Source organism: Arachis ipaensis, chromosome B9, assembly GCF_059453495.1.
Source record: "Arachis ipaensis isolate K30076 ecotype BB chromosome B9, ASM5945349v1, whole genome shotgun sequence".
NCBI classification, from domain to species: Eukaryota; Viridiplantae; Streptophyta; class Magnoliopsida; order Fabales; family Fabaceae; genus Arachis; species Arachis ipaensis.
In genome coordinates, this window is record NC_142444.1 from 133,137,035 (window position 1) to 133,257,520 (window position 120,486).

A 120,486-nucleotide genomic window follows, 5' to 3' on the forward strand; every position below is an offset into this window, starting at 1 on the left:
CTTGTGGTTTTGTATGAAAACATGGTTTTTGGGCATACTTTGACGGGACATAACTTGGACTACGGATCTCTGATTTGTGCTAAATCTGTTTAGAAATGAAATTGGATCCAGGATGTCCATGCCGTTCGAAGAACGAGTGAAAAACGATTTAAAATGAGGAAGTTATGTCCGTCGGAAGATTGGGGTTTGAATCTGTAAATTCTGCAGCTTTTAACTTAGAAAATTTTTAGCAGAATGACCCCTCGCGCATAGGCGCACTTGGTGCGTACGCGCCGTTCTTCGAGAAAGCGCCATCCACGCGTGCGCGTGGAGTGCGCATACGCGTGGACCTGTTTTCATCCCAAAGTTGATTTTTGAGTTTTAAAAGCCAAATTTCATACTTCTAAGCCTCCGATCTCACCACTTATGTCTTAAATCATTATGATATGCCTAGCATGAGAAAAAGGGCTAGTGAATGTGGTAACTTGCGAGTGAAGCAAGGGAAAAATGAATGATCATTGAGGATCAAAGATGATTATGTGAGATGCGGAGAATGGCGGTGGAAGTGCTTGTTGTGCCATGGGCCGAAGGGCCGTAATTGTTAATGAATTGGCTGGTTATGGATTTAACCGTGAGCCGGATGGCTAGATTATTGCCGTGTTACGGCGGAGCCATGTTTATGGCCAAGTATAAATGCATATATGATGTTGATTGAATTGTGAAGGTTTGCACTTCCACCATTGGAGATGAGGGTTTCCCTGGGTAGTAGCAATGGCTAGCTACCATGTGCTCCAGGTTGAGACTCGAAGCTCTTTTGACCCTATGTCGTAAGTGTGGCCGGGCACTGTGAAAGGCCCGGATGAGCTCGCCCCCATAAATATTCACCAGTGATGGTGATGGATAAATATTCACCAGTGAGGGTGATGGATATGGATCATGATTATGATCAAGTTTATGATGAGTATAACTCGAGTTGGGGATGCACGACAGAGGGACAGTCCAATGGTTAGCTACCAGGACTTGTCGGGTTGGCTCTATAACCGACAGATGATATCATCAGCCACTAGGGACAGGCATGCATCATAAGCATACTACATGAATTGTTTGAGATTGCCTATTTGACTGCATATTACTTGCTAATTGCCTAAATGCCTTATCTGTTCCTATTTGTAAATCTCTTGTCTGATATAACTGTGTTTGCTATATTATACTCCTGCTGGTGGTTGGGAGGTCTGAAGGAATTGGAAAGGGAAGTATTAGTTAGACTGAAGAATATTTAGTCAGTTGCCACTTACGGTTTAGCTTGTTTATAAGCTTTGATATTATCTGGAGGAAGTTCTAGGATTGCCTTCGGCTTTCCTCTATTATTATGTATTATATATGTGGAAGCTGTTACCGTGCTGGGGACCTCTGGTTCTCACCCATGCGGATTTTGTGGTTTTCAGATGCAGGACGCGAGGCTTCTCGTTGAGGCATGCTGGAGACTTCTGGATTAGCGAAGATCCTTTGTTCTCGGGACTCTGTTTTGGGATATATATTTTGTTTAGATACTTTTATCTCCATTAAATAATACAAACTGTGATGACTCCTTCTAGAGGGGATTTTGGAGATTAGGTTTTCGGTATTTATGTCCCTTTGGGTTTTCCTTGGGGTTTTCCTTATTTTATTATATGTATATATTGCTATGCTCGAACCGGTTATCTTCGCAGCCGGATTTTGAGTCTTGATATTCCTGTTTTTGATACTCTTTATATATATGATCTTGCGCTAGCTTATCCTTTGCTCGTTACGTTATCATTCGGAGTGTTGCGTTTTCGAGTTACGGTTTTTGTTTACCCCTTTTTCTACAAAGGCTCCTAGTTATAATCAATTATTCATACTACTATACGTACTAAATTTTTGTTTTAGAGGTCGTAATACCTTGCCATCTCTGAATTATGACTTAAGCATAAGTCTCTGTATGGTAGGGTGTTACATTATGGTATCAGAGCAGTTCGTTCCTGTAGAGCCTGAGGAATGGACTGACTATGCTTCTGTGCATTCTCTGTGTGTATGTTATGTGCTACTAGTATATCTGCTTGATATAATTGGCATAAACGTTCATGAGCATGCATTTGGGACTTTGAAGCACTGAACTTCCGATATTGAGACTGATCAACTTAATATCGATTGTTTGGTTTGTATAGGAACCAAATGGCGCCTCGTGGACGCGGTAGAGGTCGTGAGAGAGGTCGTACTAATACTCGTGTGTCGGAGACTAACCCTAATGATCCGGTGAACTTTATGACTGCGTTAGAGAACATGGCTGCTGCTATGCAAGCCACTGCTGAGGCTCTTGGTCAACAGATGAACAACCATGGTAATGACGGAGGTGGAGTTTAGGGTCCGATGACACTGGCGAACTTTTTGAAGGTTAATCCACCGAAGTTCAAGGGAACTACTAGCCCGACTGAAGCCGATACATGGTTTCAGGCCATGGAACGAGCATTGCAAGCGCAGGTGGTGCCTGAAAGGCAGCGTGTAGAGTTCGCTACCTATTTGCTCACTGGGGAAGCGTCGCATTGGTGGCAAGGAATCCGACGCCTTCTGCAGCAGGGTGATGATTATATCACCTGGGATGTCTTCCAAGAGGAGTTCTATAAGAAGTACTTTCCGACTTCTGCTAGGACGGCCAAGGAGCTTGAATTATTGTAGCTGAAGCAGGGTACTATGTCCGTATCTGAGTATACTGACAAGTTTGAGGAGCTGTTCAGATTCTCTCGTATGTGTCAAGGGACTCCGGTGGAATATGAGGAATGGAAGTGTGTTAAGTACGAAGGAGGACTCCGGAGTGATATTTTCGGTTCGGTGGGGTCAATGGAGATTAGGACTTTCTCCGAGTTGGTGAACAAGTGTAGGGTTGCTGAAGAGTGTGTGAAGAGGGCAGCCACTGAGAAAGGGAGTCACAAAGGATCATTTTCACAAAATCGAGGGAAGAGCTTTGCACCTAGAGGTCCGCCCTTCAAGAGGGGAGGTTCTTTTAGGAGGCCCAACAACAACAACTCCCAATGGAAAAGGTTTGGGAAGCAGCCTCAGAATGATCAAGCTTGTACTAGGTGTGGAAGTCACCATCCGGGAGCACCATGCAAAGCCGGATGGGGTTTGTGCTACAATTGTGGAAAAGTGGGGCATAAAGCCACAAGTTGTCCGGAGAAGCAAAAGCAAGGTGCTGGAAAAGCACAACAGACTGGTCGGATGTTCACCACCTCAGCTGTGGGTGCAGAGGGATTTGAGACACTCATTCGAGGTAACTGTGAAATGGCTGGTCAAACTTTAAATGCTTTATTTGATTCGGGAGCATCACATTCATTTATTGCATTTGAGAAAGCCCATGAGTTAGGATTGAAGATCGTAACCTTAGGTTATGACTTAAAAGTGTATAATGCTACCCATGAGGCCATGGTAACTAGGCTAGGATGCCCGAAAGTTTCGTTCAGGTTCAAGCAGCGTGATTTTGTCCATAATTTAATCTGCTTACCGATGATCGGTCTTGATCTTATCTTGGGATTGGACTGGTTATCTGAGAACTATGTCCTGCTTGATTGTTCTACAAAGTTGGTGTACTTTATGCCGGAAGATACAGAAGGGCCGGTCGTGGTGAATAATTATTACTTGAATTCGATGATGGTGAACTGTTCTGGAATCGAATGTCAGGGTATCCTGTTGTTAACCGCTGGTGTTTCGGGTGATGATCAAAAGTTGGATCAGATTCCGGTAGTGTGTGAGTTTCCGGAAGTGTTTCCCGATGATATTGAGGAATTTCCACCTAACCGAGAGGTCGAGTTTGCTATTGAGTTGGTGCCTGGGGCGGGACCAATCTCAAGTGCTCCTTATAGGATGTCACCGTTAGAGATGGCCGAGCTAAAGTCTCAGTTAGAGGAATTGTTGGGTAAGAACTTTATCCGACCAAGTGTTTCCCCGTGGGGTGCTCCAGTGTTACTGGTAAAGAAAAAAAGATGGAAGTATGCGGCTCTGTGTGGATTACAGGTAGCTGAACAAGGTCACTATAAAGAATAAGTACCCATTGCCAAGGATTGATGATCTCATGGATCAGTTACAAGGAGCTGGGGTTTTCTCTAAGATCGATTTGCGATCCGGTTATCACCAAATAAGGGTAAGGGGTGAGGATATCCCTAAGACCGCTTTCAGGACTCGTTATGGTCATTACGAGTATACTATGATGTCTTTTGGGTTGACGAATGCTCCTGCAGTGTTTATGGATTACATGAATAGAGTATTCCGTCCGTTTCTGGATAAATTCGTTGTTGTCTTCATTGACGACATACTGATTTACTCCAAGACCGAAGAAGAGCATGCGGAACACTTGCAGACCGTGTTGCAAATTTTAAAGGAGAAGAAACTCTATGCGAAATTGTCTAAGTGTGAGTTTTGGAAGGATGAGGTAAAGTTTTTGGGTCACGTGGTGAGTAAGAGAGGAATAGCCGTAGATCCAACTAAGGTGGAGGCTGTGATGGAATGGAAGCAACCAACCACAGTAACTGAGATAAGGAGTTTTCTGGGTTTAGCTGGCTATTACCGAAGGTTCATCAAAGGCTTTTCGCAATTAGCTTTGCCGTTGACAAAGTTAACTCGCAAAGACACTATGTTTGTTTGGACTCCTGAGTGCGAGGAGAGCTTTCAGGCATTGAAGAAAAAGTTGACCACTGCACCTGTGTTAGTGTTACCTGAGCCGAACGAGTCTTTTGAGGTGTACTGTGATGCATCGTTGAAGGGTCTAGGGTGCGTGCTGATGCAGCATCATAATGTGGTGGCGTATGCCTCACGACAGTTGAGACCTCATGAAGTTAGTTACCCTACGCACGATCTGGAACTCGCTGCGGTCGTATTTGCCTTGAAGGTGTGGAGGCATTATCTCTATGGGGTTAAGTTCCAAGTCTTTTCCGATCACAAGAGTTTGAAATACCTCTTTGATCAGAAAGAGCTTAATATGAGGCAAAGGAGGTGGATGGAATTATTGAAGGACTACGACTTTGAGTTGAATTACCATCCGGGAAAGGCAAATGTAGTGGCGGATGCGTTAAGTCGGAAGTCGTTATATGCGTCTTGGATGATGCTTCAAGAGGAGAAGTTGCTCAAGGGATTCGAGAGTCTAAAAATTGGTGCTCGAGAAGTATCTGGAACCTTGTGTTTAAGCCGATTAGAAATCTCAAGTGACTTTAAGTCCGAACTCCTAAAGGCTCATGAAAATGATGAAGCGTTATGGAAGGTGTTACCGGCTATCGAGCAAGGAAAATAGTGGAGAGTGTCGGAAGAAAAAGATGGGTTATGGAGATTCAAGGGTAGGATCATTGTGCCGGATGTTGGTACTTTGAGGCAAGATATCTTAAAGGAGGCACACAAAAGCGGATTCTCCATTCACCCGGGAAGTACTAAGATGTACCATGATTTAAAGGCGATGTTTTGGTGGCTGGGTATGAAGAATGATATGGCGGAATATGTTTCAAAGTGCTTAACTTGTCAAAAGGTAAAGATTGAACATCAAAGACCTTCCGGGATGTTGCAACCTTTAGAGATTCCGCAATGGAAGTGGGAAAGTATTGCAATGGACTTTGTGTCGGGATTGCCAAGGACTGGTTTTGATGCTATCTGGGTGATTGTGGACCGACTGACAAAGTCAGCTCACTTTTTGCCCATTCGGATGACTTACACCCTTGAGGAGCTAGCTCGGTTATACATAAAGGAGATTGTGAGACTCCATGGTGTACCTGCTACTATAATCTCTGATAGAGATCCTCGTTTCACTTCGAGATTCTGGGGTGCATTTCAGAAAGCTTTTGGAACCCGATTAAGCTTGAGTACAGCTTACCATCCTCAAACAGATGGTCAATCTGAGAAGACGATCCAAACACTAGAGGATATGTTGAGAGCTTGTGTTTTGGATCAACCGGCAAGTTGGGATTGGTATATGCTGTTAGTGGAGTTTGTATACAATAATAGTTACCATATGAGCATCGGAATGGCTCCGTATGAGGCATTGTATGGGAGGAAATGTCAATCTCCGCTATGTTGGTATGAAGCTGGAGAGAAAGGCTTGTTGGGGCCAGAAATGATAGCTGAAACCACTGAACAAGTCAAGAAAATCCGAGACAGGATGCTTACGGCGCAAAGTCGCCAAAAGAGTTACGCCGATCAGAGGCGGAAGCCCTTGGAATTTGAGGAAGGAGATCATGTTTTCCTGAAGGTTACTCCGACCACAGGAGTAGGTAGAGCGATTAAAGCAAAGAAGTTGAATCCTCGATACATTGGTCCATTTCAGATCCTGGAGAGGATTGGGCCAGTGGCGTATCGGGTGGCTCTACCACCTCATTTTTCGAACCTGCACGATGTGTTTCACGTGTCACAGCTTCGGAAGTACACTCCTGATGCTAGCCATGTGTTAAAAACTGAATCAGTTCAGTTAAGAGAAGATTTGACGCTTCCAGTGGCTCCAGTTAGAATTGACGATACTAGTATCAAACGATTGCGTGGAAAAGAGGTTTCATTAGTCAAAGTGGCTTGGAGTCGAGGCGGTGTTGAAGAACACACTTGGGAACTTGAGTCGGAGATACGAACGGATTATCCGCACTTATTCTCAGGTAATTGAATTTGAATTTTGTGGGCAAAATTCCCAATTAGGTGGGTAGAATGTAAGACCCGGTTAATTAATGGCTAATTAACCCATAAATGAGAATTTATTCTAGAAAGCCAAAAACGATATTTTTATGGCTTAATATGATAGAGGAAATTGAGACGAGAATTTCGGTACCAATTTTATAGAATTCGGACCAAGATTAGACCGAACGGGCCAAACCGGGCCAACCGGACCCAAAGTGGGCCCTTGGCCCAACATAACTAAACCAAAACCCTAGTTTTCAGCACTCTCTCTCCTCACAACACACTCAAACACGCTGAAATTGAAGAGAGGGGAGGAAGAACACTCTCTCAAGTTCTTTCTCTCACTTGATCTTCAAACCACCATAACTTTTGATCTAGAGCTCCGATTGCCGCTCCGTTTGTGGCCACGCGTTCACCGCGGAGAGCTCTACAAAACCCATACAACTAATCTTGAGGTAAGCCACGTGTTTCTGTTCGAAATTCCAGCCCTTATTTTCGAGTTTCATGGGTAAAATGTTGAGATTTTGGGTTCTTTGATGTTATAGGACCCAACTCTCTTGAAGGAGAAGGTTAATCTTGTCTCCTTGGACCTTGGGTGTGGTAAGATTCTCAACCCTAGTATAATTTGTTGTTCTATGATGTTTGGGTATTGAGATGTTGTGTATGGGTATGATGATTGTGGCTTAGGTTGTGTATATGTGAATATTGGAGCTTGATTGGTGATTTTGGAAAGCTTGGAAGAGGGTTTTGTGTGATAAAATCTGTTCTTGGAGGTGTTGATACCTTGAGAGATTGTGGACAAGTGGTTTGGAAGTGCTCCGGTTGAGCTTGGGGAATCGGCTAAGGTATGGTTTTAGTTTCCCGTATCTAATATGTAATGTGGTAGGAAATACTTAGGCTAGAGGCCCTAAGATAGGCATTGAATTGTTGGTGTTGTTGAATGGTTGAAATATATGATGTGTTCATATATGTGATTATGAATATTGATGCCTTGATTGTGTGAAATATGAGAAATGCATGTTGTGATATATGCTTGATGGATGATTGAGGTTGAATTGATGGGTGGTACCATGTTGATGGTGAGTATGATGTTGATTATGTATAATGATGGTTAATTGGAAATAGTATTATTGGAAATTGGGATGAGGAAGGATGTATGACATGATATTGTGTTTGTCCTTTAGCCATTTGATTGAGAAGTGTTAAAATGGTTGGATGTGGTTTTGGAAACCTTGGTAAAGTGTCAATGTGTGAGTTGAGGATGGCTTGTTGTTGATTTTGGTACATTTTGAATGATTTCAAAGAGAAGGATTGAAATTGGCATGTTTGATTGATTTTGAAAAGAGTTGAAAGTGGCTTGTTTTGAAAATGGCACCTTGTGGTTTTGTATGAAAACATGGTTTTTGGGCATACTTTGACGGGACATAACTTGGACTACGGATCTCTGATTTGTGCCAAATCTGTTTAGAAATGAAATTGGATCCAGGATGTCCATGCCGTTCGAAGAACGAGTGAAAAACGATTTAAAATGAGGAAGTTATGTCCGTCGGAAGATTGGGGTTTGAATCTGTAAATTCTGCAGCTTTTAACTTAGAAAATTTTTAGCAGAATGACCCCTCGCGCATAGGCGCACTTGGTGCGTACGCGCCGTTCTTCGAGAAAGCGCCATCCACGCGTGCGCGTGGAGTGCGCGTACGCGTGGACCTATTTTCATCCCAAAGTTGATTTTTGAGTTTTAAAAGCCAAATTTCATACTTCTAAGCCTCCGATCTCACCACTTATGTCTTAAATCATTATGATATGCCTAGCATGAGAAAAAGGGCTAGTGAATGTGGTAACTTGCGAGTGAAGCAAGGGAAAAATGAATGATCATTGAGGATCAAAGATGATTATGTGAGATGCGGAGAATGGCGGTGGAAGTGCTTGTTGTGCCATGGGCCGAAGGGCCGTAATTGTTAATGAATTGGCTGGTTATGGATTTAACCGTGAGCCGGATGGCTAGATTATTGCCGTGTTACGGCGGAGCCATGTTTATGGCCAAGTATAAATGCATATATGATGTTGATTGAATTGTGAAGGTTTGCACTTCCACCATTGGAGATGAGGGTTTCCCTGGGTAGTAGCAATGGCTAGCCACCATGTGCTCCAGGTTGAGACTCGAAGCTCTTTTGACCCTATGTCGTAAGTGTGGCCGGGCACTGTGAAAGGCCCGGATGAGCTCGCCCCCATAAATATTCACCAGTGATGGTGATGGATAAATATTCACCAGTGAGGGTGATGGATATGGATCATGATTATGATCAAGTTTATGATGAGTATAACTCGAGTTGGGGATGCACGACAGAGGGACAGTCCAATGGTTAGCTACCAGGACTTGTCGGGTTGGCTCTATAACCGACAGATGATATCATCAGCCACTAGGGACAGGCATGCATCATAAGCATACTACATGAATTGTTTGAGATTGCCTATTTGACTGCATATTACTTGCTAATTGCCTAAATGCCTTATCTGTTCCTATTTGTAAATCTCTTGTCTGATATAACTGTGTTTGCTATATTATACTCCTGCTGGTGGTTGGGAGGTCTGAAGGAATTGGAAAGGGAAGTATTAGTTAGACTGAAGAATCTTTAGTCAGTTGCCACTTACGGTTTAGCTTGTTTATAAGCTTTGATATTATCTGGAGGAAGTTCTAGGATTGCCTTCGGCTTTCCTCTATTATTATGTATTATATATGTGGAAGCTGTTACCGTGCTGGGGACCTCTGGTTCTCACCCATGCGGATTTTGTGGTTTTCAGATGCAGGACGCGAGGCTTCTCGTTGAGGCATGCTGGAGACTTCTGGATTAGCGAAGATCCTTTGTTCTCGGGACTCTGTTTTGGGATATATATTTTGTTTAGATACTTTTATCTCCATTAAATAATACAAACTGTGATGACTCCTTCTAGAGGGGATTTTGGAGATTAGGTTTTCGGTATTTATGTCCCTTTGGGTTTTCCTTGGGGTTTTCCTTATTTTATTATATGTATATATTGCTATGCTCGAACCGGTTATCTTCGCAGCCGGATTTTGAGTCTTGATATTCCTGTTTTTGATACTCTTTATATATATGATCTTGCGCTAGCTTATCCTTTGCTCGTTACGTTATCATTCGGAGTGTTGCGTTTTCGAGTTACGGTTTTTGTTTACCCCTTTTTCTACAAAGGCTCCTAGTTATAATCAATTATTCATACTAATATACGTACTAAATTTTTGTTTTAGAGGTCGTAATACCTTGCCATCTCTGAATTATGACTTAAGCATAAGTCTCTGTATGGTAGGGTGTTACAGTTACTATCACTTTTTCTAGCATTGTACTGTGATTGCTGACTTTTTCTGGAGTACTTTATTTGATATATTAAATTTTGGGTGTCCCTTATTAACTTAGACTAAATTCTTATAGACTAGCCTTGCTGAAATTTTTTATTTATTTATTTTTTATGACTAGCCTTGCTGGATTTGTATAGTATAGAAACTTGACTAGCAATATTTATGCTATCAACTTCATTTGGTATACTATTGTTATTCCAATTGCAGAATTTAGGAATCCTTAAGCGCATAACTTCAAATTAGCCCCTATTTTTCAATTTATTATTATATAGATGGTAAAACTCAAGAATTCTTTATTTGATAAGGTTTTTTAGTGACTATTTTGTTGTCTTGTAGGGTCTGATCCCAGCATTGCGTGAGGTTATGCCAGGTGCGCATTACCGCTTCTGTGCGTGGAACCTTTGGCAAAACTTCAAGAAATAATGGAAGGACTCACACTTGAAGAGTTTGCTTTGGAAGTGTGTTAGAGGAATGACTGTCCAAGAATTCAATGGGCATATGTAGTCTATAAAGAGGGTGAATGAGAAGGCGTTGGCATGGACCAGGGCTCACTACAAGGACTTTCCAAAGGTTGACAATGTGTGTAACAACATGTGTGAGGTGTTTAATGCTGCCACTAAACCATACAGATGCAAGCCCGTCTTGACTTTACTGGAGGAGGTTAGGAGGTATGCCATGACTAGTATGGCAAGGAACAAACTGAAACTCTCTAGCCATGTAGGACACTTACCTCCGATTCAACAAAGTAGACTTGCAAAGGAGAGGTATTACAGTAGGTATCATACACCAATGTGGTCTGGAGATGCGGCTGAGGTCATGTTTGAAGTGAATGGTGAACCACATAATGTGGTGGTTAATTTGGGAAACCAAACATGTAGCTGCAGGTTTTGGCAGTTATCGGGTAAGTAATATTTTGTTGTTTTCTTTTTTTTTTTTTTTTGTAATTGCACGGTAGCATACATATCCACACACTTAATTACTCAATTTTATTATTTGCTAGGATTACCTTGTCGTCGTGCAATAACTGCAATTTCAGTCATGAATGGTAGGCCCGAGAATTATGTCCATGCATGGCTAACAATGGGCTCTGATGTGGGATAAATGCCGGTTAAGAATTGACCAAAGAATTTTTCTAATTCAATGTCGCAAAGTATAGTCCCAACCGACGAGATACCCCAAATCAAAGTTTACTAGAGTGTCACAACAATCCAAATAATAACTGGGAGTAGAATCCCAGGTCGTTCTTCCAAGGACTTGCATTAGAATGCACATTGTTGGTTAGGAATTTTGGGATTTTGGATTGCTTACGGAAGAAGTAAAGTGACAAGTATAGAAAAGCAACAAACAACTAACAATTAAAGTGATATAACTAGAAATACCAAACAAGCATTGTCAAACTAATGAGCATTGATGAGCGGATATTTTATACACTTTTTGACATCACTTTCATATAGTTTTTAGTAGTTTTTATTTAGTTTTTATAGGTTTTAGTGTTAAAATCATATTTTTAGATTCTACTATGAGTTGTTGAATTTTTGGGCAATTTCAGGTATTTTCTGGCTGAAATTGAGGAGTTGGAGCAGAAGTCTGATTCAGAGACAGAGAAAGCACCGCAGATGCTGTCCAAATCTGACCTGCTTGCATTCGGAAGAGCTTTTCTGGAGCTACAGAAGTTCATATGGAGCGCTCTTAATGGCTATGGAAAGCTGACTTCCAGATTTTTCCAGCAATATATAATAGTCTATACTTTTCTTCGGATTAGAAGGCCAAAAACTGGCGTCCAACGCCAGCTTCTTGCCCCCTTCCGGGCGTCCAGTGCCCAAAAGAATAGAGACCAATGTACAAACGTCCAAAGAGGACCCCTAGCTGGCATTCCATGCCCAAGAGACCTCATAGCACGTGGATCTCATCAAAGCTCAGCCCAAACACTCACCAAGTGGGCCCTAGAAGTAGATTTTAGCACTAAATAGACTGTTTTACCCTTACTAGTCATTTGTTTAGTATTTAAGGGATTTTATCTATGTAATTCAGACCTTCTTCGATTCCTTTGAGCATCATTCACGTTTTTCACTTGTATTTTACTTTCATTATGAGTTTCTAAACCTTCTAGGTTGAGGGGAGGAACCCTGCTGAGTCCTATGAATTAATAAAAGTATTACTGTTTCTCTTCGATCCGTGTTTGATTAATTTTAAGATGTATATTCGATCTTCATCGTGGTGAATAGGATGATCTAACAAATTAGCTTTGTTCATCACATTAAGATGAACGTGCCTGACAAACACCCGCATCTACTTGGGTTCAGAATGCGTCTTTCACCGGATAAGGATGAACCAACAGCTATGTTCATACATCTCTCAGACGGCTAATCCACCACTTCGTTGGGGACTTCTCGATACATCAGTTCAGCCGATTTCCAGGGAGATTAGGGTCTTTATGGTAGAGGCTAGAACCCAAGGTGCAGTATTCTCTGATCCGGAAGATCTGACCTTGTCTGTGGCGTTTTGAGTAGGATCATTAAGGAGAATGAACTGTACGAACTTCACTCTCAATCAGAATGGATCCACACTAAACCTGGGGTTCAGATCTGGAGGAGTATCGGTAGCTGTTCAAACCAGTGTCAATCACATACAGCCTGCCATTGAAGAAATCACTCACAAGCAAAGAGAGCAGTAATATCAGAGTTAATTCAGAAAGACAAAGCAACTCTAATCCTCAACTCTATTCTTATTACTGATTTTAATATATACAATATATTCCTTTCATGAATTGCCCTTGCATCAATCCAACAACCTTCTGATCTACCTGACTAAGACCTGCAGGATAACCATAGCTTGCTTTAAACCACAATCCTCGTGGAATCGACCATGACTCGCTCAGGTATTACTTGGACGACCCAGTGTACTTGCTGGTACTGCCCGTACGAAAAGGTGTGGGGTTTGCTTACGCGTACAAAGTTTTTGGCGCCGTTGCCAGGGATTGTTGAGTTTGGACAAACTGACGAATTGTCTTGCTCCCTAGATCAGGTAATTTTTATTTTTGTTTGAGTCTTTTATTTTTGTTTTCTTTTTCTTAATTTTCGAAAAAATTAAAAAAAATTTTCAAAAATATTTTTATTTTCTTTATTCAATTTTTGTTCTTGGTATTGAGTCTTCCATGTTCTTGTTTCCTATTTTTCAATTCCAAAAATTTTAAAACTTCTTCCTATACTCTTTTTTAAAATATTTGTCTTTTCTCTTTTTGAGTCTTTGTTAATGTTCTTGGTTTGAGTCTTTGAGTCTTTTATTTTTATTTTACTCTTCTTCAAATTTTTGAAAATCATAAAAGGTTTTTCAAAAATATTTTTATTTTCTTTGCTTAATTTATGTTCAATTGGTTAGAGCGTTGTGCTTATGTTTTTGGTAAAATTTCATGTTTATTGAATCTTTCTTTCTAAAAATTTTTAAAAATATTTTTTTTTGTTTAATCTTATGACAAGTCTTTAAGTTTGGTGTTTTCTTGTTTATTTTCTTTTGGTTTTTGAAAATCCTTGTTTAATTTTCTAAAAAATTTTAAGTTTGGCGTTTTTTTTATGTTCTTGTGTTCTTTGAGTCTTTGAATTATGTTCTTTGTGTTCTTGTGAGTCTTCAAAGTATTCTTGAGTCTTTTTTGTGTTTTGATCTTAAAATTTTTAAGTTTGGTGTCCCTTTGTATTTTCCTCCAAAAAATTTTTGAAAAACAAGGGTGCTAGATCTAAAAATTTTAAGTCTTATGTCTTTTTGTGTTTTTCTCTTTCATCAAAAAATTAAAAAAAAATCTTTTCTAACTAATTTTATCCATAAATTTCGAAAATTACAAATAAAAATTCAGATTTTGTTTCAAATTTTTATCTTATCATATCTTAATTGTCAAGTTTTCAAAAATCAAATTTTCAAAATTTAAAAATCTTATCTTATCTTTTTCAAAATTCAAATCATATCTTTTTCAAAATCAAATTTCAAAATCTTATCTTTCTAAAATCAATTTCAAATCTTTTTAATTTCATGTCTTATCTTTTTCTAATTTCAAATTCTAATTTCAAAATCTTTTCTTATCTTATTTTTTTATCTTATTTTAAATTTAAATCTTGTCTTATCTTATCTTTTGTTTATTTTTATTTTTATCTTTTCTTAATTAATATCTTATTCTCTCTCTCTCTCTCTCTTCTTTTTCAAAACTACCTAACTAACTCTCTTCTCTCTCAATTTTTGAAAATTTCTCTCTCTTCTCTCTCTTCTATTTTCGAAAATTCAACAATTAAAATTCAAATCTTTTTAAATTAATTAACTAATTTTCAAAAATAATTAAATAAATAAAAACAAAAAATATTTTAATTCTTATTTACTTTTTCTATTTATACTGCTCTTCTTCTCACATCTCTATTATTCAAAACTCTCCTATCCCTATCTCTTCTATTGGTCTACCTCAACTTTTTTATTCTTCTTTCCTTCCTTCTTCATATCTCACTTGGAGCTTCTTGCCAATTGGCACAGAAAGCTTTCTTGTGATTTCTCTTCCATCTTTTTTTATTCCATCTTCTTTTATTTACTCTTATCTACTATATCCAAGGTATTTTTTCTTTACTTATTTTATTTATTTTTATTTTTACTTCTGACTTTAAGGAGGAGCTTCTTGCCTATTGGCGTGGTCTCTTCCTCTTTTTTTCTTTTCTTCTTGTTTATGTCCAGAAACGGGATAAAGAACCCCTCTTAACTCCTAATCCTGAACCTAAAAAGACTCTAAGGAGGCGTTTACAACTAGCTAAAGCACAACACTCTGGAAAAGACCTTTCAGAAAGTTTTGAACAAGAAACAGAGGATATGGCCAAACCACAAGAGGAGCCTAGAAAGGTCCTTGGTGACTTCACAATGCCTATCTCTGACTTTTATGGCAGAAGCATTGTTGTACCTGCCATTGGAGCTAACAATTTTGAGTTTAAGCCTCAATTAGTCTCTCTTCTGCAGCAAAACTGTAAATTTCATGGACTTCTAATGGAAGATCCACATAAGTTCTTAGCAAAATTTTTACAGATCTGTGATACTGTAAAGACTAATGGAGTTAATCCTGAAGTCTACAAGCTGATGCTCTTTCCCTTTGCCTTAAGAGACAGAGCTAAGTTCTGGTTGGACGCCCAAAGGATGAGCAAGATTAGAGTGGAAGTTCAAACCTAGTTAATGCTTTTCTGGCTAAGTTCTTTCATCCTCAAAGGATGAGCAAGATTAGAGTGGAAGTTCAAACCTTCAGACAAAGAGAAGGTGAATCCCTCTATGAAGCTTGAGAAAGATACAAGCAATTAATCAGGAGATGTCCTCCTGACATGCTCTCAGAGTGGTTCCTCATAGGCATGTTCTATGATGGCTTGTCTGAGATATCCAAGATTTCCTTGGATAGCTCTGTAGGTGGATCCCTCCACTTGAAGAAAATACTTGCAGAAGTAAGAGAACTCATTGAGATGGTTGCAAACAACCAATTCATGTACACCTCTGAGAGGAATCTTGTAAACCATGGAATCTCTCAGAAGAAACGAGTTCATGAAGTTTGAGACTTTGAATGCCATCCTGGCTTAGAATAAGATCTTGATCCAATAGGTCAACATGATCTCTCAACATCTCACTGGGATGCAAACTGCAGTTGGCAGTGCTCAGGAAGCTTCTCTTGAAGAAGAAGCCTATGATCCTGATCAACCCGCCATGGAGGAGGTGAATTATATAGGAGAAACCTATGGAAACACTTACAACCCTTCATGGAGGAATCATCCTAACCTCTCATGGAAGGATCAACAGAAACCTCAGCAAGGTTTCAATCAAGGTGGTAGGAACCAGAATAGGTTCAACAACAGACCACCATTCCCATCTTCTCAAGGGAATATGGAGACTTCTAAGCAGATCCTTTCTGACTTGGCTATTCTAGTCTCTAGTCTCACTAAGACCACCCACAGTTTCATTAATGAATTAAGGTTCTACATTAGAAACTTGAAGAATGCCAGCTTGGGTTTCCCACATCTCATCTTCCGCCTCTATGAGGCCGCTAGGGTGAAGATAGAGAATGATTTCCCCATCCCATATGAGAAGCCCATCACCAAGAAGACTATAGAACTGGCGATGGAATGTCAGAGGCTCCCAAGAGAAGAAGCTGAAGAAGGAGCTGAAGAAGGAGCTGAAGAGGAGCAGCACTGCCTTAGGGACACTACTTCCCTCCTCAAGAATACTGGAAGCAGCTCGCATTCTCCATGGAGCAGATGAGGGTCACCAATGACAGCCGCTAGCAGCAGTACATGGCGTCTGTAGAAGAGATGAGAGCTACACAGGACAGCCGTTGGGCGCGTCTCTGTACCACTCTTGATGAGATGAGAGCTGATCAGAACCTTCAGCGGCAGGAGATCTCCCAGCTGAGACAGGACTACAGCCGCTTGAGAGGACCATACGGAGCTCAGTCTGAGGAGAGAGATCCCCACCAGCGAGATTGAGGTGGCTAAGTTCCTTTTTATTTTCCTTATTATTTTACTATTTTTTATGATTAGGTTCCTGTCTTCTGCTATTTTTGTTATTGCATGATCAGTTGTTATTTCAATTTCTAGGTTCTAGTTTTATTTACTGTTTATTTTGTTATTTAATTTTTATTCTGAAAGGATGTCTCATGTATTGCTCACTGAGCTTGAAATCTAAAGAAAAGAAAGAAGAAAAAGATGTAATGCATGAGTAAGAGAGTTTATAACTGAAAGTAGTCTCATTTAATCAAATATGGTGGTGTTCTCTGTGATTCTGAATGTATGACATGAACCGTGCATGTTTGAATTTGAATCAAAGGGTGTTGATGTATAAGGAAAAGGAATTTAGAGAACTATTATGAATTTTCTGGAATTAGTAAATGTTGATCCTTGAAGCAAAAAAAGAATAAAAAGTAGGGTCCAAGGCTCTGAGTATCAATACTAGGGAGGTCAGCCATGATTAAAAGCTCAAAGAGTTGTTTCCCTAGTCATATGCTTGTGGTGTTCTTGTGTCAATTAATCCTTGAGACAGAACATTGAGAGTCGAGATCAAATGCATTTAGCAGAGTATGCTAAAGGCTTTGAGCACCACTATCTGGGAATAACTGAAAGAAAAATCAAAACTTCAAGAGAGTTCCCCAGTTAAGTGCTTGTGGTGTTCTTGTGTCAATTAAACCTTGAGACAGAACATTTAAAGTCACGGCTAGGCTCTAGGTGCAAAGCACCAATTACTTGAGAATTAAAGGATATCTGCCGTGTTCAAGGATTAAACTGAAGTATAAAGATCAGAGAATTCAAAATATGATCCGGATTCTAATTTCGAATGACAGTGACACCCCTTTGATTCAAAGGAGTGTGAGATGCCAAAACTATTCAGAATTACAAGAGATAAATCCCACTTTAAGAAGAGACATGAGCATAACTGAACTCTCGCTTCTCATGCAAATTCACATCTTAATCATGTGCTAATTTTGGTTGCTTGAGGACAAGCAACAATTCAAGTTTGGTGTTGTGATGCGTGAGCATCTTCTCTATCTTTTTCTAGTGAATTTGTATTTGAATTACTAAATTTGATCAAGATTTAACATATTTTAGCCACTATAGACGTTACTTTGAGTTGTGAGCAATTCTGTTTATTTCAGGTAGCGTTATGGACGAATTTGACAGAGTTGGAGTAAAGGACGGGCAACGGAGAACTTGCTGCCACTCCCACGCCGAACTTGAGTTTATTCAAGTTCGGTGATGGGGGAAAATCGTCGGTAAAGAATTTCACAAAAAAATAAGCGCGTTGTAAGTATAGTTCTAAACCGACAATTAAACCTCAATCAAATTTAACTTGTTTGTCACTTAAGCAGACCCAATAAAATTAACCAAAGTATTAAACCTCGGGTCGTCTCTCAAGGAATTGCAGGAAAGTGTACTTATAATTGGTTATGAGATTGTATCTTTTTGGGTTTTGAAATAAGGAACAAGAAAGTAAAATGACAAGAAAATAAACTAATAATTAAGAAAAGTCCTAGCAAGAATTGAGAATTGGAATTCCCATCCCCATTATCATAGTCACTTGTGATGGTAATTGCCTTTTGCTCTCACTTAGTTAACCTCTAACAATTGAAGGTAAGTCAAGTGAGCAATTCAACTTGAGTTCACAAGTTCTAATCAAAGACTAGAGTTAGTGAGGCTCAAGCCAACTAGCAACTTTCAATCACCTACCAACAAGAGACTTTGATAATTCAAGAGTCTCCAATTTACTCAATCTAAGCTAAGAACGTAAAAATCTAATTTAAAATCCAACCAAGCATTTTATCAAACACTTGGAAGGCATAAAATAGAAACATAGAAAATTAATAAGAGATAATAACATCTAAACCAACAATTGTAAGGAATCAACAACAACAAATAAAGGAAGAAGCAATAAACATGAAATACCTCAAATTGCATTAAAAGGAAAATCGAATCTAACATGAAGAGTTCATAAATTAAATTGGGAAAATAAAAACATCAACAAGGGAAATTAAACTAAGATGTTAGAATAATAGAATGTAGAAGAAAACTAAATTAAAGTAAAGTAGAATTCTGAAATTGAGAAGAAACAAAGCTAAAAACCCTAAAACCTAGAGAGAGGAGAGAGCATCCCTCTCCAGAAAAACTACATCTAAACCTAATGTGTGAATAATGAGGTCTGAATGAATGATTCTCCCACTCTGCAGCCTCTAATCTGTGTTTTCGGGCTTGGAACTGGGCCAAAAAAACAGCCCAAAAATTGCCCCCCAGCGTTTTTTGATATCTGCAGCACGTGATGCTTTGTCACGCGTATGCGTCGTTTAACAAAAATCCTGGTCATGCGTACGCGTCATGTCACGCGTACGCGTCGCTCGGCTCCTGCACTTGTCACACGTATGCGTCACCCACGCGTACGCGTCGCTGCCAGCTTCTCAAAACCTCATTTTCTTGCTTTTCTTTCACCTTTGCATGCTTCCTTTCCATCCTCTAAGCCATTCCTGCCCTATAAACCCTGAAAACACTCACCAAACATATCACGGCATCGAATGGTAATAAGAGGGGATTAATATTAGTAAATTTAAGGCCAAAGAAACATGTGTCCAATCATAGTACAAAATTAGGAAGGAAAATGTAAAACATGCGAATTATATGAATAAATGTGAGAATAATGGATAAAATCTACTAAATTAAGCACAAGATAAACCCTAAAAATGGGGTTTATCAATCTCCCCACACTTAAACATTAGCATGTCCTCATGCTAAGCTCAAGAGAGCCAAAAGAGTAAAGGCAAAAGGGTAGAACTTATGCAATGCAACCTATCCAGATGTAAGCTACCTACATGCATCATGCTATTCTAATTACTATATATATAAGCATATACGTGGTCAAAGTGAGTCAAATTTCCAAGAAATCATATATGCACAATCAAGGACTAAATCGATCATATCAAAGCACATTCACAATTGAGTTGAGTTAATCAAAAGAGTTCACAAACTTGCAAGACAAGCAATGATCAAATATGGACATATGGAAATGAGCAATTGAACCCTCACTGGATGTGTATATGCACTCTAATCACTCAAGTGTTTGGGGTTAAACTACTCAAATCTCCTCTAATCATGCTTTCTAAAACTTTTCTCTTCATCTAACCAATCAACAATTATCAAGTGTACAAATGCAAATATCATGAGGATATATGTATGGCTAAGCGAGCTATCATATGAATCTTTGACTAACCTAAGTTCTCACCTAACACATACACACACTCTATACAATTCTAAAGTCAAGCTTAGCCACCCAAAATCTCACTTTTGCATATTTTTACACACTCATGTATCAATACTAATTCCATCACATATGCATTGATCTTTTTATTGAACTTAACATTGGGGTGATTTTATCCCCTATTCATTTATTTCTTCTCTTTTTTTTTCTTTTCTTTTCTCTTTTTTTTCTTTTTTATATAAACGAAAGCATAATACATCAATGCATATGGTTTTTATAATTTCACACGAGTAAGCACCCCAAATTCTCAATATTTGTCAATAAAAACAAAACACCTTCTCATCAACCATAGTTCCCACATTTTCCCACACTTAGTTGACACACACTATCTTAAGCTAACCAAAGATTCGAATAGGGTAATTAATTATTTTTCTGCTTAAGGCTAGTGATGTGGTAATATAAAGAACAAATAGGGGGTTAAAAAGCTCAAAATGGCAAACAAAGGTAAATGAAACGGTAGGCTATTTGGGATAAGTGAGCTATAATCAAATGATGGCCTCAATCACATATATGCATGAATATACACTAAATAATGGACATATAGAATGGAACAAACCAAAGATTGCAATCATAGAGAAGAAAACACACAAGAATAAAAATCATGGTTAAATAATGTAACCATGCAATTAAGCTCAAAAACTCACGGGTTGTGTGTTCTTAGCTCAAAAACCATATTTCAAACTATATATATATATATATATATATATATATATATATATATATATATATATATATATATATATATATATATATATATATATACACACACACACTAAATGAAATGTTGGGATTATGAAAAGTTATTAAAAATTTTTAGTTCACTCCCTATTTTCAATAAACCAAAGTTTCATATGCAAAAGGGTAACCTAAGCTCAATAATCCATATTTTTCCAAATCACAACTAATAATCTAAAAGTGCAATTCAAACTAAAAGTCTAAGATATATACAAGCCAAAGTACAAAGTGCAACAAAGTAAAAATAAACAAAAGTACAATAAAGTAAAAATATGCAAGTACTAAAAAAACAAAATAAAGCAAAATAGAACAAAAGTCTGAAATGATTCACCAAAATATAGACTCCGCTGATGATGGCAACCTCCCCACACTTAAATAACAGCATCGTTCTCGATGCTCCGCAAATCAAGTCGGGTGAGTGAGGTCAACGTTTGCATCTCTATCATCGCCGGTCGAAGGATGTGCCTCTGGCTCTGTTGGCTGTGCCTATGCCTGTGGCTCTGTAGGATGCTCAAGCTGAGTCGCCTCCTGCTGGGCCTCCTCCTAATCATCCTCCTCCTCTTCAGAGTGCTCCGAGGGTGTGTCAAGCTCAGAGGGGATGTCAGTACGCCCCAAAGTCACAATTAGCTTCAAATGTGCATAGCATCGCTTGTTGCGATGCTCAGACTGCTCATAACAAGCGCCGCTCCATCCGATCCATGCGCTCAAAGAGGTGCTGCACAAGATGGTAGACCGGCTGTAATGCAGATGAAGGTGCTGATCGAGATGGTGCAGATGGTCCTGCTGCAGCTGAAGAAGTAGTCGGCTCAGTAGCTACTGGTATGGCTGCTCAGTCTCTGCATCGGGCTACTGGGCGGTCATTAGACCAGTCACCCCAAGGGATAACCTTCTCCTTACCATGAGCGGTTGGTGCCTCATTGCCCTGCTCCTAGGGTACCTCAGCCCGGTGAGCTAGCTGTGTGACCAAACAAGGGAATGGCAGGTTTCCTCTGATATTGGCTCGGTACATGTATCTCCTGATGAGTCGTGGAAGGTACAACTCATTCCCCTCTAAGACACACCAAATCAGAACTACCATATCGGCCGGGACCTCAGTAGAATGAGTATTGGGCATGACATAGGTGCATAGAATCTGCTGCCATAGCTTTGCCTCCTTTTTTAGATAATCGAACTTAATGCCTCTCGGAGTCTCTTTCGATGATCCATGCTCCCAAGGGGCATTAGGAAAGGCAATTGTATGATGCACTGTGTCCCAATCAAAACTCATGCATTTAATATCCTCCTCAGCCTTATGGAAGGCATCCTTATCACTGATCATAGGCTAAAAGTGGAGGATCTCCTCAATAGCCTCCTCTGTAATCAGAATCTGCCTATTTCTGAGATGAACTGCATCAAGGGTCACTCGGTAGAAATTGCAATAGAATTTCCGGACCCAAGACTCGTTCACTCGCACTAACTCCCTGTCCAGAAATACCCAATCCCTCTCCGCAATCCGACGCTCAGTATACTGCTTCAGATCGAAGGGTACAACTAGTTTCTTTTTCACAATGAGGTTCTGCTTATCAAAGTGCTCAAATCTGAGCTCATAGTATAGGTTGGGAAACTTATATGAGTTGTTAGAAGGCATAGCTTGGTCAGCCTTCTCCTTCTCATTAAGCTTTCGCTCAAATAAGCCTAAGGTCGCCGGCTCAGTGGATGGCTGCGACCTTTTCCTCTTATTGGAGGTTACCTTGGCTTTGCCTTTCCCTCTGTCAGACATTCTGAAAACAGAAATGATAGGATACAGAATATTAAATAAAGCAGAAGAAAGAAAAGTAGGTAAATAAGCAAGCAGACAGAAAGCCAGAAACAGAAGGGTATTGACCTAACTTGAAACAAAATTAAAAACAGAAAAGGGCTTCAAAATCACTTGGTCAATCAAGGTTTTATTTGACACAGAATTTCGTCAAATAGTTCCTTGTTGCCATTAAACAAGTAGTTCAGATAAAGGGAAGTAAAGAAGGGGTGGAAATGCTAGCTGACCAATTTATGAATTGAATTTGGCAGTAATCAAGTAGGAATAAAGTCAAAATGTGCCAAATTCAATTCACAATTGGAAATTGATAGCATAAACATTTTAGAAAAATTCGACAACATTCTGACAGTAAATTGAGCGTTCCTGGATAAAAACAGCAGTAAACAACAAGTCATATGAATTTAGAGAAATTCAAACAGATGCAGTGAACAGTAAATCCATATGATTCAGTTAACATTAAGCTAGAGTAGTATAGCAGCAATATGTAGCTCATATGAGTTCAAAACAATTCAGATAAATCAGCAACTATAATTTTATATGAGCTGATATGCATATTCAAACAGAGCAGCCAATTTCAATCCATCAAACCAAGTGTCATATGAATATATTAACTACTAAACACACACAAATCACATGTGAATTTGTATGAACTAAACAAATAGGCCATCATGCAGCAGCAAGGGCAGGCAATATTCTGAACTTATCTGTGTACCAGAAGAAGGAATAAAATCAAGAACATACTCATTCCAAATAGTAGCAATAAACACGAACACAGCAGCAATAACAACTTAGAATCAAACGTTAAGCAAAATCGGTATCACTGCAGAAAATCCATAAATTGTTCATATAAAATAGCAATCATCAGCAACAGGGAAACAGCAAGAACAATTATGCAGCAGCATCCACAAACCAAATTAACACAGGGGTAAGTCATTACCAGCAACAGAAAAACCAATTTCAGATAGAATAAACAATAGAATTCAAACCTAAATCCCCTACAAAATCATTTAACTACCTAACCGCATGCAATTCTAACTAACTAAAATGCAATTAAAGTAAGCTAAGTGTGCTAACTAAACAGAATAGAAAGAACGCAAAAGGAAGAACAGGGGAAACCTGGAAGGGGTTTCGGAAGTAGAAGCAGAGATGGAAAGTGGAAGGGGGAAAGAGCAGTGCCAACCCAAAGACGGCGACTACAGATGGCGGTGATGAAGGTAGAATGGTGGTGCTGAACTCAGGAAGCAGGGGAAGAAGCAGAGCCATAGAAGAAGGGCAGTTCAGATGCAATGCTTAAAGAATCAGGTGAGGTGGTTGAAGAGGAGAGGAAGGGAAGAGTAGGCAGAAGAGCGGTCGGCGGCGGCGGCCGGCGGTGGCTGATGGAGGATGGTTATGGGTGGGTTGAGTTTGCAGAGGAGGGAAGAGAGAAAGGAAACGTTGGAGGTGGATAGTGAGTGAGCGACGCGAGTGGGTAGGGTTCTCATGTGAGGAGTGTTAGTGAATTCAAACCCACGTGTACGTGTGGCTCACGCGTGTGCGTGGGTTGAGGGAAATGAAGGTGACGCGTACGCGTGAGCCACGCGTACGCATCGGTCAAAATTGTGCTAAACGCACAATTCCAGTGCCGTTTTCACACAACTCTCTGTAACTTTGCATTGGGGTAGCATTTTGATACGACGCGTACGCGTCGGTCACGCGTATGCGTGGAAGGCCAGAAATGAATATGATGCGTATGCGTCGGCGACCCGCACACGTGGGTGTGGTTATGTGCCTGGCATCCTTCCGTGCGGTTTCAGCCCAACTCTCTGTAACTTTTTACTAGAGAGCAAAATTCGCATCGACGCGTACACGTCACATCCTCTCCTTTTTTAAAAAAAATATACCAGCTGTCAAATTAATGCCAACCATGGTTAAACCAGTAAAACCACAATTTAACTAAATAAAGATAACTAAAAATTGAAATGCAACTTATTACCAGTATAAATAAAAGAGAAAATAGGAAGAATTTACCATAGTAGGGTGTCTCCCACCTATCACTTTTAGTTAAAGTCCTTAAGTTGGACATTTGGTGAGATATTTGTCATGGTGGCTTGTGCTTGAACTCATCTTGAAACTTCCACCAACGCTTGGACTTCCAATAAGCTTCGACATTTCCGAATGAGTTCACCAAGCCTTGATGAAGTTCTTCACAAGCTTTGAGCTCCCAAGGTTGATCCTCTTGTATGCCGGGATCCCAAATCTTGTTTCTACACCCGTCTTTGAGTTGCTCATCATTGTTCCAATCAGGTGGCAAGCAATTCGAATTCTCTATGAAGTACCAAACTCTTCTCTTAGATCCCACCAATTGATCACTAGTCCAACCCTTGCATCTAGCTCTTGAAATATCAACCTTGATGAGTCTAGATTTGCAACTCCAACCACTGAACATCCTTCTCTTATGCTTAATGCCACAAAGCCTCCTAAGTTGATCATCCGTTTCAAGAATACCATACTCAAGTGGGACAGTAAAGCGAATGGAGATAAGTCTTACCCACTCAAATGAAGGAGTGGACGGCCACCTAGGTAGAGAAATTTCCAACATTCTTGATAAAGCATACTCAACTCATGTCCAACCTTTTTGAAGGACTTCCACTTCCACATCATTCTCAAACTTATTTAGAGAAGGTTCTTCATACCCAAGGGGTTCATTTACGGATGTAGATTCATCACTAGGAAGACTTGATTCATGATCATCATCACCAAGGGAACTTGCTTCTTGATCTATCCCATCCAATTTTTCATAGGGAATATGCCATGGAGGTTGTGCACTAGCCTCCTTGACATTGATTTCAAGCTTCTTGGAGGAATAATTTACAACTTTGGATTCCCATGGAGGTTCAGCATCTCCTAAGTCTTCAACCACTTCTTCCTCTTCAACTATTACGGCTTCCTCCACTTGTTCCAATACAAAGTCACGTTCCTCATTGTCCATCGGAGTTCCTAGTCTCTCCTTCATGCTACGCTCTTCTATTGATCCTCCACATGTAGGGGTTCCTTGAGTGTCCAAATGTTGGAAAGCTAATCGATTTACTACCTCGGTCAAGGCAGCCGTGAATTCTAGTACCTCCCTTTGCATCTCTCTTTGCCCTTGAAGAAGAACACCAAGAGTATCATGCATTGGAGATTGGGGTGGATATGAGGGTTCATTTCTTGGGAGGAAAGGTTCATGATATGAGGGTGGTTTATCATAATAAGGATGTGGCGGTTCAACACTCTCCATCTTTTCCACTTGTTGCACAACACACTTCAATCCTTTGTTCTCAACTTGAGATATGTTAGCCATGAGAGCTTCGTGTGCTTTTTGGCTTTCCTCTTGCTCCATTTGATGAATGGTTGCTTGAAGTTGATCCAGTGTTTCCTTGAGACGATCCCTTGACTCTTGTTCCGCTTGGATAGCATAATTGGGATCATATGGCTCTTGGATTGATGGATATGGATATGGTGTATATGGAGGTGGTGGTTCTTGGGAGTAATTGTGTTGGAATGTGGGCGGCTCTATGTATGGCTCATATGGTTCGTAAGGTGGTTGGTATGTTGGATAAGGGTTAGGAGCATATGGAAGTGTTTGATTGTAAGTGGCTTGTGAGTATGGTGGTTCAAAGCTATGTTGAGGAGGGGGTTCATAGGCATATGGTGGGGCTTGTTGGTAACTACAAAGGGGTCCACCATATCCATTGTCTTGGTATACACCTTAGAATGGCTCTTGCTCATAGTAAGTTGGTGGAGGTTGTTGCCAAGAGGGTTGTCCATAAGCTTGAGAGTCCTCCCACCTTTGATTGTCCCATCCTTGATGCATGTTCTCATTGTAATTTTCATTCCCTACAACAAAAGTTAAACCAAACTCATAGCCAAATGGGTGAGAATTCATAGTAACAAGAGAAAATAAAAACAAAAACTAATAAGAAACAATGAAAGTAAACTCCTAAAACTAGAAACAACTAACAAAGAAACAAAAAGGCAAACGTATTTACAATATTCACAATAACCAATAATAAGGCACAAATTTGCAAGTCCCCAGCAACGGCGCCAAAAATTGACGGGGGAAAAATCGTCGGTAAAGAATTTCACAAAAAAAAAAAGCGCGTTGTAAGTATAGTTCTAAACCGACAATTAAACCTCAATCAAATTTAACTTGTTTGTCACTTAAGCAAACCCAATAAAATTAACCGAAGTATTAAACCTCGGGTCGTCTCTCAAGGAATTGCAGGGAAGTGTACTTATAATTGGTTATGAGATTGTATCTTTTTGGGTTTTGAAATAAGGAACAAGAATTGGGATTTCTATCCCCATTATCATAGTCAATTGTGATGGTAATTGCCTTTTGCTCTCACTTAGTTAACCTCTAACAATTGAAGGTAAGTCAAGTGAGCAATTCAACTTGAGTTCACAAGTCCTAATCAAAGACTAGAGTTAGTGAGGCTCAAGTCAGCTAGCAACTTTTAATCACCAACCAACAAGAGACTTTGATAATTCAAGAGTCTCCAATTTACTCAATCTAAGCTAAGAACGTAAAAATCTAATTTAAAATCCAACCAAGCATTTTATCAAACACTTGGAAGGCATAAAATAGAAACATAGAAAATTAATAAGAGATAATAAAATCTAAACTAACAATTGCAAGGAATCAACAGCAACAAATAAAGGAAGAAGCAATAAACATGAAATACCTCAAATTGCATTAAAAGGAAAATCGAATCTAATATGAAGAGTTCATAAATTAAATTGGGAAAATAAAAACATCAACAAGGGAAATTAAACTAAGATGTTAGAATAATAGAATGTAGAAGAAAACTAAATTAAAGTAGAATTCTGAAATTGAGAAGAAACAAAGCTAAAAACCCTAAAACCTAGAGAGAGGAGAGAGCCTCCCTCTCCAGAAAAACTACATCTAAACCTAATGTGTGAATAATGAGGTCTGAATGAATGATTTCCCCACTCTGTAGCCTCTAATCTGTGTTTTCGGGCTTGGAACTGGGCCAAAAAAATAGCCCAGAAATCGCCCCAGCGTTTTCTGATATCTGCAGCACGTGATGCTTTGTCACGCGTACGCGTCGCTTGACAAAAATCCTGGTCACGCATACGCGTCATGTCACGCGTACGCGTCGCTGCCAGCTTCTCAAAACATCATTTTCTTGCATTTCTTCCACCTTTGCATGCTTTCTTTCCGTCCTTTAAGCCATTCCTGCCCTATAAACCCTAAAAATACTCAGCAAACATATCACGGCATCGAATGGTAATAAGAGGGGATTAAAATTAGCAAATTTAAGGCCAAAGAAACATGTTTCCAATCATAGTACAAAATTAGGAAGAAAAATATAAAACATGCAAATTATATGAATAAATGTGAGAATAATGTATAAAATCTACTAAATTAAGCACAAGATAAACCCTAAAAATGGGGTTTATCATTCGCCGTCAAATAAAAAATTCCAAGAAAGACACGCTGCCTCCTCCACGCCGAACTTGAAGTTCTTCAAGTTCGGCGCCAATGGAAAAATCCCAATGAGAATTTACGCTGCCTATCCCACGCTGAACTTGAAGATCTCCAAGTTCAGCGCCAGCTTGAAGACTACAAAGGGGAGTTACGCACATCAATCCACGCTGAACTTGGATTTTCCAAGTTTGGCGTGAACTCTTCTAACCCAAGTGGTCCCCAATTCGTTCCAAAGGCTGCACGGATCAATTAAAATAATTTTGATTTAAACTTTTATTTTATTTATACTTAAGAAAAGATATTATTTATTTTAGGAAATATATTTTACATTAATTAGGATTATATATAAAAGGGAAAAGAATCAGCCCTTCGAGCTCTTCTCTTCTCTTCAACCTCATTTCGCAATTTACAGTTTACCTGAATCCTAGTTTTCTCTCTGAACCATGAGCAACTAAACCTTCATTGTTAAGGTTAGGAGCTCTGTCTATTGTATGGATTGATAATATTATTTTTCTATTTTAATTCATGTACTGATTTATATTTCAAAAATGTTTTCATTCTTTATCTTATGAATTTGGGTGGAACAGAAGTATGACCTTGGTTCTAATTGAGTTCTTGTTTTACTTGGAAAAGCTCTTTACTTGAACAAAAGCTTGAAAACAATTTTTCCTAAATTTCTAATTATCTGAACTTAATAGGATACGTGACATATAATCCTCTTATATTTGTGTAATTAGGGTTTCTGTGGCATATAACTAGAATTGAACTTCACCATCTAATTGGAATTAAGTGACCAAGGAATTGGCGGTTGATGAAGGTTAGAGGAGACTAAAAAGGTCTAAGGAATTAGGGTTTAGTCACTTATAGTTTGCTATGAATTAAATCTTGCATGATTAAAATAGTTAGTAAGAAAAGTCAATCCGGAAAATAGATAACTCTGAAGTCTTAACTGTTTTTCCATAAACTATTCACAACTTGTTTACTGCTTGCTTTTTGATTTACTGAATTTACTGATTAATGCAATTGAACTCTCAAACACCATTTTCTGTTTGTCTGACTAAGCAAATCACTTGACTATTGTTGCTTGATCTATCAATCCTCGTGGGATCGACCCTCATTCACTTGAGGTACTACTTGGTATGACCCGATGCACTTGCCGGTTAGTTTGTGGACTTTAAATTCTGCACCAACAACTTCATCTACTGTTGCTACTGTTGAGGCTACTCCACATCCAACTGAGATTTCAAGATAGACTATTCAGGGAGCTAGTGCAGTAACCCCTGAAAAACTGGCCTCCTTTTGAAATTTGTTCCAACTCCAGGATTCAACCTACCTAGAAAAAGTGTCTAGCTAGCACAGAGTGTAGTGGCGTTTTGAGTTCATGCTGTTGTAGTTGAATGCTATGGTTAAACAATGTGTTTTTTGTAATGTAACCTTCGAAATCTGTATGCATGGCCTTTGAATGTTGTTATGGCCTATGATGTTTTGGGTTGTGATAGTATGTTATGCACAATGTGCTTTAGCACAAAAAACACTTGTTCCATGCTCTGGAAAATATTATGTTATGTTAAATTAATTTCATATTAGCTTTGTTGCATGTTTTGATTTATCTATTTTTGGTTTAATTGAACACAATTTTAGCAGAACAAGTGCAGCATCAAGAGTTGAACTCATGTAAAATTAGTGTTTCATTTCATTCCATCTTCATCAAGACATTACATACCACTTAAGAAATTTAAAATTTCATAACATAATCATCATTTGTTGAATATAAACCCCAACAAGCTAAAACCTAAACACACACCAAAAGTAACTACAAAAGCCAGCAGCACCATTGTAAATATCTTCACGGTCTTAACATCACTCTCCAAGCTTGTCATCCTCCAATTTAACTGATGCAAAACTTCTTGTTGAATGGGTGTTGTACAAATTGGTTCTTCATATCCATCAGCCCAGCGAAAAAAATTACAATGGATTCCATACTGCAGAATAAAAAACCCAGGTGAATCCAAGCTCAAAGTGAAACCATCTTAACATTTTCTTCACAGCCATAACCTTACCTCATAGTTCGGACAACCATAAAATGGTCTACCAGAATTTTCTGCCGTCGTTGAGTACTTCATCACCGTCTGAAGCCTGCAATTGCAGAAAACGGCGTTCCTACTTCCCCTATTGCGCATTCCTTTGCTACCATAAGGTCTCCCTACAGAGTTGTTTCTACTTGAGCTACTTTGGCTTCTCTCGCCACCACCCATCATCACTCACGCAAACGAGAAATTAATTTGGGTATTAAGGCGAAGAAGAGAGGTTGAAGAAGAGAAGACAATGATTTGGGAATTAGGGTTTTATAATTGAAAATGGACTAATTTGAGTATTATTAAGCAATTCTAGATACCAATTTGAATCAAATTCAACCTTGGTACACATCAGCATACAGCTGGAATGCCCACATGGCAGTTCACGTTCCACATCATCAACGTTTAGACGACACTTCTGCGAGGGACTAACAGAGATGCACGTTTTTTAATTTCAGGGATTTAGTTAGTTATTTTAAAAATCAAGGACTAAATTGAATAGCGATTAGAAATTCAGGGACCAATTTGGGCATTTACTCTATTTATGTTGAATAAGATATCGTTTTTGTCCTAACAATTTGGAATAAGTCTTAAAGTTGTTCCTAACGTTTAAATCGTTCTATTTTAAGTCCCTAATATTTTGAAATTGTTTCAATGTTGGCATGCCATTAGTAATCTGTTGACAAACGGTAAGACAATATTGAGACGATTTTGAAATGTTAGAGACTTAAATAGGACGAAAATATTAGGGATAAAAATGATACATTACTCTTAGAAAAGTTACCAAATCAAATAAAGTAAAAATGAATTTTGACATAATAAATTGTATTACAAATTCAAGATTTTTACTCATACTTGTAAAAAAATTAGTAGAGAAACTTCCGAAAAAGGAAAAAATATGGTACATTATACAATGAAATATAAATCATACTTTTTTGTCTATAATATACTAAATTTTTTTAATGTTTAATTTAATAAAATTTTATTTTTAATGTAACACCCTACCACACTAACCTTTACGCTTAAGTCGTAAAACAGAGGTGGTGTGGTATTACAACCTCTAAAATAAAATGAGTACATATAATAGCAGAAGAATTATAATATGCTAGGAGCCTTGAAGAATAGAGGAAATAAAAATCGCAAAATAAAAGCGCAACACTCAAGGAACGAGTTGACTTGCGTGCTAAGAAAACCATAACTACTAAACATAAGATGACAGAAGTAGGAATAGAGTGCCAAAGATACAAAATAACAAGCTCCTGACTCAGCCTGCGAAGTCAAGACTGGCCGGAGAATATTTACATATATATACATACATATCCAAAACCCAAAAGTACATATACACAATCCTACCTCTCCATAAACCTCTAAGAGGATCAAAATAACAAGTTATGCAGAGAGAAAACCAAGTACATATATATATATATATATATATACATCATAGCATAATAAAATAACCCTGTAACCACTCCGCTTCAAGAGTCCAGACGCCTAACGAGATGCCTCTTGACCTGCATCTGAAAAACAACAACATAGTGTAGAATGAGAACCGGAGGTTCTCAATATGGTAAAGGTGCCACACACATAATATATAAGGTCCTGGGAATGCCAGAGGCAATCCTAGAACGCCGACACTCAGATTATAGAGCTTAAAGTATTAAACAGAAGCCATAAAAGGTGGTTTTCTAAAAATATTTAATCCTAACTTAACTTAACCTTAAATCTAAGTCCTATACTGCCATTCCTCCATACCTCCAACTCCATCATGCATTTTCACAGACAAATAGACAGATAAAGGCAAACACAGGAAGGTTACAACTACTGCAGGTAATAAATACACATTTAGCATGGCAAATACAGATAGGCACACCCAATTAAAGCACAAGCAAGTAATTCAAGTAATATGCATATGATGCATGCCTGTTCTATGGCTGATGAGGCTCATCTGTCGGTTATCCAGCCAACCCGACAAGTCTGAATTGTCCTTAGACTGTCCCCCGACGTGCATCCCCAAGAGTCTATGCATAGCTTTTTCTCAAATAATCAATATTGCTCAATGGGGGTAACATTCCCGGGAATTTATATAGTGCTCGGTCACACTTACGTCATAGGGTCAACAGAGTATCGAGTTTTCAACCTGGTACACGTGGTGGCAAGCCACGACACTTGATCCAGGGAATCCCGTATCTCAGATTATTCAAATTCATAAGCCATATAAATAATTCAATTATAATTCATCAACATCCACATCATTCTTAATCGCATCTCATTCATCATTATACGTCAATCATATTCAATCCTTATACTTCATTATCGCACCTCCCATTCCGTCCATCAATAGTTCCAATTCAAAACATAATTCATTCTTTTCTAAATGAATCAAACCTAAAACATGCTCATTTTCTTAATAACTCTAAATCAAACCATATAACCTTTGAATATAAATCTTTTTAAATAATCATATAAACAAAATCTCTGATTTTTTATAAAATTTCGGCAACATCTCCTCTAAAATTTGGACTTTGCCACCCTTTTCGGGTCCAAACCTGCTTTCTTTTCAATTCAACATACCCTTCCTCATCATCATAATAATCACCACAATAAATCTACCTCAGATCAACAATTATACTCATACAATATTCAAATTCAACAACCAAAATTAAACTAAGGACCATAGTTCACTAATCCTAGGCTTCTAACACAAAATACCTCAAATCAATAATTTACCAAATCATTAGTTAATCAACAAGCACCATACCAACCCTGTTCATCAACAATAACATTCAACTATAATTCTCTCCAAATTAACATAACAACATTCACCATCCAAAATTAATAACTAATTATCCAATAAACTTCAACCAAATATATTCATCGAAAAATTACTAAACATTAAACATACACTTGCATTCCAACTTATCCTATGGTCATCTAGCCTAAGTTTTCACAGAACATTATATATTAAATGCAAAAAACCTAAACCATACCTTGGCCGATTTCCACGTATTGACCAAAGCTATTTATTCAAAACCAAGGCAACCCCTCAAAACTCAACTAATCTGCTTCCTCCAAGTTCCAGTATTCACAATTTCAAGCTCCAATTATTTATTCACAACCTAATACACATTCATAACACATATATATCCAATTTAATACTCAAAGCTCAAATTCAATGAAAATAAAATAGAATTATTGTATCCTCACCTTACCCAAGCTTCACATAAGCAAGAGTGAACATTTTTCTCAAGCTAATTGGATCCTAAAACATCAAAAATCAAAGAAATTCAACACCCCTTCTCAAAACTCGAAAATTGGGGGAAATGAAGGCTGAGTGTGATTAAACAAGTTACCAATGAAATTGTTTTGATAGAAATATAGAGCTCGACGCGGTGAACGCGTGGCCGCAAACGGTGCGGCGATCGGAGCTCGGACGGAGGAGTTACGTACGTTGGAAAGTAACGTAAGGTTAGGGAAGGTTTTCTCTTCTCTCCCCTCTATGGCTTCAGCGTATCATTTGCTGAAATGGGGAGGAAGAAACCGCAATTCACTTAAACGTGCTGGGCTGGTTGGGCCCACGGGCCCGGTTTGGGCCCGGTTCAACCGGTTTGGCCTGTTCGGTCCAATCTTAGACTGTTTTTTTCGAAATTAGTGTCAAAATTCTCGTTTTGATGAGCTCTATCCTAATTTGATATAATATTCATGTTTCTAATATTCCTTATTAAAAATTAATTTATTGACTAATTATCTACTAATTTAACCGGGGTTTACATTTAACATTAAAATAAATTTTATTTTTATCCTTTAATAATATTAATTTTTTTACGATTGATAATTATTACTCTTAATAAAAAATAAAGTTACTTAGAATGAAAGCAAGGTTTAATTATTCTGTTGGTCTTTATAGTTTCACCAAACTTTCAATAAAGTCCATATATTTTTTTACTTTTTAATTGAGTCCCTACACTCCTTTAAATTTTGTAATTAGGTTATTTTTGTAAGACCCAGAACCTTTGAAAAGTCTTTTTTTGATCAAGTCTCAAATCATATAATTATTTATAGCCTTAATTTCATAAATTATTTTATTAAAGATAATTAAGGCAAGTTTTGATTTATTGAATTTGAGACGAGTTATGATTTTTATCCAATTTTATAATTATTGTGTTATTTTCTATATTCAGATTATGAATTTGGCAGTTATAAAATAAGAGGGGTTTTACATGATTTGAATTAGATAAGTAATATTTTAAATATTAATACTGTTGTTTTGGAAAATAAATGGTTTAATTATATTATTTCTAATTATTTTGATTTGGGCATTTTATGGAAAATAATTTGTAAAATTGGTGAGCAAATAGTATTTCTTATATACAATTAGTGATGAATTTAATTTGGGTTTCAACTATTATGTCATTCCCAAATTTTATGTGGAATTACGAAACTACCCCTAGTTCAACACTAACCCTAAGTTTCAAAAATGAAACTCTAATTCCCTTCATCCTAGCAGCCGCAGCCTCACCTCCCTCAACACACACAGTTTTTCCCCTTAACCCACGAAGAAAAGCAGCAGCAGCAAAGCACACGGTTTCCCCTTCCTTCATGAACAAAGAAACAGAAGCAAAGAGGGAAAGGGAGACTGAGATGCGGCGAAGAGGGGAAGGAGGAGCGTCGTCGCCGCGCCGCCGTCGCCTCGTCCAGCTGCTGCCATGGCACACTGAAAGAAGAGAGAGAGAGAGAGAGATTGGGTAGAGAAAGGAGACCGAGGGCGAGGGAGCGCGCCGGGGAGAAGAAGAGGTATGACTTGGTTGCCGTCCCTAGACGCTGTCGCGTCAGGCACAGGGGTGGCCACCGTCGCTGCAGGGAAGCCGCACTGCCACTGTCGCATCCTCGCCGCCAGCTTCGCCGGATCTAGCTGTCAAACCTGTCCTTGCCGCCGCCGTTGGAGTCGCGAGCAGGAGCGAAAGAAGAAGATGCGAGCCAAGGCCGAGGCGGAGGAGGTGCCGTGCCTGGCAGCCGCCGTCCCGTCATCGCTGTCTACCTCCGTCTCTGTTGATCTACAACTCCGCGGTGCTTAGCTGGGGCTTCTGCTACTGTCGCCGGAGTTCTGTGGCCATCGGCACCACCGCCGAAGCTTCTGGCCGCTTCTGTCGCCGGAAAAACCCCGCTGCCGTTGCCGGAAAACTCTGCCGGTAAGGTCTTGTTAATTGATCCTGTTTCTTTTGAATTTCGAGAATACCATAGTCACGGCTTGTTTCTGCAGCGGTCATCTGAGTCGCGTGGAGGGAGAAAGAGCCACTGGGTGTCGCCGCACCTGGCCTCCGCTGCCTCTATCGCCGGAAATAGCCACCGAGTTCTCTGTTTTGGTAAGAATTTTTGAGTCAAAAGGCCTTTTGTCGCTACTCTGTAAACTTATGCTGAGGCATTGCGGTGTTGTCCATCATAGGGTTGTGGATTCGTGCTTGCATTCCGTGCTCGGAGTTGCAGCTGCCTTGTTTTGTCATCCCAGTAGGTATTTATGTTTCGGAAAGCCTCGCGTTAGTATTTTGTTGTGTTCGGTTAATGAATATGAGTTTTGATAACGTGGGGTCGAGTCCTGATTATTGTATGTTGCGATTAGTGTTGCTATGGTTATTGTGTAACGTGGCTGGGAGCTGAGGTTTTGGTTGCCGTCAGTTCAGGTTGAGGCAGAAAGGACTATGTGAGACGTTTGGGTTATGGATTTGTGTTTTGAGGTAGGGGCACTTTTCGAAAACTATATTTTGTATATTGGAATTATTACATATGGGTACTGATGTGAGGATGTGTATTTGGTGATTGTATCAGTCCTATGTATTGTTTGGTTGTTTTGTATGATTATGGGTGTTTGTTTGACTCGACTGTTGTGTTGTTTTGTGAAATGAAATGCTTTTGAAATTGATTCTTTTAAAGCTTTGAGATCGAGTTGGATCCGTTGGAGATTGATTTGAATTGAATGGATTTTCTTGAGAATGTGTAAAATAGAATACACTCTTGATTTCAGCCTGGCTGGCTTTAAATGATCTGGTTTTTGATAAATGATTGTTGCTGAACCTTTTCTTTAAAGCTTTAGAAATGAGTTTATTCGGCTGATAATGATTTGATGTTGAAACAGTTCTCTTGAAATATGGAATTGAGATGACTGTTGGACTTTGGCTTGCCTTGGACTGATTTTGAAATTTGGGCTGTTGAAAAGGATTGTGAATGGTTTAGTTGGGACCCGAACCGGGTGGCAAAGTCCAAGTTTTAGGGGAGGTGCTGTCGAAATTTCTATAAAATCCGAGTCTTTATTGAAATGTTGTCGGGAAATAATGAGTTAAAGACTTCTACTATTTTATTTGAATTATCAAGAAAAGGATGATTCATGCTTTCGAAATGAGTTAGTAAAGAGGAAATTGTGATTTAGTCTTGCTTCTTAAGAAAGGCATTGTATCTCTTTCAGGAGAAAGTTATTTAGATGAAACTTGTGTTTTAAAGCTGTTTGAATGTGAAAAGGGTTTATGCCTTTGAATTTGACTTGGGGGTTTCAATTAAAGAAGTTTTAATGACTTTGAAAGAACCTGAATGTCTATTGACAAGTTTCATTTTGAAATGTTTTGAGAAAGGATTTAAGTACTCTTTGAATTCTGAATTCTTGCAAGACTAAGGCAATTTTGAACAGTTGAAACGCTTTAGAATTTATCATGGGGGTTGAAGTTGGTTTTGCCTAAGTAAAGGAAACGGCTTTGAAAGAAGTAAATGATTACGTGACTCGGTTTGGCTTAGATATTATTTTATTACTCAAATCCGAAAGCCAAGGTTTTAATGATTTTAAATGAATTTGGTGAAATGAGTTATGCTATTCTCCCCTAAGGACTTGGGACTCTGCCGAGAAACTTTTGTTACAAAAATTCCATTGTTGGATGGGTGATTTTGAATGTTTCAAAAGGAATCTTTAACTTTCCATGGTTTTGGAAGTTTTGGAAAGAGGAAGCCGAGAGTGGCTTGTTTTAAAAAGGGAATTTTCCTTGAGTAAAAGTGGCTTATGAGCCTGAGATAATTTGAGAAATGAGATCTTTAAAGCCAAGGCTAAAAAGAGTTGAAACTTGATTTCAAATTGAAATGATTTGAGAAAAAGTGATTTATGGCTTAAATGCCGATTTTATGAATTTGATGATTTTGAATGGTGGAAGTGCTGTTTTATTATGGGCCGGAATGGCTGTGTATGATTATGAATATTGGCTGGTTCTGGATTGAACCGTGAGCCAGAATGGATGTGTATGCTATGAATATTGGCTGATTCTGGATTGAATCGTGAGTCGAAATGGCTGTGTATGTTATGAATATTGGCTGGTTCTGGACTGAACCATGAGCCGGATGGCTGAGATGGATGTTGATCCATGGATGAGAATGAATGCATGTATATGCTGAATTATTGATAATTGTGATTTGCACTTCCACTATTAGAGGCACGAGATCCCTAGGAGAAAGCAGTGGCTAGCCACCACGTGCTCCAGGTGGAGGCTCGAGACTTTGCTGACCCTATGTCATAAGTGTGGCCGGGCACTGTGAAAGTCCCGGATGAGCTCGCCCCCGTAAATATTCACCAGTGAAGGTGATGGATATGGATCATGATTATGATCAAGTTTATGATGAGTATAACTCGAGTTGGGGATGCGCGACAGAGGGACAGTCCAATGGTTAGCTACCAGGACTTGTCGGGTTAGCTCTATAACCAACAGATGATATCATCAGCCACTAGGGACAGGCATGCATCATATGCATCTATGTGACATTGTTTGGGTGTGCATATTATACTTGGTTTGCCTATGTGACTAATTGCTAATTGTTCTACTTGCAATAACTGTTTGTTTGTGCTTGCATCTTCCTATTTGTGTTTGCTACTGGGACTCTGTTGGACTGTGGTAATTGGTTGATGGTTGGATTGTTTGGGCCTAGGGCCGTGGTTGGAATGAGATGAACCAATGGTTGATTTCGGTTTTGTGTTTCTGGTTTGGAATAAAATATGAAAGGCTATTTTGTTTCAGCATAGATAAACCATTTTGAAAGACTTCTGAGTTTTGAGCATTGAATGGTTCCTCTTTCAGAAAAAATTTCCGACTTTACTTTTATTGTAAACCGTTGTTTTTGAAAAGAGACATAAGACGGTTATTAATCACTGGTACGGTTTATCTTCACGTATCCTATTACAGTAATTCCTAAAAACCCTCTACTGAGAACCCTTTCGAGGATGATGTTCTCACCCCCCCCCCTACATTTTTTCCCTTTCAGGATATGGGCGCAGAAATCACGAAGAGTTTATTTAGTTGTTGTTGAGATGCTCTGTCTTGTTTTAGTTATGGTTTATTGAACCCTCACCATTATCTTGATATATTCTGTAAGAGGGATAGGGATTGTATTGGTTAATGCTTGTAAAGTTTTTATATATATTTATGTATATATATGGATGTACTCTTTATGAGTTGTTGTAAGTTGTATGGTATTTATGGATGTACGTTATCGAACGAAAGTATTTTTGGGAGCGGTATTACGGTTTAAAATTTCAAACAGGCTCATATTTTAGTATTAAATAGTATAAGTGTCGTCGTAATGTCCGAGCTATCAGAGTCGCGCAGCCGGAAGCGTGAGCTTTGGTAGTTAGGGTGTTACAATTTTCGTATCAAAAATATTAAAATTAATAGAATATTTCTTCCAAAATACATGCAATCAAAGATCTACTTAGGTTTTTAATTATAAATACCTCCAATTTTTGAAAAAATATTCGGCTAACTCTAACATTTTTTACACTAGAAAGGACCTAATTATAAAATTAAAACCAGTGTAGGGACCCAATTGAAAGAAAAAAAATATATGGATCTAATTAAAAATTTGGTAAAACTATAAAGATCAACAGAATAATTAAACCTGAAAGTAATGTAACTAAGAGTAAAATAAAAAGATAAATTTATTCAAATAAAATTAATATGATTAATAATGATTTACTTTGATGTGATTAAAATAATAATTTATACTTTATACACGGTAAAAAATTGATATGATTGAAGGATAAAATTAAAATTTATTTCAGAGTTAAAAATGACATTTAATTGAATTATACATTAAAAATTTTGATACATTAAAAAGTAAATGGGTATAATTTATACTTTATTATATATATACCATGTTTTTTTTCTTTTCCGAAAATTTACTTATTAGCCATTCTACAAACATTTCATGATGATGAGTAAAAATCTTTTAGAGTAAACTTAAAAGAATAAATTTACTTAGAATAAAAATAATGTGATTAAGAATAATCTACTTAGATGTGATTAAAAAATAATTGAATAACTATATACTATAAAAAAAAATAATATTATTCAAGAAGTTCAATATATTAGAGACAAAAAGATATAATTCATACTTTATTGTATATGTACCATATTTTTTTAAAAAAAAATATTTTTAATATATTGTCAGTGTAAAGCAACTTTACATGTGCATCTAATCACATAACATCACATTATAAAAAATAACTACTATTTTTATTGACTGTGCAAATGGTTGATGCCTTGACATCTTTACTAGCATTTAGATATCCTTTTTTAGTAATTTTCTTAGGTTTTTTTTTTAGACTTGTAATTTTCTTAGGTTTGAATCAAAGTTATTATTTTTTTTTATGAAGTTTTCATATCTAATCATATGTTTGGAGTTGTTTTAGAATTACTGTGTATTCAGGATTATTTTTAACAAAATAAGGAGAAGAGAAGCAACCAAAAAAGTCACCAGTTGAACCTTAGGGAAAATGGATGCCAAAACGTCCAGAATTTGACAAAACGGGCGCTCAACGCCCAAAATCTAAAATAAGGCGCCTTCAGCTACAAAACAAGGGCTGGCACCCAACTTGGAAGGGTGGTTCCTAGTGTAACATCCTACCACATAAAACTTTACGCTATAGTCGTAAGTCAAAGATGGTGAGGTATTACGACACTTAAAAAGAGATATACATACATAATACTTGAAGGATAATATTATAACTAGGAGCCTATGAAGAAAAGTTAAACATCGCCAGCCGTTAATCACACGCAAAATACGTCAACGTAAGTAAACGTCGTATACAGAAGCAAAATATATACATAAGTTTAAAATAGAATACATAATTGTCACTACTCTGAACCAGAAAAGAGAAGGCTGGCTAGAATATTACAACACATCAATGCAATTCAATTTTTTACCAAATTTACCAAGGAGTGTAACTCACCCAATCATGGCCTCCGACCCAAAATTCCTTCACAATCAATAATAAACCAAATCAAACCTTCATACTAAACCATCAACCACTTCAATTCAACATATTCTTAAGGTCACAAGCCTAGAATTTCACATAACATTTAGTGATTATTTGAAATCGAAATCTATACCTTCGTTGACGGTGATTTCAACCTCTTGGGTCACTCTCTGACCAATTCAAAGCCTCAATCCACACCAACTGAGCCAAGCATCCAAGCAACTCTACTCAATCTAATTTCATTCAAATTTTTACATTGTTCATACTTGTTTTTCATACATATTAGAGAAAAATAAAAGAAAAGAGTTCCCTTACCTTGTTCTAAATGATCTTGGGTCAAAACCCCACTAGAATATAAGCTTGAGTTTCTCCTAAAGCATCAAATCTAAAATTTTTAACACCCTCAACCCAAAATGCAAAAACAAAATAAAATAGAGAAATGGGATAGGGCTCTCATGATTGCTCATAGCAAAAGTGGTATAGAAACGTTGAGAAAGTTGAGAGCGACGCGTAACTACAAACGGGTCGTTGATCGGAGCTCCGATTTGTGAGAAAATTAAATTTAAAGGTGTATGTAAATAGTGTCAAGTTGGATTAGGTTCTTTCCTCCTCTCCTCTCACTTTCGAGCTCTCTCCTCTCTTTATGCAAAAACAAAAGAAATTTGGAATTGACAAGAAGAATGTCACATTTTTTGCTAAATGGGTGAGGGGCATTTTGGTATTTTCGTCCATTGGTCCAACCTAAGACCAAAATTTTAAAGATAAGTATTCTAATTTTTATTCTAAATACTTTTCTGGTTATTTCTACATTTCTACTTTTTTTCATATGCTGTACCGGATAGATTTAAGCATGTACAGTTAAGTATAATGTCGGTATGCATTTTTTCCCAATTAATTATACTTTTACACTCCAATTAACTTTCTAAATTAAATTTTTATCTTCAAATTTCAAAATTTTAAATTTTAACCTAGACCGGATGATTTAAACCCTCTTAGTTCACTTTTAATTAATTAATTAATATTTTTTTGAGTCTTACATCCTACTCATCTTAAAAGAAATTTTACCCGCAAAATTTAATTACATGTAAAGAGTTGGGGATAATCCTTCCTCATGCCTGACTCAAGTTCCCATGTATGCTCTACCACTCCAGTACGCTCCAAGCAACTTTTACTAATGGGACTTCCTTTCCATGAAGCCTTTTGACACTACCATTATCAATTCTGATCAGAGCAACTTGAAATGCCAGATTCTCTTTTAGTTGAACTGAATCAGGTTCTAACACATGAGTCATATCGAGGGTATACTTTCGAAGTTGAGAGATGTGAAACACATCGTGTAAATTTGAGAGATATCGATGTGGCGGCAAAGCCATCTGGTACGCCATTGGCTCAATCCTGTTCAAGATTTGAAATGGACCGATATAATGAGGATTCAGCTTCTTAGTCTTTATAGCTCTCCCAATACCCGTTGTCAGAGTAACTCTCAAAAACACATGATCACCCTCTTCGAACTTTTCTGATGGCTCTAAGCAGTAAGGATTCTAGCTCAGATCTTCTCGATCTGTTCTGTTGTTTCTGCTACTAGTTTGGGGACTAATATGCCTGATTCCTCAGCCTCATACCGACACAATAGAGATTGACACTTTCTCCCGTACAAAGTCTCGTACGGAGCCATTCTGATGCTTGCATGGTAACTATTGTTACATGCGAATTCCACTAAAGGCATGTAACGATCCCAACTAGCTGGTTGATCTAACACATATTCCCTCAGCATATCCTTTAAAGTTTGGATTGTTCTTTTTGACTGCCCATCAGTTTGAGGATGGTACGTTGTGCTCAAATACAATTGTGTTCCGAACGCCTTTTGAAAGACTCCCAAAAATCTTGAAGTAAACCGAGGATCTCTGTCTGACACTATGGTCGTAGGCATACCATGTAACCTCATAATCTCCTTGATATATAGTCTCACCAGTTCCTCTAAGGAATAGGTCATACGTACGAACGGGTAAGAAATGAGCAGACTTCGTCAATTGATCCACAATCACTCACACCACATTATATCTTACTCTAGTTCTTGGCAAGCCTGACATAAAATCCATGGCAATACCTTCTCACTTCTACTGTGGAATCTCAAGGGGTTGCAACATTTCGGATGGCTTTTGGTACTCTATCTTCACTTTCTAGCACGTAAGGCACTTTCACAAACTGCCATGTCACTCTTCATTCCTAGCCACGAGAACATCCCCTTTAAGTCATGGTACATCTTGGTAGCCCCAGGGTGAATAAAAAATTTGCTTTTATGAGCCTCTGTCAATACTTCGTATCGCATATCTCCTACGGTTGGTAGATTAATTCTCTCCTTGTATCTCCAGATTTCCTCTCCATCTTGGGTAACTTCTCCATGTTTTCTTTGTCCAATTTTATGTAGCATCTTTTGTAGTTCATGGTCATCTTGTTGAGCTTTCTGAATTTCAACCTTGAAATTGCTATAGGTATGCAGTTGGTTTAAGCATACACTCCTAACCACCTCTCTAACACCCAACTTAAGGTCCACAATCTTGTTTAATATTTCTTCTTCCTTAATCATCATCCAAGCAATACTTAGAGACCTTTTGCTCAAGGTGTCTGCCACTACATTTGCTTTTTCCCGGTGATAGTTCAACTTAAAATCGTAGTCCTTCAGCAGTTCCATCCATCTCCTTTGATGCATATTGAGTTCCTTCTTATCAAAGAGGTACTTCAGGCTCTTATAATCGGAAAAGACTTCAAATTTCACTCCGTAAAGATAATTCCACCACACTTTTAGTGCAAATACAACCGCTGCAAGTTCCAGGTCGTCAGTTGGATAATTCATCTCGTGCGGTCTTAACTGTAGGGAAGCATACGCTACAACGTTTCGGTGTCGCACCAGAACACACCCTAAACCTTTCAACGAAGCATCACAGTAAACTTCAAATGGTTCATGGAGTTCGGGCAATACAAGCACTGGTGCTGTAGTTAACCTCTATTTTAGAGTCTAAAAACTCTCTTCACACTCGAACGTCCATACAAAAGGTGCATCCTTGCGAGTCAACTTCGTCATCGGTAAAGCGATTTGTGAAAATTCCTTAATAAATCTTCGGTAGTAACCAGCCAAACCCAAGAAACTCCTTACCTTCGTAAAAGATGTCTGTCATCTCCATTCAGTTATTGCTTCAACCTTAGTAGGATCCACTGAAATGCCTTCTTGGCTCACCACATCTCTAAGAACTTCGCTTCTTCCTTTCAAAATGCATACTTGGAAAGCTTTGCGTAGAGCTTCCTTTCCTTCAGAATCTGTAAAACTATCCACAAGTGCTCTCCGTGCTCCTTCGTAGTCTTAGAGTATATTAAAATGTCATCTATAAACACCACGACGAATCAAATGTCGTCTATAAACAGTGCGACAATCGGAGTTCCGAATAAAAAGTTATGTGGATTTAAATCAAGAACCAAGGGTTTGCAAATTTTCCTTGTTCTTCCCCCTAATTTTCCTTACCCAGCGTGTTTCACTTGATGGGGAAGGAAGATGAGTTGAAGCTCATATATATTAATGAATTGGGTTGGGCCTAGCGTCCATTATGGGTCCGGTTCACTCGGTTTGGGCCGTTCATCCCAATTTTGGGTCAAATCTTTTAAAATTAGTATCAAAATTCATATTTTAATTATTTCTACCCTTCTAACTTACCAAATTTAATTTTTTAATTTCTTTAAATAATAATCAAATTTAATTTCCTAATTTCTCTAGTGAAATGATAATATTTTCACCACCATTGGATTTATCTATTATATTATATCCAGCTTCTATAGTATCTGTCACTCCTATAGCCCAATAATAAGTTTAAAAAATTAGTTAGTATTTAATAAATGATTCTATATAAATTTAAAAAATAATATAATTATTATGACATATTAATTGATTTTAATTAACAAATTTTTATATATCCCAATTATATTAACACTACTAGAAAACTAGTTATTACAGATGGATATTTTCGACGGATTTTATCCCACGGAAATATAGACAAAATTTCAGAGAAATATTTTTGTCAGAAAACAAAAAAAATGAATTATCATAAACTACAGACGGAAAACAAAATCCGTCGATAATTCTGTCGGTAAAATTAATTTTTTTCATAGAAAATAGTTAGAGACGGATTTTCTATCTATAATTAAATAGACAAAATGCTGCGTTTTATTAAATTATTACAGACGAAAAAATCCGTCTGTAATTTAAAATTTTCTGTCGAAAACATTGAGCTAACCCTAACTTACACCCTAGTCTCTCGAGCTCCATTCACCCTCCACGCTAGTGAAGAGCTTCTTCCTCTCTCCGTCCACGAGCTTCTTTCTCCGCTGCTGCCGCCGCTCACGTCGCACAATCTCATCACTGACCTCAGCAACGGCCATTCGCTGGTTATCCTCATCCACCGGTTCAGGAATCACTGCACTCATCCTTCAGGGAAGATCTCTGCCTCTGGTGGTTGCGGAGGTAGTCGCGTCGCCGTCGTTCTCACTGCTCTGGTCCCGTCCGCCTCCTTCATGCACGGTGTCATCTCCCTCCAACTTTGCGACGGCGCCGCTGGCTGTTGCTCAGCCAACCACAGCCTTTGTAAACGAGTAAAGTGGCTTTGGCGGTGGGCGATTCAACCCCTCCGTTGCTACTCCGCCGCTCTGGATGGCAACTTCCTCCTCAACTCGGCCCGAGCCGTTTCTTCCAAATGCGCCAAATGTAGATCCATGTGTTCTTCTCTTGTGTGTTCTGGAATGAGAGCTAATTTTGATTATGGAATGTCATAAAATACTAAAGAATTTTTCATTGAGGTGCAGAAGTGTGGCAGCATTCCAATTAAGTCATGAAACAGAATCTATGCACAGATACAAACTATGAAATAGTGTATACTAATCCGAATAGTTCCAATTTAATCCTTTTCTCTTCCAAATAATTTAGGCGGAGAGAAAGCACATATGTTGGAAGACTTGTTCATAGCTCACATTGTTGGAATGGACACAATGGCTCGTGGATTCAAGAATGCTGCTAAGTTAATTGAGGTACCATTGCTTACACCTATTTATGAATATTTTTCTAATTTAGATCTAGAGACTCCATGTCAAAACTTCACTCATAAATCATACTAATTTTTTCTTTTTAATTTTCATTATATTATACTAGACCAAAGGATGGTTCCTTGCTCAACTTGTTAAAAAGCGATACCAGATTTTTGACACTAACCTAGGTGCTCAGATAGAGGTTCAAATTTTTATTCTACTTTTTGTTGGTTCATTTTTTTGAAATTTGCTGAAGGAAAACATAAATGGATTTGTTAAGCTTCAACCTGTGATAAAGGGCTTTTAGTTTCCAATTTTTAGGTTAGTGTTGAGCATCATAGTAAGCCCTTAACATGATTTTGATATCTGCAGGAAAGAGCAACTCAACGGGTATTGTCATTGTAGTGATTTAATGCTTGATTAACTACAAATATGCCATCAATGGTCATGTTTGAATCTAACCATTATTTCCTACACGTTAATACTAGGGAAGTTACTTGTATATTATATATGCACATTGTGATAATAAGGAACATATTATGATGGTTTTCATCTTTCTCAACGGCAAAAAAGTGTAAAGGTGTTCATATATAGGCGTTTTGAGGTTATTAATAAAGTTACATAGTCTTAAGTGGATTCTCTTAAGTGGATTCAGGTGTAGGTTATCAATTGCAAAAGGGAACTGTGGAAATAAATGGTCATGGTTTATAATTGTTGTTGTTTATACATAAATATTTCTTTCTTATAGCCTAACAATATTTGTTACTGATGTTCATATACCTTCTTAAAAGGATTCTGTTGATCTTAAATCAAAGAAGGCAAAGGTCCTTGTTGAGGTAAATCTATATTGCGCCCTTCAATTGAAAGGCAAATCCAGTTGCCAAATATTAGTATAGTTGTGATGTGTGTGTGAAGACCATTTAGAAGGATGAATTTTTGAAACTCTGCTTTGTGACATCTTCTATATCAGCAAACTCTATAAATAAAGAAGAGAGCTGTGTCAATACAAACTGTGTTTTCTTCCCTTTGCTGATTAAAATAAATAGAATATATAGAATATTATCTCAGTATTTCCATTAATCAATGTCACAAGGATCTAGTTTTTAAGATTTCGCGAGTTGCCTTATAAGCCATGAAAGTAATTAGGTACCTTGAAATATATTCTTTTTCTAGTTGAATAAGCCATTAGATTTTCTTTGTGCCAGAATTTCTTGTGCCAAAAAGGGAAGCATCAGTGAGAATTTCTTTGTGCCAGAATTTCTTGTATATCAAGAATGATGTTGTATCATCAAACTTAACTCCTTGAGGCACCAAATTTAAGAGAACAGTAGTTTTCTCTAGTTGATGATTTGCTGCATTAGCTCCAACAATGCGAACCTGGTTGCAACTCAACAAAAGACTGGCTGCAATTTCCTCAGCTAGCTTGAAAACCAAAGGGAAGAACTTGTATATTGCAATGCTGATGTGGAGTTTAACTTGAAGTGGCCACACACAACCACAAGGAGATCCAGGAGGTGTATTTGTCAATGGCTCTGAGCAAGTCACCATCATGCAATCTAAAAGGAATAGGATCAATATAAAATCTTGTTTGTTTAAATTGTTGAAAATGAAGGAACTAGTAGTGTCAATGAGTAATGTAAATAGTTATAGTTCTATCAATGGTCTAATTTTTTGGGTATCTTTTTATTGAGATAGTGAGATATTGGCCAATGATGTTGAAAAATAACATCCAATTTTATAGGTATCATGTAATGAATATTATGTTTATCTATATGATTTTTGGCCCCCTTTTTTTCAATTTACAGTGTGTTTGATGGAGAAAATTTAAAAAATAAACCTAAAGTATTCATTTTGCAATGGAAAAATTTTAAAAAATTTCTATTTTACTTTACCGACGGATTTACAGATGGATTTTCTGTCTGTAATCATAGTGTGAGATGATTTTCCAAGGTTCAAATTACAGACGGAAAATCCGTCGAAAAATCCGTCTGTAATAACAGACGAAAAATCCGTCAGAAAATCCGTCTGTAATTACAGACGAAAAATCCGTCGGAAAGTTCGTCGCCTTTGGGAAATGGATAGAAAATTTACAGAGGAAAAATCCATCGGTAACTGGTAAAAATCCGTCTGTAATTTTCTGACGGAAAAAAATCCGTCGGTAAATAATTTCCGACGGGACTTTTACAGAGGGAAAAAATCCGTCGGTAATTTCGTCAGTAACCAAAAATCCGTCTGTAATAAAGACTAAATCCGTCTGTAAATCTGTCTGTATTAATCCATTTACTAGTTGTATAACTTCACACAGTTATTTTTTATAATTTATACACCACTCGAGATTAAAAAATTTAATACCCACTAAAAGTTCTACATAGCTAACACACCATATTACAAAAGATTATAATTTCTAACGATGATATGGGTATAATAAACTAATCTAGAAATTAGTTTAGAGTCATTAATTAAGAAATAATGCTTCTGTTTTTCCTCTTTGTATTCTCTCACTCTTTTTCACCATTGTTAAATTATATATTATAACATATAACTTTTGATTTACTATTTTATTAGTTATTCAATTATATGTATTTTTATTAAACTCAATTATCAAAACACTTAATTGTATTTTTGTTCCAATTATAAAACTAAAAATACTTAAAGGATGTATAAAATCGTAGTTAAGAAATTTCAATGATTAACAATAATAGAAAAAAATAATAATTAAAGGTTTTTAATTTCTTAATAACTAAGTATAATAAGAATATAAATTATCCTATAATAACTAGAAAACAATCGTACACATTTGTAGTACAATATATTAGTATAGATGTATTATTATATCAGCACCCTCGGCTTTGGAGATTTTTTTCTTAATAACGAGACACTGAAACTGATGACAAACCCGATATATTTTTATTTAATAATATAAATTACTGATAATAATATTGATACTTCTTGATAATAATATTAATAATAATAATAATAATAATAATAATAATTTTTCAAATATACCAAATTATATAACATTATTCTTCAAAAATAACATCAAGGAGATTGAGAATTATTATTTTAAAAAAGATGAGTGATACATAAAGTATTAATGTCGAGTAAAAATAATTTAAAAGCAAATATATTGTTACTATATCTAAAATTGTATACTAAGAATGTTATGAGATGTATTCATACAAAGCATGTAATTAAAAATGTTCGCAAATATGTGATAACAGATAAGGATGATGATTATAGATTAAAGAAGCACAGCACACAAACACTATGTAACATGTATAATAGTCCTTCAGTGGCACATCGGTAGAGAGAAAACGAGGAAGAAGGGCTCGTATATCTGCATCTTTGAGACCAGAGTGTGATTAATAGTGTAATGATTAGTTCTTGTATTAACACAATTATCTAAAATACATGTAGTTATTGATATTGATTATTAGATATGACTCAGAGAAAAGGGAGTGCCATTTTATGAAAGGACTATGCTATACAAGAGTCAAAATGAGTGTGTTTTTTAACCACTTTGTTTAACTGGGATAAGCTCAAATGAACAAACTATGCACACAGGGTATGAATAAATAAAATGTCGTGGATCTGGATGAGAATTAAAACTGAAAAACTAATCAAAGTTTAACTCGATAGCATTTAGCTAGTTTAATCTTCTTGCTCATAATGTAAACTGCCAATTTCCTTGTCCACAATTTATGCTTGTTTATCCTGTGTCATAAACTCTTTTGACTTGTTCTTCACACAAGGTTTTGCTCATTCCAAGTCGCTTGCAGCCATTTGATGATTTGAAACTTGCATTGATATATATCCCTTTACTCAAGTTGAGCTATGTACAAATGACAGATCAGTTTTAATAACAAGAAGCACTTTGGAAGAGCTAAAGAGGAAACATAACTTACCAATGCTGTTCCTTAACCATACTTCTATGTGCCCAAGTCATTTGAGACTTGAGAACTAAACACATGTACATATCAGGCATAGTGTTAGAGAGAAGCATCAGCAGGGTTCAACACACATTTTTAATTTGAGCGGCATGCATTTTAATCAGGCAACAAACAGCAGATTACGGAGAAACAAAATCTTGCCTTGCCTGTATCTAATGTGGTTAAATTTTAAGATTTTCTGAATTTCGGAAGGGTAAGCTTAGTCTTACATTGTCAGCATTCACAAAACAGTGGATGATCTCACGGTGGATGATCGTTCTTGTCACGACCGTGGTCAAGATGATCTCACGGTGTTCTGACAGACCCAAAAAATTTTCTTTTATATTTTTTCGCCAAAGCAGAAACAGTGTCGTTCAAAATAATTCCGCCATCCATTGACAATAAAGTGTAGAGCCAGATAACTTTGCGCAATGAAAACGAAAGAAAGAAGGAGAACCGGAACACGGGAGCCAAAAAAATTTGGACCATTTCTCGATTTGTGCGTGTCATCCTTGCGCAGGGGCCATGCTAATCTTCTCTGTATCGTTCCAATTTTATCGGATGTCCCCGAAGGGACGAGCCTTTGCATTCGCCTCTTATATATAAATTATTGGTTTCTCAAAACTTGGGCGATGTGAGACTTGTTTGCCATTGAGAGCAGCTGAAGAATATCAACAAGTTCTCAACCTCGCTTTATGAAAAATGAAGGAGGGGATACAACTAGTTGTGTGGTTTCTGTGTTCATTTCGGTGGTTCTGCCTTGTTGGTGGTTGCATGCATAGCCATTTCAGGTTATCCTTCTATTATTCCTACTGCTCTCATTTTTTTATGAATGAACAAGACAAATTAGTAACTAGTAAATAGAATGAAAAGGTTATAATTAATAGAAATTGTCCTCCAACAACCAACATAAGCAACTTCAAATTATCCTATAAATATAATCAAATATAAAATTTTTCACATAATAAAATAATCAATTATTTGCAAATGTACACCACTGTCAATATGTCTCACCAGAAACAATCAAAATCTGACTCATGCTATAAGGTGTTTAATTTGTTGCAATTATGTCATAAATTAAAAGCGTTTTGACTTTTGACTAAGTGATTTAATTAATTAATTAATTTTGAAAAAAATACTAATTAGAATTGAAAAAGAATTTTATTATTAAGTTATTAACAATATTATAAACACAAAATGCGTGTATGTGTGTATATCCGCATAAGAGACTGAATATCTTTCTTTCTTCTTTTCATTTTGTTTTTTTATCAAAATATCAAATATAAACACGCATGTTAGAACAGTTGATGTAGCTGCCGATGTGAGCTGTGGCTCTGTTGCATACCAATCATTTTGTTAAAGTCATAATCAGTGAAAAATATTTATAATGACAACAAAAAGGAAGACAAGGAGGAAAACACCCAAGCCATCTACTCCTCTCTCCTCCGTAAGTGGATAAGGCTCCCACTATTTGAAATAGAAGCCAAATATTGTCATTTATGATGTAATGCAATTATTTTGTTCGTGGATGGAAAATTTTGTTTCATTTAATAATTGATTCATTTTGTACCTTACATTACTCTTGTTATTACTATCTTAGCAACAAATAACTATCAAGGAAAGATCTATGAAAACGAAACAGATTTCATTGGGTATGGATTTTGAAGTCACTTTCACATCTAAATTTGAAGAACCAACCACAAAATATAATTACTCTTTAAATTTCTTTCTATCTATTATATTCAATATAATCTTGAATTATTGTTTGTCTAATCAATAATCATATTTAGATATATTGACCGAGAGGAATCTTACTTCTTTACAATGACATTTAAACGAAAAAAGAAAAATAAGGTATCGGTAAAATTAGTTTGAGTAATCACTTTCTGGAACAAAATGAATACCGATATGAAACTTTATGTAAAAAAGTTAACCATAATAAATGTGTTACCAAAGAATCCTACCTTTATCTTATGATAAATAAATGGTAACTTACACTTGGGGTCATACATACCAAGGATTGCTAATCCTTTCATCTAAGTTTCTTACAAATTGAGATCATCTTAACAAAATCTCCCTTTTTTTTTTCTTTTTTGTCCTACCTTCCTAAGATCACAAGATCCTAAACATTTGAGTACAAACTTGAGCTATATACAGCTACTACTCACTCCCCTGAGCTCTCTCGTGAGCTTCCAAGATTGGAAGTTATTTCATGCACCAAAACTCTTATTATGTTACTTGCTGATGATCTTGAAACATCTATGCACTCTTGTAGATCTGCATCACATGCAATCAAAACCCATTCATGATCATCATCAAGGTACTTGATATCAAAAGTACCTATTTCTAGTTTCAACCTTTTGGCAACTTGTTCTTTCAGTTCCACAATTCCACAATTCAAAGAAACCCTAAACCTTATGATATCTTCTCTATATGTTGCCTTAATAGTGACAGTCTTCATTTCTTTTCTAGATGCAAAAGGTGTCACTGTCTCCATGCATTGCTTGGGAGCGTGATGAGTCCATATCTTACAATATATTTTGGTTTGATTTGAGTGGATTTTATCACATAAATCCACATTTATTCATCTAAATAGCATGCTTTTGAGATGTCTCCCTAAATTGTGCTTGAAAGTGAAAACATGTTCTTTTGTGCTTAATTTGTTCAATTTTAATTCATTTTAATCCCATTTGGTGCCTTGATGTATTTGTTAAGTGATTTCAGGTTTTCAAGGCAAGTTTGGGTTGAAGAAATGAAGAAAGAGCATCAAAAAGGAGAGAAATCATGAAGAAAATGAGTTTTGGAAGCTGCTGCAAGGATGCGTACGCACAGTGATGCGTGCGTACGCACAACGGTGACTTCATGCAAGGATGCGTACGCACCAAATGTCGTGCGTACGCACGATGGGAATTCTGCGCAACCGTGCATACGCACAGTAGGTCGTGCGTACGCACACATGCATACACGTGAGGTCATTAATGCAAATCGCTGGGGCGATTTTTGGGCCTCCAAAACCCAGTCCAACTCATTTTCTGAAGCTATTTGAGGTCAAAGTGAAGAGGAATGAATGGGGGCAATTAGTTTTAGCTTTTACATGCTTTTATCTTAGTTTCTAGAGAGAGAAGCTCCCCCCTCTCTCTAGAATTAGGTTAGGTTTAGTTAATTTCTCTTTAATTTCTGTCTTTAATTATTGTTTTAATGTAGTTTTCTTTATGTTTTCATGTTTTTCTTGTCTTTCTCTTCTTTATTTTTCTTGTAATTTCCTTTCTTTTGCCATTTTTATGTTATGAATACTCTATGTTAATTTTACTTTCAATTAATGCAATTTATGTTTCATGTTCATTTATTGCTTTCTTTAGTTGTTGTTATGATTTTCTTGCTTTTGGTAGTTAGGAATTTATTTTATTGCAATTTAATGTTAATTTATTTTCATGCACACCAAGTGTTTGATAAAATGTTTGGCTTAGTCTTTACTTAGTTTTTCTTAACTCTTGGCTTGAAATTGATGACTTTGGTGATCCTTGAGTCATTGATGTCCATTCTTGTTTGATATATTAGAGTAGTTAGTTGATTTTGTTTTTCTTGACTCTATGTGACCCATTAGTGTTGACATAGGACTTAGAGATTGAAATTAACTATGCCTATTTGATTTATCTTCGATGTAAGGTTGACTAAGTAGGATTAACTCTTCATAATCATCATGTGTTTGTAGTCAATGGCTAGGATATGTAATCTTAGCTCTCAATTGCTTGCCAAGAGGTTTTCTTGCAATTTAAGTTTTCTTTCCTTGCATTTAATTGCTTTTGACTTTTATTGTTTTGATGTTTAATTTCTTGCATGTTTAGTTTTCACACTCTTAGTTGAGAAATTGGGTGTTTGGGTGGAATTGAGTTGAGGATGTCCATTTTGCATAGTGTGAGAATGGCTAATTGGTTTGATTTCCATTGACACTAGTCTTTCACTAAGTAATTAGTGAGTTGACTAGAACTTATGGATTGAGATCAATTATGCCCTTTTGACTAATTCTCAAGGAGGATTGACTAATTTGGATTGATTCCACACAATTGCCATGTTTGTGGTCCATAACTAGGATAGAAAACCTAAATTCCCCAATCCTTGCCAAGAGTTGCCATTTACATTCCTTGCATGATCATTTACTTTCTTGCCATTTACATTTCTTGCTCTCTTGCTTTCCCAATTCCCCATGCTCTCTCTCATAGCCAATAATTGTACATTTCATTGCAACTCTTAGGAAAGACAACCCGAGGTTGAATTACTCTCGGTTATTTTGTATTGAATTTATTATTTGATTGATGTTCAATTGTTGGGTTTAGACTATACTTGCAACGGACAAATTCTACTTTTAGTGTGAAAATCCAAACCCGTGCATTTGGGCTTCGTCAAATTTGGCGCCGTTGCCGGGGAGTTGCAATGGTGTATGTTTTTTGCTATTGTATATATGTGAATATTGTAAATAACTTGCTTTTTGGTTGATTGCTTATTTTTGGCTTTTGTAAATATGTTAGTATGTGAATATCTTGCTTCTTATTTGCTATTGTAAATATGCCTTTCTTGTTTGCTTTTTTTTTTTTCTTGTTGGGAGCTAATAGCTTGTTGGAGACTCCATCCAATCTCGGTGCAATCAATTGGGAATTGTAGAGATTCTAGCATTGTTGGAAGCTCCATGATGAACACAAGCCACCATAGCAAGGGCTCTCCCAATTGTCTAACTTAAAGACATTAAATAAAAGTGTTTGGTAACACCTTTCTAACTCTCTCTTTGTACATAGTTTTAATTTATTGCATTTTGTCTCCTGTAGATAGCTTAGCTTAGTTTAATTTCAAGTTTAATTTGCTTAGATTTTAGTTTAGAATATGTGTTTTTGATGAATAATATGTTTTGGGGTTGAAAAGCTAATTTGGGTGTCAAGTTTAGTGCCTTAGAGAACTAAAATTTTTTTGAGAAAAACAGAGCATGTGCGTACACACACACCTGTGCGTACGCACACAACCCCATTTTCGTGTTCTGTGCGCGCGCACCCACCTGTGCGCGTGCACACCAGCTTATGCACTTTCTGCTGGGAGCGTTAGCATACCTTGTGCGTCTGCAACCTCCCTCATTTTGCCTCTGTGCGTGCGCACGGACCTGTGTGCGTACGCACAGAAGGCGCAAAAGCTGGCCATTTTGACGTTTCATATTTCAAAAAAAAAAAAAAAACTTACCTGTGCGTGCGCACATCAACATGCGCACGCACAACCCTCAGCAACTCCTCTGCTCGCAGCACACGCACCCCTTGTGCGTGGGAACACCCCCTCCCCCTCCTCTTTTCCCCTCCTGTGCGACCGCACACGCCTTTGTGCGTGCGCACAGGCCCTTATGATCATTCTGTCCACAGTGCCCGCACCTTGCTGTGCGCGCGCATAACCCCCTTTTCAGCCTTATGTGCGTACGCACACTACCCTGTGTGTGCGCACACCCCTATTTTCTCACACTTTACTTCTTTTCTTCTCTTCTCTCTACGTCTTCTCTTCTCTTCCCCTCCACCCCTCTCTTCCCTTGATTTTGCCCTCTTTTCTACTTATTCTAGTTGCTTTTCATTGCATCTTATTTTTACTTTAGTAATTACATTAGTTTTTGTTTAGATACTTGTTAATTGAATAAATTGCAAGTGTTTGCTTGATGATTATTGAGTTGCTTCTTACTTGAATTTTGATCTAATGAATATGTGCACTGAGCATCATGTCTTTATTTAATTGCCTAGATGAATTGTGAGTTTAATTCATATGTTGTAGCTACCATATGCATTAGACTTTATCCTTGTTTGGTATTATGAATTGTGCACTTTTACTTTAGTGAATTGAGTTGAACTACTTAGTCATCATGGTTCTTAAGTGAATATAATCACATAACAAGGTATTTGTTCCTTGTTAATCCTTTGCATTTTTTTTAGTTGACTTGACTTGATTCTTATCAAGACTTGTTACTTTTTGTAACAAGCACCTTATACATGTGATTATTTCCTTATTCCTAAGGGTGAATAAGTAGTCTCTTTTCATCATTGAATTGGTTGTTGTTGATTGTGCCATTTTCTATTCACTATGCGCTTTCACTTGCACAATTTCAATAACCAATGTCTTATATACTCAATTCACTTTAGTTGTGGTTACTTAGGTTGTTTGTGCCTTAAGTTTTGCTTATTTATTACTTGCAACCTAGGACTACTTGATTGAGGAACATGCTATTTCTTTAGATTGTGTGGTTCCTATTTTTAATTGACCAATGTGTTGTGTTTTAAACCGCGCACATTTAGAATACACACATTGCTTTTCATCATACCACACAACTTACTTCTCCTCAATTGTTGTTTATTTGTTTACATAGCAACCCGGAGCCCCCGGAGCCCACCCGCTGAAGGTGGAGCCTCAAAGCCTTTCATCCATCGGATCATGTGCATGCACGGAGGACCGTGCATTATTTAAGTGTGGAAAGGATCGTTAACTTCAAGGAAGGTAAAATCTCTTTTCTTAGATACTTTGCAACATTCCTTTTTGTTCCTTTTTCTTCAATTTTTACAATTTTTGTTCCTGTTTGCATTTTGTTTGGTTTAGTTTATTTGTATATATCTCTTTAATGCTTATAGTTATATGATAGTAAATACTTGCATGTTGCATGTTAGATTGAATAAGTTTTGGTAAAACAACAAAGAATTTTCAAGAAATCTTTTTTGGGCATTCCATTGATTAGATTTGAAAACTTGTTTTTGAACTTGCTTGAAGTATCTTTTTAGGGAGCATAGAAAAGAGCTTGAACAAATACCAAGTGAGATTTGGGCTTAAAGTGTGTGGTTGCATATTTTCAATCACAAATTTTGTTCTTGTGTGTTATAAACTCCTTTTATGATTGTGATCTTAGATTTGCTTTAGTCTATATGTCCTATATTTGTTGTTTTGGATTGCATTTAGTATTATTGAGGCCATCTTTGTATAGCTCACTAACCCATATGGCCAACCCTTGCATCTATCTTTGTAAACCACTTTTTGAGCCTTTAATTCCCCTTTGTTCTCATTATAAGCACATCATTCACCCTAAGAGAAAAATCATTATGTCCATTGATTGTATCTTTGATTAGCTTGGGTTTGAGTATGTGTGCTAATCAAGTGTGGGGAGAAATTTGTGGAAAATATTGATAGTTAGTGCATTGGGTGTTCATTGAAAATATTTGGAGAAGTGGAAAAACACTCATGCATTCATTACTTAGAAGCATATGCATCACCTCTTTGTCAATATAAAAAAAAAAAGAGAAAAGAAAATAAGAATGTAAATAAGAGATGCATATGTGGATGAATTGAAAAAAAAAGATGCATGAGTGAATGTGAGAAAGGGATAAATGGGTAGTTAAGATTGTTTTGTTATGTATATAGGATGATATATAGGATTAGGTGGGATGCTTGAGCTAATCAAAGATCCAATCTATTTACTCACTTAACCATATTGATCCTACCCTTACCTAAGCCCTATTACAACCCTCAAAAGTCTTCATGATATTTGCATTCATGCATCAAATATTAGTTGATTGTTAGACGACTTGCAAATCTTTGAAAAACATGATTAGAGGAAATTTGAGGGAATTGACCCTAGACACCGAGTGATTAGAGTGTATACACACCTAGTGATGGTTCAATTACTCGACTCTATGTTTCCATTGCTTATCCTGTGTCTTCTTGCAAGTTATTGAAATGAATTTTAGAAATTTCAAATCAAATCTTTGGACATTGATTATATTGCTATATTTTCTTGTCGTGGCCCTAAGTTTGTACTATGGATTGATTGGGATTCCCTTGTTTGTTTTTACCAAACTCAATAGGAAGCATATTGTAGATATATATAGATAGCATTTAGTATAGTTGCATTAAGTAAAATGTTTACCCTTTCATTCTTCTTTGAGTGGATTTTATCACATAAGTCCACATTTATTCATCTAAATAGCATCCTTTTGAGATGTCTCCCAAAATTGTGCTTGAAAGTGAAAACATGCTCTTTTATGCTTAATTTGGTCAATTTTCATTCACTTTAACCCATTTTGTGCCTTGATATATTTGTTAAGTGATTTCAGGTTTTCAAGGCAAGTTTGGGCTGAAGAAATGACGAAAGAGCATCAAAAAGGGGAGAAATCATGAAGAAAATGAGTTTTGGAAGCTGCTGCAAAGATGCGTACGCACAGTGATACGTGCGTACGCACAACGGTGACTTCATGCAAGGATGCGTACGCACCAAATGTCGTGCATATGCACGATAGGAATTCTGCGCAACCGTGCATATGCACAGTAGGTCGTGCGTACGCACGCATGCATGCACGTGAGGTCATTAATGCAAATCGTTGGGGGCGATTTTTGGGCCTCTAAAACCCAGTCCAACTCATTTTCTGAAGCTATTTGAGGCCAAAGTGAAGAGGAATAAAGGGGGGCAATTAGGTTTAGCTTTTACATGTTTTTCTCTTAGTTTCTAGAGAGAGAAGCTCCCCCCTCTCTCTAGAATTAGGTTAGGTTTAGTTAATTTCTCTTTAATTTCTGTCTTCAATTATTGTTTTAATGTAGTTTCCTTTATGTTTTCATGCTTTTCTTATCTTTCTCTTCTTTATTTTTCTTGTAATTTCCTTTCTTTTGCCTTTTTTATGTTATGAATACTCTATGTTAATTTTACTTTCAATTAATGCAATTTATGTTTCATGTTCATTTATTGCTTTCTTTAGTTGTTGTTATGATTTTCTTGCTTTTGGTAGTTAGGAATTTATTTTATTGCAATTTAATGTTATTTTATTTTCATGCACACTAAGTGTTTGATAAAATACTTGGCTTAGTCTTTACTTAGTTTTTCTTAACTCTTGGCTTGAAATTGATGACTTTGGTGATCCTTGAGTCATTGATGTCCATTCTTGTTTGATATATTAGAGTAGTTAGTTGATTTGGTTTCCCTTGACTCTATGTGACCCATTAGTGTTGACATAGGACTTAGGGATTGAAACTAACTATGCCTATTTGACTTATCTTCAATGTAAGGTTGACTAAGTAGGATTAATTCTTCATAATCATCATGTGTTTGTGGTCAATGGCTATGATAGGTAATCTTAGCTCTCAATTGCTTGCTAAGAGATTTTCTTGCAATTTAAGTTTCCTTTCCTTGCATTTAATTGCTTTTGACTTTTATTGCTTTGGTGTTTAATTTCATGCATGTTTAGTTTTCACACTCTTAGTTGAGAAATTGGGTGTTTGGGTGGAATTGAGTTGTGGATGTCCATTCCGCATAGTGTGAAAATGGCTAATTAGTTTGGTTTCCATTGACGCTAGTCTTTCACTAAGTAATTAGTGAGTTGACTAGAACTTATGGATTGAGATCAATTATGGCCTTTTGACTAATTCTCAAGGGGGATTGACTAATTTGGATTGATTCCACACAATTGCCATGTTTATGGTCCATAACTAGGATAGAAAACCTAAATTCCCCAATCCTTGTGAAGAGTTGCCATTTACATTCCTTGCATGATCATTTCCTTTCTTGCCATTTACATTTCTTGCTCTCTTGCTTTCCCAATTCCCCATGCTCTCTCTCATAGTCAATAATTGTACATTTCATTGCAACTCCTAGGGAAGATGACCCGAGGTTGAATTACTCTCGGTTATTTTGTATTGAATTTATTATTTGATTGATGTTCAATTATTGGGTTTGGACTATACTTGCAACGGACAAATTCTACTTTTAGTGTGAAAATCCAAACCCGTGCATTTGGGCTTCGTCAGAGCCAACCCAGAAAATGGAGGATTAGTCCGGCAAGGTTCCGGGGCCATGTCCTCCACAATTGCCTCAGCTACAGAATTCTTTAGAACTTCCGGCATCTTTTACTAGCATTCCTCCGAATGGCTCTTGAAGTTTTGTTGCCACCATATCAGGAATAGCACAAGTCGTTGGGTAACTCAGTGTATTATTCGGCAGCTGCATTGTTGCCTCTGGTGACCTTAGACCAACACATTGATCATTGTTTGATGTAATGAATATATCTTTTACGGGCGAGCTTTCGATAGGAGGGCTACCATGAGAAGTTGGATTTGTGCTATCTGCACTAGAGCAACTCTTTGCTCTAGGCCCCTTTGTTTCCTTCCCTACCTCCTTTATCATTAACCATTTTCTCGAGACACTTTGCTCTGGCAATTTTTGTTGTTTTTAAAACTTTAGAGGCATCTAATTCATTTTCTCTTATTTGAGGTTCGGTTGGCGAGGCTTGCTGGATGAACTTGTTTGGAGTAGAATGCTCAGGAAAGGGAAGAGGACTTGTGCTCAGAGGATTCAAAGCGAATGCTCCTTCGACACCTTGGACTGATTCAATAATACGCTTGAGCTTGGACAGGGAAAGGTTAACTTTGTTGATCTTTCGAGATGGCCAATGGGATATCCCATGCTGCCTGCAGATGCGCTTCATTGTAGTGGGGGCAAACTGCAAAGCAAAAAGATCTATATTTATATGAGTAAACTACCATTTCTATCCATAAAAGTTGAAAACGCTGATATATCTACCCATAGAAAACAAAAATTACCATTTGTACCCATAAAAAAATAGTTTTTACAAGCAAAATTATCCAAACCCTAAAAAATTAAATAAAATTCCTAAACTACTATTCTCTCTACCACTACCACTATCATCTCCTCCCCTCCCCCCTCTCCTCTCTCTCTTTCTCTCTCAATGTTCTCATCTTTTTCCTACCATTGCCACCACCACCACTAACCCATCCTCTCTCTCTCCTTCCATTTTCTGAGCTCGTCGCCGCCGCCATAATCCGTCAACTATGCCAACTCCTTCCTCTTTCTCTTTTTCTCGCTTTCCTTCTGTGTTTTGATTCTCTCTCTCTCTCTCTCTCTCTCTCTCTCTCTCTCTCTCTCTCTCTCTCTCTCTTCTGCTTATTCAAATTCTCAACCCAGAAAAAGGGCTTCACCATCATCAACAACAACAGAACCTTCTTCAGATTCCTTGCCCCCACACTCTCTCTTACCTGCAAAATCTCTTCGAGTTGACTCATAATCCATTTGTCCCTCCTCCTGGTGTACCCCAAACCCTAACCCCAATTCCCAACTCCAATATTGGAATCGACAATCTCAGGAGATTAGGGTTTCCAGTCGAAACTGCTGTTACTACTACTACTAATATAAGCAATAACAGCAACACTATAGTTGATGCTTTTGTTATGCAGCAGGAGCTGAAGCTAAAGTTCGGGTCTTTGCCTAAGGAGGTTGAAGATTGAGTTATGGAAAGGATCGAGAAGAAAATAAAAACAGGAAACTCAAAGTGGTGAAGGGCATGGATGAGTTGGGCCACGGCCCGCCACCTCCGTCTTCGCCATCACCGTCAGCAACGAGTATCTCACCACCACCGTTGACACGGGTACGGCGACGCTGGTTCTGACGAAGCGTTTGAGTGGCTGCGCGAAGTGAGGATCGTCGATGGGGCCCATGGAGGCGCACTTGCGTTTGAGGGTGGAGTTCCAGCGGTTCTTAATGGCATTGTCGGTTCTGGCAGAAAGGAGTGGGGCTATGGTGGCCCACTTGTTGCCGAACCGAGCGTGAGCTCTGATTATGGTGTCGTCCTCTTCGAGGGTGAAGGCCCGATGCTCTACGAGTGTGGAGAGCTGGTTACACCATCGAAGCCTGCAAGACTTGCTCTAGCGAAACATTGAGAGAGAGAGAAAAGGGGGAGGAGATGATAGTGGTAGTGGTGGAGAGAAGGGTAGTTTAGAAATTTTATTTAATTTTTTAGGGTTTGGATAATTTTGCTTGTAAAAACCATTTTTTATGGATACAAATGGTAATTTCTGTTTTTTATGGGTAGATATGTCAGCGTTTTCAACTTTTATGAGTAGAAATGATAGTTTACTCTATTTATATTTATATAACAAATTAACACAAGGCCAGGTTATATTTCAGAGCATGAACATACCACCAAGGCTCTTTGCAGAACTTCAAGACTTATTGATTTCTCAGTTTTCCCACGTTTCCTCTCTGATGGCTTATTTGTGTTTTTAGTTTCTAAGGAGGGTATCTGATCACCAATACTCCCTCCATCATTATTTTCTGCAACGATGGATCTTGTGCCAATTCCTCCCTCACATTTGGTGAAGCGTCCTGTCTAACTGGAATAGATTCAAACCTCAGATGAACTCCTTCAATTGTTGCTTCAATAGTTTCAACCAAAGCATTCTGTTCAAGTTCAACACCAGAAGCAATCTTAAGGCTCTGGAAATGTTGTTTCATTATTGTCAAAGTGGATCCCAACAAAGCCTTCTGTTCGTTAAAGTCTGTGATCCTAGGTGGAAGAAAAAACTCTAATACATAGTCATCATCTCCGTTTATGTATCACTCATCTTTTTTAAAATAATAACTCTCAATCTCCTTCATGTTATTTTGGAAGAATAATGTTATATAGTTGGGTATATTTGAAAAATTATTATTATTATCATCATCATCATCAAGAAGTATCAATATTATTATCAGTAATTTATATTATTTGATAAAAATATGTCGAGTTTGTCATCAATTTCAGTATCTCATTATTATGAAAAAAATCTCCAAAACCCAGAGTGCTGATAATAATACATCTATACTAATATTAATACTAATATATTGTACTACAAAAGTTTTATATTGTAATATGTATACTAATAATTATGTCTCTAACAAAATAACAATATCAACAATTTTAAAATATATTTTTTTAAATATGTTTAAATATTTTAATTTAATTACAATTAATTAGGCATTTAATTGAATATTAAATTTTACTTTATTTAAACATAAATTTCTACTGCGTTTATCTTAATGCCTCGTCTCTTTTGACGCTTTATTTTATTTTTTTTAATAGAAAAAGCTCAACACATTAAAGTGGAGCAAACAAACAAACATAAATACATAGAACACTGTAGACAAAGCACCCAATCTCCTTGCACCTCCAGCTAGCTATCAAACACCGAAAGAATCACAACCATTTCATTCTTTGTAGCTCAACACCGTCCTTGTTTAAATGAAGTCAATACTTGCTCGTGTATTCTTGAATATTTTGTAACATGTTGAGAATAAAATTAATAGGCTATTGATAATTAGTCTATCTATCCTTATTTCTCTCAAAATATTACTAAGAAAAACAAAATAATAATTTTACCCAAAATTTTTTAAATCATTCAGTTATAGGATAAAATTATAATTTAAAAGAATAATGTTACATATCTAAGTTTTTTATTAACTAAATTCAACTAATTTGGTCTAACATTAACAAAAATCAATTATGAATAGCATTACTCCAAATTTTATTATTTAATTTGATTAGACTTGATTCATAAGAAAACTTGGATGTGTAACCTTACTTGTTGTAAAATCATTACCTTAACAGATATTCTTGATTTCGGTACAATTTTCATTCTCTTTTTGAAGTCATAATCTTGAAATATAAGATGGAATAAGTCAAAAAGAAAAATAATTATACATAGTAAAAACAATAACCATTCTAAAATTCAATATGAAAGTATGAACATATATCAAATATAAGAAAAAAAAAAAGACAATAGATAGAGAGTATATAGAAACTACACAAAAAAAAAATTAAAAAAGATAAAGACTTATGTTCTACAATATTTTTTTTTTGTCCATTTCTCTCTATTTTTACTCTTTTCGGCTAATTAGTGGCTCCTTACGATTATCTGTCTAATAAAGATTAGTATCGTAAGAGTATAGAATAAATTTTATATAAATACAAAATTATACTTACAGTTTTTAGCAATGCAAATTCAAGTGTTGCAATAATATTTGCAACTACTGGTTGATTTTCCACAGCTTTCCGTAAACACCTCTTTAGAAGTTTCCATCTTAAATCTAGGCTGCATAAATAAATATAGAGACATACAAGTGAAGTTATTTATTATACTGGATTTATCTATTATATTATATCTAGCTTCCATGACATCTGTTCAATAACAACTTAAATTTAAAAAATTAATTAATATTTAATAAGTGATTTTATATAAATCTAAAAAATAATATAATTATTATGACATGTTAATTAATTATAATTAAAAATTTTTTATATATTCCAATGATATTAACTTTAATACCTGCTAAAAGTTTTAGCTAACTAAGATACCATATTACAAAAGATTATAATTTTTAGAGATGATATGTGTATAATAAACTAATATGTTAAGAATTAGTTTAGAGTGATTAATCAAGAAATATTATTTCTATTTTCATTCTTTTATTTTCATTCTTTTTGGAGACATAGTCTTGAAATATGATACAAAATAAATTAAAATAAAAAATAATTATATATAGTAAAAAACAATAACTGTTCTAAAATTCAATATGAAAGGATAGATATGTATTAAATATAAAAAAAAAAGACAACAGATAAAGAGTACATAAAGAGTACAAAGAATACACAGAAAAAAAAAAGTTAAAAAAGATAAAGATTCACATTTTATAATACATTTTTTTGTCCATTTCTCACTATTTTTAGTCTTCTCAACTAATTAGTAGCTCTTTGTCTCCTTTCATTGTTACTTTTCTTCTAATGGTTTTACTTTTTTTTTAATTTGTATCAAAATAACAATTGAAATTAAGCATTGACATTTTTTATCAATTATTAACAAAATAATATATATATTTCAAATTTAAGAACATAACATTATATTATCTACATTCTTTAAAATAAACTCAAAATAAAAGATCTTGTAATATTTCCATGACATTCCTAGTCATCTTATAACATATAATACTTTCTTTCTTTTCTTATTTTAATTGAAGTGCTTTCAATACTAATTAATCCTACATGCATATTATTGCAGTATTAGTTCAATATAACATAGTTATAACATTTTTTTTAATTTCACTCAATAAATAAAACTTTTATAATTAAATATAGAATAAAAGGAAATCATATGTTAAATAATAATAATAAAAATTGTTTCAACCAAAATAACATAGAAATTGAATGATTACACGTATTATGTAGTAAAAACCAGTCACATAGGTTTTAATAATAGTAACATAAATGTTAAACAATCTTAATTAAAGATTGTGTTCAAATAATAGAAATTGAAGAATTGCTAAAATAGATGATCCTGACCTTTCTAAAAAATTTGTTCTCAATATTTTTTTAAATATCTATAAATATTCAAAATATAATATAAATATATTAATAAAATAAAATAAGAACAAAATTAATATATATTTATTTACAATACAAACTCTTAATTATTATTCTTCTTATTATTAAATAAATTATTTTAATGAGTACACATATTATGTAATAAAAATTAGTCACATACTAATAGTAAAAGTAAAAAAAAATAACATATTAAAATTTATGTTCGTTTAATCCGAATTTGTGACACGAAAATAGACAACGTACAATTTTGAAGTATCTTTAGGAAATAACAATTTTGTTTTAAGAAATATAAAAAAATATAGAATAAAGGTTCAAAAGCTATGTAAAACTCGGATAATTAATATATAATTAACCTACAAATTAGAATTTATTCTTGAAAATGAGAAATGAGATTTTTATGACTTAATATGATAGAGGAAATTAAAACAAGAATTTTGACACCAATTTTAAAGAAATCGACCTAAGATTGAGCCGAACGGACCAAATCGAACCAACCGGACCCATATTGGGCCCAAGGGCCCAAGCCAAGCCCTCATTCGTTAAAGAGTTTAGCACACTCTCTTCCCTCTAAACACACACACCGAATAGAAGAGGGAAGCGGGAAAAAACATGAAACCCTTGTTCCAATTCACCTCAATCTTCCATTGATCATAATTTTTGATGTGGAGCTCCGATTGACGCACCGTTGGCGGCCACGCGACCACAGTATCGAGCTCTACAAAACTCATACAAATATTCTTGAGGTAAGACACAGCTTCTTCTTCAAATTTACCGCCCTTGATTTCGAATTTCTTGGGCAAAAATGTTGAAATTGTGAGCTCCTTTGTGTTATAGGATCTAATTAACTTGAAGGGAAGGCTTGTTCTTGCTTCCTTGGTCCTTGAGTAAGGTAAGAGATCTCAAACCCTAGTGAGAATTCTGAATTTGTGCTATTGGGTATTAAGTTATTGTGTTTGGGTATGATAATTGTGGCTTAGGAAGTGTGTATGTGCATAGTGAAGCTTGATTGATATCATGGAGAGTTTGAAAAGGAGCTTTGTGCTTGGAAATCTGATTTTGGGAGCTCTGAGACATTGGAAGTTAAGGAGAAAGTGAAATTTAAAGTGTTCCAGGTTAGACGGGAATCGGCCAAGGTATGGTTTCGATTTCCTGTATCTAAAATGTAATGTGGTGTGAAAATTTAAGCTAGAGACCCTAAGATAGGATTTGAATTATTGATGTTGTTGACTGATTGTGATAAATTGTGTTGTTATGCATGTGTTTAGTGGATTGTGGAATGTGATGCGGATTAAGTTGAAAATATGTGGATAATGATAGAATGATTGTGAATGGTGATAATTATTGGTAAGGCATGTGAAGTTGTATGTGAGATTGGTGAGATTGGTGCCTCATTGGTAAGTATGCTTGGGAGTGTGATATTGATATGTGCATATGTATGATGATTGATGAAATTGGATGTTTGTTTGGAAATTGAGATAGGGAAGGATGATTTTGAAGTGAATTATTGAATTGAGCTTGGTTAAATATGGAAGAATTGGTGGGTTAAGGGTTGAATGAGGTTCGAAAATGATGTTGGAATGGTTGAGTTTTGGTTGATTTTGAATGAAATTGGGAAGTGAATGTTTTGGAAAAGTTGAGGTTTACGAAAATGGTAAAAATGAAATTTTGTTGAACTTCAACGAATCATATCTCAAGCTATTATTTTTGGAATTTAATGCTTTTTATATCAAAAGAAAGATAATTTCATAAGCTTTAAAATGGTTTAAATTTGGTTGAAATCTGAATTCTATAGAAGGAGATATGATTATTGAAAGTTTGGGCCTGAAATCTGAATTCTGCAAATTCTGCAGAATTTGTGATTTCTGGTTTGTGTGCGCACACACACCCTGTGGAATTCTGGACCTGTGCGCACGCACACACTTGTGCGTACGCACACGCAGGGAAGTGGCTACGGCTGGGAGTGCCAGCACACCCTATGCGTGCACACAAACCATAGGGTCTTTGCAAACTGTGCGTACGCACACGTTGGGAATGACATTATGTTGGTGACGCTAGCACACCTTGTGCGCGCACTCAACAATGGAGATTTCACTTTCTGTGCGTATGCACAAGCCTGTGCGCATGCACACTTTTTAAAAATACTTCTGGGCGTGCGCACGCACACCCCTGTGCGTACGCACACGACCCTGTTCTTTTCTAAAACTTTTGTTTTCAAGTCTTTCACATTCCCAACAAGCTTGCGACCTTCCGAGACGCTGTTTTAGGCTTATAAACCTCCGTTTTCATCTTTTAAATCTTAAATTAATGTAAAACACCTAGTGATTGAGAGGAAGCTAGGGAAGGGGGTAACTTGTGGATGAAGAAAGGGAATATTATAATGGTTATGGCTGGTTATGAATTATAATTTATAAGCCGGGTGGCTGAGATGAATGTTAAAGTATGACTGTGATTGAATGCATATATGCTGAATTGTTGATTATTGTAATTTTTTGCACTCCACCTATCTGAGATACGAGTTTTTCTGGGTTGAAGCAGTGGCTAGTCACCATGTGCTCCAGGTGAAGACTCGATACTCTGCTGACCCTATGTCGTAAATGTGACCGGACACTGTGAAAGTTTCGGAGGAGCTCGCCCCCGTGAATATACACCAGTGAGGGTGTTAGATATAAATTTATGAATATGTTGTTGATGACTCGAGTTGGGGATGCACGACAGAGGGACAGTTCAATGGTTAGCTACCAGGACTTGTCGGGTTGGCTTTATAACCGACAGATGAGACTCATCTGCCACTAGGATAGGCATGCATCATATGCATTATATGTAATTTGTTTGGAATGCCTAATTGATTGCATTATTACTTGCTAATTGCCTAATTAGTTAGATTGAAGACCCTTAAGTTAATTGCCTACTTTTACATTTCTCATGGTTTAGTATATTTATACGTTTTGATTATAACTGGAAGTTCTAGGATTGCCTTCGGCTTTCCCAAGACATTACATGTTAGATATTTGGGCACTGTTACCATGCTGAGAACCTCCGGTTCTCACCCATGTGAATTTTGTGGTTTTCAGATGCAGGACGTGAGGTTCCTCGCTGAGGCATGCTGGAGACTTCTATTTTTGGCGAAGATCCTTAGCTCTCGGGATTTTATTTTAGTTCTATGTACTTGTTTAGATACTTATATTCCCCACTGTATATATATATATATATATATGTATTTTGTATTAACTCCTCTTAGAGGTTATTTTGGAGAAACATGTTCTGTATATTGTCTTTTGGGTTATTTTGGGTAGTTCCTCTATATATGTATGTATACCCTTATATGCTCGGACCGGTTATCTTCGCAAACTGAGTCTTGAGCCTTAATTTGTATTGTTGGCACTCTCTTGTATATCTTCTCATGTTAGCTTACCCTATATCTGTTTCGTTTACGTTACCGATGTTGCGCTTTTCGATTTACCGGTTTTGATTTACCCATTTTTCTTCAAAGGCTCCTAGTTATAAATATTTTTCACACTACTATACGTACTAAATTTTATTTCTAAAGGTCGTAATACCTTCCTACCTCTTTCTTATGACTTAAACATAAGACTCTGTGTGATAGGGTGTTATAGACTACAAACACAACAAAGAACCATACCTTGCAAAGAAAACATACAAACAAGTAATAGAGCACAATCTCAAAAAAAGTATATATATATATATATATATATATATATATATATATATACTTTTTTTTGTCCAAATCAAAAATATAAAATTATATTAACTATTTTCCTTGAAATAAACTCAAAACAAAAAATTTTATTATACTTTTATGACATTTTCTGTCATCTTATACAACATATAATAATTAATCTTACGCTCCTATAAGTATATTGTTACAGTGCTAATCCAATGCAATGTGGTTAGAACTTTTTTTTTTAATCTCACTCAATAAACAATTTTTTTATAATTAAATATAAACTCACAAAAAATATGTTAAGTATTATTATTATTATTATTATTATTATTATTATTATTATTATTATTATTATTATTATTATTATTTGTTTCAATCGAAATTACAATAATATTAGAACAATATTATATAATCAATAAAATTTATTATTTTCGATAATATTCGATTAATATTCTAAACTCTAAGTATTAAATTTAAAAATTTAAATTTTAAACTTTGAATCTAATAGCTACAAATAAGATATTCACCCAAAATGTTGACTAATATTAATAAATAAAATTGATCTTTAGTATTTCTTATAATACTATTCATGAAATAACTAATTTTAAATTAAATAAATAAATAAATATATTTTATAGAAATTACTATTTGTAACCCACACTAATTACATCTATCAACGTATATGCAATGCATTTTTATAAGGAAAAAGTTTGGTAACCAAAAATTAGCCATAATTAGCCAAAACTTTCTATAATATACTTCATTTACATCATTTAATAACAGTTTTATTTTTTAGTCCACTCTCTTATCATTCCACTTATCATATTTTTATCAACTCCATTTATTAATGATATTAATTATAATATCATATTCCTTACTATTAGACATTCCTGTAATCAATACTTAATATTCTCTTTTATAATTTAATTTTTATATTTAAAAATATAATAAAGATTAATAATGATAATTAATAACGGTTATGATTTATCATTGTAATTGATTCTTATTCTACTCTTTCGCCTAATGGAGATACGATAATATCACATAAATTCAATAATTGTAATTGATTATTATCATAAACGCTTTTTTGTTTTATTATTATTATTATTATCGTTTTTTATTGTAATTAATTTTCTGTTTTTGTTAAGTCATTTATCATCATTCAATGGAGAGATACAAAATCTGAAAGCTACTCTAATAAGATTTTGTTTCCGTTAATTCAATTATTTTCATTCAAAATTCACAATTCTGATACCATTGCAAACACAATTAGAATAGGTTAATGAATTTTACAAGAAATCATCTCTGTCATTACAAATAGTATGTCATTTGAATTCTACCTTAATACAATACCTATGGTAGAAAGTGCTGAAGAATTTGAACATATAACAGATGGACTCACTCGACGAGGTTGTTATCAGTCAATCAATTTTCGAGAATATGAAAAACTCCACTAGTTTTGATGAGGTATGGTAATAAACTGATTAAAATTTTTTTTGTGTGTTTTTATGTGCATTTATAATTATATTTTACTAACTAAGTTCATACACATAACATTCATACGTTTATATACATAACATCCATAATTACATCCAACTAACATCTAAAAATTAAATTTATGTTTATTAGATATTTTATCCATACACATATCATTTTTTAGTTATTGCTTAAGTAATTATAAAATTAACACAGATGTTTTTAAATTTTATCATAATTGAATTTAAAAAACGTCAAATTCTTAAATTAGTTTATTTAATTGATAAATTTACTCATAACATCTATAAATTCATACAAATAACATCCATAATTTCATAGAGGAATGCTAGGTAGCCAAAGAATAATTACAATATAAAAATATCACGTAAAAATTCTCATTCTCTTGATAAGCAAGTGATATACACCTCCTTATCACTTATTCTCCTTATCACCTACCATTTTGCTGCATGTTTGAAGTCATTAATGTTCTTTCCAAAATCAATTTCAGTTTCTCCCAAATCAAATTCCTAACATCTCTCAATTACATTATTATCTATTAAAATGCAATAATTCTCTGCAAAAATTATAGAAGTTAAATTAAAAATTTTTAACAACTTCTACTATATAATTTATATTTTACATATAAACTATTAAAAAATAAAAAATAAAATATAAAATATAAACAAACATTAAAAAATAAATTTTTAAAAATAATTATGAACTCGTCATATTAAAATCAATAAATAAGCATACATACGAATATTAAATAAAAATATTAAAATAATTAAAATCATGACCTATTAGTACACATATGAGATAATTTGAAGAATACAATAAGACGTATAGTTTAAAATTTGATAATATTGATTATAAAAATTTATTAATTATAGACATCATATGTATGAAATAATGAAAATTATGAGTACAAAATTATGGATGTTATTAATATGAAATTCGAAAAAATTTGGTAACCAAAAAGTTTCAGCCATAATTAGCCAAAACTTTCTATAATATACTTCATTTACATCATTTAATAACAGTTTTATTTTTTAGTCCACTCTCTTATCATTCCACTTATCATATTTTTATCAACTCCATTTATTAATGATATTAATTATAATATCATATTCCTTACTATTAGACATTCTTGTAATCAATACTTAATATTCTCTTTTATAAATTAATTTTTATATTTAAAAATATAATAAAGATTAATAATGATAATTAATAACGGTTATGATTTATCATTGTAATTGATTCTTATTCTGCTCTTTCGCCTAATGGAGATACGATAATATCACATAAATTCAATAATTGTAATTGATTATTATCATAAACGCTTTTTTGTTTTATTATTATTATTATTATTATCGTTTTTTATTGTAATTAATTTTCTGTTTTTGTTAAGTCATTTATCATCATTCAATGGAGAGATACAAAATCTGAAAGCTACTCTAATAAGATTTTGTTTCCGTTAATTCAATTATTTTCATTCAAAATTCACAATTCTGATACCATTGCAAACACAAGAAATCATCTTTGTCATTACAAATAGTATGTCATTTGAATTCTACCTTAATACAGTACTTATGGTAGAAAGTGCTGAAGAATTTGAACATATAATAGATGGACTCACTCGACGAGGTTGTTGTCAATCAATTTTCGAGAATATATGAAAAACTCCACTAGTTTTGATGAGGTATGGTAATAAACTGATTAAATTTTTTTTTTGTGTTTTTATGTGCATTTATAATTATATTTTACTAAGTAAGTTCATACACATAACATTCATACGTTTATATACATAACATCCATAATTACATACAACTAACATCTAAAAATTAAATTTATGTTTATTAGATATTATATCTATACACATATCATTTTTCAGTTATTGCTTAAGTAACTATAAAATTAACACAGATGTTTTTAAATTTTATCATAATTGAATTTAAAAAACATCAAATTCTTAAATTAGTTTATTTAATTGATACATTTACTCATAACATCCATAAATTTATACACATAACATCCATAATTTCATATTAATAACATCTATAATTTTGTACTCATAATTTTCATAATTTCATGTATATAATGTCTATAATTAATAAATTTTTATAATCAATATTATCAAATTTTAAACTATACATCTTATTATATTCTTCAAATTATCTCATATGTGTACTAATAGGTCATGATTTTAATTATTTTAATATTTTTATTTAATATTCATATGTATGCTTATTTATTGATTTTAATATGACGAGTTCATAATTATTTTTAAAAATTTATTTTTTAATTTTTGTTTATATTTTATATTTTATTTTTTATTTTTTAATAGTTTATATGTAAAATATAAATTATATAGTAGAAGTTGTTAAAAATTTTTAATTTAACTTCTATAATTTTTGCAGAGAATTATTACATTTTAATAGATAATAATGTTATTGAGAGATGTTAGGAAACTGAAATTGATTTTGGAAAAAATATTAATGACTTCAAACATGCAGCAAAATGGTAGGTGATAAAGAGAATAAGTGATAAAGAGGTGTATATCACTTGCTTATCAAGAGAATGAGAATTTTTACATGATATTTCTATATTGTAAGGAAAAGTATACGTTACCAAGAGAGAGTCTGCCAATTATTACCAACACAAATTAAAAAAAATTAAAATAAATTTATATGGCTTAATTAGGTTTAATGTGGGGTCGATGAAAATTTTTTTGAAAAAGTAAGGAAACGGTAACCGTGCATCAGGTGAGTAGAAACTTGACAGAGAAACCCAATATCCCAACCCTTTCACGCAACCCTATTCCTAATAATCATCGCCGAACGTATCTCGTACCATTGTCCAAAATTTTCAGTCTCTTTTCCCAACCTCTTCCCCTTCGACGCCGTTCATTCCCTCCTGCACGTGGTCACGCCGCCGTCAACCAAGGTTAGCACTGCTAGAACGCCGGTCGTTGACCCAAACAGCGCGCTTCGAGGTCACAACTGCGCCACGAAAACGCATTGACTCAACAACTCACGTCACTATTGGAGACCATCTCTGCACCGCCGGTTCTCTACATCTCATCTTTCTTCGCCACAGTGCACGGAGGAGTTGAAGACCCATCCTAGCGCGGAGAGCGCGGCCCCTGTTCTGCTCGTGGAATCCAAGCCATCACCGCTTACAACCTCGCCACCTAGTCGCCATGCCATACAGAGTTGGTGGTTATAAACATTTCTTATGAGATAGATAAATACACGATGATTCTTCTATTTGTGTTTTTATAGGGAAAAAATTGAATATATCTTTTGTGTCTTTTTATTATTAGTCAATGTATAATTTGTCCTGTTGTAGAAGGTTTCGAAATGTGTCAACGTATAATTTGTTTTTGGATATATCCAGTGCTGATTCCTGTAGAGTAGGAGCCATGTCTTGTGATGATGAGTAAAACATTAGAAGTACTCCCAGTAACTGAATATTACCTTGTATGTGTCTTAAAAAAATTTTTGGTTTGTTGCTTGATCTTTAAGTTGAATATGCATAGTTGATTGTTGTAAAAAATTAGTTAGATCGTTTTAATTTGTTTGTAATGGGTTGTGTTTTGGTTTATGAAAAGTATAGATTTAAGAAAAATATATTTAGTTACTACTTATAGTACTTGCTAACGAAGCCTAATTGAAAAAATAAATGGTTACAACATGGATAATTGAATCCTGTGAAGTAATTTTTGTTCTTAATTCTTTTTTTTTTAATTTACACTTAAGTTTATATACAGTTGTAAAAGGTTTTGAAATGAGTCAATGTATAATTTGTTTTTGGATATGTCCGGTGCTAATTCTGTAGAGTAGGAATAATGTCTTGTGATGATGAGTAAAAAATTAGAAGTACTCACTGAATGTTACCTTGGATGTGTCTTAAAAAAATTTGGTTTGTTGCTTGATTTTTAAATTGAATATACATAGTTGATTGTTGTTGAGTAAACAAAAAATAATTAGTTGGATTGTTTTAATTTGTTTGTAATGGATTATGTTTTGGTTTATGAAGAGTATAGGTTTAAGACAAGTATATTCAGTTACTACTTAGAGTATTTGCTAATGAAGCCTAATTGAATTGAAAAAATAAATGGTTACAACATGGATGATTGAATTCTGTGAAGTAATTCCTATGCTTAATTTTTTTTTAATTTACACTTAGGTTTATATCGAGATTTTTAAATAATTGATTGCTTTACGGGCCAATGAGCGACCATTGTAAAGGAGTCAAATCAATTTAAAATTGTTGCGTCTTGTGATCGAATTTAGTTTATATGGAATGTTCCAAAAAGATTTTTCCGTACTCAGATTGATTATTTTACTATACATATAGGTTAATTAAGTGGCTTAGGAAAAAAATTGGTTTATGACCTGTGTGTTCAATTACTGCTTAGAGTATCATTTTAAGAAACCTAAAAAATAAATATTAACAACATGGATCATAAAATCTTGTTAATCAATTGATGTGGTCAAAATCGGAGTCATAAATACATTGAATTTTACGATGAGTTTTTTTTTATATAATTGTTTGGTTTATGATCCAAGGAGTGACAAATACAATGATGCATTTTCAATTTTAAATTGGTGTGTCTTGTGATCAAATTTAGCTTTTAAGGAATATTCCTAAAAGGTTTTACCTACTCAAAATTGATTCTATTATATATATATATATATATAGCTGGTTTCTAGTTGTCCTCATTTAGCTGGTTTTGAATAATTTGATTGTCATGAAAGTAAACCTTCATATAATTAGAAAAGTGTGCACGCATATACGATAGTTGTGTCTTCAGTATTTTTTTTATTCTTTGATTAACAGAATTTGATAGTTAAATTACTCCTTGGCTTGTTATTGGTTAACGTGTGTTTATCTAGGTACAGAAAATACAAAACATGAAGCTTGGTCCTTGTTCTAATTGTTTGAACGTGTGTCTATTTGAATTCACCTACAAAATTTCAAGGTTGTAACAAATGTGACACCCTCACGTGGTATTTTGTGATTAGTCTATTTACTGGTGTTCCTTTATATAATATACAAATGAACTGGCATTCTTTTGTTGCACATTTATATCCATTTGACAGTGACTTTCACATGCAGGACACCATTAAGTTATATAGGTTGGAAATAATGTTTGACATCATCCTAATGTCACAAAAATTTAGCCATTAGAGATGCTTTGAATGCCCTTGACAGTCGTGCTCGACCTCCTGTGCGCCGCAACCAACCCAGGAACAAACGTAACGAGGTTAGGACACCATTCACAGCACCTGACACCAAGAGCATGCTTCAGCGAGCTGCAGAAAAGCCGAAGAAAAAGACCATCAAAAGGAGCTAAACATGGGAAGATAAAGTCTAAAGGCTTCATGTTACTTCCTTGTTTACCTAGGGCGGGGATATCCACACATTATGTGTTATATACTATTGAGACTATTTATTTTCCTTGTTGTACACAAAGTGATTGTGTCTTTTGACAAACTTTATTGGTTAATTCAACGATAATGCATGTAATGTGGATGTGAATCTTGTCTTTTATACTCTGATTTGTAGTAATTTTGTGCACAGGCTCAACACCTTATGCGTTTTGAAGTATTTTTATTTCTAGTGACTAATCTTATTGAGGTTCCAGTATGTTGATCCTGGATGTTTCTACATATGTTATTCATGTGTTGTTAGTCTTGTATTGTTCGTAGGTGACTGAAAATGGAACTATTTTCTGATTGAAATGTCTTCATATGGATGTGTCTTCTGCATTATGTGTATATGTTTTGTGTATATGTTAGTCGTGTAATGTTGGCAGGTGTGTCTTCTCACAGATGTGGCTTATGATGGAAGTGTCTTTTGCCGATGTGACATTAGAGATTTGTTTAACTAAGGATGTGTCTTCCGAGGGAAGTTTCTTCCTCCCGTGACTTCTTTGGAGGCATCCTCATGTGGATGTGTCTTCTATATTATGTGTCTATGTTAGTCGTGTAATGTTGGCAGGTGTGTCCTTTCACAGATGTGTCTTATGATGGAAGTGTCTTTTGCCAATATTTCTTTCGGATTTTGTTAACCTAAGGATGTGTCTTCCGAGGAAAGTGTCTTCTTCCAATGACTTCTTTGGAGGCATCCTATGTTGGATGCGTCTTTAGCTGGAGGTGTCTTATGCGAATGTGTCTTTCGAAGGTTGTGTCTAATTTCATGAAATCGATAATCGAGGACATATCACCAACAAAGATAACCATCAATCCTTCGACACTCAACAAAACTCTTCCAACAACCACTTATCTATTGATAACACCAAATAATAAACAACTAAAACTAAACTCATATAATACAACACTATCCATTTTCATATCTATGAAACAAAAATTTATCAAAGTTGCTAACATCAATTCAAACTGGTGCACAAAAAGAATAATAAACCACATCAAATGTAGAAAAAAAAGAATCATTCTAGCATAATTGAAAGAAAAAATATCCAAACCAATTGTAATTAAACAAATGAAATCACAATCCTTTCAACAAAGCTTATTACTGTTAATAACTCAAAGATTAAAAAAAAAAGTTGCAAATAGACATAATCAAATGTACTACTAACACACAAATTACAATGTCCACACGTTGTGTGTCATCTTCACTCAGGGATGGGACATTAACGTCGGTGGAATTAGGATGATCACTCATATCACATGTAGTGTCGTACGATGCTTCTTCACAAATTGATTGATCCATCAACGTAATTTGGTCCACTCGCCTCCAACGGAAACACGTACACCTTACTCCGACGGATTTTAAAAACTATTTGTCAATGAGAGTGGTTGTTCACGTTACCAGTGACCTTTGAGGGCTGTTCACCTTGATCCTATGGTGTTGGAAGGCTATGGCTATGGCTCAATGTGCATCCACGTCAACGATAACACCTATGGTGGGTGCAATATAGTTGCGTATAATGGCTTTATCTCTCATGGGAAGCGCAGGGTCAAAAATATAATACTCAGAATTAGAAACCTATACAAGCACCTAATTTAGATCTCAAATATCCACTAACCTCGTAGTGTTGCAGTGGTGCCCAAGGGAAGACACGCTTCTACTTGGGCTTATCCGCCAGTGAACGAGTGGCGCTTGGTGGCAGGAGCGAATCCAGAAAGCCACGGAGTTTCTAGCGAACCCACATAGCCCTATGAATCCAGCCGCGGCTTGTGGAGAGTCCATGCTGGGTTGCTGCGTCTTGTACAAGGCCGGACAGTCAGATGCATCTTCGAGGCACCTCCGATGAGCACATGCAACAGACCAAGCGGCTTCACGGCAACTATCGGACCGTACTCTCGACGTTGTGGTCTGGTGGTCTACCGGCGTTGACTTTCTCTTGACGGCGGAGACGGCAACAAAGGATTCTATTTGGCGCTGGATGCGGATAAGGGGGGTTGGGAGAGATGGTCCACCATCAGTCAATTTGGGGGTATGGTAATTTAGGTTAACGTGGTAAATTAGGTTTAAACTGTAACACCTCACTATCAGAAGTCACGTTTCCGGCTGCGCTACCCTGATAGCAAGAAGTATTACGACTACTTTACATACTAAATATTAAAGTAGGAGCCTGTGACTCGACATTGTATTGCAGATTTCTTTGAAACCCGGAAATAAATACTTTATCTTAAAAAAATACAAGCAAGCATACATTCATATACAAAACTCCTTACATAATATCTCATAATATAATATACATATAAAACATACAACTCCTATCCCTCTTACAAACTTGTAATAGCAAAGACGAGGGAAGAAAATAATCTAATTAACACAACAGCATATAAACCAAACGCAGTATAACTCTTCTTAATGCCTCTTCATCTGGTTCCTGAAAAGGTAAAGCTGTAGGGGGTGAGAACCTAACCACACGGTCTCACCACAGAGTTTCAAAGTTGTCATAAGAAGATATCTAATAAGAAAATTATTTTCCAAACTTAGTGATTATCTTTGCCTTATGAATCTTTTAAAAATCAATAGGTAATCGTTCAAAACCTTTTCGAAGAGACAATGTTTAATCTTTCAGAAATCCGAAACATTTCCTTTCTTATAAGAAAATCTCAATCAGAAACCAACCACGCAATCAAACAACACAATCATTAATTTAGCACCAAAATTCATTCTCAAATGTAGCACGCCAGGACAAACACAGGCAAGACAGACAAGGAAAGCACAAGTAGGTAGCAGTTACAGCAAATAGTTCAAGTAGCAGTTAAGAACAGTTTAACAATTAGGCAAACCAAAACAAGTTCAAACCCAAGCAAAGTATACAAATGCATATGATGCATGCCTGTCCTATGGCTGATGAGGCTCATCTGTCGGTTATCCAGCCAACCCGACAAGTCTGAATTGTCCTTAGACTGTCCCCCGACGTGCATCCCCAAGAGTCTATGCATAGCTTTTTCTCAAATAATCAATATTGCTCAATGGGGGTAACATTCCCGGGAATTTATATAGTGCCCGGTCACACTTACGTCGTAGGGTCAACAGAGTATCGAGTTTTCAACCTGGTACACGTGGTGGCAAGCCACGGTACTTTATCCAGGGAACCTTGTATCTCAGATAATTCAATTTCATAAGCCATATAAATAATTCATTCAACATTCATCAATGTTTAAGTCATTCTCAACATCATCATCATTCATCAATCCATATCTTATTTTCAAATTCATTCAAAATCATGTTTCAAAGAAAATCCTCATCGTCCTTCTTTCCATTCCGTTCACTAACAATTTTCAATCCAAAACATAACTCTTCCTTTGATAATTGAAGTAATCTTAAATCATATAATAATAATGCTTAAAATTAACCCTTTTTAAAATAACTACTTCAAATGAAACTTCTAATTTTATAAAATTTCGGCAGCACCTCTTCTAAAACTCGGATTCTGCCACCCTTTTCGGGTCCCATCCAAACATTTCTCAAACCTTTTCTCAACCATTTTCCAAAATTCAACCAATTCCAATATCAAATTATTTTCAAAGCGAATTAATGCCAATAATAAATCTCTTTTGAAAATCAATCCAGCTCAAATACTAAATCATTTATAAAGTCAGACTAATTCAAAATTAACCCGTTTCCAAAATTAATTCAGTTTCATATTCCAAATCATTTCCAAAGCCGATTCGTTTACATTATCAAAAATAGCTTCAAAACCAAGAAAGCCATTTTTCATAATAATCAACTAAATAACCTTTCAAACTAATTTCTTTTCAGCAATCACAAACTACTCAAGCAATCAAGCAATCAGTCATTCAGTCCAGCAAACAACCACATTTATAAGACAATCATAATCACAGACATATGTTTCTCACATTAATATCTATTTATAACAACTCTGTAAGGTAAAATAGATTTTAAGAAGAACCCCTACCTCGATGTCGCAATCGCATAATTTAACACAACAGTCCCGCTTAGTTTAAACTCACAGAAGCAGTGGCGATTCCAACACAACAGGGACGATGGCAGCATCACCAACTCCGATTTCGCTCACAACAACAACAATAGATTCGAATTTGATGGAATCAAACGCATAAACAACTCTGAAAATTCAAAGTGACACCAAAACTAGAATGGAATTAAAACCATAACAAAAGATAAATGAGACCAAGGCAGTTCAGAGTATAAAAGTGAAACAGAGTCAAGAGAAAGGCTAAAACTAAGGCAGTGACACTAAACTTGAATTGGGGCAAGTCAACAGCAGCGATAGCAATACAAAATTGAACCAGAGCAGTGACGGTAATACCTCCGGCAGCGAGAAAATAACTGGGTTCGCCTCTAATGGTGGTGGTGGCAACGAATTCCGACGACGACAACTGTAACAAACATGCAACGACAATAAAGCTTCTGGAATCTCAAGAGAAACGAAACCCAAAGCTTAAAACCTTACCGGCAGTGCTTTTTTCGGCGACGGCAGCGGATTTTAAGGGGCGGAAGCTCAGTCCAGAAACTTCGGTGACTCAGCAGCAGCGGCGGTGGCTCCCCGCCTTCTCTTCTGTTCACATCTCCTCTCTCTCGGACCAGATCGGTGGCGGCTGGGTCGTCAACGACGGCGGAGGATCTCAACGGTGACGGCGCATGCAGATCGGCGTCGGCAGCAGCTTCTGACGACGACTGGAGCTTCGGCGACAACTATGGTTCTCCCCGGTGGCGATGGACCCAAAGGCGGCGACGATCACCCGCGCAGCAGTAGCAGCCCGCGATGATGACGGTGGCGGCGGCTCTGCACGGTGACGACAAAAGCTTCGAGGAGAGTGACCCGCGGCCTCCTCTCCTTCGTGTCTCTGTTTTCGGCGGCGACGCAGTGTGGTGGCGGCGTGATGGATGGTGGTGATGCCGCAGGTGAGACGACGGTGGTGGCGCGACAGCTCCTCCTCCCCTGGCGTTCTCCCTCTCTCACGGTCTCCCTCTTCTCTTCCCTCTCATTTCCCTTTTCTGTTTCCCCCCTTTTCTTTTCTTGTTGAGGTTTCTGTGAGTGAGGGGTGAGGGTGAGTGAGTGACGGTGAGAAGTGGGTGTGGGTAGGGATTAGATAAAATTAGGATTAGAGTTAAATTTGGGGATATTAGGGTTAATTAGGGTAGTTTAGGTAATTTTAATAAAATTAGGAGTATAGAGTATTAATTAAAAATCTAATTTAATCCTTTAAGCTTATTTTCAAAATATTATTTAATTATCAATTTGTTAATTAACTTCCAGTTAAGTATTTTAATTTAAAATTAGAGATAATATAATTAATTTTCTTTGTCTGTAAAAATTGAAAATATTAAATTTCAAAATCTCAATTATTTAAACCAAATCATATAAAATTCTTATTATTTTACCATTACTAAACTTTATAAATTAAATATAGAAAATACTTCAATAATTATAAAATTTGAATAAGAATCTTAATTTATTCCAAACTCAATTAATCAAAACTTACTTTAATTATCTTTGGTAAAAAAAATTTCTGAAATTGAAGTTATAAATAAATAATTAAACTTGAAATTAATTTATAATAAAATTTTCAAAAATTCTTAACAAAAATTTATTTTATTAATTTGTCAAGAATACAAAAATAAATGTTTATATTCTCTCTATCAATTTTTTTTATATATTTTTATATTCTTAACAAAAATTTATTGTATATTCATTCGGTTCTTAATCAATTGTCATTTTTATTTTATTATTTTAGTATACTAAAAATATAATATATGTCTAAATATATTAAATTTTGGCATAATATAAACGTAAAATTCAGATGATAATTAATTAAGAACGGAAAGAGTATCGCATCCAAACAGAATAATATTAACATCCATTCCAACCAGCAGGAATCCTGAGATTGCAGCGAGAAGGAAGTGTGATAGCAAGAAGAGGATCAATTCCAAGAAGAGAAAGCTGAATGGAGTTCTTGTAAGAACAAAGGCAAACCAAATCAGCAGTTTGAATGGCTTTGCACTTTGCAGCACTGAGAAGATGGATTAACTGTGCTTTTGGTTTTCACTGATGGCATGCTTTTGCAGCAGTTTGAATTGCTCATCCCTCTATCCCTTTGGAAACGTGATGACAGCCTAATCCAGCTGTTGAGGACCTCAACCCTTAAGTGGGACCCATATCTCCCTTATCATATTCATATATGGTTATATACTCTCCTTTAAATAAATAAATAAATAAATAAATGTATTAAGATTGTAAATCTTGAGATAACATGATTAACATCCAATCAAGATGTCATAACCTATGTTATTAATTTAGTAAATTATTTTTCCTACCTTCTCTTCATAGAAACTTAATTGAATAAATTAGCTTATGCCATTTACTCGCTTGTATTATTGAAAAATATTTTATTCTTCTAATAAATTTTTTAAAATGTTCTTTTTAGTTCTAAATAAAACATTCATCTGATACAAAAAAAGAAAAGAAAAAGTCAGCATTCATCAAAGTAATTTAAAAGCTAATTAGATTATTTTTTTTATGCTAGTTTTAAGGTTAATTTTATTTTGAATTCTATTAAATTTTATATTATACATAGTGATTTACAACTAAAAATAAGATTTATCATTTTAATATTTAGTCTCAAATTAATTAAAATACACGTATGCAAATTGCTCCACTATATATACTGGGCGTTCATGCAAGTTTTTTTCATAAAACAATAGTTGAATAATATAGTATTATTAAAGATGAGAGTGGCAGTGGTGGGTGGTGGAATAAGTGGATTGGTTTCAGCATATGTGTTGGCCAAAGAGGGAGTGAATGTGACTCTTTACGAAAAAGAAGATTATTTGGGAGGTCATGCAAAAATTGTGAATGTTGAGGGTCTTGATTTGGATCTTGATTTTATGATCTTCAACCGGGTAAGTGCTCAATTTTCATTGCCTCTCCCTCCCTCCCCCCATCTTCAATTCCAACTACTTTTACATTATTGTTATTATGCCTGAATTTGAATGAATGCTGAACCATTCTCAAAGAAATTATTTTAATTACTTGGTTAGTTCTTAGCTACTGTTTTATTGCCATCCAATAAAATTAGAATAATACAAGTAAAATTAGCATGACACGCACAAATCAAAAAATGATATTAGAATTAGTGTCCAAATTAATATGTCAATAAAATCGTTGGGAAACGTTAAAGTGTGAATATTTTTTTAAACAATACTATATATACGATGAATAAAATTTATTATTTTTTGTCAATATTTAATTAATTCTAAACACTAAAAACTAAATTTTAAATTTTAAATTTAATAATTTAAAAATAAAATATTAATTTAAAGTGTTAACTAATATTAATAAAAAATATTGATCCTCTAATATTTTTATATTTTTTATTGTAGAGATATTTTAAAATTTATTGAAGATTAAAGTATTCAACAAAAAAATTTTTCGAGATTAATTTAAATCGGGATATTATTTATAAATAAATAGATAAATAAATTTGGTTCATCTTGTGTAAATACACACAAAATATATATCATATATATGATACAAAGCTGTAAATTAGTTATGTTATCAAATCATAAATCATTACATCATTATATGAATCTTTTGACCAGCCTTTGAATCATAAACTTAATATCTTCTCAAATCAACGAGCTTTCTTCGGTAAACAAAAGTATCTTCAGGATCAGATAGTCAAAAAAATTAATGAAAATAAAGAGATCGATTCACAAATAATAAAAAGTAAATAGGTTATTATTGAGGATAAAAATAATCATAATTATTGACACCCTAACACCGTGGCTGCAGTTACTGTGGCGATCGTATCACATTTTCACAGATCTATTGACACCTTAACATCGTAATACGTGACACCCTGTTTATAATATTAAATATTTTTTAATGATATTCATATCATTTTTATACGATATATATATATATTGTTCATATCCTAACCCAACGCTAAAACGCAAGTCTTGATAAAGGCCCAACCCAAAAAAGTTGGTCCCCCGTTTGACACCGACCTTCTCTCTAGAAGTCGGATCTGATCACGACTTGGCATAAGGAAGTCGGGGATCTGACTTGGCATAAGGAAGTCAGGAGTAAAGAGTAGCTGACATATAACACTAATTCAAATAAGTAACTGTCCTCCAAAATCTCTCACCCACTTCCAGGAGCCATATCTCAACTTCCTTAAGATAAAGGGACTGTTATTCCCCTTAAAAGATGGAACCACTCCAACGGTGGTTATTGGTACACCACTATAAATACACTGACACCCCTCAAGTGTCTCGAAGTTCCAATACTCTCTAAACTTGCACAGACCTTTGCTGACTTAGGCATCAGAATGTCTTTGCAGGTACCAACCCCATTCTCTCACACATACGAGTCGGACGGAGGCTCCCAAACACAAACCTACTCGGAGGCTTCACCCTCAGACGATTGGGCCAACCCAATGAGTCTAGCCCGTTAATCTCCGGTTACCCATCGTAACATTGGTGCCGTTGTCAGGGACCCGAGGGATCATTCAAGAATGGCAGACAATTCACCTGAAGATGGCCACACGGCGTCTGATTCTGAGCAAGAGAATCTGGACGTTGGAAACAATGACGCAGACATAGCCACTCACCAAGGCGCGACCAACCGGAACAGAGAAGGCACCTCGGGGTTAAAGGACCCAAAGGCAAATTCTTCTGAAGGGCACGAGTCCGGAAAAGAAGGACAACCCCATGCAACCGACTTCATGGGACTGTTCCTCGGCCAGCAAGGACGTTTGCAGCAGCTGGAACAGGAGTTAGAACGACAGCGAGAGGCGGAGAGGAACTTGAGGAATGAGATAGAGCGACGAAAGGAGCTAGAAGAAAAACTCTTAAGGCTGGAGTCCACTCTCAAAAATTGAAGCTCCCGTAACGACCGAGAAGATTCCTCCTTTGGAGGAGAAGACCCATTCAGTGAGGACATAATGAGGGAAAAAGTTTCGAGGAACTTCAAAAGCCCTGATATGGACCTCTATGACAGAATCACGGACCCGAAGCATCATCTAAGCAACTTCAAAAGTCGGATGTATCTGGCTGACGCTTCTAATGCTACTCATTGCAAAGCTTTCCTGTCCACCTTGTCAAAAGCAGCGATGAAGTGGTTTGACAGCCTTCCTCCAAGGTCGGTCACTAGCTTCGATGACCTCTCGCGAAAGTTCCTGATGCGGTTCTCCATCCAGAAAGACAAAGTGAAGCACGCGACGAGCCTCTTGGGAGTCAAACAGGAGGTCGGAAAACCTTTACAGGACTATATGGAAAGGTTCAATAAAGCGTGCCTGGAGATTCAAGACCTGTCCACGGAGGCAGTAATCATGGGGCTAGTAAATGGACTTCGAGAAGGTCCCTTCTCTCAGTCCATATCAAAAATACACCCGACCTCCCTGAGCGATGTACAAGAGAGAGCTGAGAAGTACATCAACATGGAGAAAAATGCCAGACTACGAGAGCCGAGTTGGCGACCTGGGCACTCTCACTCATCAAAAGAGAAAGAAAGAGAGCCCAAGAAAAAAGAGGAAGTCGGCCCCGAAAGGCCTAGGAGATATCACTCTTATACTCCTCTAAGAGTTTTCCTAGTTGATGTCTATAGGGAAATCTGCCATACTGAAAGGCTACCACCCCCTAGACCCATAAAAAATAAAAAGGGGAGAAGTCGCGGCGACTATTGTGAGTACCATAAGATATACGGTCACCTAACAAATGATTGTTACGACCTTAAAAACGTGATAGAAAAGTTGGCCAGAGAAGGTCGACTTGACAGATATCTCGTGGAAATGACTGACCATCATGGGAAAAGGAAGCGAGACGACGAGGACCGAAGAGATCCACCCCCACAAACCCCAGAAAGACATATACATATGATATCAGGGGATTCGGGGGAGGCGGCCTCACAAAGTCGGCTGGCAATAGGCATTTGAAGGAAGTCTACCAGGTCGGGGGCCAGGCTGCCGACCTCCCTACTATCTCATTTACCAAAGAAGATGGACAAGGAATCATACCTGGACATGACGATCTGGTAGTGATAACCATGATCCTTACCAATGCCATCTTCATAGAACCCTGGTAGATCAGGGGAGCTCGGTCGACATTCTTTTCAAACCAACATTCGATAAGCCGGGATTAGAGGAAACGGAATTAAGAGCTTACCCTGACACCCTATATGGCCTAGGAGATACGCCAATAAAACCACTGGGATATGTACCCCTTCACATGACTTTCAGAAAAGGGGGAAAAATCCAAAACTCTAAGCATCGACTTCATAGTCATCGATGTGGGGTCAGCCTATAATGCCTTAATTGGTAGAACTACCCTAAATCGGATCGGAGCAGTGGTATCCACTCCTCACCTTTGCATGAAATTTTCAACGCCAGAGGGAATAACAACCATCAGAGGAGACCAGAAATTAGCAAGAAAATGCTACAATGAAAGCCTGAACCTGAGAGAGAAAGAAAAGGAGGTGCACACCATTGAGCTCGGAGGAGTCAGAGCTAAGGAAGAATTGCAGCCACAACCTGTGGGAAAGACTGAGGAGGTACAGGTTGGAAAAGAGGAAGGAAAAAATACCAATATAGGAACTGACTTGAAAGAAGAGTTGAAGAAGAAGCTTATAAAGCTCCTACAACAAAATTCCGACCTCTTTGCCTGGAAAGCCTCCGACATGCCAGGGATAGATCCCAAACTCATGTCCCACAAATTATCAGTTTACCCTGGATCGCGACCTGTTCAACAAAGAAGACGGAAGCTCGGACCTGAAAGGGCTCAAGTGGTAGAAGAACAAGTGCAAGCACTCCTAGAAGCTGGGTTCGTTAAAGAAGTCAAATATCCGGCGTGGTTGGCAAATGTGGTGCTAGTCAAAAAATAAAACGGCAAGTGGAGGATGTGTGTCGATTATACCGACCTGAGCAAGGCGTGTCCCAAAGACCCATATCCACTTCCAAGCATTGATACTCTAGTGGACTCCAGCTCAGGGTATCAATACTTGTCGTTTATGGACGCATACTCAGGATATAATCAAATCCCGATGTATAGGCGGGATCAAGAAAAAAGCATCATTCATCACGCCTAGAGCAAACTATTGCTATGTGGTTATGCCCTTTGGTCTAAAAAACGCTGGAGCCACATATCAAAGGTTGATGAATAAGGCGTTTTCACCTCACCTTGGGGGATTGATGGAAGTCTATGTAGACGACATGCTAGTAAAAACCAAGAATGAGACTGACCTCTCACAAGTCTTCAACACCATAAGGTTACATGGGATGAGGTTGAATCCCACAAAATGTACCTTCGCAGTGGAGGTTGGAAAATTTCTAGGATTCATGCTTACACAAAGAGGAATCAAAGCTAATCCCGACAAGTGTAAGGCAGTCCTAGAAATGAAAAGCCTGACTTGTTTAAAAGAGGTCCAGCAGCTAAACGGCCGACTTGCCGCCCTCTCCAGATTCTTGGCGGGATCAGCATTAAGATCTCTACCACTCTTTTCTCTACTAAGAAAGGGATGCCAGTTCGAATGGACTCTTGAGTGCGAAGGAGAATTCTAGGAGTTCAAAAAATTTTTAAGCCAACCTCCCATTCTGACCCGACCTAAAATCGAGGAAGAATCGTCCTGTATTTGTCCGTAGCAGACAAAGCTGTGGCATCAACTCTAATACGGGAAGATGAGGTTGGGTAGCATCTTGTATACTTCACCAGCAAATTTCTACAAGGCCCCGAATTAAGGTATCAAAAACTTGAAAGTTTGCGTATGCCTTAATAGTAGCCTCTCGAAGGTTACGACCTTATTTTCAAGCTCACACAATAAGAGTCCGAACGAACCAACCCATGAAGCAAATCCTCCAGAAGATGGACATTGTGGGTAGGATGGTTCAATGGGCAATAGATCTATCCGAGTTCGACTTAAAGTATGAAACTCGGGCAACAATAAAAGCCTAGTGCCTCACCGACTTCGTAGCAGAATATGCAGGAGATCAAGAGGAAGAATCCACTACATGGGAATTATACGTAGACGGATCCTCAAACAAAATAGGAAGCGGTGCAGGCATAATACTGGTCGACAAAGGGGGGACGCAAATAGAAGTCTCCCTCAAGTTTAAATTCCCAGCTTCTAACAACCAGGCAGAATATGAAGCCTTGATTGCAGGATTAAAACTCGTAGAAGAGGTCGGTGCAATGAAAATAGTGATATTCAGCGACTCTCAGGTGGTGACATCCCAAATAAATGGAGAGTATCAGGCTAAAGACCCCAACATCAAGAGATACTTGGATAAAACCTTGGAGCATCTCAGGCGCTTTGCAGAAACCGAGGTCAAGCATATAACCCGGGATCTCAACAGTAGAGCAGACGCCCTCTCCAAGCTAGCAAGTACCAAGCCAGGGGGGATAATAGAAGCCTGATCCAAGAAACTCTCCAAGAACCCTCTCTAGCAAAAACAGAGGCCAAACAAGACATCCTTGAAGTCTCCGGATTAGACCTCGGATGGATGAATCCTTTAGTCGAATACTTAAAATTCGACATTCTACCCAAAGAGGAAAAAGAAGCCAAGAAAATTCGGAGGGAAGCACAAAACTACACTTTGGTGAAAAATATCCTCTATAAAAGGGGGATATCAACGCCATTATTAAAGTGCGTTCCAACCTCAAGGACGACAGAATTCTTAGAAGAAGTCCATAATGGTATCTGCGAAAATCACCTCAGAGCAAGGTCCCTGGCTAGGAAAGTCATCCGAGCTGGGTTCTACTGGCCAACCTTGCAAAGGGACGCCATAGAATTCATAAAGAAATGCCAACCATGTCAAATGTATTCAAACTTCCACATCACTCCCCCCGAAGAGCTCATTAGTATAACTTCTCCATGGCCTTTCGCAAAATGGGGATTGGACTTGTTAGGACCATTCCCCCAAGCACCTGGACAAGTAAAATACCTAATAGTAGGGGTAGACTACTTCACGAAGTGGATAAAAGTAGAACCATTGGCCACCATCACCGCCCAGAGAAGTCAGAAGTTTCTCTACAAAAATATTGTCACAAGGTATGGAGTACCTCATTCCATCACCACTGATAATGGAACACAGTTCACCGACTCAACCTTCAGAAACCTAGTAACCAGTATGAAGATCAAGCACCAGTTCACCTCGGTAGAACATCCACAAGCAAATGGGCAAGCCGAGGCAGCTAACAAAGTCATATTGGCAGGGTTGAAGAAAAGGTTACAAGAGGCAAAGGGAGCCTGGGCTGAAGAACTCCCACAAGTACTTTGGGCTTATCGGACTACACATCAGTCTGCCACAGGGAAAACACCCTTCTGACTTGCTTATGGCGTAGAAGCCATGATACCAGTTGAAATCAGCGAGCAAAGTCCAAGGGTGAACTTCTACGATGAGGTCGAAAATATACAGGGGCACAAAGAAGAACTGGAATTACTCCCTGAAGTCTGAGAACAAGCGCAGATAAGAGAAGCAGCGTTGAAACAAAAGGATGGCAAATAGATATAATAGTCATTCGAAGAAGTTTCACCCCAGACGACTTGGTTTTGATTAGAAATGATATCGGAGTCAATAAATCTGGGGAGGGAAAGCTCGATGCTAATTGGAAGGGACCATACAAAATTAGTGAGGTCTTAGGAAAAGGCTACTATAAGGTGTCCGACTTAAACGGCGCCGAGCTACCTAGGTCGTGGCATGCTTGTAATATGAAATGGTACTATAGTTAAATGAGAACTCCATTCCCTGATGTACTCTTTTCCCAACTTCATGGTTTTTTCCCAAGGAAAGGGTTTTCCTGAAGGGGAGTTTTTAACGAGGCATCAAAGTGGAGGCTAAGGGGCTGCAAATTGGCAAAAACCCTTAGTAGCAAAAAGTACCTTTGCAAATAAATAAAGATCTTTTCCATATCTCTTTATAAAATTCCTTTTTACGTTATTTTCACTCTTTCCACGAAACGCGCCGACTTAAGCTCGACAAAGCGTGAAAATCCCATGAACCGACCTAGATGGTCGTCAGGATGAAACGACGAGGTACAAGTCGGCGTAAAGAGGTTATAAAAGTAGACCATGAAAAAACTCGGAAAATAACCGACTCACAAGTCGGGAAACCCGAGATGAAATGAAATGCATCGCAAAAATAACCTAAGTTATAAAAGCTCAATAAAAGAAAAATTGAGTGCAGGGAATACCAAAAAGAGATAAGAAAATCCATCAAAAGGCCAAAAGCAGAGGCTGTCCTAAGTCCTGTAGGAAAATTCAAAATAACTTAGAACAAAAGACAGCCAGCCAAGATAAAAGATTTTCAAGGCAAAAAGATTGAAAAGGGTTTTTTCGCAAAAAATAACCTAAACAGAAAGCATGCACGCAACAAATATAGCCTAAACCCTTATCCAAAAAAGGGTATTTTTAAATATTTTGTTTACGGCCACAAAAATCCAAGAAATGTCAAACTGCCACCACAAAGAAACAAAATATAAAAATTGTTTAAAAAACAGGGGACGCACAGGCCGGGCCCCCATATAGCCACAATCTGTTAATTAGGAGGAAGATCACCACCAAGAGAAGGGTCATCACCACCAGAAACGGGAAGAGAAGTCGGAGCAGCACCAGGAGGGGGAGGAACAGAAGAGGAACTCGGCACGTCTCCCCGAAGAAGAGACATCACCATCTTTTGTCCCCTCGTCTTCAGCTCAGAGTCAGTCGCAGGTATGGGAGGGAAGACAATGGCACCGTCCACTACGATCTTGTCAGAATCTAATGAAGAGAAGTCCAAGTCGGGAGCAATAACTCCGACTTGTTCCTTAAAAATCCTCCATGCCTCCTCTGCACCCTCAGCGATCGACCTCCAAGTCCTAAAAAGCGTCCTGACACCCAGAAAGCTCCTTCTTCAGATCCAGATTCTCCCCAAAGAGCCTAATGTAATTCTTCTCTGCCTTCTCCTTGAGGCTCTCTGCCATGGCACACTGGCCCATCAATTTCTTCTCCCGAACCCGAACCCGATCCTTCTCCTCCTTTAACTTGGTAACCTCCTCCTTTAACTTCTTCTCCTCTTCCTGGTATAAGAAAATTCTCCCCTCAAGCTCCTCAACCTTTCGGGCAGAACCCAAAGAGCTAAGGGGAGTATGTTCAAAAATATCTAGGAGTTTCGTACACACCCCAACTACCCAGATGCTCCCCTGAACTATAACATTCAGATGGTTCCGAACCATAGTATCATCCATATTAATCGATGAATGGGGAAAAATATGGTTCCGGACAAATTGGGGACCATCGAACGTAACCCCGGAAGAAGAGCCAAAAGTCTTTCGCTTCTTCTTCTCGGGCTCAGGGGAAGATCAAGGCGGAGGGGGAGGAGAAGGAAGAGAGGAAGTAGAAGAAGAGGATACCATGAGAGGACGGGAGGAAGTCCCCAAATTGTGAGGAGGAGGAAGAGGAGGAAGAGTACCAGTAGCCCTTGCCGCATCCACCCGCGCCCGAGATCTTTTCTTGGCATCTTGAACTTTTTGATAAGAAGAGACAGAAGCTTTCTTCACCATTTCTGAAAAAGAAGAAGGCAAAGAATCAATTTACAAGGAAATCGGAATTTCAGAGTCAGAAATGATTAAAACAAGTCGGAGCAAATAAAAAAACAATCATATCTACCTATTTGGGTCCGAAAAAAATTCGGAGACCCTTGGAGAAATTTCTTTGTATCCAAATAAGGGGCCCTCCTCCAAACTTCTCGGAGGAACCCCACGACAGCCTCCTCGACCTCATCTAAATCGTCCAAACCATACTTCTCCATAGGAGAAGCCTCCAACCAGTATAAAGGGAAGCAAGGAGCAGAATTTTCATCTAGGAAAAAGGGGTGGTGACCCTCTACAGCTTGAACTTTAAAGAAGAAATTTTTGAAATCATGGAAGGATTCATCAAAAAGGTTGAAAACTCTCCGGCCTTGAATAGCCCCGAAAGATACCACTGTTGTTTATTATTTTGCCCACTAAAAGGCTTGGTCATATGAAAGAGATAAAAGAAAATTTTCAAAGAGGTCAGAAAAGTCTAAGGCTTAACTGACAAGCTGGTAAACCTTTAAGAAACCCTAAGAGTTGGGATGAAGTTGAGTAGGAGCGACACGGCAGTGATACAGGACAGAAATCTCAAAAGCAGAAAAAGGTAGAAAAACTCCCAGGTGGGTGAAAAAGCTCTCATACATAAAAAAGAAATGAGGGTCCTCGTCAGAGGCCCTCCCAAAACAAACCCGGTCTTCTGAACCCAGGGCAACCAATTCGTATCTTGGCTCATCCTCATCAAAAACAAAGATTCTATGGTGAGTACGGAGATCGATAATATAGTCGATATCCACTAAATGGCTTTCTCCCAGAACGGTGACATCCACCCACTGTGCAAGGGACTCTAGAGAAGACATCGTTTCCTAAAGGATGGCGAAACCTACAAAGGAAAAAGGAAAATGGATCAAAAACAGGGTCTCTAAGGGGCTTAGGGTCAGACCCTCAACAAAACAGAGTCACTAAAGCCTATGGTTAATACTCCTCACTAAAAAACATGCAAACAGAAGCACTTACAAGGAAAAAAGAAGAGAAGAAGAACTAACCTTCGCTTGAAGAAATGTAGAGGCAGCAGTAACTCGAAGAAAGAAGAAGTTTTCTGCGAACAGAAGAAGTTTTCTGCGAACAGAAGAAGTCTCTTGCGAATGGAGAGTGTAAGTGCAAAAGTTTTCAGAAACGAAACAAAGAAAGAGAGGGAAAGTATTTATAAACACATCAGGGGCATAATGGTAAAAGTCAAGAGTAGTCATTAAAGAAATGTGCCGTTACCAATGTAACTGCTTCCCATGTGTAAATACGCAAATTCCTAATGGACGCGACTGTTGGAAAATTTTGAATCACGTCGGTTTCGAAAAACCACGTCGGTTCTTCATCATGTCAGCCATAAACCCGAGTTGAAATACTCGAGTCCAAACTCTTAAAGAAAAGAGATCGTACCCGAGTAGGGGCACTGTTCATACCCTGACCCAACGCTAAGGCCCAGGTCCAAGATAAAGGCCCAACCCAAAAAGGTTAGTCCCCCGTTCGACACCGACCTTCTCTCTAGAAGTCGGATCTGATCACGACTTGGCATAAGGAAGTCGGGAGTAAAGAGTAGCTGGCAGATAACACCAATTCAAATAAGTAACTACCCCCAAAATCTCTCACCCACTCCCAGGAGCCATATCTCAACTTCCCTAAGATAAAGGGACGGTTTTTCCCTTTAAAAGGTGGAACCACTCCAACGGTGGTTATTGGTACACCACTATAAATACACTGACACCCCTCAGTTCCAATACTCTCTAAACTTGCCCAGACCCTTGCTGACTTAGGCATCGGAGTGTCTTTGCAAGTACCACCCCCCATTCTCTCATACATACGAGTCGGACGGAGACTCCCAAACGCAAACTTGTTCGGAAGCTTCACCCTCAGACGATTGGGCCAACCCAACGAATCTAGCCCGTTAATCTCCGGTTACCCATCGTAACATATATATATATATATATAATATCTAATTAAAGAATAATATGTTACTAAATTAACTTGTTTAATTATTTTTTTTTCTGTTTAGCTTTTTATTTATTCGAATTACAACAAAAAATGAAGTAAAATTATGAATTTTACCAACTGAACAAATAAATCATTACAAATTTTATCATAAAACAAATTTCAATTACAAAACAAATTAATCTGTTTAAAAAGAAATTTCACATTCTAATTTCATAAATCCAAATCATCGTATTTTTACCACGTTAAATAAAATTTTATTTATCCCAACTTAACATGTAACATCGTAAGACTTATATTTCATATTCGAGACCTATTATTATTATTATTATTATTATTATTATTATTATACGAACAAAAATAATTTAATTTTTTAAATTAATCTCCTTTGTTATTAATATTTTTATGTCTTTAAAATTTTTTTAGAATTCTTTTTTATTTTTTTAGTCTTAACTTTTTCAGAATTTATGCATATGAAAAGATAGAAAATAAAATTGTAGAGGACATGGGTAATGTTGTTAGATAGTGAGTAGTAATTGAGGGATTTTTATTTTAATAAATAAATTAAATATAATAATTATCGAAATAAATAATTTAAAAAATATTTAGCGAAATAAATATTCTTTTATCTCGTTACACAATAAACGAGATATATGTAGTTGTATAAACGAGATAGATGTTATCTCGTTTACATTGTATTTGTAAATGAGATATATGCATTAATAAATAATTAAATATAATTTTTGAAAATAATAAAAAATATTAATGCTTTTAATTTTGACCAAACTCTTATAAATAGAATGTTTCAAACAATAGAAAAGATAAACCGTTCATTTTAAATGAGAGAGAAAATGGATGGTTCATTTAAAATGAGCACGTTAACACACGTTAACATGTTTATAAGTGCACCGTTAAACTGTCCACTATTAATACGGTTATCTTGGATTCATTCTTAATGGAATCATCCAACCAATCAATCTATCTCCATTGAGTTCTTTCTAAATTATATTTCAAATTTTTATGTACTCTCGTGCAACAAACGAAATTTTATAAATTTAAAATTTGAAATTTCAAAAATTATAGTTAATTATTTCGTTTAAAAATTTAAAATTTTGTTTATTGTATGGGAGTACATGAAAATTTCATTTGTTACACGAGAGTACATGAAAATTTGAAATATAATTTAAATAACCTTATTTCAGACAGAACTCAATAGAGATGGATTTATTAGTTGGATGATTGAGCCAATTCAAGGTAACCGTTTTAATAGTAGCCAATTTAACGGTGCACTTATTCACTTTTAAAGTAAATGTGTTAACATGATAAATGGACAGTCCATCTTTCTTGTTATTTTAAAATAGACGGTTTACCTTTTCTATTATTTGAAACATTCCATTTGTAAGAATTTGGTCAAATTAAAAGTATTAATATTTTTTATTATTTTAAAAAATTATATTTAATTATTTATTAATGCATATATATGAAAATTGAATAATTACATATATCTCGTTTATACTCTAAACGAGATACATACAAAATTATCTCGTTTACAGTGTAAACAGAATAAGAGAATGATATTTATTTCGATAAATATTTTTTAAATTATTTATTTTGATAATTATTATATTTAATTTATTTATTAAAATAAAAAATTCAGTAATTGAGTGTAGACTTTTTGTTTGAGTGGATTGTAAATGTGGCCATGTGACAAAATCTAAAAAAAATATTCATCAATTTGTTTAAAAAAACCAATCATTATAAAATTGGTCTAACTAAATTATATTCGAGTCGGTCTATAAATACATTTAATTTTGAGTCAAAACTAGTATTTTTAACAAATTCAATACGAATACAATCTAAATTATTCATTAAGAATATTTTTGCAGATTATTTTTTTTCTACCAAAAACATTTTCCTCAAATAAAATGAAACAATGGAAAAGCATATTCATAAAATAGGGAAAAAGTATATAGCTAGAGCATATTACAAAAAAATCTTAAAAACTTGCAAGTTGCCAAAATCGTTAAAGAAATAATAAGTATGAAATCAGAGAACAGAGAAATATAGCTACAACAAAACAGAGAATAGAACAGATAAAACTAAAACAGATTAAACCGCAAAGATATATAAAACTAAGGCACAATATATATAGGGAAGAAAGTTGAAATGATTCCTTTGTTAAAATATCCAAACAAAATAATAGGTATAGTAAAGTAAATTAAATTCCGACCAAAATTATGTTACCTATTTTAAAGCCAATATTCCAAAGGAGAAAAAAAAGCACATGCAAAGTTTGTTAGATAATAAATAATTAAATATAGAAAATAGAACTTTGTTAGATTTTCAACACATTAACATAAAAAGTTTAATTTATTAGAATATAAATTAATAATTAAGTTAATATGTATTAAAGAATTGTTTATCTTTTGTTTGCTTTTGACCTTTTAAATATTGGAAAGAGTAATAAAATTTATTCTCCTAAATTATAATGAACCCGTTAAACGTAACACACACATATATCACATGAGCATCACCAATTCTTAATTTTAATTTTATTTTATTTTAGATCTCACATAATATCATATAAGTATTTGTGATGAGACTATATATCATACAAATTAATTTAAAATTTAATATAAAATTTATTACTTTAATATGTAGTTTCATTTCAATTTAACGTTATATAACAAAGTTACAATATTCATTTAATAAATATATAAATGATAATATTTTACTAATTTTTTTTTTAAAAATGATATAATATCTTTTTACTGATACCAATATCATTTTAAAAATAATAGACAACGTAAATTTCAATTTTAAATTAGTTCAGTTACTATAAAAATTAAAACTGATATCCAAAGAATATCCCATTAAAATTACTCTTTCCCTCTTTATTAGATAAGCTTTGAATTTAATTATTGTGTGGCTCCTTTTTCAAATTATTTCTTATAATATTTATTTGTCAACACTCATAAAAATACATGTATTAAATAAGTATAGTAATACAACAAAAATACAATTTTATTTTTATAAAACTATTTTGGCACGGCCATTAAAAAACTTTGCTTATTTTTCTTATTATACATCTCTAAATGGACAACACAAATTAAAACATAATATCAATAATAAATCCAACAAATATGCAAATGATGAGAGCCTCCAGGGGTTCATAAGTCTTTTTTTATGTGAGATATCATATATGTATATATGCTGTTTTTTTTTTTAATTGTTGTGGCCCTGTATTTGTCTCTAACAAGTGGTTGAAAAATGTTTTCACCTGTTAAAATGTTAGTTACTAATGCATTTTTCTCACTTGAAAGTACAATTAGAAAATGTAACATTGATAATTAAATAGGTATCATATCCTAACATGATGGAGTTGTTTGAGAATCTTGGAGTTGACATGAAATTATCAGACATGTCATTTGCCATTAGTCTTGGTGGCGGTCGCAGCTGTGAATGGGGCAGCAGAAACGGTTTGTCTGGCTTGTTTGCACAGAAGAAGAATGTGATCAACCCTCACTTCTGGCAAATGCTTAGGGAAATTATCAAGTTCCAAGATGATGTTACAAGGCAAGTAGTACTACATGAGGATAACAATGACTATACCACATTGAACTTGTAAAAATAATACTAGTCATAACTGAAGTTAAACAGGTTATGAATGTCTAAAATTGAGAAAAATAATGCTAATTAGCTAGTTCATGAGTGATTATATCCTAATAAATTGAGTTTGTTGTTTCATTTTGCAATAAAAAATGCAGCTATCTTGATATGCTTGATAACAATCTGGACATGGAGCGCAATGAGACCTTGGAGCAATTTATAAAGACTAGGGGTTATTCTGAATTATTTGTAAAAGCATATCTTGTGAGTAGTTCATTTGTATCTTATAAGACTTTTTTTATTTCTATAAACATTACTTTGGTAGTGGCATAATTAGTGTATGCTTATTAATTTGTTACAATATGAAATTAATGAATGTAGATTCCAATTTGTGGTTCTATATGGCCCTGCTCTTTTGAAGGAGTTATGAGCTTTTCTACTTTCTCAGTTTTCTCCTTCTTTCGCAATCACCATCATCTTCAGGTAGCTAGTAAGGAGAAAATCTATCTCAGATTTATATAATGATGAATGATCCAGTTTCAAATATCCAAATAACAAAAAATAAAGGACTGCTTGATTCACTTGAACCTCTTCTTCTCCTTGCAGCTCTTTGGAAGACCGCAATGGCTAACTGTTAAACGTCGCTCACACACTTATATTAAGAAGGTGCCATATAGTAATTAATTTATAATGTTAAGCTTGATGGTAGTATCTCTTCGTGTAACTTATACCATATATATTTTAGTTTAAGCTATAAATGAAGATTTTAACATTAATTATTTGTTATAATAACTAGGTCAAAGAAGAGCTTGTTACAAGAGGTGGTCAAGCAATAACAAATTGTGAGGTGGAGTTGGTTTCAGCAACAGAAAATAGTAAGTCATGTGTTTATTCCCTTGTTATACTCATGATTTTTAGTCATGCACGTTTTCTTTTTCTTTTTTTTCAAACATCATGTGTGATTGAATGATGTTGATCAAGCAACAATCTGAGAAATTTTTAGGATGTCTTGTGCACTGCAAAAATGGTTCCAAAGAAATGTATGATTGCTGCATAATCGCAACACATGCACCTGGCACTTTGAGATTATTAGGAGAGGAAGCGACATATGATGAGCGAAGAATTCTAGGTGCTTTTCAATATGCATATAGGTAAGATTCATCTTAACATTTCTATCTCTTATCTTGGCTATTATTCGTTCATCTTAACTAGTTACGTTTGAAAAGTGATTAATTTCATCAAAAGATATGATGATGATATTTTCTCTTTGTAAGATAGAGTTGAAAATCAAGTTTTATAAAACTAGAAGCCTTTTTTTTCTTGCTTAAGAGTCTCCATGTTTGTTAAATGAATAATACTTTACAAAACATGTTACAAGGAAAAGATTGATCTTTACTTTTCATGTACAAATAATATAAGTCCACATGTACAACAATTCTTTGATTTCTATTGGCAGTGATACTTTTCTTCACCATGACAAAAATTTAATGCCTCAAAACCCATCAGCATGGAGTGCATGGAATTTTCTTGGATGTAACAATAATAACAAAGTTTGTGTGACATTTTGGCTCAACATTCTTCAGGTTGGTAACAATTCATATAATGCATTTTTTCGTAACTTAAATCTACTAGAAGACAAGTGAACTATGAGTAAAACTTGTTAGTTGATTTTATATTCTAATTTGCAGAATCTTGGTGAAACAAGATTACCCTTTCTTATAACTTTAAATCCAAATCATACACCAAAAAATACCCTTCTTAAGTGGTCAACTAAACATCCAGTTCCATCAGTTGCTGCATTCAAAGCTTCACATGAGCTTGAAAAAATTCAAGGAAAAAGAGGAATTTGGTTTTGCGGCGCTTACCAAGGTACTTTAATTTGACCTGGTTTTGGCCATTTAATTACAAGATAAGCCCTAGTTAAATTATAAACATTAAAATTACTTATACACAGAAATGCTAACATAAAACTCTAGATAGATGAAGTTATTATGTATATCAAATCACGTTTTCTTTTTCAATAACCACCTTTACTATTTTGAGACATTTTGATATGCATTAAATTAAATATACATGTGACATAATCAAATATTTGTGCTTTTCAGGTTGTGGATTTCATGAAGATGGATTAAAGGTAGTTAAAGAAACTTTATTATAATGAAAACAAGATTGAAATGTTTTTTGTTTAAAAGTAATACTTTCTTATACATGCATGAGACAATCGAGCCTTTTTTTATATCAATAATGGCTAATAGAAATTGCAAACTTTTTATGTGAATCTATTTTCTATCCAAATGATAAGTTGAAAAGGAATGAAAAGACTAACCAATATGAAACAAATTGCAGTCTGGCATAATTGCTGCAAATGCAGTTCTTGGAAGATGTTGTTCCTTCCAAACAAACCCCAAACGCATGGTACCTTCCTGGAAAGAACTTAGTGCACGTTTTTATGTGATGAGATTTCTAAGTTCCTATGTCAATACCGGTTGTTTAACGTAAGTTCACTTTTATTAGTGTGTAGCTGCCTCTTTCACACTCTCACGTTAGAAGTATTATATTCGTGCAAAATAATGATATTCTCTTGAAGATTATAGCATTGACTTTATTCTTTTTCTTGAATCACACGTCTATCTTGCCTTGAGGAGTTTACAGTTTATTGGAGGAGGGAGGAACAATATTTACCTTCGAAGGAACCGATATGAAGTGCTCTCTAAAGTGTGTAATGAGAATCCACAGTCCCCAATTTTATTGGAAGGTGTGTGTTTTTTATTGATGCAGGAAATAAAGTTATTGATTTTCATTTCCACTTGTTGGCATGAAACTAAAACAATTAACATTTTTAATGTATTTGTCAGGTTATGACACAAGCTGATTTAGGCCTTGCAGATGCATATATTAATGGAGACTTCTCCCTTGTTGATAAAGATGAAGGTCTTTTGAATCTTATTTTGGTAAGCAGAATCATTAGGATCTAATTAACACAACCTACTATTATTATTATTATTATTATTATTATTATTATTATTATTATTATTATTATTATTTACTTTCATGTATTTGTATACTTTATATATAGATTATCTTAGCAAGCAGAGATTCAAATGCATCAAACTCAAAATTGAAGAATAGGTAAGTTTATCATGATATGTATATGCATTGAAATTGTATTTTTCCTTTTTCAAACTTTTTTGCCCCATTTTTGACTTCAGGGGTTGGTGGATACCAATTCTCCCTACAGCTATTTTATCATCTGCAAAATTCTCCATTAAGCATTATTTAAGGAAAAATACTCTCTCACAAGCTCGTCGCAACATCTCTAAACACTACGATCTGGTAAAAGATCATTAATTACCAAAGTTACAAGTGTCAATGATATTATTCTAAACAAATTGTGATAAATTTTCATCAATATGAAGTTTTTTTTATCATTACAAAGAAACTAATAAAATCATAGAGTGAGACCAAATTGTTTGTCAGAGTACAACAAAAAGAATGTACTTAGTACTAAACAAAGAAACTCAATAAATGCACTTATTGAATCCTAACTACATGAAGCATAAGAGATAACATAGACAACAGTACATCAATCTTATATCATCTGACTTAAGCATAAAAGATATGTCAAACTAGATATTCTACTGCTTACATGAACTGAGGGGTTATATATACCCCTATATTTTGGATTTTTATTCAACTTTCTGTAACTAGAATAGAAAAGAACCAAAAGTGTAACTTTTCATGCCAGCTAAGCTATAATCATTGCTTTACAAAGAAGTTTTAGTTGAATTATTAATTATATTTCTTTTATTTATTTATTTATTTTTATTTCTTGATAATATATCTCAAAGTGTTTGTTTTTTGTTTCTTAGAGCAATGAATTGTTTGCACTATTCTTGGGTGAAACAATGCAATATTCATGTGCAGTGTTCAAGGCAAGGCAGCAACTTTTTGATACTCGAGTCCATATTTCTTGTAAACATATAGGATTAAGTATGATTTTGATCCCTAACGTAGAGGCCGAAAATTTATTTCGTTCCCGACCTTTTTTTTGCTACAAAATAGTCCCGAAGGTTTAACTTAATTTTAAAACCGTCCTTCAGACCAAAATGCCCTTTCCCCTTCTTCCCCAAAATTAAGTACAAGCAAAAGCACAAGCACAAGCAGAAACAAAACCAGAAGTAACAACAATAATAAATCAACAATGTAATCAAGCAGAAGCAGAAGCATGACAACAACAACAACAATGTAATCAAGCAAAAGCAGGAGCAGAAACAGAAGCAGGAGTAGAACAACAACAACAACAATGAAACAATGTACAATCAGAAGCAGAAGCAACCAGAAGCAACAATAATTAAAAATCAACAATATAATAGAAGCAGAAGTAGAAGAAGAATTGAAGCAGAAGCAGAAGCCGGCGAGCCACCCGAAACTGCCATCACAGTGCCGCAATCCTTTTCTTCTTCTCTCTTCACGCTACCCTAGCGCCACCGTCACAGCGTAACCACTTCTCCTCCCTCGGCTCACCACCAAAGCCTTCCCCCGTTCTTGCCTCGAACCAGAACCCACCGCCATCGAGCACCTCTGCCGAGCCCAGAGGAGCAGCGGCAGTGGCCCTTCCCCCTTCCCCCAACTCTCCCCCCTCGAATCCCTTCCCCCTTTCTCCCCTTCTCCCTTTCCCCCTTATTCAACATTTTTTTTAGTTCGGGGTATTTTTTGAATAAAAATAAAAAATTTGATAAAAAAGAGGATTTTAAAACAAACTGAAATCTTCGGGACCATTTTGTAGCGAAAAAAAGCCAAAAATGAAATAAATTTTTGGCCTCTAGATTAGGGACCAAAATCATATTTAACCCTAAAAATATATATACTTCTTTTATAATTTTTGCTTTAGCTCTTGTTCACATTTTTCTTTCTTTGTCTCTTTCCACATAGAATGAAGATGAGGATTTGAAAACTGCACAAATGAGAAAACTATCTCTTCTCATTGAAAAAGTGAGTGACTTTAAAATCACTTTAGGATCTTGTTTTACTTTCTACATTGTAAAGGGCCTAATAATTTTTATTAATAAATGAAGGCTAGAATAGACAAGAAACATGAAATTCTTGAGATCGGATGTGGATGGGGAGGTTTAGCTATTGAAATTGTCAAACAAACTGGTTGTAAATACACTGGTATCACTTTGTCTGAGGAGCAACTAAAATTTGCAAAAAGAAGAGCAAGAGATGTTGGACTTGAGGTATATGACAAGCTAATATTTATTATTTTATCAATTTTTTAATAGTCTTCTATGTCCAGGATAGACACTAAATATGCATGTTTAGTTCTTTCTTTTTATAATTTAGTTCATTGCATGAGTATCACCCTTGTCAAATGTTATAAATTCATAATTTCAGGACCATATCAAATTTCTTCTATGTGATTATCGCCAACTACCGAATATATTCAAATATGATAGGATTATATCTTGGTGAGCAAATTTTATTTTTAACTCTGCAGAACTACATATGGTAAATTATTGTCCAATGTATTGCATAACATGTTTAAGGGTAATCCAGTGAAATGATAGAAGCAGTTGGTCATGAATATATGGAAGAGTTCTTTGGTTGTTGCGAATCAGTATTGGCAGATGATGGACTTTTCGTTCTTCAGGTATAACATTTTTGCAATGTTTAGATTATAATAAGTTCTAGAGTATTTGCAAGGATGTATATACTTACTACTCTCCCAAAAAAGGAGTTACTACTATTGTTACAAAATTTGGTATTTAAATTGGTGCTAACTTATAACGATGGTTATCTTATTTCATAGTTTTCATCTGTCTCGGATGATCGTTACGATGAGTATAGGCGTTGTCCTGGCTTCATTAAGGAATATATTTTTCCAGGTGGATGCCTACCCTCCCTGCGTAGGGTAATATCAGCCATGGTAGCTACATCAAAACTATGGTACAATTTATATGTTACTGCAGAATCTAATAACCAAGAGCATATCTCTTCATTATTCTCTTTTCTTAATGAAGAAATGAACTTTGTTGAATGTAGTGTGGAACATACTGAGAATATAGGAATTCATTTTCACCAAACATTAAGGTGGTGGAGTAAGAACTTCATGGAAAAGCAGAGGTATGTAATTAATTTCACAGGAACATACTTTGTTGTACTAAATTTAAGTTGCTAATTGAACGTATTTCCTTTTTACATCTCCCATTCCTACTTACACTTACAAATTTATTTGAAAATTGTCTTTCTGTTGTTAGTGAAATTTTGGCTCTTGGGTTCGATGAAAAGTTCATCAAGGCATGGAAATACTATTTTGATTATTGTGCTGCAGGTTTTAAGTCGCGAACACTCGAGAATTATCAGGTACGGCACAAATAAACCGGCATTGAAAATTTTTCATATTCTTCAAAATTTTGTATTGGGAAAATATTTCGAAATAGGACTTCTAATGAAAAACAATTTCCAGAATTATAAGAACATTCTTTGAACCATACACCATAGGTGTCTTGATGCCTACTTGATGTTAATAGCAAAAGGAGTAAGAGCAGAACAAACCTAACATAAATCCAAAATATAGTCACCAAAAAAAAAAAAAATCCAAAATATAAAAAGAACAAATAGATTGTGTCTTCCATAACAAAGTAATAATAATACGGCTGAAATTTAGACCACTCCTAAATATAATACTTAACTAACAACAGAGTTCATTAATAAGGATTAATGAGCAGCATTAATCATGATTTTAACATTTTTTAACAGTTGGATCATGTGAAATTAACTGGATTTCATTTATGTATTATTAGATGGTTTTCTCACGGCCTAACAACACTACTACACTCAAGGATCCGTACAGAAGCTGGCCCTCTCCATGTTGAGAACAAGTCATAATCCAAAATAACGTACTTTATTGCACGATGTTGCAATGAACCTTCTGTATGACAAACGGCAAAAGATATATTTATGATATTGGTTTACCTTCTTTGCTGGTTTGTTGCTTGCAAAGGGGAGACTGGTTATCTCTGAAAAAATAAAAGAACTATGCTTTGCATTTTATATTACCAAAAATAAAGATTTCATTTTATTCGGTCTTCTTAGTACTTGTACCATGTGGACTTTCTGTGACGGATAAAAAAATAAAATAAAATTAAATAATAAATATATTATTGTTAGATAATTACATAATATCAATGACCATATCCTTTTTGAAAGACTCTTTTCTCAGTTTAACAAAATAACCAAAGAAGCTACATATTGGTCTATTGCCACGCTCTACCTCCAGTATTAACGTACCTGAATGGATATGAATCTAAACCTTTGGTGTGTTCTGATCATGTATAATTCCTCAGAATAATAATAATAATAAAAGAACACATATATCGTTTTATGAATTTACCAAATTTTCGAAACGAAAATTAACATGGAATGGAGAGACTAATATCTAAACACAACGAAAATGAAAATAAGCAAGTGAATGCATGAAGAATTTTTATCGCCAACATACAACATCCATTATTGGATCATGATGAACTAAGGAATCTAAAAGGAGACAACTAAATACCAGACAAGCTTTGGGGTGAAAGCCTCATCAATCATGATGAAGGTGCTACTGTAGAAAAGTCAAACAAGCTTCTATCAAGAAAACTAAATATATTGAGCATATATTCGATAAATGAATGAATTATTTAAAGATCTGATTATGCAAACATCCAACACATCAATATTGTATAAAATGTTGGATTTTTCTCATATATAACATATATTAGGATTTTTAATGCACAAGCTAGTCAAAATCAACCCTTATAAGATGAGTCAGCCATGGAATCCCAACTCACACTCACAAACATATGCTAAGCAGTGAAAGAAGACCTAAACCTAAATAAAACCACAACTGGTAGGAAAGGAATGCAAGACAAAAGAAGAAAATTTACTAGAGAAGCCTTGCCTACAACAATTAATAGGTAATTCAATCATAGCATTCTTCATTGCATAAATTGGAGTACTGGACACTAAAATTCAGCCAAAAAAAATCTAACCCCTCGAAGTCAACTACTTTGTCCCTAATCATTTCCCACACAATTTCTGTTACTCAACACTAACCAGATTGAAGGATCTGAGATTTCATCACTTGAAAAGCCATGAACCTTCAAATTTGATGATGCACTTCCCAGAACACACAACATAACCGAACAATGTTCGTTCCTTAGCCATGAACACTTGTGCACCTCTCAGAAACGCAAATACAACACCTCTCCAGCACACAATAGGACTGAATGACGCTCATTCGTTAGCCATGAGTGGACACTTGGCTCCACTTCAGGACTGGTGCATCACTCCTGTACAACACAATTGCAAATACAGGGGGAAAATGATTATGCCATTGTCAAAGCTTTTACTATCACACTACCACTACTATTACTGCTACCCACTATTAAGTGACCAACCCAGGTCTCAAACTGTTATTAGAAAACTACACCTTATTTCTGCTTGTTGCAACAATTAAAGCATGTGGCTACAGTCTACACAATAATTTTTCCTACAACAGAAAAGCATCCAGAAAGAGCAAATTGAGGAAAGAAAAAATGGAAAAGCAAACAGAATGGCAACGCATATATAGATAAATGCATCAAACCATCATATTAGGTGAAATATAATACTATAGTTGAACAACTACTACAAGAACTGATGAAAATCAACTAATCTCACAAGCACGCAATTTAAAGCTACACACAAAAACAACTAAATAGGAAGTAGCTACTAGTATCTCTTCAACCATACTACTTATTATAAACTATGAAAGCAGATACTGCAAAGTGAAAACCAATGGGATTCAAGCAATTCAACCAATCCCGTTGTGTATCGATATCGAGCTTGAGTCACTCCTTTACTGCTAGGAAAAATTCATTAGGTCACAATTTAATATTAAATGCCACAGATCCACAAGTCGAAGTCCAAGATCCAGTAAGTGATTTTACTGTCAAAATTACTCCTATTCGGCTCATCAAGACTGAGCACCACCATATCCAGCACCATAACCAACTTGCCCACCATGAGCCCCCTGAGAAGTCCCATAGTTTCCAGAACCTTGAGCTTGTTCAGATCTCCAACCAGCATTTCCATAACCTGAATTTCCATTAGCCTCCCCATAGCCACCGCCCATATAGCTGCCGCTGCCACCACTACCTTGTAGTTCACTCCCACCAGCACCGCTGGCATTGCTATTCGGGGTACTCCCAGTACGCCCTCCAACAGCACCATATCCACCGGGGTTCCCATAAGAACTATCACTTCCACTATACCCACCGTACCCGCCATATCCATATCCTTGATTCCCATATCCAGCAGCTCCACTGGGGGATTGACCTGCAGTTGCTGAACCAGGGCCACCACCGACAGAGCCAGCACCACCACTTGGTGCACCCCATGCAGCTGTGTTCCCATAGCCCATAGACCCATAACCAGAAGCAGCCTGAGCTGGCCATGAAGTCCTTGGACCACCTGGTGGACCACCGGCATAAGCAGCATTAGCAACATTTGGATTCCCGTATGCTGCCCCAGCTGCTCCACCATACCCAGCAGCAGCACCACCATAACTTCCGTATGCACCATAACCCATGCCATTATTAGCTGGACCATAGCCATATCCAGGCGCACTATAGCCAGCAGAACCGTAAGGTGGAAAACCACCTGCAGTGCTTTGAGGTTGCATATACCTATTAGAATCCATACGGCCATCATAAGCATTCTGGTTGCCACCAGATGACCCATAACCCTGATAGCCTCCAGCACCGCCGCCACCACCGCCACCACGGCCACTTGCACCGGGATTGGCATCTTTTGGAAGTGCACGCTTCACTTCTACTTGCTTACCATATAAATCATGAAAGGTCTTGTGCAAAACTCTATCAACTGCCTCTTCAGTGTCAAAAGAAATAAAACCAAATCCACGTGGTCGTCCAGTATTCTGGTCGAACATAACTACTACGTCAGTTACATGACCATACGACTCAAAATACTGACGAAATTTTTCCTCAGTCAGTGTGGGAGGTAACCCTCCAACAAATATCTTTTTCGTCCTCATATTTCCACCATTTCCACCAGAATTCCAACCAGAGTGGGAATTTCCACCTCTGGAAGTGACAGAAATTTGTTGATCCTCTCTTGATAAGGCCCTCTTAGCATCAACCTGAATATGAGAATTACAAGATTATAAAATCAGTCACTAGAAAGGCCTATATATTGATTATGGAAAAGAAAAAAAAAATAAGTATCACAAATTGACCTGTTCTCTACATTTATTATTGAAATTCAAAAATAATCCTTTAGGCTGGGTTACAACTCATGTTTCTAGAAATTCAGAATATCAGACAAATCAAGAATAGTCAATCAATGGCATGCTATTCAATAAGAGCAAATGACCATAAGCAGAAGCATTTTGTTGAAGGAAATGGATCATAGAATCGCACAACTCAAAAGACATTTAATTCTTTTTCTTTAGTCTGGGTTACAACTCATGTTTCTAGAAATTCAGAACATCAGACAAATCAAGAATAGTCAATCAATGGCATGCTATTCAATAAGAGCAAACGACCATAAGCACAAGCATTTTGTTGAAGGAAATGGGTCATAGAATCGCACAACTCATAAGACATTTAATTCTTTTTCTAGAGAAACCGAACTGGATTTCAAATCTCACATCTCAACATTAGTCTCATCAGGCATAAGCATAAACAAGCACCACTAGCCTCAACTATATCAGTTGACGATTGTAAATGATATTACAAATTAGCAGTTTAATGTGCATCCAACTAAAGAACTAGTATTAATTTCCTTCTTTAAATAAAAAACCATAAGTATGATTTCTCCTTTTTCCTGCACAACAGAAGTACATAACACCAATAATAGTGTTCTCAGTAAAGCGTATCTAAAATTAAGATAATGACCAAACCATGAACAAAAAAATTAGGAACATGTCAAGGCCAAAAAGAAAAAACAATTCACAGGTCATTCAAAATGAAAATTCAGAAAATCCCAGAAAGCAAATACTGCAAAAAAAGCCAATAGAAACCCTAAAATAAAAGCAACTCAAACTAAGATACAAAATCCACAACTAACTGGATTCCAATAAAACCAGCAATTCAGAAGCAACAAAGACACTATCAAAATTGTAACACTTAAATAACCACTGATACCCTAATTTTTTCCATAGAATAAAATGACGGAAACCCAACCTAGACCGAGGAACAAAGGGGTCAAAGGGGGTTATGGCAAGAAAATGTCAAAAAAATAAGAAGAGAGAAGAAAAGAGGGGAAATGAGGGTTTTTAACCGTTACCGTTCTACCATCGATGACGTGCTTATCTTGGAGGACCCTGTCGAGAACAGAGGGATCGGCGAATTCAACGAAGCCGAAGCCTCTGGGCTTGCCGGTGTTCTTATCCCTCATAACGGAGGCGTTGGTGACGTCACCATAGTTGCAGAAATGGTCTTTCAGCTTGTCCTCGTTGGTGTCCCAAGAAATGCCCCCGATGAATAGCTTCCCCTGATCTGAATCCATTCCTTTTCCTTTCTTCCTTTCCCCCTCTCTCTCTCTATCTCTTTGTGTGTATATACGAAACCGTAATATACGAGTTGGAACCTGGAAGGAAGAAGGGAGGGTTTGTGGAGAGGGAAGAAGGGATTTTTGGGTTCGGGAGGGAAGAGAGAGGGTAGAGGGAGGGTGTGGCTCAGCTGATGAGTTAGTGTTGTTTTTGTGTCGTTCAGTCTTGAGTGTGAAACACACAGAAACGCTGTTACAAACGAGCGACTTGAAAAGGTTTTTGTCTTCTTTATGCCACGTTTAAACACTTTAATATTCTGTCCAGGAAAAAAAAAAAACTTTAATATTAAGTCTTAATTTTTTTTTAACTTTAGAAAAATTTTCTGAAATAAAATAAAAAAAAAAATTATTTTTATTTACCGAAAACTTTTTTTTTTGAATGTTGGAGCAAGTTCGCCCACTACATCAACTTGCTTAATTTGATGAAGTTAGTCCATTGTATCGGCGAATTTCATGAAAAATGGAGAGTTTGCCACTAGCACAGTAAATTTCATATCGCCGTAAAAATCAAGTAGTCTCACTCATTTTTTTACTTTTTTATGTTCGACGAACTCTCTTCTTCTCATTTTCATCTTTATTCTATCATCTCCTCTCAAGTAAAATTTCAAGTAAGTTATCTAAACTACTTTTTTGTTTTTAATTAATTTTGTTATGATATTATTTTATTAAATTTAGAATAGAATTTTTGATATAATTAGTTAGTAGATATTAATAAAATAATAATTATATAGACTTAATTAATTAAAAATATAAAAATAATTATTTATTAATTATTTAAAAAATATAGGAATTATATTTTCTGTTATTTACCTAGAAATATAAGAATAATTATTCAAAGTTAGTACTTTAGAAATCAGTATAAAAGTTATTTATAATTAATTGTTTAGAGATATTTTATTAACGGTTTAGAATAATATATTAAATTATTTAGTGCTTTTTGAATTTTTTGTGATTTAAAAATTATTAATATTAATTTTATAAATATTTTATTTTAGATATTTTGATGGTCAAGAGCTAGTAGAAAGTATCTTTTTGTACATAATAGGAAGTATCTTTTTGTATTAATGATATTAAATTTAAATCTTTAATAAGAAGTATGGTTCTTTCATTAATGAAAAACTAGAGAAAAACTCGAAATAGCCTCTGACAATTACTTCGAAAGACAATGAGGTCTTCGAAAAAAAAAAAAAAACCCAATTTGACTCCTGACAATTACCTCGAAAGGACGAGGCCCCTATGCCAAAGAAAAGTCAATGTTATTTTTTTTTGGCACAGGGGCTAATCAGTCCCAAAAAAATATTAGGGCCAAATTGAGTGTTTTTTCTTCTTGGGGGCCTTGTTGTCCTTTCGAGGTAATTGTCAGGGATCGAGTAAGGTATTCACTCAAAAAACTAATAGAAAGTGTTAAAAATTAACTCTTAATTAATCAACATTAGCTAATTTCAGAATTTAAATTTATGATTTAAGATTTAGAATTAATAAATTTATAATTTAGAATCTAAAATTTAAGATATACAGAGATTACCCGCAACGAGAAGGTTAATAAGGATTCGCAAAATCTTCATAGAGATGGAAACATGTCCCTACTAATTAATAGGGATGGGTGGAGATTAATAGAATTTTGCACAACAATTAATCTCTACATACAAGTGATTTAAAGGGCAATTTACACAAATAAAATGATTGAAGGAAACCTTTACGCAAATACAACATTGGCAATTTTCAGACGCAAATGCAACAAATGCAACTGTATATAATCTGCTACACCCTGTAGCGGAACTCAATTGCACGTAATCGCTACAGGGTATCGCGGATTACGTTGAGGGCTGCATTATTCATAAACCGCTATACCCTGTAGCGGATTATGAGTATAGTGGTGATTATGTTAATAGTAACAACCCATGATGCAAAATGCACGAATTGATACAAAATGTAATCGTCATTCGTAATAAGTCGTACAAAAATAATAGCCACCAAGTATTAACAATAACACAGAATAAGTTAACTACATAACTCATACAGATATAACTGTCACAAATCGGTAACCCTAACAGAAAATAAATAAGTCATAATTTATACAAGGATAACGGTCGAAAATAAGACAATAGGCGCTACTGCTGGTCACCATCAACATCATGGTCGCCCCCGAATGGACCAAGTAGGTGCAAGCCTGTGCCACATCGAGTCGGACGCCTAACCCTAGCCGCTCGCCGATCTCCCAGTGGAGCCTGCTGTGGCCCAACTCCAAATGCAGATGGTGGCGTCTCCCCCATGCTGAACCAAGTGTCGTACGGGCTGCCTGCGGGCTCGTTCAGGTCGACCGGGAGCTGGGTCTCAGGAACCTGGGACGGCACATCCACTGGCTGTGGCCTATACTCCAGAGGGTCGGAAGGGCTGCCTGGAATCGGGCTCTGGTACTAATGAACGTTGTCACCCCGTATGATCTCAGCAAAATCCGCATAGAACTGGCCACCCAACTGATCGTCCAAATCCATGGTGAAAGAAGTGGTAGCAAGATCGGCTAACAGCTGTGTGCTACACTCATGTAGTACCTGAGAGCTAAATACGTGAGTAAAAGGTGTACTACCCATACTAGCCTCCGTGGTGCCACCAACATGAGTGTCTGTAGGGTGCCGACGGGACGATCCAGCCTCGTCATCATGGTGGACGGGAGGTGCTCGTCCACCACGAGCAGCCCGTCATCTAGCAGTAGATCGACGAAGGCGATGATCTGCTTGGCCTTCGTCATCACCACCAACCTGCTCCTCCTGCATCATGTCGTCGAGCCAGCGCCACTCGCAATCAGTGGCATGTGTACCGATGCATCGTCTCCGCTCCACACGTCTGTTATCCGGCATATCGGATGCTGGAACTCTAGTCGGCGCCTGCGACGACCCTCTGAGTATAGCATCATCCGGAACCTGGGTCGGCCTGGGGTCGGCAAAAGCAATCCCTGGTGACAGAATCCTATGTGCAACACGGTGCCACCAGTCCAGGTACTCAGCGGATGGACCAGGATCAGGAACTCTCTGGACACTCAACACAGAGCGAACTCGCTCGTCCCAATGCTGATGCCATGTCCTATAGTAAGTGGGGAACCATCTATCTCCACCCCTGCCCGCCTTACTATGAAGATACTCTATGTTGAGCGTTGGCTCAGGCAAATGCTATACGCCCCCTAGCTGTGGGAAGACCCTGTCTACTTGATGCCAATCAAAATTTCAAAATTTCAAAGTTTACCTCTCTACCTTGACTATTAAATGTTAAATGTCAAAGTTTAAATTTCAAAATTTCATTTTCAAACCAAAAGCTAGACTAAGTCTCTATCTATCTAATTAATGAATAAAATATACATTTATTAAAATATTGAATGGAAATAGAGACACTTACCTCTTCATCGATGGTTTCGGCTACGTGAGCAACGCCGTCGAGCTGGTACAACCGCCGTTCATCCTCCATTCTTTCAAAACTACTCAAGAATATGAATTTTCTCTCCCTTCTCTCTACTTTCTCTCTCTAACTTTCTTTCCAAAATACTTCAAATGATTTTCGCTACAGCCTCACGCGGTATATATAATCACCACTATACTCATAATTCGCTACAGGGTGTAGCGGATTACGCACAAACGCCATTTGATCATAAACCACTACAGGGTGTAGCGGTTTATGAATAATGCAGCCCTCAATGTAATTCGCGATACCCTGTAGTGGATTACATGCAATTGAGTTCCGCTACAGGGTGTAGCAGATTATATACAGTTGCGTTGTTGCATTTGCTTCTGTAAATTGCCAATGTTGTATTTGCGTAAAAGTTTTCTTCAATAATTTTATTTGTCTAAATTGCCCTGATTTAAACAAACAAGTCCAAATAAGTTGGTTTGACCTAATTTAACTCATGCGCCACTTTCTCTAACAATATTTTCATCCATTGTGCCAATATATAACTTCCTTTTTCATGCGGATTTCGTTTTCTTTTTTAAATTTTCTCAACATTTTCTGTGTCTCTACATTCCGTTCCATCTCTACATTCTCTGCGTTTCTCCTCCTTCTCTATGTTCTCTTCGTTCTCTTCATTCAAGTTCAATGCTCTTCGTTCAAGTTTTTGAAATCAAACTGTGAAATCAGGTTTGAACATTTATTTCGTTGTCAAAAATATGAATGATTCAAGCTCAGACTGTCAATTGAATTAGAGCAAAGTGGATTATTGTTTTGAATTGAATGAAACGGCTGAGGTATGGTTCGATTCTAGTTTAATGTTTGCGTTACTAGTTTATGGTTGTGTAGGTGAATAATGATGTTTTTCTTTGTGAAAATTGTTGTTCATGTTTGATTGTTTGAATTTAATGTAACATACCAATTCTTAATCTGATTCTATTATTTTGATGAATTTATTTTTTTTCCTCGTTTCGATGTATTTTGATTATAAATTGATGTATTTTGGAACTCTTTCGGTGTGTTTTGAAAATCTTTCTTTGTATTTGTAGGTTCAGACTTTCAATTGAACCAGGGCGAATTGTATTATTGTTTTGAATCGAATCAAGTAGTAAGGTGTGGTTTGAATCTAGTTAATGTAGTTTGTTAGTAGTTTATGATTCTGAAGTTGAATCATTTTGTTTTTGTTTGATTGTAACGTACCAGTTCTGAACTTGATTCTATTATTTTGATGAATATGTTTCCTCCCGTTTCAGTGTATTTTAGTTTTTAATATGGTTTATTTTGCACGATTTTCGGTATATTTTCAGTTTTTGTGCGATGTTGATGAGCAACTTGTTCCAAAGATCGAGATGAATTTTAACATGCTGGAAGAAGTTGGAAAATTCTATAAAGATTACTCTAAACTTGCAGGTTTTTATACGAAAATTCAGAGCACAAATGAGAAGGAAAATGAAATTAAGATCCAATTGATTAAATGTATCAGAGAGGGAAAACGGAAATCAGACATATCTCCAACTAAGAAGACCAATCCCTCAGCTGGATTTAATTGTCCTGTAAGAATTTATATGCATATATTGAAGGATATTGGTGTTTGGATCATTTCGAAGGTTGTGTTGTATCATTCATATCCGTACTATCCAAATCAAGTAAAGATGCTTAAACAACACAGACAATTAAGCATGTTTGTACGACGTACAATAGAGAATAATGACGAGGCTGGAATCAGACCAAGCAAAACTTACCAATCGTTTGTCGTAGCAACAGGGGGTCATTGTGAATTAAGTTTTGTTGAAAAAGATGTGAGAAATTACATCACGAGAGAAGTGCAGAATATTTCAGAACTAGAGGATAAAAAGACTTTGGGAAATACTTATTAAGAATGAAAGAGAAGAAACATAATTTCTTTTTTTGAGCTTGAACTTAAAGTTGATCAATCAATTAAGATTGCTTTTTTGGTCGACGCAAGAAGCAAGGGTGCTTGTAAGTATTTTGGAGATATTATTTCATTCGATACCACTTACAATACAAACAGGTAATATGCTGTTCTGGTTTATGTGTATTTTGATATTACTTTCGGTGTACTTAGACAGGTTTTTGGTGTATATATGATTTTGTTTGTGTCGTTGTGTTTAGGTATAATCTGGTTTTTGGTTCTTTTATTGGGGTGAATCACCACGGTCAGCCAACACTTCTGTGTTATACTTTGATGAAAAATGAGGATATTCAATCATTCAAATGGTTATTTCAATATTGGCTTCGTTGCATGGGAGGAAATGCTCCAAAAGGCATTCTTACCGATCAATGTGCATTGATGCACAGGGCTATTGAGGCCTGTATGCCCACAACAATTTACCGATGGTGTATTTGGCATATCATGAAGAAGATTCCAAGTAAATTAAATGACTATAAGCGACACAAAGAAATTGAACACGAGATGAGTCATGTTGTTTGGAACTCTTTTACAAAAGAATCATTTGATAGGAATTAGAATGATTTTTTGATAAAGTATGCTATTGGGGACAACAAATGGCTTTCAGGTAATGATGTCTTTATTAGGATTAAGTGATGTTACTTTTAGTGTGTGGATATTTATATGTTTTTCTTCTACAGTAGAGGTATCAAACTGTACGTCTTTCGGTGTATTTCGGTTCTAATTAATATTTTTCTAATTTTTTCAGAGCTTTTCAAAGATCATCATTTATGGATTCCGGTTGTCTCGATCACCACTTCTGGGCCAAGATAAGAAGTATATAAAGGAGCGAGAGCATGCATGCTTTTTTTAAGAAGTTTATTACGCGCAATTTACTTATCCAAATTGTGAAATAGTACGATAGTTGCCTAGGAAGTAGAAAGCAGAGAGAGAGAAAATCGGATGCTGCAAATTTTCATACCGTCATACCTTATGCAACAAAATTCTCAATAGAAGCTCAATTTCAGCATGTGTATACTCACGAAAAAATCAAAAAAGTCCAAGCACAATTTAGAGGAAAGGTGAATTGCATCATAAGATCAACGTATTCCGCTCTAGGCTATACTACAAGTTTGCAGTTACGTACGACACGATGTCATCTCAAGTTAAATGCCAATGCTTATTATTCGAGTCAAGAGGGATATTGTGCCATCATTCTCTGAGCGCGTTAAGCTTTGAGCAAGTAGATAAGGTGTCACTAAGATATATATCAGAACGATGGAGTAAGAACGTAAAGAGGAGGCACACACATATCAAGAGCAGCCATGATGAGCCTCTTTTGGAGCCAAGAAGTAGGATATTTGATGATTTGGTATTTCGGTCACAAAATATTTGTGAATTTACATCAGAATATGAGGAGTTGACTACAATTCTGCACCGCACATATGACAATGCTATGGTTGAGATGCAAGAATACAAAGCCAAAAGCAAAGGAAAATGTTTGTTAGCTCACAAAAATGCTTTGTTGGAAGATATTAACAAGGTTCAAAGCCCTCCACAGGTGAAAACAAGAGGACGTCTGAAAAATAGATTGGGATCGAACACTGAAAAACAAATTGCAAATGTTGCAAAGAAAAAGAAAAAGAAGGTTATAACTGAGGTAAAACTCATGTTCTTTAAACAGTGGGAATTGAGTTTGTGCATGTTAATAGTTTTGCTAATATATGATATACTTTTTGCAGTTGAACCTTTTTTATAACTTTAGAGATTCAAGAGAATAAGATAGATTTTCGGTGTTTTTATGAATATATTTCGATGTTATCCGACATAATTTCGGTCTAACTTGCGTAATGTTCTTTTTTTTTTTTTTTATGAAAATGAGGTTTAGTGTTTAAATTTTCTTGTTTTGTTATTTTTTACAATGTTTTGAAATTAGTTTTTCCAATTACTTGATGGGATTTATTTATTTTAAATATACAGTACACAGACTATTCAATACTTAAGTAGTATAGAAATTCAACCTAGAGAATTTGGTGTTTATCTGAATGATTTTTTGTGTATTCGAAAAGCAATTCGGCATAGTACAGAATTTATTCTTCTTTTTCTGCATTTTTTAACCTGGATTCATTCAGATTAACAGCATTACAATACAATACAAGCAGATTCATAGAAGTTTAATTTTGCAAAGAAAATTATGTAGTATTATTACAAAGATACACTTTAGAATATCAAACTATCTACTATCAGTATCTGATGATTTCAATGTATAGTAAGGACTCAGTAGTGAAGCAGATGGCTTAGATAGTTTGGTTGCTTCACATTTTTCAATGACTTTATCTCTGAGTCAATTTATTTCGTCAAATAGAATGGTTGAAGCATATTCCACTCTGAAATGATCAACTTCATCCTACAGTTTAAAGAAATTTCTTTATTAAAGTCCGTTAATTTAGTAATAGAGAGTTATTTATTTTTAAAGATAATTACCTATTTTCAATTCTTCCACAAATATTTTTCTTTTTTGATCTTTTTTGGATCAATTAATTACAGTCATTTCATAACATATATTGCACAATAGTAGCAAAATACAAGAATAAATTAACACAATAAAATAATAGAGTAAGAGAAAACACAATAAAATTTATTAAATAGAAAGATTTGATACCTTGTCTGCTGCCCACTGATGTTGATGTATACTTCGACACCCTCATCCTTGTCTACCAAAGCTTCTCCTCCAGCAAACACCCTCATTTTTGAAACAATGAAGCCCTAAAAACCAAAACAAGGCACGTATAATTTTGATCTTTATTTGAATATTTTTCGGTGTATTCGAAAAGCAATTCGGTGTATTATAGTATTTATTCTTCTTTTTTCATAGAACTACAAGTGCACCTTATTTCAAACAGACAGAAACAAAAGAATTTATAGAGGGAATAGAAATTTGTATCAAATAAACAACTTACAAATTTATTAATTGTTGTTCTCTCTTTTGTAGGAGCTTTTTTGTTTATTGGGTTGAGGACATAAAATTTATTCTTTTGAATATCCGCTATCCATAATCACCAATACCCCACATAGCAAATCGGAGCAAATATCTGAAGTTTTGGCAGAGAGAACAATTTTTTAGCTTAATTGTCACCTAATTATTTAAGAAACTTTATAAATGAAAGCTTACAAACGGATGGGATGCAAGATTTTTCTTATCCAAAATTGAGAGGTGGTTGGTGCGCGGAATTTAACTTCGCACAACTGAACCAGCAAGTGCACTGGGTCGTCCAAGTAATACCTGAGGTGAGTCAGGGTCGATCTCACGAGGATTGTTGGCTTGAATCAATCTATGGACACCTTGTAAATCTTAGTCAGGAGGATAGAAAAGTTGTTTGGTTGTTTAAGCGCATAAAAGTAAAATAAAGATAACGTTACTCAGTAATTGTGGATTCAATGATAAGAAGATGGTTAAGGCTTCGGAGGTGCTTTATTCTACTGGATCAATCCTTTCTTACTATCTACTTCAACTGTGAATGATTTCTTCTATAGCACACCTTATGTGATCAACGCTGGTTGAGAGGCCGCTAATCTTCCTCTAGGCTGAACACCAGGTTTAGTGCGCATCCAGTCTGAATGAGGGTGAAGCTCTTGAAGTTCATCCCTTTAATGATCCTACTCAAAATGTCACACACAAGGTCGATTCTTCTGGATCAGAGAATTTTGCGCCTTGGTTCTAGCATCTACCACAAAGACTCTAATCTCCCCATACCTCGGCTGAACTGATATCTCGAGAAGTCTCCAACGAAGTTGTGGATTAGCTGTCTAAGAGATGTATAATCAAGCTAGTGGTTCAGTAATATCCGATGAAAGACGCTCACTAAACCCATGTAGAATAGAGATAACTTGTGATGGTTCAACTCATTCATAGGGTTGAAGAACGGAGATACATCTTAGAATAGAATCAAACAAGAATTGAAATAGAACAGTAGTGCTTTATTAATCCATAAAACTCAGCAGAGCTCCTTACCTTAACCTAGAAAATTTAGAGACTCATACTGTACATAAGAACAATACAATTCGAAAATATGGAATAAAGTTGGCGAAGATCAAAAGTCCTTAATATGGGTGAACTCTTGTCTATATATACTAATCTAATAACTAGGGATTATAGAAATATGATAGGCTTAGGCTTGTAGAGCGAAAATCCACTTTTGAAGCCCACTTGGTGAGTGTTTGGGCTGAGCTAAGGCTGTCTCCACGTGCTAGTAGGGCTCTTGGGTGTTGAATGCCCACTTTGGACTCCCCTTTGGGCGTTGGACGCCAGCTGCTCCCTTTTGGGCGTCCAATGCTAGGAAGGGGGTAGATGGCTGGCATTGAACGCCAGTTTTGGGCCTTCATCTCCAAAGACAAGTATGGACTATATTATATATTACTGAAAAGTCTTGGATGTTGGCTTTCCATAGCCATTGAGAACGCTCCATTTGGATATCTGTAGATCCAGAAATGTTTGCCTGAATGCACGGAGGTTCGATCCTGACAGCATCTGCTACGCTTTCCTTGCCTCTGAATCAGACTTTGTTAAAACTCTCAGATTTCAGCCAGAAAATACCTGAAATTACCATAAAATACAACAACTTATAGTAGAATCCAAAAATTTGAATTTTACACTAAAACCTATAAAAACATAATAAAACCTAAATAAAACAAAAAACTATATGAAAATGATATCAAAAAGCGTATAAAATATCCGCTCATCAGTGGTCTTGATAGTCTTCAACCCGGAAGGGCTTCTTAGTTTTTGGATGAAGAAAGTTGCCCTCATGACTCGACAATGCATAATTCTGCAAAATTTGTATAACGCCGAAAGAATTAGTTACAGCAAACAATACATTTTAAAAATACACTAAAATTTTAATGTATTACAACTTACAATAATATCAGGGGGTAGACAATATATGAGTTTCTGAAATCTTTCAATTTTTCTGGTGTTCAGAATTTAGCACATTGCAGAGACAACCTACGAATACCAAAAACCGAAACTTAATACATATATGGCATAACGACTGATAAGTCATTAACATTATTCTAGGATTACCAGATTTTTGACATCTGTTTTAGCTTTTAAGGATTCAAAGTGCATTTTTCTTATTTCCAATTGTTTTTCATGTTTCAGTATAAAAATTGTCTCCCACTCATTAGTGCTTTCATCTTCTTAAGTCTTGATATTTGTCACCTAATGAAAGCATTTCTCTTTAACTTCATCTGATATTTGCATCTGCTTCACGGGAGTTTTGAATTTGTCGAGGAAACTCATTGTAGGCTGCACTTTTTCTAGAGAGGGACTTTTCTCTCTAGAAAAATTTAAAGCTGTTGTAACCCCAGTATCTATGACAGCTTCCACAAACTCTTCCAAATCTTCCACCAATATTGGGCTGATCTTAAGATTTTCCCTTGATAGCTTGTGGTTCATCCTCTTTAGAAAGTGTAGCCTCCTTACTTGAAATACACTCAATTCACATGAAATACACAGAAATACAAAGCAAATACACTAAAATTTAAAAAGATATGCAACTCAATAAAATAAGCACAAAATGACAGCAGAAGCACTACAACAAATTTCTATGGGCTAGTTACCACAAATGCATCAACTAAGTCCGTCAAAATGGACAAAATTAATATTCTTTTTCTTAGTTACAACAAAAAGAGGACAACACTAATTGCACCTCAATTAATAAGAAATATACTAAAATACAAACCAAATAAACCAAAACTATTACAAAAAGAATTCAAATAATACTTACACATTAGTATTTCTTTCTTCTATATCTTCTTCTCCGAATGAAGTTGCAGCAGTTGGTTGAGTTTGGGGGCTTGAAGCAGGAGCAAATACTTGAAATAGGACTCTAAGGAAAAGAAAAGTGAAAAAGTTAATATGGCATAAACATTTAGGTGCAAATTGTTTACTCAATGAAATAGAACATTGAAAGTGAGTTGGAAAACTCACATATCCAGTGGTTCTAATTCAGAATGAGTTTGTTTTGGAAGAACAATGATTTGTCTTTTAGGATTATCATTTATTATTGCTTCTTGCACAGGAGCTAGTTCCTTCAATGATTCTTCCTGTTCTGTGAACCTGAAATACACCGAAATTACATCACAACTACACCACAAGCATTGAATAAAAACACAACTTCTGTTGCATGAGAACTTACATAGTTGTAGTTTTTTCTTTTTATTTATTGCCTTTTATTTCTTGCATAAAATCTTAAAGGGCTTTTTTTCTAAAAAAAATATATGAAGTTAGAAGTAGAATAAGGTAGCACAAGAATGAAAGAAATAGTAAGAGACAAGAAAACCCAATTATATTTTATCAATTGGTTAATTTACACTGCTCTGATTGCTTGTCTGTGTTAGAAACATAGCATCATTTTCACTTGCCAAATTTACATGTGGCATTCTACGGACAAAATAAATTTTATTCAGTTAAACTAGAGTAATTACATCAGGTTTAAGGAAAATTTAGCAAAGAAAGAATTTCAGACAATGAATCTTACGTTGGTGAAGGATCATAGCGAGCTTCCATGGAGTGAATCCCAGTTTCTGGAATATCAGTGGTTTTTTGCTATATTTTGAAAAAGCAATCAATCATCAGGCAAAAAAACACAGTAAAATTGCCAAAATACACCAAAAATTGGCAAGCGTAGCATTTTACAATGATAGTTTTTGAATCTTATTCATTATCAGAATCAGTTTCTTTTTGTGAGGATGAGTCCTCAACAACTTGTTTTCTTTTTTTGATTTAGTTCTATAAAAGCGAACAATCCTCAGGCAAATGAACACAATAAAGATAGCATTACAATGATAGTTTTGGAATCTTACTCATTCTCAGATTTACTTTCTTTTTCAGAAGATGAATCCTCAATAATCTGTTTCTTGTTTTTGGAATTGCATCCTGAAAAAACAAATAATTATTAGGCAAATAAACATAATAAAATTGATAAAATAACCAAAAAATAATACTTACTTTTTTGCAGGCTTGTGATTTTTTTCTCTTAAATCTTTGTTTTCTTAATTTCTCACTTTCTTCACTTTTGACAATACATTCAAAAAATTCTGTTAATAAATAAACTTTTGACGAAAAAGTAAAACACAGTATTTTCAATTATAGTTTCTAAATTTTACCCATTCACTTTCATTTTCGGAAGATGAATCCTCAGTAAGGTGCTTTCTTTTCCTGGACTCCATCCTGGAAAAGGAAACAATCATTAGGCAAGAAAACATAATAAAATGTTCAAAAATACACCGAAAAAATACTTACTTCTTTGCCGTTCTTTTAGGTTGCTTTCTTTTTTTTTTGGTGTCTCCTCCAAGTCATCTTCAGAATCAGACTCGAAATTAGCAAGACTTTCACTTTCTTAAGAAATAGTCTTCTTCTTCTTTTCCTTCTTTTCCTTCTTT

At 35.8% G+C, this 120,486-nt stretch overlaps 4 protein-coding genes, 1 long non-coding RNA gene, 1 other non-coding gene and 3 pseudogenes across 6 annotated transcripts; 2 read left to right on the top strand and 7 right to left on the bottom strand.

Moving 5' to 3' along the window:
* The first annotated feature begins 10,594 nt into the window (after nt 1-10,594).
* On the top strand, nt 10,595-11,104 carry LOC107615913 (uncharacterized). Its single transcript, XM_016317929.1, has 2 exons — nt 10,595-10,904; nt 11,004-11,104. The coding sequence occupies exons 1-2, from the start codon at nt 10,595-10,597 to the stop codon at nt 11,102-11,104; spliced, it is 411 nt and encodes a 136-aa protein (XP_016173415.1).
* A 10,354-nt stretch (nt 11,105-21,458) lies between these two features.
* Nucleotides 21,459-22,289, bottom strand: LOC148546386 (uncharacterized; annotated as a pseudogene).
* A 2,635-nt stretch (nt 22,290-24,924) lies between these two features.
* LOC148546387 (uncharacterized) lies at nt 24,925-30,050 on the bottom strand. The gene is made up of 3 exons (XM_088499198.1): nt 29,856-30,050; nt 29,600-29,777; nt 24,925-25,748 (listed from the first exon to the last, which is right to left on the bottom strand). Exons 1-3 carry the CDS (start codon nt 30,048-30,050, stop codon nt 24,925-24,927), a joined length of 1,197 nt encoding a protein of 398 aa, XP_088355324.1.
* Nucleotides 30,051-31,097: 1,047 nt separating this feature from the next.
* Nucleotides 31,098-33,400, bottom strand: LOC148546388 (uncharacterized). Its single transcript, XR_015900082.1, has 4 exons — nt 33,221-33,400; nt 33,075-33,129; nt 32,858-32,986; nt 31,098-31,387 (listed from the first exon to the last, which is right to left on the bottom strand). It is a non-coding gene; the product is annotated as an uncharacterized LOC148546388 (long non-coding RNA).
* Nucleotides 33,401-49,616: 16,216 nt separating this feature from the next.
* Nucleotides 49,617-49,719, bottom strand: LOC148546389 (U6 spliceosomal RNA). The gene has a single exon (XR_015901865.1). It is a non-coding gene; the product is annotated as a U6 spliceosomal RNA (small nuclear RNA).
* A 1,381-nt stretch (nt 49,720-51,100) lies between these two features.
* Nucleotides 51,101-76,715, bottom strand: LOC107619680 (protein NLP7-like; annotated as a pseudogene).
* Nucleotides 76,716-81,654: 4,939 nt separating this feature from the next.
* Nucleotides 81,655-103,185, top strand: LOC107619346 (uncharacterized). Its single transcript, XM_088499701.1, has 24 exons — nt 81,655-81,869; nt 95,854-96,071; nt 96,263-96,368; nt 96,486-96,587; nt 96,711-96,770; nt 96,901-96,979; nt 97,108-97,255; nt 97,561-97,687; nt 97,793-97,973; nt 98,210-98,238; nt 98,451-98,599; nt 98,757-98,859; nt 98,960-99,055; nt 99,181-99,233; nt 99,314-99,437; nt 99,974-100,036; nt 101,037-101,096; nt 101,180-101,341; nt 101,499-101,572; nt 101,661-101,754; nt 101,914-102,050; nt 102,147-102,227; nt 102,362-102,467; nt 102,908-103,185. Exons 1-24 carry the CDS (start codon nt 81,696-81,698, stop codon nt 102,977-102,979), a joined length of 2,598 nt encoding a protein of 865 aa, XP_088355827.1. The 5' UTR covers nt 81,655-81,695; the 3' UTR covers nt 102,980-103,185.
* Nucleotides 103,186-104,715: 1,530 nt separating this feature from the next.
* Nucleotides 104,716-107,919, bottom strand: LOC107617885 (heterogeneous nuclear ribonucleoprotein 1). The gene is made up of 2 exons (XM_016319762.3): nt 107,436-107,919; nt 104,716-106,287 (listed from the first exon to the last, which is right to left on the bottom strand). Exons 1-2 carry the CDS (start codon nt 107,655-107,657, stop codon nt 105,103-105,105), a joined length of 1,407 nt encoding a protein of 468 aa, XP_016175248.1. The 5' UTR covers nt 107,658-107,919; the 3' UTR covers nt 104,716-105,102.
* A 1,979-nt stretch (nt 107,920-109,898) lies between these two features.
* On the bottom strand, nt 109,899-110,557 carry LOC148546390 (uncharacterized; annotated as a pseudogene).
* Nucleotides 110,558-120,486: the final 9,929 nt, after the last annotated feature.

Bases quoted from the DNA above. Each gene is read 5' to 3' on its own strand.
- LOC107615913 (XM_016317929.1), top strand. From the start codon at position 10,595: ATGTGTGAGGTGTTTAATGCTGCCACTAAACCATACAGATGCAAGCCC. The intron at 10,905-11,003 runs GTAAGTAATATT...ATTATTTGCTAG, and splicing joins CAGGTTTTGGCAGTTATCGG to GATTACCTTGTCGTCGTGCA.
- LOC148546387 (XM_088499198.1), bottom strand. From the start codon at position 30,050: ATGGGTGGTGGCGAGAGAAGCCAAAGTAGCTCAAGTAGAAACAACTCT. The intron at 29,778-29,855 runs GTAAGGTTATGG...TTTATTCTGCAG, and splicing joins ATGGTTGTCCGAACTATGAG to TATGGAATCCATTGTAATTT. The intron at 25,749-29,599 runs GTGTGTGTTTAG...ATGCTATCCAAG, and splicing joins GGCTTTTGTAGTTACTTTTG to CGGAACAAGAGTCAAGGGAT.
- LOC107619346 (XM_088499701.1), top strand. From the start codon at position 81,696: ATGAGAGTGGCAGTGGTGGGTGGTGGAATAAGTGGATTGGTTTCAGCA. The intron at 97,256-97,560 runs GTAAGATTCATC...TTCTATTGGCAG, and splicing joins GCTTTTCAATATGCATATAG to TGATACTTTTCTTCACCATG. The intron at 99,056-99,180 runs GTAAGCAGAATC...CTTTATATATAG, and splicing joins GTCTTTTGAATCTTATTTTG to ATTATCTTAGCAAGCAGAGA.
- LOC107617885 (XM_016319762.3), bottom strand. From the start codon at position 107,657: ATGGATTCAGATCAGGGGAAGCTATTCATCGGGGGCATTTCTTGGGAC. The intron at 106,288-107,435 runs GTAACGGTTAAA...TCTCATATTCAG, and splicing joins ACGTCATCGATGGTAGAACG to GTTGATGCTAAGAGGGCCTT.